At 35.3% G+C, this 133350-nt stretch overlaps 11 protein-coding genes and 3 pseudogenes across 18 annotated transcripts; 5 read left to right on the forward strand and 9 right to left on the reverse strand.

Annotated features, from left to right (window-relative positions):
• Positions 1–5699: 5699 nt before the first annotated feature.
• On the forward strand, positions 5700–9552 carry LOC120127889 (elongation factor 2-like). 2 transcript variants are annotated; one of them, XM_039145697.1, is made up of 4 exons: positions 5700–5806; positions 6409–6447; positions 6538–6625; positions 6938–9552. In XM_039145697.1, the coding sequence occupies exons 2-4, from the start codon at positions 6445–6447 to the stop codon at positions 9376–9378; spliced, it is 2532 nt and encodes an 843-aa protein (XP_039001628.1). In that variant the 5' UTR covers positions 5700–5806; positions 6409–6444; the 3' UTR covers positions 9379–9552. The 2 variants fall into 2 exon arrangements, with proteins under 2 accessions (XP_039001628.1, XP_039001629.1); XM_039145698.1 differs by having other exon boundaries at positions 5732–5806; positions 6418–6447.
• Positions 9553–15332: 5780 nt separating this feature from the next.
• On the reverse strand, positions 15333–39539 carry LOC120127664 (probable BOI-related E3 ubiquitin-protein ligase 3). Of its 2 annotated transcripts, XM_039145528.1 has the most exons (4): positions 39400–39539; positions 38941–39310; positions 38281–38866; positions 15333–15362 (listed from the first exon to the last, which is right to left on the reverse strand). In XM_039145528.1, the coding sequence occupies exons 1-3, from the start codon at positions 39453–39455 to the stop codon at positions 38282–38284; spliced, it is 1011 nt and encodes a 336-aa protein (XP_039001459.1). In that variant the 5' UTR covers positions 39456–39539; the 3' UTR covers positions 15333–15362; position 38281. The 2 variants fall into 2 exon arrangements, with proteins under 2 accessions (XP_039001459.1, XP_039001460.1); XM_039145529.1 differs by lacking the exon at positions 15333–15362 and having other exon boundaries at positions 38279–38866.
• Positions 39540–53665: 14126 nt separating this feature from the next.
• On the reverse strand, positions 53666–59710 carry LOC120127779 (annotated as a pseudogene).
• Positions 59711–60709: 999 nt separating this feature from the next.
• Positions 60710–62720, reverse strand: LOC120127780. Its single transcript, XM_039145606.1, has 3 exons — positions 62377–62720; positions 61289–61392; positions 60710–60978 (listed from the first exon to the last, which is right to left on the reverse strand). Exons 1-3 carry the CDS (start codon positions 62718–62720, stop codon positions 60710–60712), a joined length of 717 nt encoding a protein of 238 aa, XP_039001537.1.
• Positions 62721–69713: 6993 nt separating this feature from the next.
• LOC120127675 (protein NARROW LEAF 1-like) lies at positions 69714–73189 on the reverse strand. 2 transcript variants are annotated; one of them, XR_005516562.1, is made up of 6 exons: positions 72112–73189; positions 71808–71951; positions 71430–71670; positions 70286–70786; positions 70070–70211; positions 69732–69810 (listed from the first exon to the last, which is right to left on the reverse strand). XR_005516562.1 is itself a non-coding variant. In XM_039145537.1 (5 exons), the coding sequence occupies exons 1-5, from the start codon at positions 72604–72606 to the stop codon at positions 69725–69727; spliced, it is 1467 nt and encodes a 488-aa protein (XP_039001468.1). In that variant the 5' UTR covers positions 72607–73189; the 3' UTR covers positions 69714–69724. The 2 variants fall into 2 exon arrangements, 1 of the variants encoding a protein (XP_039001468.1); XM_039145537.1 differs by lacking the exon at positions 70070–70211 and having other exon boundaries at positions 69714–69810.
• Positions 73190–75295: 2106 nt separating this feature from the next.
• LOC120127892 (serine/arginine-rich splicing factor SR45-like) lies at positions 75296–78841 on the reverse strand. 2 transcript variants are annotated; one of them, XM_039145703.1, is made up of 13 exons: positions 78710–78828; positions 78575–78661; positions 78248–78316; positions 77512–77600; positions 77306–77352; positions 77147–77227; positions 76890–77055; positions 76590–76803; positions 76448–76510; positions 76082–76222; positions 75752–75818; positions 75639–75676; positions 75296–75369 (listed from the first exon to the last, which is right to left on the reverse strand). In XM_039145703.1, the coding sequence occupies exons 1-13, from the start codon at positions 78769–78771 to the stop codon at positions 75318–75320; spliced, it is 1176 nt and encodes a 391-aa protein (XP_039001634.1). In that variant the 5' UTR covers positions 78772–78828; the 3' UTR covers positions 75296–75317. The 2 variants fall into 2 exon arrangements, with proteins under 2 accessions (XP_039001634.1, XP_039001633.1); XM_039145702.1 differs by having other exon boundaries at positions 75297–75369; positions 78575–78841.
• A 1357-nt stretch (positions 78842–80198) lies between these two features.
• Positions 80199–82219, forward strand: LOC120127893 (DNA-directed RNA polymerases II, IV and V subunit 8B-like). Its single transcript, XM_039145704.1, has 4 exons — positions 80199–80321; positions 80735–80892; positions 81786–81877; positions 81973–82219. Exons 1-4 carry the CDS (start codon positions 80246–80248, stop codon positions 82082–82084), a joined length of 438 nt encoding a protein of 145 aa, XP_039001635.1. The 5' UTR covers positions 80199–80245; the 3' UTR covers positions 82085–82219.
• A 172-nt stretch (positions 82220–82391) lies between these two features.
• LOC120127894 lies at positions 82392–82988 on the reverse strand (annotated as a pseudogene).
• A 2352-nt stretch (positions 82989–85340) lies between these two features.
• On the reverse strand, positions 85341–87405 carry LOC120127895. 3 transcript variants are annotated; one of them, XM_039145706.1, is made up of 4 exons: positions 87167–87405; positions 86773–86879; positions 86518–86675; positions 85341–86257 (listed from the first exon to the last, which is right to left on the reverse strand). In XM_039145706.1, exons 2-4 carry the CDS (start codon positions 86831–86833, stop codon positions 86153–86155), a joined length of 324 nt encoding a protein of 107 aa, XP_039001637.1. In that variant the 5' UTR covers positions 86834–86879; positions 87167–87405; the 3' UTR covers positions 85341–86152. The 3 variants fall into 3 exon arrangements, with proteins under 3 accessions (XP_039001637.1, XP_039001636.1, XP_039001638.1); XM_039145705.1 differs by having other exon boundaries at positions 86773–86890; XM_039145707.1 differs by lacking the exons at positions 86518–86675; positions 86773–86879 and having other exon boundaries at positions 85341–85621.
• A 1909-nt stretch (positions 87406–89314) lies between these two features.
• On the forward strand, positions 89315–94377 carry LOC120127890 (protein PAT1 homolog). 2 transcript variants are annotated; one of them, XM_039145699.1, is made up of 5 exons: positions 89315–89614; positions 90149–90294; positions 90759–90815; positions 91367–91430; positions 92004–94377. In XM_039145699.1, exons 1-5 carry the CDS (start codon positions 89569–89571, stop codon positions 94064–94066), a joined length of 2376 nt encoding a protein of 791 aa, XP_039001630.1. In that variant the 5' UTR covers positions 89315–89568; the 3' UTR covers positions 94067–94377. The 2 variants fall into 2 exon arrangements, with proteins under 2 accessions (XP_039001630.1, XP_039001631.1); XM_039145700.1 differs by lacking the exon at positions 90759–90815.
• Positions 94378–96636: 2259 nt separating this feature from the next.
• LOC120127671 (EG45-like domain containing protein) lies at positions 96637–97609 on the reverse strand. The gene is made up of 3 exons (XM_039145533.1): positions 97452–97609; positions 96999–97278; positions 96637–96792 (listed from the first exon to the last, which is right to left on the reverse strand). Exons 1-3 carry the CDS (start codon positions 97561–97563, stop codon positions 96786–96788), a joined length of 399 nt encoding a protein of 132 aa, XP_039001464.1. The 5' UTR covers positions 97564–97609; the 3' UTR covers positions 96637–96785.
• A 6713-nt stretch (positions 97610–104322) lies between these two features.
• LOC120127896 (pentatricopeptide repeat-containing protein At1g71490-like) lies at positions 104323–106812 on the forward strand. The gene is given in 3 exon segments (XM_039145708.1): positions 104323–104843; positions 104845–105204; positions 105207–106812. Coding segments are annotated over 3 exon segments (2220 nt in total). The 5' UTR covers positions 104323–104495; the 3' UTR covers positions 106719–106812.
• Positions 106813–106959: 147 nt separating this feature from the next.
• On the forward strand, positions 106960–108672 carry LOC120127782 (annotated as a pseudogene).
• A 4505-nt stretch (positions 108673–113177) lies between these two features.
• On the reverse strand, positions 113178–114433 carry LOC120127901. The gene has a single exon (XM_039145712.1). It carries the CDS (start codon positions 114401–114403, stop codon positions 113195–113197), a length of 1209 nt encoding a protein of 402 aa, XP_039001643.1. The 5' UTR covers positions 114404–114433; the 3' UTR covers positions 113178–113194.
• Positions 114434–133350: the final 18917 nt, after the last annotated feature.

A 133350-nucleotide genomic window follows, 5' to 3' on the forward strand; every position in this document is an offset into this window, starting at 1 on the left:
AAAAAAAAAAGACATATATTAGTGAATTACATTAATTTTTAAAAAAATTAATCAAAATCATATATAAGTCAAATATAAGACTTACCTCCCCATCGAAATAGCCACTGTCTTCAACCCCTAATAGCACACCCCACCAAGACCGATCAAGCAACAAAAACATTTCATCATTGAGTTTGCTTATGTCAGTGTAACACCCTTGGCTCCGCTCATGTAGATAAAAATCAACTGCGGTCTTAGCCCAAAGGGTATTATCCACAATTGTTTCCGGTAGTTGTCTCATCTCCACTTCAGATACCGGAAGGGTACTAGCCGGTAGCTCATACGAGAGCCAACTCTCATCCATCATGTCCGGAACCGGTGGGGGTTTCTCAATACTTCGATATATTACCCCATGTGAATCGGGCTCTGGAATGGTGGGAGGGACCTCTTCAACGATGACAGTGGCCTCTTGAACGGTGGGGGGGACTCTTGAGGGAGGATAGGGGCCTCTTGAACGATTGGAGGGGACTCTTGAGGGATGACAGGTGAATCGGGCTTCTTCTTGCGGAGTCTTCGCACCATGGGTGAACGGAGACGTAATAGCACGTCCACGCCGTCTGATGCGTGAACTCTGTCGTGCAAGGAAAACCCGACGTAAAGCATCCACCTTATCGGGCCGCTAAAAAAATTAATACATAAATCAGTAAATAAACAGACATGATATTAAACAAAGACAAATATGTTTCAAACTAGCATTGTATTCACCCAAGTCATTATTCTATCATAGTTCACAAAATGCTCAGATAACATTCCAGAAGTAAGCACTTATATAAACATTTAAAAGGACAACATATATAAACATTCCAGAAGAAGAATAGTTTACTTTCGCAAAACGAAACTTAAAATCGCAACGCGAAAATGACTATCGCAACGTGGAAATGGCTATCGCAATGCGAAATGAAAATCGCAACGACAAAATCGCAATGCGAAATGAAAATCGCAACGACAAAATCGCAATGCGAAATGAAATCGCAACGACAAAATCGCAACGCGAAATACAAATCGCATTGCGATTTTCATTTCGCGTTGCGATTTTGTCGTTGCGATTTTCATTTCGAATTGCGATTTTTCGTTACGATTTTCATTTCGCATTGCGATAGACATTTCCGCGTTGCGATAGTCATTTTCGTGTTGCGAAAGTAAACTATTCTTCTTCTGCAAATTGAAACTTGAATGGATTGCATTACTTCAACCAAAAGAAAAAACAAAACCAAAAACAAATACTAACAAAAACAGTTTAAACAGTTTAGCAGTATTGGCAGCAACCGAATGAATTACGAGTATGAAAAATCTTAAACTTACCTCGTTGCGTAGAGTATGAACCTCATTCTGCAACGATGCTACCATCTCACGTAGAGCGGCTACCTTACCGTGTAATGTAGACACCTCAACACGCCATGCACCATCGTCTTTGCGTAAAGTACCGACCTCCTCACGCAAGGCATTGACCTCATCACGTAACTCCCCTAACTCATCCCGTTGAGGTGGAGGTAGAGAACAGGGAGATAAACGTCGTGGCATCTTTACGGTCGCCTATCTTGCGGTGATGGTGGAGAAAGGCTCGATGATGTGACAGAATAGGTGATGGATGTTGTGGAGGTGTATAGTCGGGTCGATCAGATGATAGCTCTGGGCGAGGTGATGGCCCGAAGTGGAGGCTGCTCATCAATCGTTCCATCAAAAAAACGCTTACTAGCTTGCCACCAATCAGTGGCAAGCTCAGCTTCCTTGGGTGTCAGCCTTTGTAGAGGAGTGTTGGCCTCCTAACAATATAAAAGCTCAAACAAAGTTAAACGTGTACTAGTAATAACTTGTTTATAAACATATGGTAGTATTTATGTTAACTTACATTATTTATTGTCGTATACCATAGTAAATCTTCCTATTGCAAGGTCCGTTTCCTCTTCCAGGAAATAGCCCTGGGAATATCATTTGAAGCTTTTATTGCATATGTCTTCATGGCGGGAAAGGCCTCAAATATCCAAATCTACAAACAATATAATAACAAACATTAGTAATTGTTAAATAATTACTTATAATTTTGGAAACATTATATAAAAATTCTTACCTTAAAGGCCCAAATAAAGCCTGACAAAGTGTATTTGGAACCATCGCCATGCAAACTTTTCGATCATCCAAGGCAGACGATAACTTATTCCATGTAGCTTTCCATAAATACGAGCCCCACGGAAAGGTTCCACGCATTTAGGTCTTCTACCAATTTGATTAGATCATTTGGAATAGGTTGTCTGTCCTCTCTACCTAAAAAGCCGGCATGCAAAAGAATTAGAAGGCATACTCGGACAACGTCGACGTCATCCATCCGAGTAAAACCATCTTTCTTATTCAACAATCTTGTCAGGTCTTCTACGTGTAGATTCGGCCTCTCCAGCTCAGGAAAAACCCGGGATAACCATGATGGGCGGGTAATGTGTCTAGTGTACCGACCTACATCATCATGTCTGAAGCGTAGACCGGTGATTAAGCAAAACTCCTCCCGCCCAAAACACGTATACGCCGGTGGAAAATCAAACCATATCTCTTCATCACGACGTTGTATAGTCTTGGTAGATCGCTAGTCATGGTTTGAAGAAACAGGTGTGTCAACATCGCATCTCCACCGGGATGTTGTACTTTCAGCCATGGCCCGAAGCATGTATCCTCAAACATTTTTCTTTGTGCAGGTGAAAGCTTCGACGCAATTGTTTTGGCCAGGCTGACTTTATTTCTTAAGGTCAATTGAGCCGAATAAAAGTTATACAAAAACAATAAACATACTAAGTTAGATATACCAAAAACTACACTGTGAAGATATACCAAAAACAATAATAAACATAAAGAGTAGTAGTTTATTCTTCAAACTTAAATTTGCAACACTGTGAATTTCGTATTTGTCTTTGTTTTTTGGTTGAAGTAATGCAATTCATTCAAGTTTCAATTTGCAGAAGAAGAATAGTTTCTGAAAATGAAAATCACAACACGAAAATGACTATCGCAACGCGAATTTGACTATCGCAACGCGAAACTAAAATCGTGTTGCGATTTTCATTTCGCGTTGCGATTCTCGGTTGATTTAATAAGCAATCTAAGTGAAATGGTTAATCTATTATTGAAATTACCAGTAAACTTATCATCAATTTCAATATGAAAAACCTAATAATAATGCAAAAATTTCAAAAAAAAATAATTAAAAAAACTAACCCTCGTTGGTTGATTTGGTTGATTTTCCATTTCTGATTGTGAGGGTGGCTCTGAGAGATGGAGATAGACGGATTTCGCCGGAGATGGGGACGGATTTCGTCGGAGATGGGTGAGAGAGTGAGAGATGGAGATGGGACTGAGTTGTGATTTTAGGTTTAAGGTTATGAGTTGCGATTACGGGATATACTGTGGACGGTTCAGTGTTCCAATATATTAATATTCGTGTTTGGAATTTAAAAATAAAATACTTGGCCAGGATACTAATGGCGCTTTGAAAATCGCATTGCGATTATGTATTATCGCGTTGCGAAAGTCAGTATCTCGTTGCGATTTTGTATTATCGCATTGCGATAGTAAGTATCGCATTGCGATTTTCCCAATTCGCGTTGTGATTTACTTATTCGCATTGTGAATTGGGAAAATCGCAACGACACTGTAGACCATCGCAACGCGATTTTCAACTATCGCAACGCGAATTTGCGATAATGGAGATCGCGTTGCGAATTAGCGATCGCATTGCGATTTTGTTGGTCATTTTGGCAAATCCGGAAAAAATTGGTTAAAATCGTATATTATATGAGATTTTTGGTCACTGAGGTTATTTTCTCTTCAAATAATCCATTTTGGTCATAAATTTCATGGAAGTTGACGTAGTCATGAGGTTTTGCTCATCTTCTCCTTTGAGTAAATTACTCACCACGAACTGACATATGATATTATTTTAAGAGATGAATTTATAAAATTAAAAAATAAATAAATTTATTAAATTTTAGACTTAATATAAAAATAAGTATTCAAACTATATTGTTTTCTCATTTAAGTGTCTAAATTATTTTTCGATCATAATATTACAAACATTACTACTTTAAGTGTCTCGACCGTAATGATTAAATTTCAGTTAAATGACATGTGTCATATTCTGATAATTTTAAAGATTTTATTTATAAATAAATAAATAATTATATTAAAAAAATAAGTCACCCTTCCTTCCGGTCCCCTCCCGTCCGGCCGTCTCCTCTATCTCTTGCCACCCTCCTATCCCCGTTCCCCCAGCCCCCTCCTCTCCCTCTCTCTTCTTAGGCCTGTAAACGAATCGAACGTTTAATGAACCGTTCGGCGGGAATTTCATTTATGTCTGTTTATTTATTAAACGAACGAACATAAATAGAGGGCTCGTTCGTTCATTTACGTTCGTGAATGTTCAGTAATATGTTCATTTATGTTCGTTCATTTATATTCGTTTATGTGCGTTCATTTATATTTAGCCCAATCTTTCTAAACCCATTTAAAATATTAAAGCCAATAAATTTTAATATGATACCCATAAATATTTTAAAATTCAATTAATTTTAAATACAAATAAAAAAAGCTCAAAACAATTAAATATAATATAATCCTAAAATTATTAGGAAAGAAAAAATATTTTCATTTATGTTCGTTTACATTCATTTATGTTATTTTATTGTGTTCGTTTACGTTCGTTCATTTGTGTTCTTTTACGTTCGTTTATTGTGTTCATTTATGTTCGTTTACATCCGTTCGTTTATGTTCGTTTATCATTTAAATGAACGAACATGAACAAACACGAGCAAGCTACATTCCTTAACGAACGAACACGAACAATAAATTTTTCGTTCGTTTATGTTCGTGTTCATTCATTTGTTCTGTTAAAATTAAACGAACGAACGTGAACATTTGTTCAATTCGTTTACAGGCTTATCCCTCCCGTCCAAACCACCCCTCCCCCAGCTCCCTTCCCCTTAGCCCCTCCTCCCTTTCCCCTCCATCTCCTTTTACCTAATACTAATATTTACTGACAATGGCCAAAACGACAAGTGACATTGATTGTATCATCGGGTGGTTGTATCATCGGTGGAGGTTCATTCAACGACAATGGTCGTGGCCAACGTTGACATAAGGATTATAATAAATATTATCAAAGCTTTGGGATTTTTTTAATATTTTCAAAAAAATTGATTTTTTGAAAGAAAATATGTTTAAAAGCTTTTATTTTAAATGAAATCTTCAAAATTACCATAATGTGGCAATTGTCATTTAATATAATTTTTTAACGGGTATGGTTGAGACGCTTAAAATGATAACGTTTGTAACGTTAGGTACCTGAATATAGCAAAAAAAATAATTTATGCACTTAAATAGAAAAAATGATTTAGTTTAGACATTTACTTTTATATTAAGTCTAAATTTTAAAGATAAAAATATATTATCAATAAAAATAAACAAAAATCTAAAATATATGAGAATTTAAAAATTTTAAGAATACAACTAGTCACACCTGCATGTACTTGATCCATCCCTACTCGCCATTGTTATCATCGGAAGTAAATATATATTTTTTCAGACATCTAACAACATTAAAGCCTAATAGCCCAAGCCCAAGAAGAAGAAGAAGAAGAAGAAAAACAAAACCCTAGTTGACGTCCGCTCGTGCTCACTCTCAAACGCAATACTTGCATTTCCTCGACTATAAATTCCTCATTTCCTCCCCGGCCCTCGAATTCTTCGTCCCCTTTTCTTTCTATTGCAGCCTTTCTCGGTTCCTCAGGTTTGCCCCTTTCCCTTTCATTTTCATTAAGATCTGTCTGGCTTTAGATCCTTATATTAGTCTATTCTTGTTTTTAATCTTAGATCTTGATTTCCTTTTCATTTCTCGGACTTTGTTGGAAGTATGAATTTTTTAGTAGTTAATTATGCTGTTACTTAGCTCTAAAATGTTTTTGAATGTGTTTCAAATCTAGGTATTGGTTATCTATAGCTACTAGGACTTAATTTTCCTTTATTGCATAGTATAGGGAATATGAATGTTTTTATTTACAAAGCATGTCTAAAATGTTTTTGAATGTGTTTTAATCTGGGTTTTGCTTATGTTTAGCTTCTGTGACTTCCTTTTCCCTTTTGGATGTTATAGGAAACTTGAATGATTAAGTAGTAAATTATGATGTTTCTTACCTCTAAAATGTTTTTGAATGGTTATTGTAGTCTGCGTATTTGTTATCTATGGATAATATGATTTCTGATCATGAAATGCACTTTTTTTTATATTGGATGAGATTTGAGTTTTTTTAGATTGTGCTTATTTTGATGTATTGTGCGTGTATTCTTTTTAGTAAGATCAATAATTATATCCGTTTTCTGTTTGCTTGGCAGTTTTAATTCTTTGTGGTATTTTAAAGACAAGTCAAGATGGTAAGTTGTATGACATTTTGTTCTCATTTTTGTGGATATAGTCAAGTGTTTTTTGTGACGTTTTGATTATGTTATGTTGATGTGTTTCAGGTCAAGTTTACAGCTGAGGAGCTTCGGGTCATTATGGACCGAAAGCACAACATTCGTAATATGTCTGTTATTGCCCATGTGGATCATGGTATGATTTCTTTCATTCATATTTGTTAATGGTGAACCTGACGAAATAGATCAAAGCTTGTTTGAGTTATCTCTACTGCAATAATGGTTGTTTATTTGTTTCTGAACTGATTCTCACAATTTGAAGTGTGAAATTGTTTGTGTTAAATTTTCATGCATGAAGTAAGTTAGGATAGATTAATTGCAAATTGGGAGCTATGTCTGTTATTTCGCTTCTTTATGATTGACAATTGTTAATAAAAGTGTCTCGTGTTGTTAAATGTTGGGGTGTTAGGCATTAGTTCTGATTTAGTTTTTTCTTTTTCACATGAAGGGAAATCAACTCTTACGGATTCTCTTGTGGCTGCTGCTGGTATCATTGCCCAAGAAGTTGCTGGTGATGTCCGTATGACAGATACCCGTGCTGATGAGGCTGAACGTGGTATAACAATCAAGTCTACTGGTATCTCTTTGTACTATGAAATGAGTGATGAATCTTTGAAGAGCTACAAAGGCGAAAGGCAAGGGAATGAATACCTCATCAATCTCATTGATTCCCCTGGACACGTTGACTTTTCGTCTGAGGTTACAGCCGCTCTTCGTATTACTGATGGTGCCCTTGTGGTTGTTGACTGTATCGAAGGTGTCTGTGTGCAAACGGAGACTGTCCTCCGTCAGGCTCTTGGAGAAAGAATCAGACCTGTCTTGACTGTTAACAAGATGGACAGGTGCTTTCTTGAGCTCCAGGTTGATGGTGAGGAGGCTTACCAGACATTCCAAAGAGTGATTGAGAATGCTAATGTCATTATGGCCACCTATGAAGATCCTCTTCTTGGTGATGTTCAAGTTTACCCAGAGAAGGGAACAGTTGCTTTCTCTGCCGGTTTGCACGGTTGGGCTTTTACCTTGACCAACTTTGCTAAAATGTACGCATCAAAGTTTGGAGTTGACGAGTCAAAAATGATGGAAAGGCTTTGGGGTGAGAACTTTTTTGATCCAGCTACCAAAAAGTGGACCACCAAGAATACTGGAACTGCTACCTGCAAGCGTGGATTTGTTCAATTCTGTTATGAACCCATCAAGCAGATTATCAACACTTGTATGAATGACCAGAAGGATAAGCTCTGGCCCATGTTGCAAAAGCTTAATGTCACCATGAAGTCTGATGAGAAGGACTTGATGGGGAAGGCCCTAATGAAGAGAGTAATGCAGACTTGGCTTCCTGCAAGCAGTGCTCTCCTTGAAATGATGATCTTTCACCTTCCACCACCTAGCAAGGCTCAGAAATATCGTGTTGAGAACTTGTACGAGGGTCCACTTGATGATGTCTATGCCAACGCTATCAGGAACTGTGATCCTGAGGGTCCTCTTATGCTCTATGTTTCAAAGATGATTCCTGCTTCTGATAAGGGTAGGTTCTTTGCTTTTGGACGTGTATTCTCTGGCAAAGTTTCAACTGGTTTGAAAGTCAGGATCATGGGTCCAAACTATGTCCCTGGTGAGAAGAAAGATTTGTATGTTAAGAGTGTTCAGAGAACTGTTATTTGGATGGGAAAGAAGCAGGAAACTGTTGAGGATGTGCCTTGTGGTAACACGGTGGCCATGGTTGGATTGGATCAGTTTATCACCAAGAATGCTACTTTGACTAATGAGAAGGAAGTTGATGCTCACCCAATTCGTGCCATGAAGTTCTCTGTCTCTCCTGTGGTACGTGTTGCTGTCCAGTGCAAGGTTGCATCTGATCTTCCTAAACTTGTTGAAGGGCTAAAACGTTTGGCCAAATCTGATCCTATGGTTCTCTGTACCATTGAAGAGTCTGGAGAGCACATTGTTTCTGGTGCTGGAGAACTCCACCTTGAGATCTGTCTCAAAGATTTGCAAGAAGATTTTATGGGTGGTGCTGAGATCATTAAGTCCGACCCTGTTGTGTCCTTCCGTGAGACAGTCCTAGAGAGGTCCTGCAGGACAGTGATGAGCAAGTCTCCTAACAAGCACAACCGTCTATACATGGAAGCTCGACCCCTAGAGGAAGGTCTTGCTGAGGCCATTGATGATGGGCGTATTGGTCCAAGAGATGATCCCAAGATTCGTTCCAAGATTTTATCCGAGGAATATGGTTGGGACAAAGATCTTGCTAAGAAGATTTGGTGTTTTGGCCCTGAGACCACTGGTCCTAACATGGTGGTTGATATGTGTAAGGGAGTTCAGTATCTGAATGAAATTAAGGATTCTGTTGTTGCTGGTTTCCAGTGGGCGTCGAAGGAAGGTGCCCTTTCTGAAGAAAACATGAGAGGTATCTGCTTTGAAGTCTGTGATGTGGTTCTCCATGCTGATGCTATCCACAGGGGTGGTGGGCAGATCATTCCAACAGCCAGGAGGGTTTTCTATGCTTCTCAACTTACAGCCAAACCGAGGCTTCTTGAACCTGTTTACTTGGTTGAGATCCAAGCCCCTGAGCAGGCACTTGGTGGTATTTACAGTGTTCTCAACCAGAAGCGTGGACACGTGTTTGAGGAGATGCAGAGGCCTGGTACTCCACTTTACAACATCAAGGCTTACCTCCCTGTCATCGAGTCCTTTGGATTCTCGAGCACTTTGAGAGCTGCAACATCAGGACAAGCTTTTCCACAATGTGTGTTTGATCACTGGGATATGATGTCATCAGACCCATTGGAACCTAATTCCCAGGCAGCTGCCCATGTCGCTGAGATCCGCAAGAGGAAGGGATTGAAGGAGCAGATGACCCCACTTTCCGAGTACGAAGACAAGCTGTAAACTGAGAAGAAATAACTGTGATTCTGCGGCTAAACTTCTTCTGCAATTTAGTTTTGTTTTCTGTCTGGTTTTTTTTCTTTAAGATCCTTTTAAATGCTTTTGTTTTGATGATGATCAAGGTGTATTCCAAAATACTTTGTTTGATGTTGAACTATAATATTATTCTTGTCTTCATATGCGTACTTTGTTTGCTTTTTATGTTGAACTTAATGTGCATGGATGCCAGAATTATAAACATTTCGACTTCAAACAAGATATGCCTTGGGCTTGGCTCTTGTCGAATTCAAAGAACATTGTTGCTTCATGTGTAAATAAATTAAAATGTATGGTTATAGTAAGATTCACATTTGGAAACGATCCTAATGAACGGTTACATCTTTTATATCGCGGTTTTTTTGATAGAGTTCATATGGCATTGACCATTGCTTTCAAGGTATTTTTTTCAAGGATTACTAGTTAATTTTAATCGCGGAAATGAAATTGATTGTGTTCTACTTAATCCCACATTAGTTAGGGATTATGACTGATCTTCAACATGTAAAACAAAATATGCATACGAGTAAATAAATGACATTGTGAAACAAATATGTGAAGTGCTTATGTGGACCTATGTTAAAATGGTTAACATGCATTAGGTCTTAAACAATTAGTGTTTCTGGTATTTGATCTTGGTTCCATTCCTAACCTTTAGTAGTCTGGGATCAAATCACTTGAGAGGAAAGCATGGGGAGGAAGTAACTCATCCATAGATTGTACTTTCCTTGCAAGTTTCCAACTATTTATGGAAAACCAGTTAATAGGTCCCAAATGTTTTAGCTGATAGCATTTACCAGCCTCTCCCGTTAGCAGACAAAACACCAAAAAATAATTCCCTATCTTGTGAAAAAAAAAAGTAGAAGCTATTGTTTAATTACATGCTTTCAGGTCTGAAATTACCTTGAACCTTCCAACATGTTTGATTGATTGACCGAGGAAAGATGTTCCACATTTGATGTAATCTTTAAGATTTTGCATTGATCCTTCCACTAATAGGAGGAAGAAAAGAAAAGAAAAAAATTTGATTAGACAGATAATAGGCACCATTAAAGTGGAGGCAGCTGGTCAAGCTTTCATATAGTTATAGCGAGAGAGAATTTGAACACTGCATAAACACTTTCATTTAATATACTGCTGTGTTAGAGATAGTTGGTGGTGTAAAAGTAAATAGTCGGACTCTTTTAGTTCAGTTTGTGATATTTCAATGTGTTCTTCTGCAGTTGCGATTTGTCCAGTGCTTAAAATTAGCTGTCTAATTGATAATGAATGCCTCCTCCATTCGAATCTTTAAATTTTTAATGTAGATGGTGCTGTCCGTGATAGCTTTGGTGAAGCTGGTATTGCAAGATTACATATGAAAAGCAATGAAATGTTTCCGGCCTCAAACCACAATTGATCTGTTGCTTATAGTAATAGCATCTTTTGATGTACTTGGCTCGTTATTTGAGCTCTCACCAGTCCACCATGAACCTCCGATGACGTGTCAAGGGGAAGTTGATGAAACGGCTTTGGAGGTATTTCAAGTGCTTCAACCTCATTTTCAAGCATTCTCATGACTTCACTCATTGATGAAATGTTTTCCATTTTTTTAAAAAAGAAAAGCTGGAATCAACATACTGAGGACTTCGTCTGGAATATTTTGTTTGATCGTGCTTGTTATCTACAAATGGAGAAGAAGATATTTATCTGTGGATGATAAGATTGAAGAGTTTCTTCAAAACCACAATCTTTCACCAATTAGATACTCTTTTAAACAAATAAAAAATATGACGGTGAAGGGGACTACGACACGGTGTTTAAAGGAAAGCTTCGTAGTGGGCATCACGTGGCAGTGAAATTGCATGGCAAATCAAAAGGTAATGGCCAAGATTTCATAAATGAAGTTGCCTCTATTGGGAGAATTCATCAAGCTAACGTGGCAAAACTTGTTGGATTTTGTGTGGAGGGATCAAAGCAAGCTCTTGTATACGACTTCCTGTCAAATGAATCTTTGGATAAAATCATATTTACGGAAGAAAATAACAACACTGTGGGTTAGAAGAAGATGTTTGAGAATGTGCTTGGGGTGACTCAAAGAATCGACTACTTGCATCCAGGGTGTGACATGCAAATTCTACATTTTGATATCAATTCACAATATTCTTCTGGACCACAATTTTAATCCAAAAGTTTCAGATTTCAATCTTTGCTGAACTGTATTCAGTAGATGATAGCATTGTGTCTCTCATTGTAGCACGGGGAACAATAGGATATATTGCTCCCGAACGTTTAAACTCTGCAAAGCATACTTTTATACATTTCACTACGAGTGGGTTGATTAGGGCCTATGCAAAATGAAATGTTTAAAGCTCTTCTAATATCTTCTCAAGCCCAAATGCTGCACTATATACAATCTGCAATATGAAGAATAAACACACCCAAATAAACAGAGTAATAGGTTGGATGCAATAACTCTAAATGTTTTTCTATTGTTTTACAGTTTTGAAGAAACTTCGTCTTGAAATGAAAGTTTGTGGATGCATTCCTCCTTGAAGTAGTACTCCGGCTCCCATCCAAGCAAAACACCCTCAGATAGCTTATTGTAGATACCCAGCGTAGACATGCCTGAGATATTATCAACCCAAATTGGAACCTGGGCTTCCACAGTGCAGGATTGACTGAAATCAGACGGCAGGATTCCTTCCTCTAAAAAGTAGAAATAGGAAGAGGCATTGGAGTTGATACTACAACGAGATGCTGAAACATAAAGAGCTGATTTTATTGGTTTCGTGCAATTCACAACATACACAATGCTACGACGATGATAGTGACAATCAAAGGAAAAATGATCTATGTCTACGGAACTGAGAGGAAGGGAGTTGCAATCATCCATGTCCAGGCCCGTATCATAAAATTTGCCAACGTGGTGACATTATTTTTCTCACACTCAACTTCATAGTTCATACCTAGGGCTACCACAGTGACGAGGTTGGTTTTTTAAGCTTCCACAAAAAAACAGACCCACAATCCTGGTTTAGATGTCTGGCCAGGCAAGCACCAGGAAATACTGATACAAGTAGAAATGAAGCAAAAGCGGCCATTAGCTGACCCAACAATGGCGGCTTTGCTTTTAAATTTGACATGCTAAAATACTTGGGGTAGGGAAGAAGCAACAACAATGGAGTTTCACACAAAATTCAGCTAAACATATAACAAAACTTCAGCCTCAGAGAAAGCATTAATGGGGGTAGAAGACTTTCACTGAGAAGACTTCCACGAATATAAGTGGAAGTGAGGTGGACCAAGGTATTTTTAGTATGTGGAAGACTTCATATGCCATTGACCATTGCTTCCAAGGTATTTTTTCAAAGACTAATATTTAATTTTAATCTCTAAAATGAACTTGATTGTGTTCTATTCAATCCCACATTAGTTTTTAGTATATAGGGAGTTAGGGACTATGACTGCACATCTTCAACATGTAAAATAAAATATGCATGACATAAATAAATGGCATTATGAAACAAATATGTGAAGTGCTTATGTGAACCTATGATGAAATGGTCAATGTGCATTAGGTCTTTAGCAATTAGTGTTTCTTGTACTTGATCTTGATTTCGTCCCTGATCTTTGGTCTGGGATCAAATGACTTGAAAGGAAAGCTTGGGTAGGAAGTAACTCATCCATGTGTTTGATAATATACATGAAAGAATTGTTTATTCCTTTAGCCATGTAAAGCACGGAGTACCTTTGATGGCTGCAAACATATTATTATCTTTTTTCCCCTCATCAACAGCCTTTGTGGAAAGACAAACCTACACTGAAATCTGGGAATGTAAAAACTTTCACTGCAGTTGCCATTATGCTTGCAGACTTACACTTGCTGAAATGATGGCATTCTTCAAAATGAAGGTGATCATATTTTACTGAAATAGATTCCTTTTTCAATGGTTACACTTTAACCACTCTTTGCCAAGATTGTGTTTTGCAATAAAGTTACGCATGATGGTATTAAATAATGGTTATTATGGGAACTGAAATGGAAAGAACTAAAAAAAAGGAGAAGAAAAAGAAATAAAGGTACAAGGCATCACTGGTATTACTGAGTGCTACCATATTCTGCTGAAGATAAGGGAACTTTAGCTTGTTCTGGTTAGTTAAGAACATATATTCCACTAAAGTTATCTGCTATTATATATTCCCACTTTAAGCTTTACCTAATTCTTCCTTTGGCAGGGTATGAATTGCATACGATGTTATTCGGTCCGGGATACTCACGCTCGAATTCGTGTTTAATACATACCTCTAACACGAATACTTTAGAGAAAAGCGTAAACCCAAAACCTTCTTGCTTCATTTAAAAGTGGACTTGATACTTGCACATTTGCACTGTTTAAGGCCAGTGTCAGCCATAGAGTTGATGCAATTATGGGAAAGATTAGCTTTTTCAATCTTTTGAGTATCTTTCTTTTAGGTAAAGCATGCTTTGAGGATAAGAAAAGACCCACTTTACTGGTATTATTTAACATTTCTCTTTTAATCTTTCCCTCAAAACAGCCTTACATGCACTGAACCCTCTCTGTTGCCAACAGGCTTAAAATAGGTTTTAAAGTAAGTCTCTTTGGTAGCATTATGCATGAGAAAAACATCAATAATTTTACATGGCACTAAATTTATATTGAAGTTTTTGGTTATATTATGTCATCATGCATCTGCTGCATCATGGTCTGCCATGGTCTTTTAGGAAAAGAATGATGACTGGTGAGAAACAAACAGATCTTTTTTTCATATATTTATATGCATTACTGTGGAAAAAATGAGCCCTATTATTATTACAGCATCAATGTCTGCTTTCTCTGAATTATGAAATGTTCCAAAGGGTGGGTGGGCGGGCAGGTTTAGCCTGTGTCATCACTGTCCACCATTTCCATTATTACACTGAGAGTCAGATTTGAATAAAAAAAAAGGCTAGTGTGTCCGATTAACAGATTAAGGCAGCTAATAATTAAATATCATTCATGGTGGATCCCAATCCAAGGCCCCTATGTATTTATTACCTCACACCCTCTGGCCTCTTCTGTTGTTTCCCATATAGGCAGCCTAACCCTATGACAGGTTGTTTCCATTCACATGATACTAATGAATATCAAAATCTTTACTATTCAACTTCATAAATGCAACGTTATCTTATCTTCATGTTGAAACATAATTGGAAAAATCCCTAATAGCCATAGATTGTACTTTCCTTGTAAGTTTCCAACTATTTCTAGAAAATCAGTAGATATAATATAGAAAAATTGGAAACAACTTGCTGAAAACCTGCTATAATAGGGCCCCATGTTTTTAGCTGATAGCATTTAGCAACTTATCTTCCATTAGTAGACAAAACACCAAAAAATAATTCCCTATAATGTGAAAGATTAAAAAAAAGAGTAGATGCCAGTGTTTAATTACATTCACATGTTTGAAATTACCTTGAACCTTCCAACATGTTTGATTGATTGAATGATGAAATATGTTTCACATTTGATGTAATCTTTAAGATTTTGCATTGATCCTTCCAGTAACAAGAGGGAGAAAAGAAAAGAAACGGATAGATTAGACAAATAATAGTGCCATTAAAGTGGAGGCAGCTGGTCAAGCTTTCATATAGTTAGAGAGAGAGAATTTGGACACTGCATAAACACGGTTCCTTTCATTTCATTTAATATTGTATGTTATGAGTGCAGATAAGCATGTTGGTGTCAAAATCATCTATCTGGAGCTGTGATTTTATAGGGACAAGAAATTTTGCATGGTCCATTCCATTATTGGTGGGCCAAAATCTCTCCATCTCTCTCTCTCTCTCTCTCTCTCTGCATATGCAAATGAATTGTCTTGAGAGAGAGCACAATATGTTATTATCATGCATTTGTGATGGTGGACAAATAGTACCATAGATATATATATTTTTCTTCCAATTTATCTGGTCCAAAAGAGATGGCTGATTCTTTTGTAATGTCATCTTCAACTCCATGCTCATGTCTTTATCACTGTTGGAATGTACAACTTTGAAAGAAAGAAGATGAAAAAGACAAAATGGGACAGAAAATGGGGGAATACCAATGAAAAGAACATAGTACAGACCATCCATCCATCTTTGCAGCTTGAAACAAGTCATTGCATTTACATTAGAAAATCACTTTTTAACATTTTTAGGTGTTGCAGCAGTAGTTTTCCAAATATCTTATATATACCGCTCTACTAAATTAAATATAAAAAAACTCAAACATTCTTTAAATAAAGATTTTAAATTTAATTTTCTTCCGAAATAAAAGATGCGACTCTACTCGATTCTAGATTTAGTCTAATACCCTTATGACTACCAACCACCAGAGATCTTAGATATATGTTAAGATATCATGTCTGCCAACTTTACTCAACCCCAACAAGACTACATGAACGATTTGTGAGGTTGGCTTTTTACATTGGTTGCCTAATGTTGACAAAATGGAACTATTAACAAACACTTTTAGACAAAGTACCCACTCATGAATAATGATAAAGAGGGTGAATATATATATATATATATGAAGTAAAACATAGAGAAAAGTGAAGCATAATGATTTTTACCCAAGGAAGATGGGGGAGTTGGGTTTTCATCCACAATCACCAAGAATCTATTAGTAAAAGACCTTATAGTCATGTTGTAGACACCCGTTTTGTCCGGGATATTATTATTATTATTATTATAATATTTTATTATTAATAATAATGTTAACGTTATTTATGTTATCATTTTGCAGGCCAAGGTACACCGAGCACAAATCAGACCCCAAATTACAAACAGTGCACGTCATCCATGTTGATTTCCAAGTTTGAGCATGTTACGAGCATATTTGGATGATTAAGTCTTCTTAAAATTTAATCCTCTATCTCTTATCTTTCCAACGCACTTTGAATCGTATCAATCCGATATCGGTAGCTCAAGATATGATCAGATAACTGAAGACTGTGCAAGCTGGAAAATCAATACGGGAGTTACGAATTCAGTTCGATAAAACCTTTGTTGTTCTTTGCACATGCATTGGAAACGTTGGAACAGCACATATGAGCACTAAGGAGTGTCTAAACAGGCGGAAATTGGACATTAACAGCTTACAAGGATAATGCAACACGTAGGAGCACATGTGAGACATTTCCAGCTCATACACGGCAACAAGCACATGCGGGGGAAAGTTTATGTTGGGGCACACTCACAAAGCATAAACAGCACATTAAAATTATTAGAGAGAAAGGCAGCACGTGGGATACAAAACTAGTTGAATAAAATCAGTCCCGATGACTCATCTATCCACCCATGCTGTCCATGCCCCTCGTGAAGACCCCATGTTCCTGCAAAATACATTAGTATATTCAACACATGATGTGGGAGCAGCATTATTATGGGAGATAATAAAAAAATTCATCATCAGCAATGAGGCTCACGTTACCCCAAAAACCGGGAAACAGTGTGAATGTCCACCAAGCACCTACCCGCGTTTGTCGGCCATTCAGGAAGCATTACCGCCGTCCACTTTGTTCGAGCCCATAACCTACAAAATTTGTTTTTGTTTTCAAAGGAGGGGGGGAATATAATACAGAGGACGGAAATTAACCAAGGAAAGGAAGGAGGTTCACGAGAGCAGGGAACCAGAAACCAACAGTGAGGAGTTCGACAACCAAAAATTAACGAGGAGGTTTCCCAACAATCATTCGAAGGGGGCTCTCAAACAAGGGACGAAAACAGTAAAAAACAAAGGAGGGTGGTCTCAATCTTTTCCTTCGAATTTACAGCAGAAAATCAATGTAAAAGAGAAAAGAAAGTGCAATCCTTCATTGTATTAAAATCGGGAAAGCAATAGAAAACACGTTTTTGGGTTTGAGGTACTCTCTTTGGTTTGTTTCCATTTTCCCGTTTTCTTTGTGTGTACTGGTCTTGTCTTCAAACCAAGGTAAATATGAAAAAATCAGGAGAGGATTGTTTACCCGAGTCGTGCGTAGCAGGGGTTGGTGTCCGAGCGTTGAGATTTGTCTGAGACCTTGCACATGGGTATGAGGTTTAGCTTTTAGATCGTGATTTCTAAATAGAGTGAGAATAAAGAGAGGTAGGGTGAAGATCGTTTACCTTTACGTTGAGTCACCGGGGCGTTGTGCATGGTGGCCGGATTTGGGATTTGGAGTCCCGTGGTTTGTGAATGGGGGAGATGAAAAGAGAATATAGAGGGAGAGTAGAGAAGATGAGAGGAACGTCTGAGGGATAGGTTTAGTTTAAAGTAAGTTTTATATTAGGTTTTTAGGGTTAATTGCTTTAAGGTCACCACGCTTTTGCCCATATTTTCGTTTGGTCATGGAATCGAGTCCTGTTTGTTAGTAATTTGGACTTCATCTTTTATGCACATTTGATTTTAGTCTTGAATGCTAGTGTATGTGTTTCCTTTCGTTTGCACATTTGGTTTTCAAGTTTTTACATGTTATATTTTAATCCTTAAATCGATATTTTTGTATTTTTGATTTTAACTTCATGTTTTATCCGTATTTAATTTCAGCCCGATTGGTAATGTACTTAGGTTTGTTTCTCTAGACATTTTAACCTCTGAATGGTTGCATGTTTCGTTTTAGTCCCTAGGTCGAAGTTTGCATGTTTCTAATTATGTCTTTTTATTTTATGGTTCATTTAATTTTCGTCCTAGTGTTGATTTGTTTATTTTCTGTTGTTTAGATGTTGACCCTCATATCTTTGCATGTTGCATTTTAGTGCTGAATTAGTAATGTGTTCAGTTTCAGTTTGTTTAGACATATTGCTTTTATTTTTGTACGTTTCGTTTTAGCCATTGTTTAATATTTTATGCTTAATTGTAGGTTTAATTTAGATTTATTTCGAGTATATGCATGTACATATTATTTTGAGCAGGTTGTTAGTATGTACTTGTTTAGGTGTAATGTTTTAAAGCATGTTAGCCTCATTTGTGTGACTTAACCTTGACTATATAATCGGATTAAGGGTAATACCCTTTTAATTTAAAACTATTGAAATGACTTCTCTTAACTTACTAGAGGGTCGTTTTGATGATTTTAAATTAAAAGTGTATTCCAACAGTGTCACCAAAAGGATTGATTAATCACTTTAAAATTTGGGAATGAAAGAAAAAGAAATGTTCGATTATTTAAATTATTTGAGAAAAGATCGTTAGAACTCAACTAAAGATCTGGTCTCGATATTTTTAAATAATCGAATATCCTTTATCTTTCTAATGGCTTGGTAATTTTAATATAACTTATTTCGTTGTTTTTGAATGTTACAAATTTGCATTTTGTTGTTTTAAGGGATCATAAATCAAACTAACTCTGAACTTGTGAAATTCGTTGCAAAGAAATTAATTAATCGACTAGGTACCGATTTAGGGCGTTGTGGGGGTGCTAATCCTTCCCCACGCGTAACCGACTCCCGAACTTGGATTTTGATAACGCAGACCTCTACTTGTCGTTTTAATTAAAATTAATTTTTATTTAAAATGACAAAATGTTTTTGGGTGCCCAATCACACCCTAATCAAAGATTGGTGGCGACTCCTCGAACCTTATTATTTTACCGTAACGGAATTTCCAATTTTTCGAAACGAGAGGTTTTCTAAAATTGCATTGTTTTTAATTGAAATTAAATCGTAAAGAGAACAATTAAAAATGACGCGGTTTCCAAATCCCCCCCACCGTTTAAAAATCGTTTCGACAGCTTGGCGACTCCGCTGGGGACTTTTAGAGAGTCAGGCCTATAGTCGATTAATTAATTGTCTTTGCAAACGAAAGTTGTAAGTTCACTTTAATTTGATTAATGATCCCTGATTTGTTTTAAATTGTTGTTTGCATTTTAATTTGCGTTTTAATTAACAAATAAATAGTTGTACTAACGTGTGATTTACATGTTTCAGTTTTTTGGCCTTCACTTTAGTTTGTTGTGTTTCTTGGATCGAGGGAAAGGATTATAGGTTTCTCCTTTACAGTCGCAACAACCATTTTGATATTTAGAGCCTTCTAATTGTGCTCTGTCCCGTTAAGTAGGGGTGAAAGCTACGCTTACGTGAGAAAAATTATTTTTCTCCGCACGGGCTTTAGCTAGTAACCTCTGGGGTACATGCTTTATGTCTACGAGAAAACATTGAGTTTTCTCGCATGGATATAGGGAAATGTATCCTCTCGGATTGAACTTGATTTGTTTTAAGCCTATAATGGGTGAGAATCGAGGGTCTGGCAAGCCCAAGGGGGCACCAGCAAAGGACAATTCGAGGACCCTTTTAGAAATACTGAAACTCTGCCCATCTTATGTTGAATTTCTGTCTGCAGACACGAAGGGGAAACTCATTCTAACCTTTTCCTCGAATTTATTTTTGCAATAAGTATGAGAACTAGAAAAGCATGCGGTTAGGTTTTATATTTTCGCACAAAACATGTGAATTAGATACCATGCGGTTAGGATCTTTATGAATGACAAAACATGTGGGTAGATATCATGTCGGGTAGGATCTACTAAAGCATGATTGGGTAGCCAGCATGTGAGGGTAGGTTTTATGTGATGTTTACGGTATCCACTATCTTGTTGTTTATCTTATGTGTACTAACCCGTTTTCGTTCTATGTCTATTTTATTGTGATTTTATTGCATTTGCATCCTCATGTCATCGAGGGGTGTTAATTCACAAGTGATTGACTAACAAGAAGGCTGACCATATTGAGGCAAGAAATTCTCCACTATGTAGTCAAAACCAGGAGATCCAGAGATGTTCAAACGATCCATGAAGGACACCCGATGAACGAAGAGATCTGAAGCTGATTGAAGAATTCCTTTAAAGCTGCAAAGGCCAAGATGTTGACTCAAGGGATAGATACAGTCATACCAAGGACGAGAAGACCCTTCATAACGACATGAAGACCACTTCACATTGGAGGTGAGAATGGAGATTTCAAGATTCAATTCGACGACATCAAAGGTGATGAAATACGCCAACAACTTTGGAGGTGCGATACCAGATCCCATGAAGAGTACGACTCAAGGAAATGAAGAGATGAAAAATTGCAGTTGTATTTTGACTACATGGTGTACTTACGAAATTCTTGTTGTCTAAGTGAACGGTTGTTCTTAAGTGGTCACTTTTGGGATTAACACCTCGTGCATTTGCATTTGCATTTTGCATTTTCGCATTGCATGTATTAATTTAAGCATTTTTACATGCATCAATCATGAAAATGAGAGTAACTCGTGAATGATGATGTGGCAGAAGCTCTGAAAGCAAATTGAAGTTACCCCGAGACGTGTTTCTGGAAAGATAGAGAGCAATGAATGAGATATTAGAGCGAGTTAGTAGGATCGAGAGAATTCAAGAACGGCTCGTAAAGACCCAACAAGAAATGATTGATGAAGTAAAGAAGTTCCAAGTTGAATCTAGGGAACAAATGTCCAAGTTGACGAGCATGATGATTACAGTGATATATGGGGAGAAATCATCAGATGACCCTGTTACACAAGAAAAGATGAAGACTTCGGGTGAGAATCTGAAGGTTAGCGCTGCAGCCAATGTGATGATAGCAAATGATCAAGAACCTGTTAGGGATGTGGTAATTCAAGTCAACTCCAAAAATCAAGTAAGATTCCAGAAGATGCTACGGAGATCATACTGGGAAAAGCAGAAGTTAAGGGTGAAACTTCTAATACGAAAGTGGAGCCGGACTCAAAGAAGAGAGGCATAGAGGATGTTCAAATGCCAGTGAAGAAGGCCAAAAAGAATAGAAAGAAGAAGAAGGGGATGTCTCTGATTTCGATTCCGATCTCATATTCAGACTTGTTACCTTTTCTTTTTGAAAGTGGGCTCCTAAAGCCTTTTCCTCCGAGGTATAATACTTATTTGCGTCCAGACTGGCGGGGTGTCAAAAGATCATGCGGTTATCATTCTCAAGAGTTTAGTCACTCTACAGAAGATTGTACGATCCTGAGATATAAAGTTCAAAACTTCATCACGGAAGGGTTGTTATGCTTTGAAAATGGAAAACCTAAGCTCCCCGGAAGCTCAAAACTTGTCAATAAAGGGAGATATGCAAATCAATGTCTCTCCCAATATGTTGGTCAAACGTTAAACCTTCAAAGTGACCGTTCCAGTGGTCAGTCACAGGGTCTTCAATATGATCATAATAACGGCAAGGAGAAAGTAGGGTCAAAAGAGCTTTCATATAGCCAGATATATCCCAAGTTGCTCCAAGCCCAGCTGATTGCTCCACGTCTGGCCAAGCCTTTGTTGCCCCCTTATCCGAGTTGGTATAATGAGAAAGTTTCCTGTGAATATCATGCGGGAGCCCGAGGACACTCCATCGATAATTGTAGCAACTTCAAACGACAAGTACGAGATCTTTTGGCTCAAGGAGTTATAGAGGTGGATGCTAAACAGCTGAAAGTCAATCCCCAGAATAGAGTTGACGGGGTCAAAACAAGTGAAGTACATACGGAAGAGAGTGTTGAAAAAGATAAGAGCAAAGTCAAGGAAATCGAGGTATGAAGCAGAGATAAATTACCCAACTCTTGAGACCTCTCTGACACTAAAAAAGAAGATAGAAGTGGGAAGTGACAAGATAAAAGTCAAAGGAGAGGTAGTCCGAGACTGGCCGCAGAAGATGTCTTGGGAAAATACGACCCTCAAGGTTTTTCAAGTGCCCATTTCTGACTTGCTATCCCCTTTAATCAAGAATCAATACCTCACTCCAAGGCCATTAAGAATGAAGACTAGCCCATCCGCTTATGGCTATGACCCGAATAGTGCTTGCGATTTTCATCTAGGGGCATTGGGCCATCACACTGATAAGTGTATACCATTGATGGAAGAGATAGAAAGGCTCGTTGACAAAGGAGTCCTGACAAGAGAAGTGATCGAGAAATGGGGAGTAAGTGAGGGTAAAAACCCTAATCCAACGGGGCACCCGCTATTCTAGGGAAAGTAGGGCCTTTTGGTTGAACAAGTGAAGGTTGTGCTCCACCACAATCGCATTCTTCATTTGCGGCATCTTGTTTGAACATGTTTTTTTGTACTTTCTCATCTTTCTGTTTGTAAGGATATTTAAATGAATTCATGTTACTTTAAGGATGGTGAGCATTGAATCGAATTTTCAACTTGAAATTCTTTGAATATCAATTGAATTAAAAGCTCTTTAATGATTAGAGTTATAAATCTTTGACAAAATGACAAGATTGAAACCCGATAAAACAAGGACCTTGACCTTACCCCCAGAAGATACAATCGAACACCATACCCTTTTCTTGCAGGAACCGATATAGCCTTCTCCTATCATAAGGGAATGAACCATAGGCTTGGTATTCAGGTATGCATAGGAGCGGACAACATGGGGCATCTTTTGCGTATGACATTACAAAATTGACTAGACCATTTTTGTTGACGACGTTCGATGATGATTATGATCTTTACGGATGAAATAGTCGAGTAGGTGAATCTAGTTTAGGTCAGTTGCTTGGAAATTGAACTCTAACGATGAGATTTTCTGACATTCAACAACACCTAGACTATGACAGGTTCTTCTTGACAAGCTTAAGAAATTGAATCCACATTCTCATCAAAATATATAATATACATGTATACAATAAAGCTGAGCTATTCCACTAAGGCAATTGGTTATAGAGGAAACTCGAAAACCCTGGCTTTATGAATAGATTATACTCAAACCATGACCTTGATCGGGTACCTGGCAATTCGGTGTATGCTCCACTGTGATTGTCAAGTCAAAGACTTTGTGATGAGATGAACCCTTCAGCTAGCCTGATAAAGGCAAATTACAATAAAGCTGATTTCAGCTAGCTCGATAATGGCAAATTAAATCAAGTTTATCTAAATAAGGAGTTGCGATAAAAATGGACTAAGGGAGTTAAGGAACACCTGTCATAGTCAATTTCACACGAGCACTCAGAAATTTTATTTTTAGATCGATATTTCTGCACTACCTTGGTTAGAGGAGTCTACGAAGCTTGAACAAATGGAAGATTTCAGAGAACTGAAATGGAAGTGTTCTGGAAAGTCTAGTAATGGAGTATATTATTTGCGTCATTTTGTCCGCATCCGATTAAAATACCAAGCCAAGAAAGAAGGGCATGTTGTGATGGTCACAACGATCAAGAAAGAGATGGTATTTTGGTGGTCGAAGCCTTAGAAAATAGGAAGCCAACCTAAAACCAACCCCTCAATTTTGACACTTGTCAAAGATTTATAACCCTGAAAACATTAAAGAGCTATTGATTCTTTCGATATTCTATGAATTCATGTTTATGATTTGATTTGATTGTGAGTCTGAATTAAGGGACAATGTTTTATAAGATTCTTTCATTCTTTACTCCCTAAAATAAGAGAAAGAGAAAAGCATTTTCAAACAGGACAATTCAAATGTAAAAGGTCCTTGAAGCGGGTGAGGCTCATTGTGCCTCTATTGGAGAAAAAGAATAAGCGGCGCCATAACATGAAGCATTTCGCGACCTTGAAGTAGAAGGTCCCAGAGATCAGAATAGATGAAAGACAGAACTGGCAACATTTCTTTGTGACATTGTCAGTAACCCAGTAAGAAGAAGATTATCTCATCATTCAGAAGGGGCACATATCTCAGCCCGAATGAAAATGAAAGACATTGTGTTAGAAGGGTTGATCACTTCTTAAGTAGCACGAAAAAATGCCCTCAAACTATTTGACAACGCTACTGTGTAGTGACACCATAATGAGAACATTCAAGTTGTGATATGTTATGGTACGACCGAACCCACGTCATGCTGAGATGAAAAGATTCAGACCAAGGAGGCATGAAGAATGAGCCTTACAATTTGAGGTGATGGGGCATTTTGAAGGCCCGTACCAGTGTAAGATAATGTTGGGGCACGACCGAACCCACGTCATGTTGAGATGAAAAGATTCAGACAAAGAAATTATTGAGAATGAGTCTCGCAACTTGAAGTGTCAGGGGGAGACTGTGAATTTTAGCAGAGCTTACTTTGTGAAGCAAATCAACTGAGTATTGATCAATGTCAGAGTCCTGGAAGAACAACTCTGAAAGTATAATTGAGCCAATGGCAGAAATGTGGCAACACAATCATGCTTTTGACCATAGCAAGAAGTCGAGAGAGAAAACACTTTCTCCAAAATGAATACAGAAAACAAAGATGACAAGAAGATAAAAGAAGATCAGATGGCTCTTCAAAGATGCAAGTTGAAAACTATGAGTTGCTCCACGAGTATATAAAGCAGACCATAGAAAGAATGATCCAGAAGAAGAAGACTGAGTTCGCCACTTTGAAGGCAAATGAAGATTAAATCGACATTTATGCATTCATGAAAGCATCATTTGCATAAAAGAAAATGCATTACACTGATACATTGAATTGCATTCGTGTTTCTTGCATAAATACGTGATTTTGACAGATCTTCCAGCGCAAAGAGAAGATGCAGAATGTTAAAATCCCAATGATCGAAAGGAAGATTTCAAACCTCAAATGCAAAGTGTTTAAAGAGGCATACCCTGAAAAACAGAGAGGTCTAATCCATAGAAGGAGCATTGCTTTGAAGTGAAGGCCATCAGATGTAGAAGAAAAATGAAGATTTTCGTGTATGAAGAAAGACTTGCACACATGAGATTGGAGCAAAGTCAATCTTAAGCCTTCACCGAAGAGAAGTGAAGCAAACCATCCTAAGCCTTCACCGGAGAATAGTGAAGCAAACCATCTGAAGCCTTCACCGGAGAATAGTGAAGCAATCAATCTGAAGCCTTCACCGGAGAATAGTGAAGCAAACCATCATAAGTCTTCACCAGAGAGTAGCGAAGCAAACCATCTTAAGTCTTCACCAAAAAGTAGTGAAGCAGATCCATTTTAAGCCTTCTCAGAAGAGTGTTGGAACAAACCATCCGACCATCAGATGTAGGAGAAAAAGAAAAAGTTTTCGAGTACAAAGAAGTTGATTAAGTGATTAAAAGGAAACACGCGCGAGGAGTCATTAACCGATTCAAGGTCCCAGAAAGGGAGAGGTTCAAATGGCAGTCAAGTCAAGAAAGACTCTCGTATTCAATTGCGGCGAGACAAGCTCTCACAAGAGAAAGGATTTCGAAAAGATTCTCTTAAATTCTAAATTTTTGAGTATAATGTTTTTCGAATCTTCAAGCATACATTAATAATTGATAATGTTTGATTTTCAGGTTCGACCTTTGAAGCAAATCAAACTTAAGCCTTCACAAGAAAGTAGTGAAGCAGAAGAAGATGTCCGAGTTCCATACTCCCTAAATAGAGGGAGCGAACCCGTTAGAAGATGTCCGAGTTCTATACTCCCTAGAGAAAGAGGGAGCAAACCCGTTCGAAGATTATTCGAGTTCTATACTTCTTGAAGAAAGAGGGAGCGAACCCGTTTGAAGAAGATGTCCGAGTTCCATACTCCCTAAAGAGAGGGAACGAACCCGTTTGAAGATTGTTCGAGTTCTATACTTCCTAGAGAAAGAGGGAGCGAACCCGTAAGAAGAAGATGTTTGAATTCCATACTCCCTAAAGAGAGGGAGTGAACCCGTTTGAAGATTATTCGAGTTCTATACTTCCTGAAGAAAGAGGGAGCGAACCCATTTGAAGAAGATGTCTGAGTTCCATACTCCCTAAAGAGAGGGAGCGAACCCGTTTGAAGATTATTCGAGTTCTATAATTCCTGAAGAAAGAGGGAGCGAACCCGTTTGAAGAAGATGTCCAAGTTCTATACTCCCTAGAGAAAGAGGGAGCAAACCCGTAAGAAGAAGATGTTCGAGTTCCATACTCCCTAAAGAGAGGGAACGAACCCGTTTGAAGATTTTCGAGTTGTATACTCCCTAATAAAGAGGGAGCGAACCCGTAAGAAGAAGATGTTCGAGTTCCATACTCCCTAAAGAGAGGGAGCGAACCCGTTTGAAGATTGTTCGAGTTCTATACTTCCTAGAGAAAGAGGGAGCGAACCCGTAAGAAGAAGATGTTCGAGTTCCATACTCCCTAAAGAGAGGGAGCGAACCCGTTTAAAGATTGTTCGAGTTCTATACTTCCTGAAGAAAGAGGGAGCGAACCCGTTTGAAGAAGATGTCCAAGTTCTATACTCCCTAGAGAAAGAGGGAGTGAACCCGTAAGAAGATGATGTTCGAGTTCCATACTCCCTAAAGAGAGGGAGCGAACCCGTTTGAAGATTGTTCGAGTTCTATACTTCCTGAAGAAAGAGGGAGCGAACCCGTTTGAAGAAGATGTCCGAGTTCTATACTCCCTAGAGAAAGAGGGAACGAACCCGTTTGAAGATTTTCGAGTTGTATACTCCCTAATAAAGAGGGAGCGAACCCGTTTGCAGAAGAAGTTCGAGTTCTATACTCCCTAAAAAAGAGGAAGCGAACTCGATGGTTGAAGATTGTTCGAGTCTCATACTCTCTGAAGAAATAGGGAGTAGATACGTTTATTGAAGATTATTCCGGTCTCATACTCTCTGAAGGAATATGGAGTTAACATGTTTTCCGAGGATCTTTCAAGTCTCACCCCAGGGGAGGAGTGGAATAGATCCCTTATCAAGTTTTAAAGCAGAGATTGAACTGGACAAAAACGTGTTGTCTCTTTTTTATCTTTGCTCTATTCTTGTTAACACAAGGATAAGCAAAGAGGGGCAGCTGTAGACACCCGTTTTGTCCGGGATATTATTATTATTATTATTATATTATTTTATTATTAATAATAATGTTAACGTTATTTATGTTATCATTTTGCAGGCCAAGGTACACCGAGCACAAATCAGACCCCAAATTACAAACAGTGCACGTCATCCATGTTGATTTCCAAGTTTGAGCATGTTACGAGCATATTTGGATGATTAAGTCTTCTTAAAATTTAATCCTCTATCTCTTATCTTTCCAACGCACTTTGAATCGTATCAATCCGATATCGGTAGCTCAAGATATGATCAGATAACTGAAGACTGTGCAAGCTGGAAAATCAATACGGGAGTTACGAATTCAGTTCGATAAAACCTTTGTTGTTCTTTGCACATGCATTGGAAACGTTGGAACAGCACATATGAGCACTAAGGAGTGTCTAAACAGGCGGAAATTGGACATTAACAGCTTACAAGGATAATGCAACACGTAGGAGCACATGTGAGACATTTCCAGCTCATACACGGCAACAAGCACATGCGGGGGAAAGTTTATGTTGGGGCACACTCACAAAGCATAAACAGCACATTAAAATTATTAGAGAGAAAGGCAGCACGTGGGATACAAAACTAGTTGAATAAAATCAGTCCCGATGACTCATCTATCCACCCATGCTGTCCATGCCCCTCGTGAAGACCCCATGTTCCTGCAAAATACATTAGTATATTCAACACATGATGTGGGAGCAGCATTATTATGGGAGATAATAAAAAATTTCATCATCAGCAATGAGGCTCACGTTACCCCAAAAACCGGGAAACAGTGTGAATGTCCACCAAGCACCTACCCGCGTTTGTCGGCCATTCAGGAAGCATTACCGCCGTCCACTTTGTTCGAGCCCATAACCTACAAAATTTGTTTTTGTTTTCAAAGGAGGGGGGGAATATAATACAGAGGACGGAAATTAACCAAGGAAAGGAAGGAGGTTCACGAGAGCAGGGAACCAGAAACCAACAGTGAGGAGTTCGACAACCAAAAATTAACGAGGAGGTTTCCCAACAATCATTCGAAGGGGGCTCTCAAACAAGGGACGAAAACAGTAAAAAACAAAGGAGGGTGGTCTCAATCTTTTCCTTCGAATTTACAGCAGAAAATCAATGTAAAAGAGAAAAGAAAGTGCAATCCTTCATTGTATTAAAATCGGGAAAGCAATAGAAAACACGTTTTGGGTTTGAGGTACTCTCTTTTGGTTTGTTTCCATTTTCCCGTTTTCTTTGTGTGTACTGGTCTTGTCTTCAAACCAAGGTAAATATGAAATAAAATCAGGAGAGGATTGTTTACCCGAGTCGTGCGTAGCAGGGGTTGGTGTCCGAGCGTTGAGATTTGTCTGAGACCTTGCACATGGGTATGAGGTTTAGCTTTTAGATCGTGATTTCTAAATAGAGTGAGAATAAAGAGAGGTAGGGTGAAGATCGTTTACCTTTACGTTGAGTCACCGGGGCGTTGTGCATGGTGGCCGGATTTGGGATTTGGAGTCCCGTGGTTTGTGAATGGGGGAGATGAAAAAGAGAATATAGAGGGAGAGTAGAGAAGATGAGAGGAACGTCTGAGGGATAGGTTTAGTTTAAAGTAAGTTTTATATTAGGTTTTTAGGGTTAATTGCTTTAAGGTCACCACGCTTTTGCCCATATTTTCGTTTTGGTCATGGAATCGAGTCCTGTTTGTTAGTAATTTGGACTTCATCTTTTATGCACATTTGATTTTAGTCTTGAATGCTAGTGTATGTGTTTCCTTTCGTTTGCACATTTGGTTTTCAAGTTTTTACATGTTATATTTAATCCTTAAATCGATATTTTTGTATTTTTGATTTTAACTTCATGTTTTATCCGTATTTAATTTCAGCCCGATTGGTAATGTACTTAGGTTTGTTTCTCTAGACATTTTAACCTCTGAATGGTTGCATGTTTCGTTTTAGTCCCTAGGTCGAAGTTTGCATGTTTCTAATTATGTCTTTTTATTTTATGGTTCATTTAATTTTCGTCCTAGTGTTGATTTGTTTATTTTCTGTTGTTTAGATGTTGACCCTCATATCTTTGCATGTTGCATTTTAGTGCTGAATTAGTAATGTGTTCAGTTTCAGTTTGTTTAGACATATTGCTTTTATTTTTGTACGTTTCGTTTTAGCCATTGTTTAATATTTTATGCTTAATTGTAGGTTTAATTTAGATTTATTTCGAGTATATGCATGTACATATTATTTTGAGCAGGTTGTTAGTATGTACTTGTTTAGGTGTAATGTTTTAAAGCATGTTAGCCTCATTTGTGTGACTTAACCTTGACTATATAATCGGATTAAGGGTAATACCCTTTTAATTTAAAACTATTGAAATGACTTCTCTTAACTTACTAGAGGGTCGTTTTGATGATTTTAAATTAAAAGTGTATTCCAACAGTGTCACCAAAAGGATTGATTAATCACTTTAAAATTTGGGAATGAAAGAAAAAGAAATGTTCGATTATTTAAATTATTTGAGAAAAGATCGTTAGAACTCAACTAAAGATCTGGTCTCGATATTTTTAAATAATCGAATATCCTTTATCTTTCTAATGGCTTGGTAATTTTAATATAACTTATTTCGTTGTTTTTGAATGTTACAAATTTGCATTTTGTTGTTTTAAGGGATCATAAATCAAACTAACTCTGAACTTGTGAAATTCGTTGCAAAGAAATTAATTAATCGACTAGGTACCGATTTAGGGCGTTGTGGGGGTGCTAATCCTTCCCCACGCGTAACCGACTCCCGAACTTGGATTTTGATAACGCAGACCTCTACTTGTCGTTTTAATTAAAATTAATTTTTATTTAAAATGACAAAATGTTTTTGGGTGCCCAATCACACCCTAATCAAAGATTGGTGGCGACTCCTCGAACCTTATTATTTTACCGTAACGGAATTTCCAATTTTTCGAAACGAGAGGTTTTCTAAAATTGCATTGTTTTTAATTGAAATTAAATCGTAAAGAGAACAATTAAAAATGACGCGGTTTCCAAATCCCCCACCGTTTAAAAATCGTTTCGACACATGTAGCACATGGTTTCATTGAGCTAGTGGATAAAACTGATGTTTACACTTAAATGCCCTTTTCTCTAGACTTTATCCCTACTCCACCCGATTGTCATCCTATGTAAAAAGAAAAAGGTAGATTCATGGCATTGGCAGGTCATTGAAATTCCCACATAAAAAAGTTTTATTGTGCAAGATATGATTTCTAGGTGAATGGTTTAAGCACACTTCCTTTTGGGAGTTTTGTGGGATGCCTTAGACCCACCAATTTCCCTTTTCAAAAAGAAAATCATATAACCCATCACAATTCCTTGTTCAATCAAATTAGGGTTTTCTTTAGAAACCCTAAAAGATTGCCATGATGACTTGAAAGCAAAAGTTCCCACTTCCCACTTCCCACCCAACAAATAAATGCCATTGAAGATTGAAACTTGCTTAGTAATGCTCCCTCCCGTTGAAGTTGAAGAAATGAGAATAATATTCCCATAAACCCTAAACCACCCCACTTCTAATTTGATCCAACTTTGGTCTTATCAATAATTAATGGCATGTAAAATACAGGTGGGAGTAAGGACATTAACTTCAAAGTGGAATAGATGAAAAAATATTTGTCACGTCATTTCAAGAAATCAATATCATGATAACCATTCTATAAGTTTTAGAAGTTTAATAATCAAAAAAATAATTAAACATAGTTTATGAACCTCTAGTATATTTAACCCCAGAAAAAATGAGTGCCCCCTTGGCAAAGTTGGGGTTTCCATCCATCAAAAGAGTGGTCCATTATCCTTCTTGATTGGATCAATATTCTATGCTTTTGTACCGTCCATTGCTTTGGTTACCCCACACTCAACTCAATAATTCCCCAATATTATTTTTTCCATTTTTATCAATGAAGATGACAACGTATTTGACACGTACCAACCCCTTTGTACTAAATCTTCAACACCTTTAAACCAAAAAGATTTTCTTCAAAAAAATAATTAAAGCCATTGTCCTAGTCTCTTTTGAAATTATTTTCAAATAATATTAACCTTTTCCATAAATTAAGTCCAATCAAATTATAATTATATTTTTTTGAATAATTTAATTAATTTCAAATAAGTAATGATAACAAAAAAATTATTGTTCAAAACTTAATCTAATATCGAAGTCGAAAAATTTTACTTCATTGTATATTAAAAATAAATCTAATTAGAAAACAAATAATAAAGAAATGTTAGACAAGCCTAGTCAAGTGTCATTATCCAAGTAGACAACGTTTTGTTGGGTAGGTGCGTAGTGTGTACGTGACGATGAATTGGAGCATTTTGTGAGTATTATATATATATTGCCTCATTAATATTATTATTTAGGTTTATGTATTAATGTCAAACAATAATTATTGGGAAAAGAAAAGTTGACCCACAGCGACATCGATGTGTGATTCTATGGGAAATGGGACCAAAAACAATCAAGTTTATTTTTTCAGTTCATTCATACATCTTTTTCTTGAATGGGAGACATAAACGTGTGTAGCTCTTCAATGCCTTTCTTCACCATTATATATAAATGGACTCATTTTGAATTTCATTCTTATTAATATCGATTATTTAATCTAATTAAATAAATGATAAAATTCATAATTATAACATATAAAAAAAGTTTCTTTTGCCTAGGCTTCATTTTTATATCAAGTGAGATTGGAATCGATATGAATCAAATCAGGTTGAATTTTTTGTTCATCCAAATCTTATTTAAGTATTTTTTATTATTTATTATTTGATTTAATCCGAGTTTAAAAATAGCATATTCAACCTTTATATCATCATTATTCGTAGTTCTCCATCTATATTAGAAAGATTGAATCACTTGAACTATACCAACATTCATGCTATACATCAGCGTAAATACTTAATTACTGAAACTATTTCTTTTATTTTTATTATAAAATAACTTTTTTATAATATTATATCAATAAATATTGATTTTCAAAAAGTTAAAATAACCAGAACCATAACTCGATTGAAACGTTTAATTTTTATATTTTTTATATTTTTAATGTATTTTGGATTCCAATGTAAAATAGACCACTCCAACCTAAAAACTTCAATTAATGGGCAAGTGTCATTGAAATAATAAAAAATAAATAAATCAGTACTTAATATCCCTTTTGACAATCCCAACAATCTTGAAAGATACCGTATTTTATGCACTTATGTGTGCTTATTTTTTATTACTGGAATTAAATATATTCATTAAGAAATTATTAACCACTTAATAAATAATTATTTTATAAAAATAAATTTATTTCCCCCCTTTTTTTTCTTAATGTTGGAACCAAGCGATTTGAGGCTAAATATTAATTAAAATAATGTAAGACGACTGTTCCCTATTCACAAAGAGTCATGTTACCAATATTCTTATGTGTTTTTTTAGAATAAAGATTATTTGCATTCATTCGATTTTAATTACGTCAAAAATAACAGTATTCGAGATAAATTGAGGATAATCACTAACAAACCATAAAGGAACATTACATTTTAACAATACCCATTTTGCTAGTGCATGAGCTGCTCGGTTAGCTTCTCTTAGGGGCGTTTGAATGGGAATGTAATCACGTTCCACGTTTGGTTAGTCGGAAATCTCATTTCTGGTAATGTAAGATTATTAATAGTGATTTTTTTTAAGTATATTACCGGAAATGTCATTACTTCTATTTCAAGTATTTCTGGATTACCGGTGTTTTGAACTAAAATGCCCTTAATTTTTTTTTTCAAAAATATCAATTTTCTATTGTTGAATAATAAAAATTCTACGAATGTTAAATTACAAATTTATACTTAAACTATTTTAGATTTATAAAAAAAATCTATAATTAAAATTTTATATGAAGTTCAGGGTTAAAATAAAATTTTACTATTTCATTAAATCTTTTAATATTTTTAATTTTGTAAAAAATTATATAAATTTTATAAATTTAAATTTTTTAAAGAAAATATATAAATATTTTTTAACTTGTTAAAAAAATAAGGACAATTTGGTCAAATATACATTCAAATAATTTTTAACCAAACACGGTAATCTTACATTTCTGCTAAACCAATCAAACTCGAAAATCTTACATTCCTGCTAAACCAACCAAACATAAAATACAACATTTCCTGGTAATCTTATATTCACACTGGTAATCTTATATTCTCACTGATAATCTTACTGGTAATCTTATATTTCTACTAATAATCTTACATTCTCACGGATAATCTCACATTCCGTAAACTAAACGCACATTTAAAGCGTTGTCCACGGTGAGAAGCGAGGAGTCGGCCAGTACTGTTAGAGCAGTGTGTTAGGTCACTCATGTTGCCGCTTTTTTTAACATAGAAATTGCGAGGGGCACAGCTAAGCATATGGTTATTTTTTTTAATTAATCGTTGATATTTGGTTTCTTTATCAATTAATTTTGATCGATTTTTTTAAAAGTCCATTATAAAAATGATTAATTCAATTCAATTTGTTATATTAACAAAAGTCAAGATTAAAACTATTGATATTACTTAAAGAATATAATATCTCTTTCTACTTAAAGAAAATTTTATTTTATATGCTATTGGTTATGTCGCACGCATTGCATTTAAAGTTACATTTTGGTTTTCTTATACTTAATTACATATATTCATTTAAATAATATTTGTTTATATTTAAAAAAAACGAAAATATCGGTAAAAATTACTACTAACAACAATAATAGATTTTTTAAGGTAATAATATTAGTTGCTAGATATCATATTCACGTGTTTTGGAGGTTATGCTGACCATAAAGGGGCAGATGGTCCTTGAATTTGATATGGTGGATCTGGCAACGACCCTATTAATAGTCTTTCAAAATACAATTTTATATTTTTATTAATTAAATTTATATATATATATATATATATATCATAAATTTGATTTTATACTGGAATTTATTTATTTTAGTTTTTTGTACTTCCTAAAATTATAAAAATTAATTGTAATTAAATGGTATAGTTAAATTTTATTATTAGTCATTGTATCATATAATTCGTGTAATTTAATCATATTAACGTTATATTATTTAAATCATGATTAAAATTTTGAAAATTTGAAATTCAAAAGAAATATATAAACTAAAACTGACCTGATTATAATATATATCACTAAATTTAAAATTCATGCATAATATAAAAATTAATGATATAATATGAGATGGAAGCAAGATTTTATGTTAAGGAGAATTTATGAAATTTTAAAAAGGAAAAATATATTATCAATATAAAACATAAATAAAATATTTAAATTAAAAAATTAAAATTTTTAACATAAACGATCGTTCCTCTCAATGCTTTTTAAATAATATTAATATTTTATAATATATCTTGTTTCTTGAATATGGATTAGTTAAATTAAGTCTTATATTTTTCATATTTGATCTCATCAAACAATTTTATTTTAGTGTTAAAAGATATTGTTGTTATTTCTAAAATTTATGAGTCGTATCTGTATAATGTATTTATGTTGTTACAAATTAAAAATTATATATGTTCATATTTAACAATAAACTAAAAGTGTAACAGATACCTAAAAATAACAATTAACATAAAGTATAATTTAAATATTTATTTTTACGTTAAATTTAAAGTCTAAAATAATAAAACCACGTTCATTAACCATAAAAAATAATTAGAAACTTCAAAATTCATGAATCCCTGATGTCAATAAATATCTACCAAACTTTATAGCTATCTCCTTTACTCTTATCTTGTTTATTTTTGTCCATATATAGGTGGGTGAACACGTTAATTAACGTCATATTTTTATAATATATGTGAATTTGTATTTAAAATACATTTATAGTAGTAGAATATTAGGTCAAAGTTTTTTTATTAATATGGGAAAGTACATTGTATTATTTATTTAAGAGAGAATCGCCTCAGTGACCAAAAATACCTTATAATATACGATTTTAACCAACTTTTTTTGGATTTGCCAAAATGACCAATAAAATCGCAACGCGATATCAAAATCGCAACGCGATTTAGAAAATCGCAACGCGATTTAGAAAATCGCAACGTTAAAAAGAAAATCGCAACGGTCAAAAGAAAATCGCAACGCGAGCTTCCAAGTTCGCAACGCGATTTAGAAGAAAATCGCAATGCGATTGATAGAATCGCAATGCGATTGATAGAATCGCAATGCGATTTATAGAATCGCAATGCGATTGAGAGAGTCGCAACGCGATTTAGAAGAAAATCGCAATGCGACTGAGAGAATCGCAATGCGACTGAGAGAATCGCAATGCGATTTATAGAATCGCAACGGTCAAAAGAATAGTTAAAAAAATTTTGTTTCTTAAGAATTTTCTCTAAAAAGATAGTATCCGCGCGGACGTGTCGAAGACACGTATTACCACGACCGCGACCGCGACCGCGACCCGACCCGACCCGACCCGAGACGAGACGGCGGCGGCGGCGGCGCGCGAGAGTCCCCCTTGTCCTCTTTCACTCAACAAGGAAGTGCAAAATACAAGCCTTAAATATAATTCCTAATAGTGTTTCCAATACTATGTGGGATTGAGCATTACCAACACTTGTTCCCAATATCATTATTCTTCATAAGTTATCATCCATTACAATACTTTGCGACTCTCTCAATCGCATTGCGATTCTATAAATCGCGTTGCGACCCTATCAATCGCATTGCGATTTTCTTCTAAATCGCGTTGCGAACTTGGAAGCTCGCGTTGCGATTTTCTTTTGACCGTTGCGATTTTCTTTTTAACGTTGCGATTTTCTAAATTGCGTTGCGATTTTGATATCGCGTTGCGATTTTATTGGTCATTTTGGCAAATCCAAAAAAAGTTGGTTAAAATCGTATATTATAAGGTATTTTTGGTCACTGAGGCGATTTTCTCTTTATTTAAATATAACTCTCAATCTTTTAATATTGAACGCTCATACCTCTGATATTATCGGTGTTTGAATCTGAAACTTTAAAAAATAACAATAATTTTTTTACTATTAAGATTATTGAAATTCATGCATATTAGGTTAAAGTAAGTATTTTAATGTACAGATCCTATAAAATTTATTTTAACGTCATAGTTTATGGATGTTTTATAATAAAAATATATATAATTTATCTTTCAATTTTATTGTTATTTTAAATGGTATCAAATCAATTCAAATTTGAATAAGCATTAAATAAAATCCCAAATATTAGTCCGAAAAGATAATAGTAAAAATATCAATCTCATTCGATTGCAAATTTAATAAAAAAAACCTTATAACTATCTCAAATTATATATAATGAAATTTATACGAATTTCTAGACATAAATGAGGCAATGTAGAGTAGAGGTGACAGAGGAGGGAAAACGTGCCGTGGCGTGCGATGCGCCTCCTTCAACAACCGCCTACACCTCTTTTTCAATATCCCCTTTGGTAATCCAACTTCTATGATAAGATGCTTTTACCATTTACTTTATTTTTTAGTTTTAATTTTAAATTATAAAAGAAATACTTTAAATAATATTATATAAAATAAAGTGGACATCTAAAATACGCCAAAAATAAATAAAAAATCAAAAGATACGATAATAGCAGGAGTGAAAAGACTTGTTCGTACTTTTTGTTCACTGTTTCTTTACCGTTTGTCCTTTTTACCTCTTTTGGCTCCCCCGCTTCCTTCTCGTGTCTTCTAAATATCTCTTTTTATCTCATGTTTTAAAAAGTTTTAATATAACAATTTTCAAAGAAAAAATAATTCAGTCATTATCAAAAAATAAAGATTAAGTTGATTAAAAATTTTCTGGATGATGTAAAATTCAAGCTTAAATTTAAATTAATTAATATAGATTAAATATATTATCAAAAAAATAATGATTAAATTGATTAAATTATTTGTGTAGCTCAGTTGGTAGAGCACAAGACTTTTAACCGTATAGTCGTGGGATCGAATCTCATTGAGGGCAACTCATAACGGAGAGTCCTCGAATCCCATTGAGGGCAACTCATAATGTAGATCTTCCACGGAAACTGCTCTCAACCTGACGTTGGGGGCAGTCTACTACCCTTCCTCCCCTTATCCAATTACATATGGGAATAAGATTAGCTAATTTTTATATTATCATAGTAATTTTAGAATCAAATACATTTTTTTTTCAATTAATAACTATTGATGATAAAAAACAAAAATCGTAGTTAAATGAAAAAAATATCCATAATTGATGACCCAATGTGATTTATCATAAAAAGATGCTTAAAACGGTGAGTTTTGGGAGGAGAGAAAGAGAAAGGAAAAAGTAGGGGGACTAGTAGTCTAGTACTACCAAACAGCGGCAGAACAAACAACAGCGACATTTGCGCGCGTTCTACGTGTCAGCGTTTGCCACACACCTGCCCTTTTCAGTTCCCCCACTCCTAGATTACTCCACGCGTTTCTCGCACGTCACTTCCACACTCCTATCTACCCTTTTACGCTTCTTCCACTCCTATATATGTCGGGTAGATTCCCCTCACTATGTGGGGCCCCCACCTGTTTGCCTTTTAGCTTTTTAAAAGCATATTTATTAATATTATTTATGATATTAATTTTTTTCTCTTTTTACTTCAAATCTTTTTATGCATTTACAACTGAAACAATAAGAGTCTGCATTTGGTAAAGTTTGAACGACGCTAACTATTTGTTTTCGTTGATTTATTGAATTAATTATTAATATTTGATCTGATTAATAAATTCTAATCAAATATTGTAAAAGTAAAGATAACCATCCTAATTTAATTTATTCCATTAGTAATCATAGAAGATTGTTTTAATTTTTAAATGACATGAATCCCAATGATTCATATTTTCATTTTTAACAAATAATTTAAAATTATTTGATTTATAACTCAAAATAATAGAATTTTTAAAGTTCTAAGTTTAAATTTTGATTAATTCAACCCTATCAATAAAAACCTTGAACGCATACCAATTTGTTGGAAGAAAAAAATTGACATGTACCAAGGAATAAAAATCCAAAACCCAAGCTAGAAATTTAGAGAAAAAGAATTAATCTAATTAATTACAAAATTTTGGAAAATCCAACAATTTTTTCTTGATTTTGCGTGGGTATACTGATTTTTTTTTTTTTGGGGGGGGGGGGGTTATGACATGTTAACATGAACACTAGCATTTTTAGTGGATTTACAAACGGGGCAAATATGAACCGTCGACCCACAAATGGCACACAAGCACAAATGCCTGCACGGCAACAGCAGCACACACGATTCCCCCTTCCCGCAATTTCTACAGAATTGGCCGGCACCACCGCTACCGATGCTACCTTCTTCGGCTATCGCTGCTAACGTGCGCTGCTTCTCCCCTTCCCAACTGCTGCCGCAACAAGACTGCGCATCATCCACCTCGTCTCCCGCCGCTTCTACGGCTGCAGCCTCTGCCACGCCACGAGTGAGCTCGTCCTTAAGCTGGGCGGCTGCGACGACTTGCTCGAGGTTGGTCCGTAGTGCGTTGGCAGTAGCCTCGTTGGTTTGAGCCAAGTCGCGCCATATCTGGTTCTCTATGCACAGAGATTTCACTCTTTCTTCGAGTGCCCAATTTAGTTTCCCGATCTTCTCGATTTCTTCTTCTTTGGCTCTTAGTTTCTTCATCACCCCTCCTTCCATTGCCTCCATTATCTTCCTCGCTTGCCTATTCCTTTTCTCCTCAATTTCCACCCTCATTTTCTCCATCTAAAAGAACCCAAACTCCATCAATATCAAAACATGAAAGAAAAATTCCACCAATATTATAAAAAAAAACTCACATGTTGGAAGATAAGATGATCAATATCTAACTGTTGTTGTTCCATGTGAAGCAAAATATCATGACCCAGAAACGAGAACGGGGAGCAAGCTTTATTATTGTTATTGCCATGGGGTTGTTGTTGAGCCAGTGAAGGAAACGAAAGGATTGGAGTAATGGAATCCCTCGAACGCTTTCTGGGTAATGGAAGAACATTGTTGTACGTCAAAGAACTCTCCGATTTCATCGCCGCCACCGCCGCTGCTGCAGCTTTTTGATCGTTAAGCAAAGAGTTGTACAAAGGAATCAATCCTTCCGCCGCCGTTGGAAAGCCGTATCCCATCTCTGCAGGATACAGATTCCCGTTTGCTTCAATGGGATTCATCATTTCCCTGTAAACACAAAACGATTTTCAGATATGATTCAAAGGAAAATGGAAATATCTCGTTGTTTAGAGCATTTGGGTCGTTTTAAAACTAACCTGTTTCCTAGGAATTGAGGGGGTAAAAGAGTGAGATGCCTAGCTTCAACAGCCATGGGTTAGAGAGAAAAGGGGGAATGATAGCGTTTCGAGTTGGCTTTGCAAATGCTTTGGCTTTTATGAAGGGTGAAATGGAAGAGAAATATAGAGTAGTGGTGGGGTTTATTTAGTATTCGGTTCTGTTCGGTTTAATAAAATAAAAATTAGATTGCATTTATGAAGCAGAAATATAAGGTTATAAAATAGCAGATTAGTTCGTTGGTTTGGGTATTTTGTCTATTTTAGGATTTGTTTACCAAATTAACCTCTTGTCTTTCCTCTTACTTCACTCTCTAGATTCTAATAAACAATTAACTCCAAATAAATTAAAGATTTATGTGGTCTAATTATGCTCCCAGGTCCCATTCTCTTCACATATTTTAAATTTAATATTTTTATTCCTTTAAGAGAAGGGGACAACACTAGAATTAGAAACTGAAACACTATTTCTTTTATCAATCACGTGTGTGTTTGTTGTGCGAATAAACTTTTCTAATAAAAAATGTTAGACAATCCAATTTAACCAGAAGTCATTTGATTTCTGCGTTTTTATCAAAAATCACCGGTGATTGATATATTTATCGATCTAATACCGGTTATATTATATTTCTCGATCTAACACCCGTAGCAGTAAAATGTGCTCTCTGTCTCGTGCTATATGCTGATTTGGCGTTACGTGGGGTATTGCGCGCCCCTTGTACCACACTATACGCTGACATGACTTACACGTAGGTATAGCGCACCCCCTGATCCTCGCTATAGTTGTTTATATGACACGTGGGTATAGCGCAGTACAGGGGGCGCTTTACCTTTAATTACCCCTAACCTTCCCTATAAATACCCCTCGTCCATTACTTTCATCATACCATATTATCTCAAATTCTCTCAAATTATTTCAAATACTCTCTGTTTAAGGTATATTTTTTAATATTTTTAATATTATGCATTTAATTTATTTAAGCATTTTACTTTATTTATTATTTCACCAATATTTTTTTTTTGCAAATATATAATGGAAGGCGGTCTACTTCGCTTGGATGAAAATCATATATCTCGACACTTTACTGATACGGTAATATTTTAACGTTTTAATTTAATTTAAATTATTTGTAATAATTTGTTGATTTATTTAAAGCATGATTATTAGATTAAGAATTAATTTGTGTAATTATTATTTTTTAGGAGAAGGACCGTGTATTACATCATTTTATTAGGAATCTTAAGTTAATGATACCTAGTTGTGTCTTGCCGTATTTAGTAGAGGCTGGATTTGATTACATAGGTAGATATCAAAGTCATTGTAAGATAGAACCAGACCTTATTTCTGCCTTAGTAGAGCGGTGGAGGCCGGAGACCCACACATTCCATCTTCCGTGCGGTGGAGTGCACGATTACACTTGAGGATATTGCTATGCACCTAGGGCTTTCGGTGGATAGAGATGTGATATCAGGGATCTCGCAGGGTTCCTGGACTACTTTATGCCGGGATAATCTAGGACGTGTCCCGGAAAGTTTTATCGGAGGTAGGATACCGTTAAATTGGTTAGATGCTAATTTTCGGGAGTTGAGCACAGACGCCTCTGAGGATGAAGTTAAGATGTATGCACGGGCATGCACACTGCAGTTGATAGGAGGGTTGCTGATGCCAGACAAATCGTGCAACCTAGTTCACTGCATGTGGTTGCGACATCTTAGCGACTTTTGTATGGCCGAATCATTCAGTTGGGGCTCGGTAGTTTTGGCTTTGATGTACAGGGAGATGTGTGGAGCCACTGACTACAGGCGTAATGCTATCGGCGGATGTCTCCTGCTGCTGCAGTCTTGGGCATGGTATTGATTGCTCTTTTTATGTCCCGTTGTGAAGAACCCATTCGTATTTCCACTACTTCTGAGGTAATTATAAAACTGATTTTGTATATTAATAATTTTATACAGCGTATAATAATTTTTTTCCTTGAATAGGTGGTCTACTGATAGGAAAAATCATCAGGAGCTACCTGATGATTTAGAAAAAATTAGGGTGCTAATCGATCAGAAGGATGACACACATGTATGAATTTTAATATTTAAAAATCGATTTTAGATTATAGTTATATAATTAGATTATTATTTTGATAAAAAATATATAATATTTATTTTAGTTTGAATGGGTGCCATATTGTACTGATGATGTAAGGGCGGTGATCCCACCTGAGTTGAGGGGCCCATCAGATATTTGGATGGCGATGGTCCCTCTGATCTGTTATGCGACCGTCGAGTGGCACTCTGTTGATCGTGTGCTCCGGCAGTTTAGTTGTTTTCAACCAATTCCAGAAGCACCTCGCAATATGGACGAGTTACATAGCTTAGATAGACGCGGTAAGACAAATACAAATTGACTGGTAAGGCATCATGAGTGGGTCGTGTTATGGGAAGATCGACATCGGCGCCTTCCCCGTAGAGAGCCCATTTTTTATGACCTCTTGATGTTTGCTGACGGTTATTATGAGTGGTTCAACAGTAACGGGAAATCATTTATGCTTTCCGAAGATGCACGAGGGCAGACCTTTCTGTGACGTCGAAAAAGATGTTCACCGACACAGCACTATCGTCCCCCGACTCGTGGACGGAGAGCAGGTGCTTCCGGTTCATCCTCAACTGCACCAGCAGGACCATCACAGCAGCCACCGCAACCATTTATGATGCCGTAGCCATATATGATGCCGCCGCCTTTCCATTACCAGATGTCGCCGCCGCCGCCTTTCCATTACTAGATGTCGTCGTCGCCGCCTTCAACTGATTTTATGACCCCGCCTCCACCACCGTCACATATGACCCCTCCTGGAGGCTATTATGGGTCTATGTTTGTAGATCTGACTTGGGGTTCATATACTGGGTATCTGGCGGGTTCAGCCTCATCACCCATAGCCGCAGTAAATACACCTCATATACAGTTTTCACACTCAACGATGTCTGGGTTTTATGAGTTTTCCCAGTTTTCGCATGCCAGTGGGATAATCAATCATACACCTCCAGGGTCCTTATTTTATGGAGGTGCTTCATCGTCATCAGCTCCTCATCAACCTAAAGTACCTGCTCAGGACGATGACGACGATGATGATGACAGCGAGGAGTTAGAACCAGTGATACGAAGAAATCCTCCTCGAGACCGACAGCCACCGCACTGCAGAACACATTCGCGACGCATGCATCGATAGATTTTTTTTATATTTGTATTTACTTTATTTTGTTAAATTGTAATTTTTTATTATTTATCATTTAATACTTACTTTATTTTGTTAAATTTGTTGGATTTTTTAATGTATTTCAGTTAATTTTGTTTATTACCATTTAATATCAGTTATTGTAATTTGGTTATCATTTACCATTTAATTCTTATTGTAAGTTTGTTGTATTTAAATACCAAATTGTTATTAGTTTGATAAAATTTAATGATTGTGTTCAGTTTTTTAATCTTCATCAGCGATTATCGAATGACATTAACTTGAAGTAAATGCAAATTAAAGTACAAGAATTATTATTTGATAAACAAATACATCATTTCCTCATCAATTGTTACTTGATGACAACAGAAGTGGACATGTTTTTCTAGTGTGTCCTGGGTTTCTACAATGGTCACATCTTCTGTCTTGTCTAGATCTTTCTCGAATATCCATATCGCAATGAATACAATTGGATTTTGGACGACCACACTCCCTCAATAAACTCGGATTTGGTACAATCGGAAGCTAATCTTGAACCTCGTCAGGGTCTTTGTCATTACCTATGGGTGGAAACTCAAATTTGTATACCTTAAAATCTTCAGATAGTAGATATACGGGATCCACAAAATGGTTATAGTCTTGACGTGTATGCGAGCAAGCTGCTATCAGATGAGAGCATTGATACTTCAGAGCTTGAAAAAACCCGCAGTCGCACGTTCTGTCCCTTAGATTTACTCTTAACGACACAACTTCAATCCCTTGAAGTGGTCGCGATAACTCTGTGACACGAAACAATTCATGCCTTCTAGAGAAGCTTGTAACAGACATTCCATTTGATGCAGCAATTTTTTTTTCTGTAGATCTGCAACTAATCTAGGGTGATAGACATGATCGCCTTGCATCTAGGTTTGAGCTTGTCCCCCGAGCTTCGCAAAAAGTGCCCCTTAACGAAAATATGTAGTTTTTACCAAAGCCGCTACAGGTAAGTGACGTGCACCCTTTAAGGTTGAATTGATTGCCTCAGCCAAGTTGGTCGTCATGTGTCCATATCGATATCCACCATCATATGCGTTCGTCCATATTTCTTTATCGATGAGGATGATGTAATCGTATCATTCCTCGTTCTTCGCCCGCAAATCTTGAAGCATTGATTCAAACGTTCGAGGAAGTAGTTCGTAACCTGATCAAAATATGTATATCTTACTAACTTGCTTTCTTTGCAAAATTAAAACGATTGAAAGAAAACAAACTACATCAGTTTCACTTACCCATGTGCACAATTAATTGACACTCATCATTCTTCTTGTACTTTCATGATAGTTCGCAGCAATGTGTCAGAGACAATACCTATGTTGGACAAAGGGTGGTTGCCACATTGGACCCAAAGACTCCATTGCTGCTTTGATCCCAGCTCCACGATCTGAAATGACACAGATATTTTCCTTCGTGATAACATGTGCGCATAAATTTATGAGGGAAAAAGCCCAAGAATTTGTATCTTCTCCTTCGACAAGAGCAAAAACAACTGTAAGAATGTTGCGATTACCATCTTAGACAACTGCCAATAATAAAACTTGCTTGTATTTTCCATACAAGAAAGTCCCGTCGATCTGGACCACAGGCTTGCAGTATTTGGCAGCATTAACGCACTGTGGGTAACTCCAAAAAACCCGGTAGAATTGGCTTCGATCGCGAATAACTCGATCATTATGGTATGCATAGGAGCTTTCGAAGTCCATAATTGTCCCAGGATTCAACGTCCGCACCAGCCTAAACCAACCTATAAGTTCGTTATAAGATGCATCCCATTCGCCATGAAGTTTGACAATGGCATTTTGGTTTGCCAACCAAACTTTTTTATAGGAGACAGTGTACCCATACTGCGATTGCGTAGCTAAAATCAACACAACAACAGCTATATGAGAGATTGCTTTTACCATGGGCATGATGGCTTGGCATATCATTTCAGAGTCCAAGTTGGGATGATCTTGGTTGACCCCTCCAGCACAACATATGTGAGGACCGTTGTATACTGTTAATTCCCATATATTGTTTTTCCTATTCATTTTCGATACGCAAACCATCCAATTGCATCTGTTTTCGCGTCGGGCACAATAACATACATATTTTTTATTCGTCGATCGATTGACTCTGGACTGAACAGAATTACGGATATTATAATTTTTTATAGCCATCACTGCTTCTTCTTTGCTTGAAAACTCCATGCCTAAATATAACTCACCATTATTTATTGATGAGTAATATTCATAGTCACCGAGATGATGCATATTCACAAATTCTGGACCGTACATTGCACCATAATCAGCTTCATACATGTGTGCAAGAGGGTCAGTTTGTGCCACATTTCCTGGAACTTCATCATCATCGGAGTTGAATTGCGGTGATTCTGGGTGAATGAATAGTCCAGTCTCAGCACCATACGCACCAACCTCACGAAGCAGTTCTTCTAGTGGAGATGATGGTTCCTCCATGCTCTCCACATTTAGGTCGAAGAACCTACTACTTGCACGCCTTCCCCTTGAACTGGAAGGCATATCGACATTGACGTCGAAAAAGCTCGCAGTCGAATGCCTCCCCTTGGAGCTTGAAGCCATCGTGTAAAATGGAAACTGCACAGATGGTTGCATCGATGGCATCTCCATGTGGTCAGAGAAATTTGCAGATTAATGTCTTCCCCTTGAACTGAACGCGGTGTTGCCATACGGATTGTTCGTGGACCCACCCCGGTACATATCGTAAGGAGTTGCGGATGAATGTCTCCCCATTATGACATTAAACTCATTACACATTACTGTAGTCGGGCTGTCAACTTGTTCAGCCAGCCCATAGTGGGAGCTTAATGATTGACCCCGAACAACACGCACTTGAACAAAATGTGCATACATCTCAATAGCGGCGTCTGAATAATTACTTTGAGCTTTAACCATCATTTGAACATCATCATTGTTCGAAAGTTCGAACGCTGTATAAGTTAATGGCAACAATGATGTTGGAAATTTGTACTGCAACGACGACATTCTTCTACTACTTCCAACATGAATCTTCCTCGAAATCTTCGTTATCAGCTCCTCAAGAGTTATGTTTCTCTTGAATAATATTTTAACACGCTCATTTGATACGAAAACAACGCCGGTTTCATCTTCTCGAATTTCACCATCATAATAAACAATAGCTGAAAGTCGCGCCATTCTTTGAGTTTAAAAGTGCGACAATATTATATATGCAAAAAAATAACTGAAACAAACATGATTAAATAAATTATATATGAACGAAAATATAACACAATAAATTTTTTACACATCAACGTAAATAATTTAAATAATATAATTTTATATTATTACATGCACTGTAAAACTATTTTGACGTATGCTCATTCTTTTCAAAAATTAATTAAAAATAATTAGTATAATATTTTTTTAAATAATCATAATAAACAATAAGTATAATAAAAAAAATTATAACAAAATTTATAACGAAAAATTGTACGAACTTCTAAATCAAATATGAGAAAATTATCAGAATTATTACTCGTTGACAGAATTGTTGTATTAATTTATAAGTTGAGAGGAGAGATGTGAGAAACTTAACCGGGAGGGGAGGGTATTTATAACCATATAAGGTGCGGTACCTGCACCGCACTATATGTAATTATTTAGATAAAAGGTACAAGGATCCGCGCTAAATATAATTCCTACCAAGGTATAACGCTGAGCAGGGGCGCGCTATACCCACGTGTAAGCCATGTCAACGTATGGCGTGGTACAGGGGGTGCGCTATACCCCACGTGGCACCAAATCAGCATATAGCGTGGAGCAGGGAGCGCGCTTTACTGCTACGAGTGTTAAATCGAGAAATATAATCTAACCGGGGTTAGATCGATAAATATACCGGTCACCGGTAAATTTTCGAGAAAAACGCCTTTGATTTCGTTATCAATTGAACTTCAATTATTAAATCAAGTGAATAAATGACTAAATTATTAGATTAGGAGTATAGGGACTAATCTTCATATCTACAAAGTGAACTGAGATCATAATTAGACCAATATATAAATCTTGTATACTCGGTATTTGTAACTTTCGAAGGGTATTTTGGGGATATAGATCCTAAACCGGGTTTACCGTCTTGATCACATTATTTTATTTTTTTTAATTTGGTTCATTGTTCTGTTTACATAATTAGTTGTAATGAAAAGAGAGATTCAATATCTGACCGTCAGGGTATCTGCCACGTGTACAATGACCACGTAAGCATAGCTGACATCGTTTTTCTTTTTTATTTTCTTTTTTCCTTGAAACTCTCTCTCCTCAAACAACGTGAAAGGATGTGTGGGGTCCACCCATACACGTGTGGGACAGGGTGAGAGACGATATGAGGACAACCCGTGGGTCGCACACTTCAACTTCTGCCCAGCGTGGCGACTTGTGATTAAAGATACTAAATTAAATTGTATTTTATGAAAGGTTTAATCTTACCGACGATCCCTTTACTCTTCTTATTATTGAATTTTAAGTCCGAAAAAGACTTAGCTGAATTTGTAAGGTTGTGTCTTAGGATAATTGAGATATCTAATTAGTGTTATTTATTGAATTAATTATACAATTCAATTTTTATAAGAACTAATTATGATATATATGGTTCATAAATTTTGATATAATTGAGTTACAATCTAAAAAATAAAGATAAAAAACAAAATTTAGTCAGACTTTAACATAATTTCATTAATATGATTATTAGTTGAACTACATCTAAAATTTAAAAGCGTATAGGAAATGGAGGCAAAACGAGAAACAAACGTTGGAGGCATTGAGAAAGAGAAAGTGAGAGAAAAAGATGGGACGGGTACGGTGTACCCGGGGAAAGGAGCGCTGGTCCTTTGGCTTTTTCTATTGATTTTGTTTGTTTTTTATTATTTTCATTTGAAATTAAAGTATAAAAGAAAAATTCATACGGGTCCCAGTGAAAAGGATGATGCATTTACCTTTGCCACATGTCAAAATTTACCCCTTCTAATTTTTCTTATCATTTTATTTTACAGACCATAGTATATATTTTTAGGTAAAGTACATAAATAGTCACTTGTTTATAGAATATATTGAGTCTTTCAACTATTAAAATTATAAAATAATCATTTTACTATTTATAAGTTTTAAACTCACCATTTTTTATTAAAAAAATTACAATCGTCTAAGATAAACGTTAACTTACTGGTTAAGATGTGATAAAATTATATTTTAATGATATTTATTGACACTGTCATTGCTTTCAAATACTGATTCGATGATAGAATGTTTAAAACATTGGTTCAACGACATAACATAAATAGAGACTCGATCAACAAAATACAACTTAAACAGTTATAGGATTATATTTTATCATATCTCAATAAATAAGTTAGAGTCTAGTTCATAAGATCGCTAAATTTTTAACAAAAAATGACGAGTTTAAACATACGAATAATCATGTATTTTTAAAAGAAATAAAATTTAATATTTGTTAATTTATATTACTATACAAAAAACGACAGTAGAAGGGTCTCATTATAATTCATACAAAACCCTTTTCAAAATATATATATTATTATTAAATATTATAATTAAAACCCTAATATCGAATATATATTTTGCACTAGTACGAAATAATTACAAGATAATATCTATTTATAATTTTTTAAGTAGTTGACAAGATGCAACTATTCAAACCCAATATCTATAGAGAAAATAACATTTCATTTAAATATTTAAATATTGAAACCATTTGATAGGTTATATATTGTAAATATATTTAAATCTAACTCAAAAAATGAGGATTGCACATCAAATTTTATATAAAAAAATAGAAAGGGTTTTCAAATTTTAAAGGTAATGTCTAATTCTATCGTTACGGACAATTTAATTTAAAGTTAGATCATAAACATGACATTAGACTTTAAATTCAAGGATTCATGTGCATTGGCTTCAATTTTTTATGATAATAATAAATTAGGTAAAATTTTAAGAACTTTTAAGGTTTGTTAAATGAGTTATCACCTAACTCGTCATTACCATAAATGAATTTAATATATATATATATAATTTAACGATAAGGTTGAAATTATAAAAAATTACATTTATTTAAGTTCTAAACTGCATTTATATATTCTAATTATTAGTTTGATTGTGTATTATAATATTTTATTAAACTATAATTTAAGTCTCCGTATATGTATTGCTATGCATGCATCGTCTTATCAATTGTGTCATTAATCATAATAAAACGTGCTTAATTAGAGTTTACTAATCGTCTTTTAACGTATAATAAATTCTATAAATTGTCTTTGAAAATTCCAAACATAAACTTTAAAACAAAATTCCGTAATCATGAATGATTCTTGTTTATATTCAATGCCATCATTAAAGTCATCACGTCAACATACATATATATTCACAAAATTAAATTAAATAATTTTATGTACAATTTGACTTTTAAAAAAAATTATCTTGGCAATATGAGTTGCATATAGGCATTTGCTAAGAATAATAGGCTTGGCCGGAATTCAATTTTGACAGGTGATATTTCTTAGGTTTTGTATGGAATTTCCAAGAGAATTAGATGCATTGATTTGTTGGAGAGTTGAATTATATTCAATAATACTGTAAAATTAATAACGATTTAATGGTATAGATAAATACAGATTTTAATCTAAAAGACTTGTGACAAAATAAAACTATTTTATGTGTCACGTAGTAATACTCATGCCCTAATTTTATGCTTCCAATGCAAATCTCCATCTTCATTATAAAACTTAATATTTGACCAATATATACTATATACATAGAGTGCTTTACATTTTTGTTTTAGCACCTTAAAATAAAGTTTAACTTAAGCAAGATTAGACAAAATTCAGCTGCATTTAAGGAGACAAAATGACAAAAATAAACATACAAACAATGGGAGAAATTTAGGGTTTTAGTAAATTAAGTGGCCAACTAAGGATTTTCATACATTGTACTTATTTTGCATTGCATGATTCGGGCATCTCGGCGAATACAGATTAATATTAATTTTTTTAATCATAAAAATATAATATAATATGTTTTTATTTAATTTGATTATAAAATTAATCAATTTAAAAAACTATAATCAAAGATGTGCCTTGCAAAGCAGGCCGTACAGACAGAGAGAACCATATTCATTGCACCCTTTTCACATATTTCCATTTAATGGATCTCCAATTGCACCCACTGTTCATATTACATATATATTATTAAAAAATTAAATAATACATATATATTATATTTATTTTTTAATAATATATATTATTTAATTTTTTTAAATAATTTATTAATTGACTAAATATATTATTAACTTGTGATATAAATTTAATATTTTATTTTAATATTCGTATACATAGAGATATATGCCAATTACAAGAAAGTAGAATATGTAAAAGGTGATTGATGATTCTTTGTCCATTGTACATCTATTCATGTCTTTTTCCCCTTTGTTTTTTCAATTTCTAGCTCCATTATTGCCCACATAAACCCAACCCTAGTGATTAATGATTAAACTCACATTCAATCGAGCATAGATAGGCTTTTTACTTTGTTATTTTCAGATTTGATTTGTGTTAAATAGAAAATTTTATAAGTTTATTGGACAATTATTCTATAAAAACCTTAAACTGAAATTATTATTTCTCTCACTATTTATTTTGATTTTTTTTCTCGTGTCGTTTTAAAAAGTTGATCTTGAATTTTTATTTGTCAGAATGCTCATTCAAGAGTATTGAACATAATCTTCTTATTTAAGAATAAAATTATTTTATTTTAATATATTAAATTAAATAAAGATAAAATTGGATGCTCATTGCTCTTGAATACATCTTGTCATCATAAACTAGGACATCACAATATATAATAGATATGAAGGGGGGATTATGTTTTATTGTGCCTCCCCTCTTTTAAAGGCATTGAATTATTTATTGCGCCAATTTGAGTTGATTAATGGAGGTTGCCCTTTAACTTTATTTCCCCTTCACATTTCAACCTATTAAAGTCATTGGTATTGTGTATTCATCAAGTGATATCCGACCCTTTCTTTGCTTTCTCACACACAATGAGAATCTCAATATCTTCCCACTCTTTCGCTACCATTTTTTATTCCCTTTTCTCCAGAATCTAGTGTCTATGAATATATAATATAAAATAATAACTTTGACTATATCCCATCGATCTTGATACATGAATACTATTTTAAAAATTGATTTTCGATTAATAATCATTAATATAAATGGATTATTAAATTTATATAAAACGAGACAGAAACATAGACATGATCCTTAACACATGATACGACTTAAACCAAAAATTTTAAAATTTATAAGGTCTTAAATTAAGTTTTCATTGACCTAATTATTGGACGTGTGTGATTGTTATTTGATATATCTATTGTATAACTTTTATTTTACATAAATTATCTATTTTCGTAACCGATTTTTTAATCTTTAAAATTTTAAATCCTAAAATGAATATATAAAATTTTCTTATTTTAGTTTATATATATATATATGATAAATTAATTATTTCTTACGTTTTCCTTTTATCTTTTCCCTCGTACCAAGTAGTGTTAATGAATGATTGATGTAGGGTTTCTGTCTGAGCTATCATTATTTCTTGTATGGAAGACATACCTTACTTGAAGTAAGCATATATATGTATATTATAAGCTTTATTTATATATTTATAATAAAAATATATGAAATGCCAGCAAATTTGACCATATTTTAAGGAAAGAAACTGCATATATTCGTGGAGTCCGAGTAGTAAAGCTGAGGCATACATATATACATGTAAATATATATATATATTATTTACTGAACAGAGCGATGACCTTTCTTTGGTAACGTGACTGTCAACTTTGCATGAATAATGCAGATGACAACCAAACAAAAATAGTAAATAAAAAAAGGATTTTTGGGAAATTACAATGGCAATATGGGCCTGAAAGAGCAACATATTTATTTGTTTTATTTATTTCACTTGCAATATCAATGACACATTTCCCAATCAATTATTTATATTATATTATTTAAAATTTTTAATTTATCTTTTCTGTGTATGTCTGATGATGTCTTACCCGGTCTTTTTCCATGTGCATACTATCATACTCTTGTCCTGCTTTATGACCAGTTATTTTCAACATTCATTTCCCTCAACAATCTGCAATTTCATTTTTCTTTTGTTTTCTTGTTTTCAAGGACAATTTATTATGAAATAAAAGCAGTAGTAGATGTTCAGTTGCTTTCATACATATACATGTATATGTATTGCAGTAACACAGTACTGAACATTTTGACAGAAAGTAATCATCATGTAGCTTCACAGCTCTATTCATTGTGCTTTATGTTTTCTTCTACCTTCTCACCCTTTCTCTTTACCCTCTTGCATTTATTGCAAGGAAAAAAATGACATTGTCACGAAAATGCGATTACATTGTACTTTTATTTTTCATGGATTATATATATTTCATTATTTATAAAAGTAAATAAAATTATTGATGATGTTATAAGAATAGAAGATGAGAATGATAAATAAATCAATATCACAAACAAAAAATATATATTATTCACTGGTAAAGTAATCAACATGGAAGTTAGGGGTCTATAAAGAAATAAGGATATTCAATCTATTTTTTTTTTATTTTCGGATAATTCAAATCGGATATCCAGAAACAAAATTGAATAGCCGAATCGGTGAAATTTCAGTTTCGAATTATCAAAAAAACAATTAAAAAAAATAAGCCTTTAGATGATTTTATTTAGGCCGAACAGTTCCAGCCCACCAGTCTCAGCCACTAGTTCCCCATCCTCCAGCCCCAGCCCCAGCGCCTCTGCCCCCGTAAGCCTGATTTTTTAACTCTAAATTATTTATTTTTCAAACCTTTAAATGAAATATTAAGTATTTATTTTACATTTATTGAAGTATATTTTGATCATGGTTTTCAGAACCGGACGACGTCATAATTATTTAAAAAATTAAATAAAAATACCAAAAACATTTAATAAAAATCTAAAAACATTTAGGTTGAACCGGTTCACGGTCCGGTCCGATTCGAACGGTTCACAGTCGGTTCAGCGGTTCTTTGCGGTTCACTAGTAGCGGTTTAATCGGGGTAGAATGAATCGGACCAGGCAGCGATTCCCGATTGAACCGGCCGGTCCGATTTTCAAAACACTGATTTTGATAAATATATAGTAGATGTATAAAATATATTGTATAAAGTTAAAAGATATTAAATTTAAATTCATTTTTTATTAAATTAATGTTTATATTCAAATATTTGGGTATTCAATTTGAAAATTTAAATATCTAAAACTTAGGGATATCCAATTTTTTTAGATCGAATACGAATATTAATTTTAGTGATAAGAATTTTCAGATATCCGATATACAAAAATATACACCTTAAGAAGTGGTCGAATAATCACTAGAGTCGTAAGGGAATGGTCATGTGATCACAAACAAAAACACATATATTTATATAGAAAATATTAAATAAAAATAATAATTTTATTAAGAAATTTAGAGAAACATATCAAACTCTAACATCCTAGTTATATATATAATATTAAGAATTATTTTTGTGATGAAATTTGAGTATTGTGAAATGTTCGAATTTCGCTGGACCAAGAAAGCAGTATGCGTATCACTATCCACCACCTCAAACGGACGCCCCAACATTAACGAATATGAAAATTTTAGAGTATTAAACCTATGAATTGTATTTAGGGTAGATATATAGCTGAGCTGAAGCAACTTGACTTGGAATTTGAGATTCGGCATTTTGTTTTAAGTTTTGATTTTAAACTTCATGCTTGATTTTAAACTATAATCACTTAAAGATAGCTTGATTAAGTTTATTTATCTGTAAAAAAATATATTTGATTTTCATGATCAGACATAAAATTCAAAATTTAATTTAAAATATACGATTACATATGCGACACACGTAGCAAAATACTATTACATATAAAAGGCAACATAATATAAAGCTACAAAGGAACCTCGAGCTACATTTGAACTGGTTATAGTAACAGAGTCCATTGTTGTACTTGGCTCATCAATATTGGGGTTCTTAGTACCATGAACCTCCGATGATGTGTCAAGAGGAAGTTGATGAAATGGCTTTGGAGGCATTTCAAGTAACTTATCCTCATTTTCAAGCATCCTCAACACTTTACTCATCGATGGACGATCAACCGGCAGTAATTGTATACACCAAAAGGCAGTTATTATCATCTTCCTCACCATTTTTTTTCATCATCAGAAACATCTCCAAGCTCCATGTCCTCACCTTGATCTAATCGATCATAAATCCAAGATGGAAAATAGATTTGACTGGTGTGCTCAGCAAATGCATTCACATTCTCTCTTTCCCACCATTTCCATCAGTAACATCCCGAAACTATAAACATCGGCTTTGTATGAGATGCCTCCAAGGTTTTTATAAACCAATTCGGGAGCAATATATCATATTGTTCCCCTTGTTGCAGTGAGAGACACAACGCTATCATCTACTGAAATACAATTTAGCAATACCAAAATCTGAAATTTTTGGATTTAAGTTCTCATCTAGAAGAATATTGTGTGGTTTGATATCAAAATGCAGAATTTGCATGTCACACCCTCGATGCAAATAGTGTTGGTAAATTACCGAGTACGAGTAATTTTCTTATAACCAGATTAGTGAGAATGCGAAAATAAAAGCGGAAAAATAATACCCGAAATTGATAACGGAGTTCAACCAATTTTGCTTACGTCTCCGGACTACTGCAGATCTTTTACTAGAGAGAAAATTTACAGATGTTTACAAAACACTCACTACTCACAAGAAAACTCTCTAGTATTGGGAGAAAGAAATGATTTGGGATTTTGGGATGATTTTGAAGCTAAATGGGCTAGGGTATTTATAGTTGAAGCTTAAGGACTAATCTTGTAAATTCCCTAAAGTGCAATGACTAAAATGTACTTATACCATTAATAATTTCAACAAAAATTTAATGCACCTCTTGACTTGTTTTTTCGGTGCATGCTTTTGTTGAAATCTAAAATCTAACTTTCGGTGCCTCCCTCCCATTTTTGACTTTACAATCTCCCACTTGAAGACTGATTTTAGTATGTCTTCACGCATCGATCAATGCAGCAGCATTTCTAGTCTTGTTATTCTAGCATGCCAACTGAAGCTGAACACAACTTCAGTTTGTCCATGGTCACCGTCTTTGTCAACATGTATGCCAGATTTTGAGCTCCACTAATCTTTTCAATCTTCAAAATCCCCATCTTCCAGAAGAGACCGGATAAAATGATATCTCAATTGTATGTGTTTCGTCCTAGAATAAAAAGACGGATTCTTTGCTAGATGAATAACACTTTGACTGTCGCAATACAAGACATTGTTTTCTTGTTTCTTGCCTAACTCTTCCAAGAAACTTTGGAGCCAAATCATCTCCCTGCTGACTTCCGTAACAACGACATATTCTGCTATAGTTGTGAAGAGAGCAACTAACTTCTGTAGTTGAGAAACCCAACTCACTGCGGTTCCTCCTAGAGTATAGACATACCCTGTACTGCTCCTTCTGATGTCAACATTTTCGGCTAAGTCAGCATCTACATAGCCTGTCAGTATCGTATCTCCACCTTTGAAACAAAGTGCTTTGTTTGTGGTACCCCGAAGATATCTAAGGATCCATTTGACTGCTTCCCAGTGTACCTTGCCCGAATTATTCATGTACCTGCTAACAGCTCCCACTGCTTGAGCAATATCTGGTCTGGTACAAACCATGGCATACATCAGACTTCCAATTACTGAGGCATATGACACCTTCACCATGTGTGCACGTTCTTCCTCCCTCTTTGGTGACTGTTCTTTGGAGAGTCTGAAATGAACACCTAAAGGTGTACTTACTGATTTAGCATCTTGCATGTTGAACCTGGAGAGTATTTTGTTGATGTACTCAGCCTGTGATAATATCAAAGTCCTCGACTTTGTGTCTCTCTTAATCCTCATCCCAAGAATCTGCTTTGCAGTGCCCAGATCCTTCATAGCAAACTGCTTCGACAATTTTTGCTTCAAGTTTATAATCTCTTGCATGTCTGAGCCTATAACGAGCATGTCATCAACGTACAACAATAAAATAATGAAGCTATTGTCGAACCTCTTGATGTAGCAACAATGATCTGCTTGGCATATGGTAAAACCACTGCTACTCATGAAGCTATTAAACTTCTTGTACTACTGTCTAGGAGCTTGTTTTAAACCATACAAGCTCTTCTTCAACCTGCATACCAGGTTTTTCTTGCCTGCCTCTATGAAACCTTCTGGTTACCTCATATAGATTTCTTCCTCCAAATCACCATGAAGGAAATTTATCTTCACATCTAACTGCTCAAGATGTAGATTCTCTGGAACTACAATTTTCAACACCAGTATGATTGTAGACAGTTTCACGATTGGAGAGAAAATTTCGTTGTAGTCAATATCTTCTTTTTGCTGAAAGCCTTTGACAACTAATCTTGCTTTGTAGTGTTTGCTCCCATCGTGCTCTTCTTTAATCCTGTAAATCCACTTGTTATGGAGCGCTTTCTTACCTTGTGGTAATTCAGCTAATTCACACGTCTGATTTGACATAAGCGAGTCCATCTCATCTTTCATGGAAGACTCCCACTTGACTGAATCCTCCACTTGCATTGCTTCATCATAGCACTCTGGTTCACCATTGTCAGTCGGCAATAAGTAGTGCAAAGAAGGAGAATACTTTTGGATTGGTTTAGGAATTCTGGAGGAGTGTCTCAGTTCTGGTGTGCCCGGTTCTTCTTGAAATGCTTCAGGATTGACCTGAACATCATTTCTAGAAATCTCATCGAACTCAACAAATTCCTTTGTTTCAGCTTCGGTATTGGAGCTACTTGATTCTACAGTTGACCTGTCTTTGTACATCACATTCTCATTGAAAATAACATCTCTGCTTCTGATGATCTTCCGATTTTCGTAGTCCCAAAATCGGTAACCGAAATCATCACCACCATAACCAACAAAGACACATTTGTTGGACTTGACATCAAGTTTACTTCTTTCAGCAGAATCTATGTGTACATAAGAAATACAACCAAACACTCTTAAGTGTGAAAGGCTTATTTCTTTCTTGCTCCAAACTTCCTCTGGTATTCTTCCATCCAAAGAAACTAAGGGCCCACGGTTGATCAGGTAAGCTGCAGTGTTGATAGCTTCAACCCATAGAAATTTGGGCAATCTGGCATGTATCCTCATGCTTCTGGCACATTCATTCAGAGTTCTGTTCATGCGCTCTGCTACGCTATTCTGCTGCGGTGTCATGGGAACTGTTGTCTCCATCTTGATCCCATTATTTGTGCAGAAATCTCTGAATCTTCTATTTTTGTACTCTCCTCCATTATCAGACCTCAATCGCTTGACTTTCAAACCAGTCTCATTTTCTACCATTGCTTTCCATTTTCTGAAGGTATCAAAGACTTCTGATTTATTCTTCAGAAAATAAACCCACACCCTCCTTGTTGAATCATCGATGAAGGTGACATAATATAATGAGCCTACAAGAGATGTAACTGGAGATGGTCCTCATACATCAGTTTGAACCAACTCTAACTTTTCTGCCTTGGGTGTCTTACCAATCTTTGCAAAGCTGACTTTCTTTTGTTTGCCAAAGATGCAATCCTCGTATAGTCCGACATCTACATTCTTTAGATCTGGAAGCTTCCCTTTTGACAAAAGTGTCTTCATCCATTTCTCGCTCATATGGCCAAGCCTTTGGTGCCATAGGTTTGATTTTCCATCAGCATCTGCTGCATCAATGATATTCTCTAAGTTTGAGGTTACATAGAGAGTACCAGTCTTCTTACTACGAGCAATGACGAGTGCTCATTTGGTAATCTTCCATTCACAGCCTGAAAAGGTTATGCTATATTCTTCTCCATCAAGTTGTCCAACAGAAATCAAATTTCTTTTGAGACCAGGAATATGTCTCACACCTTTCAGCGTCCAGGTGGCCTGGCTTGACAACTTTAGTCGGATGTCTCCTCTTCCGACGATCTTCAAGGTTTCATCATCAGCTAGATGAACATTCCCAAAATCACCACTAACATAGTTCTCCATGATTTCTCGGCATGGGGTGGAGTGGAAAGATACCCCTGAATCCAAGATCCATGATTCAATCGGACTGTTGACACTTAGAATCATGGCATCACCTGTCTCATCTGTCATGTTGGCAGAATCCTGTGCGTCGATATCTTTCTTCAGTGCTCGACAATCTCTTTTAAAGTGACACTTATTGCCACAATTATAACATGTATAATCTTTCTTTCCCGTTCTTGATTTTCCCCTTCTGGATTTGGATCTGCCACGATTTGAATTCTCTCTGAAGTTCTCCCTCTAGACTCCATGTGCAAGGCTGAGGAGGTTGATGCTTCACCTGATTCTCTTCATCGAATTTCTTCACTCAATACCAGATCCCGAACATCGTCGAATTTTAATTTGCTGTTTCCCGACGAGCTACTGACTGCTGTAACAGTAGCATTCCAACTGTTTGGTAGAGATGATAAGAGAATTAAAACTCGAACTTCATCATCGAATTCAATTTCCACGGAACTCAACTGGGTTGTGATTGTGTTGAGTTCATTTAGGTGTTGAGCCACTGATGCCCCTTCCGCCATCCGCAAATTGAATAATCGCCTCATCAAATGAACTTTGTTTGAGGCCGATTGCTTCTCATACATACTGGAGAGAGCCGCCATAAGATCTGCCATGGTATTTTCCTTTGCTATGATGAAAGCAACATTGCGGGATAACGTCAGTCGAATAACTCTGAGGGCTTGTCTGTCGAGAAGAGCCCAATCTTCATTCTTCATGCCCTCTGGTTGCTTTCCTGAGAGGGGTTGATATAGATTTTTCTGGTACAGAAAATCTTATATCTGCATCTTCCAAAAGCCAAAGTTCGCACCATCGAACTTTTCAATTTTCACATTCCCTTCGTCTGCATCCATCGCTCCCACTCGAATCTGGCTTCGTTTGGATCGTTTCTAACAATTCTTACGAACCACCGTGTATTACAACACCTCCGTCGACAAATTCGTACCGCCAACAAAATTTTTACTATTCACGAAATTTACTATTCATGTGAATAGTAACCTCGCAAAAAAATGACAATTCACAACCAAAAGCTCTGATTACCAGTTGTTGGTAAATTACCGAGTACGAGTAATTTTCCTATAACCAGATTAGTGAGAATGCGAAAATAAAAGCGAAAAAATAATACCCAAAATTGATAATGAAGTTCAGCCAATTTTACTTACGTCTCCGAACTGCTGCAGATCTTTTACTATAGAGAAAATTTACAGGTGTTTACAAAACACTCACTACTCACAAGAAAGCTCTCTAGTATTGGGAGAAAGAAATGATTTGGGATTTTAAAGCTAAATGGGCTAGGGTATTTATAGTTGAAGCTTAAGGACTAATCTTGTAAATTTCCTAAAGTGCAATGACTAAAATGCACTTATACCATTAACAATTTCAACAAAAATTTAATGCACCTCTTGACTTATTTTTTCGGTGCATGCTTTTGTTGAAATCTAAAATCCAACTTTCGGTGCTTCCCTCTCATTTTTGACTTTACAAGTAGTTGAATCCTCGAGCCACCCCAAGCACAATATTATACATCTTTTTCCAACTCAGACTGTTCTTATTTTCTTCTGTAAATATGATTTTATCCAAAAATCCATTTGACATGATGTCGTACACAAGAGCATGCTTTGATCCATCCACACAAAATCCAACAAGTTTTGCCACACTAGCATGATGAATTCTCCCAATAGAGGCAACTTCATTTATGAAATCTTGGACATTACCCTTTGATTTGCCAAGCAATTTCACTGCCACATGATGCCCACTACGAAGCTTTCCTTTAAACACCGAGTCGTAGCCCCCTTCACCTAATTTTTCTTTAAAATCTCTGGTCATTTTTCTGACTTGTTTAAAAGAATACCTGATCGACACTAGATTATTTTGTGTTCGAAGGAACTCTTCGATCTTATCATCAATTGATAGATGTCTCATCCTCCATTTATACGCAACAAACGCAAGCAAACAAAGTATCCCAGGCAAAGTTCTTAATAAGATTAGGCCTACTGTGAAGAAAAACAAATTGGAGGACGTTAGTAGTTGTGAAATAAATCCAATAACATGTTACCTACATTCTTAAAAAGTCTGTAAATGTAAATGTAAATGTAATTGTAATTGAACTTGAATTTATTTTGTATTGCAGAGTGTTTTCGTATATATGCAAATCGAGTCCAAAAGCATACCTGTCCCTTCAACATAGTGATCATAAGTTTCTGTAGAAATACAAAGACAAAATATATATGTATATCAATATTAATAAAGAACAAAAGAGGTATAATATAAGTAAAAATAATTCAAATAAACACTGCAAACCCTACTTTTATACATTTGATTACTAAGAGTGGGTTGATAGGGCCCATGGAAAATGAAATGCTTAAAACTCTTCCAATATCTTCCCAAGCCAAATTGCACTTCAAATAATCTGCAATATGGAGTATAAACACACCCAAATAAACATAGTGATAGGTTTGATGCAAAAACTCAGTAAATGTTTTTTTTATTAGGATATATAAGAAATTATCAACATTTAGCCGAATACTAATTACAGTTTTAACATTAGATTAGATTTGATAAAAAGAATTTATCAGCAATTATTTATGATGTTAAAATTCAAGCTTTTTATCGATATTGATGTTTAGCTATACTTTTCCCCGTTAGTTTATTACATGCATGAGAAATTCTTTTAAGAAATCTACGAGATAGACAATATCCAATTGACGCAAAAAAGTATTAAATGGTAAAAGGCATCATAGGGATAGAATTTTAACAGAAAAGAAAGGAGTAATTGTTTTAAACAAAAATTCTCAAGTCAATGATCTATTTAAGCATGCTAAAAAACTGAGATCCTTTGAAGAAACTTACACGTCTTGAAATGAAAGTTTGTAGATGCATTCCTCCGTGAAGTTGTACTCCAGCTCCCATCCAAGTAAAACACCCTCAGATAGCTTATTGTAAATACCCAACGTAGACATGACTAAGATATTATCAACCCCAATTAGAACCCGGGCTTCCACAGTACAGGATTGACTGAAATCAGACGGCGTAGTTCTTTCCTCTAAAAAGTAGCAATAGGAAGAGGCATTGGAGTTGATGCTACAACGAGAGGTTGAAATATAGAGAGGTGACTCTATAGGTTTCGTGCAATTCACAACAGACATAATGCTAGAAAGACCATAACCATAATAATAACGATTAAATGGAATCCGTCTTTCACAGTGTTAGGCTATAACATAACTGTTGTGTACGTGCTTGCACTATAGTATAGTTAGTTAGCTTAGGCGGCAAAGTTGTTAGTCTGTTAGCATATATTGTTAGTTTAACAGACTAGTTTCATTAGCTATAAATGGTGTGCTTGTAAGTGACAACTCAATGAATTCAATCTATTCTTTCAGCTTATACGTTTTCCAATATGGTATCATTCGCCAAACGGTCCTAACCTTCTTGTTCGTTCGCTGCATCCCCATTCGTTGCCGCTGGCTTTTGTTTCCAGTGTCGCTTAAAACGGAAAGTCGCCGGCGTACGGAGACTAAACCAGTTCATGCTGTCAGACAAACTAAGGGGATTTATATAGTGGAAGATATCGCCCAAGCTTCTGATGCATTACCCCTTCCTTTGTATCTAACAAATGCGGTGTTCGTCACACTCTTCTTCTCCGTGGTTTATTTTCTTCTTTCCCGTTGGCGCGAAAAGACTCGAGCTTCAATTCCTCTCCACGCCATCACTTTTTTCAGAGGTAAATGAAGTCTTGCTTTGTAAAGAAGATGCACATACAGTCTCTTATCGCCAAGCTCTTGATGGCTCGCTTCCTTCACTGCCTTCTTGTGCACCAAATGTAACTGCCCAAAAACTATTCGATGGAAAGCTTGTTAGAGTTACAATCGACCCGTAAGTCCCTTGCATAGAGAGATTAATGGATGCAGAGGGTATATTAGAAACTGAAGCAGTTTACAATTTTGTGGTAAGCATGTCAGTAAGTTGTTGACATTGCTGTGTGGTAAGTAATCAGTTGCAGTACTGTTGTTATTGCTAGTACCATTGACATTACCAGCATTACTAGTACAATAGCCTGAAGATTCAGAAACTACATCAGTAGACGTAGCATGAGAAGTCTTAGAACGAGAACCATACTCTCAAGGGTAACTATGTAGTTTATAACACTTGTCTTTTGTATGTTCCAACAAAAGGGTCCTTGTATAGAAGGATGGAGAAGAAAGAAATGAAGGCGAATAAGAAGAACGAAAGGAAGCATCGGCACTTTCAATTCAAGTGAACGGGAGGAAGTATAAGCACTTTCGATTCAATTGTTCATCTTTTCATCAAAAAGGTTGAGAAAGTATGGAGAATGTTAGGCTATAACAGAACTGTTGTGTACGTGCTTGCACTATAGTATAGTTAGTTAGCTTAGGCGACAAAGTTGTTAGTCTGTTAGCATATATTGTTAGTTTAACAGACTAGTTTCATTAGCTATAAAATGGTGTGCTTGTAAGTGAGAACTCAATGAATTCAGTCTATTCTTTCAGCTTACACGTTTTCCAATACACAAGTATCATAATAAGAGTATACGGAACTGAGAGGAAAGGAGTTGCAATCATCCATGTCCAGGCCCGCATCAACCACTGGCATCGCATAATTCTCATAAAAGATTTCTTCCACTAAGAATTTCCCCTCTCTCAAAACCAAAGTGGTGCGGTTATTTGTCTCACACTCAACTTCATACAAATGGTCACCACACTGAGGAGGTTGGTTTTTCAATCGGAATGGGTAACTGATATTCAAGCTTCCACAAAAAACAGACCCATAATCCTGGTTTAGATGCCTAGCGAGGCAAGCACCAGGAAATACAAGTAGAAACAAAGCAAAAGCGGCCATTAATAGCTTGCATAACTATGGCAGTGTAGCTTTTAATTTTGGCATGCTAAAATACTTGGGGTAGGGAACAACAACAACAACAACGGAGGATTAACACTAAATTCAGCCAAACGTATAACAAAACTTCAGCCTCAGAGAAAGCATTAATGTTGTCGTGGGTTAAAAGACTTTGACTGAGAAAAGCATTGACTGATAAGACTTGGACCATGGACCCAGTACTTTTCCCACTATAATTGATATATAAGATATTAAAACATATGTTTATAAATCCATTAATCGACAAATAATTGATATCTGAAATATTAAAACATATATGTTTATAAATCCATTAATTGGCCGAGAAATAAAAACAATCAATTTTATTTCATCTTAATATTTGTCTTAAAATTGTAATATCTTTATTTAATAAAAATATTTTTAATTTTAAACCCTATTATTATATTAAAAATAATTTTAGAAAAAAATAGATTTGGATAATTGAAGATTTAGGAACAAGTCTTAGATATTTATAAGCAATTAATCTATAGTTAAATTAGAGATGCAATCAAATCATTCGTATCGAATAAATCGATCCAAATAATCAAAGACATATCAAATTTACCATATTTAAGTTAAACTATAATTTGTTGGAGTAGGAAATTCTTCAAGTTTGCTAGAATGTGTTATGATGGAAGAAGAATTAGGATTAGAAAAAAAGGGAAATGGGGAGGAAATTATCTCGATTAGGGATTTGGAACGAGGAAGAATTGGGAAATGAGAAGGTTGGGGAGAGAAATGAGATTATTACCGTTGGGGCTGGAAGGGAGGATGAGTTTGGGTCTGTTGAGGCAAAACACGAGCCTGGGTAATGATGGGCCTTGGTTGATAATCTGCTGAGATGCCCAATAGCTTATGAACCTGCATGAGTCAGCAATAATTGGTTAATTTGTTAGATTTTCTGTACAGAATAGCTGGGTACTTGTAATTAGATAAAATTGTACCTGATTCCATTTTAGAGTCATCTCGTATGAATGAATGAACTTTTTCTCCTAAATTCCTTTCTATTCTTTTCTGAAACCTTCATTCTTCATCATAAATCGTGACAAATTGGTAATGCAGAAAACTAGAACCGTGGAGGTACCAGAACAAACCATGGATGTGAAAGAGGAGACTTTACCAAAGTTGTGGACTGAGTAGAAAGTTGAGTTGGAAAGAAGGATACAAACCTTAGAGGAAGGAATGAATGAAAACATAGGGTACTTGTAGAGGATCCTACAGCTGGTTAATCAAGCAGCTGAGCAGAAAGATTCACCTCAGTCAGTGAAGAGTCAACCAACAGTAGCTGAAAAACAGAATAAAAATAGAGGTAAACAACCATACTTGATTACAATTCTTAGTGAGCATGAGAAGTATATGTTTCAACCTAATGAACCAGGGATTTTAGCTTCTAAACCTGTGGGGTTTAATGGTCATCAAAATGTTAATCAAAATCTGCAAGTAGAAAATATTATGGGTAGTTCTAGTGAGACTAGGAGAGGAGATGAACATGTTGACACTATAAACTATCTTAAAAACCCTTTTGGGAACACAAGTTCTGTGTTACCTAGACCAAAATTGGAGCTACCAATGTTTGAGGGTAACAATCCTAGGGGTTGGATTAGGAAGTGTCAGAAGTTTTTTAATTTGTTTGGAATACCAGAGGAGCAGAAACTGGAAATAACTGCTATGTATTTAGCTGGGAAGGCTGAAACTTGGTTTGATGGCTATATCATGTAGAAGTATAAAGTAACATGGCATGAGTTTGAGGCAGACTTATGCCATAGGTTTTGTGACAGCAATTTTTCAGATATTATTGAAGAGTTTAACAAGTTAATGCAAAAAGGTAGTGTAGAAGAGTATCAAGAAAATTTTGAAGAATTGAAACCTTATTTGCTACAACAAAATATGCATTTGGGAGAAGATTATTTTTTTTCCAGTTTTATTAGTGGCCTCAAGGAAGATCTTAAACACAAGGTTAAGGTGCTGGAGCCTAAAACTCTATATGTTGCATATAGACAAGCTAAACTTTATGAGTTGGCAAATGAGATGGAGACAAAAAAGTATAAAACTCCTATCAGAAATTTTGCTTACATACCCTAGAATACTCAGCCAAAGAATTTGAACACTGGTGTGATGGCTAGAACAAGTCCCTTGAATAATAATGCTAAGCAAAGCTTGGTGGAGTACAAGAGATCTCATAACTTGTGCTTTAAATATGGGGACAAGTTTACCCTTAGACATCAATGCAAGGACAGACAGTTAAATTGCATGGAAGAAGAAGAGCTTGCTGCAAAGGATATGATTGAAGAAGAAAATACAGAAAAGGAAGAAATAGAGAAGGAAGCGAAATATCCATTAATGCCATCACATGTAATGTGGGTCACGCTACTTTAAGAATAGAAGGGTTTATAAAGGGAAAACCAGTAAATATACTGATAGACAGTGGAAGCACTCATAGTTTTGTAACTCCTAAGTAGGCTAAGGAAGGAGTGGAGTTAGTAAACACTCCACCCTTAGTAATTACGGTGGCTAATGGAGAGAAACTGTACAACAATGCTAGGAGCAATAAGGTGAGCTAGAAGATGCAATGATATGAATTCCAACACGATTTTAGAGTCTTATCCTTAGAAGGCAATGACATGGTGCTTGGGGTGGACTGGATGGAAGAATTCAGTCCAATTTTGATGGACTTTAAGTCCAGAACTATCAGTTTTATGAAAGAAGGAAAAATTATGGTTATTAAGGGTACTCAGAAATTACCCTTAGTCAGAATTATCACAGGAGAAAAATTTCATAAATTGGCAGAAAATGATACTGAATTAAGTGGAGAAATTTTTTGGTTGAGTGCTGAAGTTGTTGAAAGTACAACTTCTGCATCACTTCAGAATTTATTGAAAGAATTTCAGGAATTTTTTGAAGAACCTAAAGGAATGCTTCCAAGAAGGAAACATGACCATGCTATTTTACTAAAACAAGACTCTCAATCTGTGAATCTCAGGTCCTACAGGTTTACACACTCTCATAAGACTGAAGTAGAAAAACAAATTACAGAAAGGCTAGCAGCTTCTATTATTCAAGTTAGTCAAAGCCCTTTTGCTTCTCCTTGCCTATTAATCAAGAAGAATGATGGAACATGGAGATTCTGTGTAGATTACAGACAGCTTAATTCTGCTACCATTAAGAACAAGTTTCCTATTCCTATAGTGAAAGACTTACTAGATGAACTTAATGGAGCTGCATTCTTCTCAAAAATTGATCTAAGGTCTGGATATTGGCAAATCAGAATTAGAGAAGAAGACATTCACAAGACTGCTTTTGGAACTCACCAAGGACATTATGAATTTAAGGTAATGCCCTTTGGACTTACTAATGCCCCAACTACTTTTCAAGCATTGATGAATGATTTATTTGGTGAATATTTGAGAAGATTTGTTCTAGTGTTCTTTGTTGATATTTTAGTTTACAACTCTAATTTGACAGAACATGAACAATATTTGAGAATTGCTTTAAAGATTCTGTTGAAGCATAAACTATATGCTAAAAGGAGCAAATGTTTTTTTGGACAAAAACAAGTGGAATATTTGGGGCATGTGATTTCAGCACAGGGAGTGGCTACTGATCCTGCTAAGATTTAAGCCATGCAACAACGACCTTTGCCTAAGAATTTGAAAGCCTTGAGGGGTTTTTTAGGGCTGACAGGATATTACAGAAAATTCATTAAAGGATATGAAGAATTGAGCAAGCCTTTGACTAATACGCTCAAGAAGGATGGATTTTATTGGACTCAAGAAGCAATGGCAGCCTTTGAAGAACTGAAACAAGTTATGTGTAAAGCCCCAGTTCTGGCCTTACCTAATTTTGAGCAGAATTTTTTTTTGGAAACAGATGCTAGCTCAAAGGGAATTGGAGCAGTGCTATCCCAATGAGGTAGGCCTATTGCCTACCTTAGTAAGGCTCTTAGACCAAAGCATGCAAACCTATCAATCTATGAAAAGGAATATCTAACAATTTTGATGGTAGTTTCCCATTGGAGACATTATTTGGAGAGTGTACCATTTGTTATCAAGACAGATCATGAATCCCTCAAACATCTACTGGAGCAGAAACTCACTACTACTATTCAAAAAAAGGGACTTACTAAATTGCTGGGGCTAGATTATATATTACAGTACAGAAAGGGCAAGCATAACACAGTTGCATATGCTCTTTCTAGACAACAAGGAGATTCTGGAGAGTTTTTACAAATAGGCATAACAATTATCACTCCTACTTGGATAAAAGACATTGAACAGAGTTATGAGTATGATGTCATTGCACAAGAGAAACTGCCTATTTTAGTTCTTCAATCAGATGCTATAGAAGATTGGAAATTGATTAAGGGGGTGTTGTATTTCAAGAATAAAGTATGTGGGCAGCAAGGGGGATCTAAGAGAAAAGATTATTCTGGCTTTACATGATTCAACCTTAGGAGGACATTCAGGTATTCAAACTACCTATCAAAGAATCAGGTCTTATTTTGTTGGCCTAGATTGAAGACTATGATACAACAACATGTGCAGCAGTGTGAAGTCTGTCAAAGGACTAAAATTGAACACATTGCTAAACCAGGTTTGTTACAGCCTGTTTCAGTTCCAAATAATGCTTGGGAAGTCATTACAATGAACTTCATTGAAGGTTTATCGGCTTCTATGAAATACACATGCATCTTGATGGTGATAGATAAGTTTACAAAATATGCTCATTTTTTACCACTTTCATATCCTTAAGTGGTAGAAATTGCCAAGATTTACTTGGATCAAGTTTATAAATTACATGAACCTCCTAAAGTTGCTATCTCAGACATAGACAAGACTTTTACTAGTCTCTTTTGGCAGGAATTATTGAAGCAATTGGGAACAACTACTTTTTTCAGTATTGCCTATCATCCAGAAACGAATGGACAAACTGAAAGGCTTAATCAGTTCCTAGAGCAATGTCTTAGATGCATGTGTTTTGTTAAACCTAATTCATGGTCTAAGTGGCTACCTCAAGCAGAGTTCTGGTATAATACTAATTACCACACTGCCTTGGGAATGACCCCATTTAAGGAACTCTATGGTTATAAGCCTCCTACTTTAAACTGGTCAGGAGAGTCTAAGGTTGGGACAGTGCAAGATATAATGCAACAACGTGATCAATTAAATACGTTATTAAAAGAACAATTGAGTAAGGCTAGTAATCGTATGAAACAGATGGTTGATAGACATCGAACAGATATAGAATTTAGTGTTGGAGATGAGGTTTACCTAAAGCTTCAACCATACAACATACCTCTTTGGCTTTAAGGAAGAATCTGAAGTTGGCTGCGAGATACTTTGGTCCCTACAAAATACAGCAAAAAATTGGTCAAATTGCATATCGATTACAGTTACCCTCAAACTCAAAGTTGCATACTGTCTTTCACATCAGTTTACTAAAAAGAAAGGTTGGAAAAGGATGTGTACCTTCCATTGATCCTCCAGATATCACGAATGATGGCCAATTAAAGGTTTATTTAGCCATTATCTTGAATAAGTGCATCGTCAAACGCCAGAACCAAGCAGTCACACAACTACTCATTCAATGGACAAACATAGGACCAACGGAAGCGACATGGGAAGATTATTCGGTGTTGAAGACATAGTTTCCAGATTTTGATCTTTGGGGAGAAGGATCCTCTGGTGGAGGGGGAATTGTTATGATGAAGAAGAATTAGAGTTAGAAAAAAGGGAAATGGGGAGGAAATTATCTCGATTAGGGATTTGGAACGGGGAAGAATTGGGAAATGAGAAGGCTGGGGAGAGAAATGAGATTATTACCGTTGGGGCTGGAAGGGAGGAGTTTGGGTCTGCTGAGGCAAAACACGGGCCTGGGTAATGATGGGCCTTGGTTGATAATCTGCTGAGATGCCCAATAGCTTATGAACATGCATGAGTCAGCAATAGTTGGTTAATTTGTTAGATTTTCTGTACATGACAGTTGGGTACTTGTAATTAGATAAAACTGTACCTGATTCCATTTGGAGTCATCTCTTATGAATGAATGAACTTTTTCTCCTAAATTCCTTTCTATTCTTTTCTGAAACCTTCATTCTTCATCCTAAATCGTGACAGAATGGAGGCATTACTTTTCCCAATTTAATTGAATACCTCTTTTTGTATTATCTTCGTTTAACCTCAGTATTATCATTCAATAGCTTAACATATATATCACTTTAGAGGTGCAATTATTTTAAAAGGCTTTTGTTTAATACTAAAATTGAAGTTTTTAAAAACTATAAAATCCCAAGTATAGATCTCGTCCTATATATTTATATAAAATAATATTTTTAACTATTATAATGATAATATTATCGATTAAATTGGACGTACAATACAACTCACTGAACTTTGAGCCTTAGATTTGTGAGTCGAGCTCGAGCTTCTTCCTCTTTAAGCTAGACTCAAATCCTTTAGATTTCAACCCCTTTAAATAGGGAAAAATAAACTTCTTTACTGAATCACTCTTGTGTAATTTACTGAGGTTAACTCGACCTAGTAAAGTTACAAAGTTAACAAATACATTTTGCTGCCTTAACTCTGATTAAGATTTAGGTTCCAACCCTCAAAGCTCCAGAAAGGGTTTTCACTTTGGTTCTTCTGTACTGGTTGAAGCTTCGGAACGCCTCCGCTTGGATTCGTTGTCACCCAAATGCAATGAAACGTAAAGATCTTCATCTCAGCCGTTCCTTAACGATGCAAGATTTTCGGAGACAGCCTTGTCGGTTAAGTTTTTATGCATGGGAGATCGTCCGATGAAGCTTGGAATAAACTGGAGCTCTATGCTAGGACAAGCATTGATACCATCTTCCAAATGGAACTCGGTTTTTATCGTTGACGGATTCGTTTCCAGGCTGTTGCAGTCTACTTCTAATGGGAACTGTTGAGTCTGAAAACCTAATGGCTCATATTTGTTTTCGCTCTTGTCCTTTAGAAAACTCTTTCCGGGGTCGAAGAGTCCCCAACCGTGGAGGCAATAGCTGCAGCTGAGGCTGCTCTTTGTGCTTGCATTGCTTCTGCAAATAAAAAGAAATGGAATTGACCTTAGGAACAAGTTGTTAAGTCTCATAGCCAGTTTGCATGATGCATGCTAATAGATGAAAATGGCCTTTCATAGCCTAAAAGCCATAATTAAAGTGTAAGGTCAATTTTCCAGCATTATATTTGGATTTTCATTCATCACAGGGGTCCGATCATTGTTGGTCTATCTCGCCAAAGAAAACTCTTGAATTAATCAGGAAATTCAACCATGACACATAAACCTCGATTACTCACTTGGAAACGAAGAGAATATGTCCTTGAGCTAAAGGCCTTTAGCTACCTTTATGATCAGCACGAAAATAACACAGTTAATGTTCAAAAATTCAATCATCGCATCAAAAACGCACATCGCTTGAGTTGTTCTAAGCATCGGACTCTGAAGACGAAATATGATATAAGATAAAACTAAAATGATGGAAGGTAAAAGAAGTGTTAACGGAAAGGACAAACCTTTAAGCCCTTCCTCGGTAATGATAATATCAAGCTCAAGGAGGTTGAGCAGTCGCCCAAGATCAACCCCACTGGTCCAATTTTCAGGTGGCTGTCCAACTTTTAGCTTAAGTCGACCCCGGTTTGCAGTTCCACCCCATATAATTCCTATTGGCCTCGGCTTTTCCCCGTTTTCACCTTTCATAATGATGAGGCTTCCACTATCCCCTTCAAGGTCAAAACTCTGCTGATTCTCACCGACAACAAGAAAATCGGTTAAGAAGCATATGCCTTTCTCATCATTATATTCAAGGGCATAAGCTAATACAGTGCCCGATGTTAAGCCAGAACTCCTTCCAACCTTCATAACGTGCTTGCCAATAAGGCTACCAATTGGATACTGTAAATCGATAACCTTGACATCACCAATCTCACCGACACCTTTAACGGATGTAGTAACAGTGGACATGTCGAAATCATTAGCGAATGGGATAAATGCACCATCTGCTCTGAAAAATGTTTCTGCAAGTTAATGGAATTGTTAAGGACACAATTGAAAGTTCAAGCAGTGAAAAATGGCAAACACTAGGAAAACCTATTGAGCAGATCAGATGGGAACCATGAAAGAGGATAAGGAAAGAATAGCAACAAAACTAGATACCAACGGTGGGAGTTCCGCATTTAACCAACTAGTCCAATGATTGGGAAAAAGGAATCCCGATGAGATCCCATTTCAATAGTGCCATAACTACATCTCATATTCCAAATAGTGCAAGGCATTAAAAAGACACATAAGCAATGAGATCTTGAGACAAATATGTCACGTAAGTTCAAATAAAAGCAAGGTAAAAAAAGTCCGGTTTGAAAACAAATGCAAAATTAATCGAACATGAAGAAGGAAGCAAAGAACAAATCATATCTGCCCACAACCAATAAAAATGCATAACAGAGACCTGATTAAACCGTAAACAAACAATGGCATGGAGATTGTAATGAACCAATGGTATTGAATAGGTTTCTAAACAAAACTGCAAAATGACATAGTTCAAAAGCTTCATTAAGATAACTTCAAAATAGTTAAGTAGTTCATTCATGTTGAAGCATAAGCTTTCAACACAAAATCAAAAGTGAATTAGCAGAATCCAAGTTATCATAAAATTCTTACCTGGGTTTATTCCAGCAAAAATGCCATACCAAAGATCGTCTGTGATGAATGAAGTAGCTCTCTCCACTGCACCAAGGTATACACCAGGGCCAAGTGTTGGAGGCAAAGGATGGAACATTTTTTGATTTGGGTAATCCAAGTCAACTGCAACATGGCGATTTGTAAGAAACCCAACCTGTCGGCTGCCAGTTTGACTTTTCACAATAGCACCCAAAGTCCCATATGTTTCCTGGTTTGCTACCTGACTATAATATCATATAGGACTAGTCTGGAATCTAAAGCTTGCTTCGGAAGATCAGAGTTCAAACATGCTTGTACACCAAAAAGATCTACCAACTACCATTGAATAAAAAACATTGCAAGGCAACTTGAGAATACCTGAGAACCAGAGCCAATATGTGGATCACCCCCACGCAAATCATCCACAATCTCCGTGTACAGCTGCTCTTTGGGTGCTGGCTCAGGAGCACTGAAATACGAGAACTCCACAACATCCACATTGCACCATACTCCTCCTGGTCCCTGATTAAAGGATTTAATACTTATTTTACCAACATATTGACCCAAACCCAACTAAAAGGGGTTGAAACAAGATAAAACCAGTGTGTAGTAAGAATGGAAAAGGTCAAAGAATAGGAGCAATATAAGAAAGGGGGAATGATAGGAAGTAAAATCGAATTACCTCTAAGGCTGTAGGTAGACATTGGATGGGACTGAGCCATTGCTTGTCAACTTTCCTGGAGACGAAAACAAGGATAGCTGGTATGTCAGTCAGCACTCCCTTTTTAATACGAAAACCAATTGCCGTCCCAAGACTGTAGCATCTCAAAATCTTGCTATGAAATGCTCTTATGGTCATCAGCTCGAGTAATGTCATTGCTTGTTGCCCTTTTGGCAACCGACCAAGAGTCTGGGGCAGAACTCCTTTCCGTAGATTAGCGAAATAGTTCGCCCTCTCTTCAGCAGCATCATTTAACCTGCTGGAGGTCGGCCATGAAAAATAAGGAGCATTGTTATCACTGTGCTGTCCAGCTGATGCGAAAGGCTGAAGCGTCGGCGAACTAAACGAAGGAAGGTGAGGATGACAGCAGCAGTTCCTTTCTGAATCCAAAGCCGATTCATCTGAAGGTGTCGAACCAGAGCAACGAAACCTCGTATTAAGTCTGGATCGCTCCATCGTTTAGACTAGCTAAAAAGATAGTCGCGGTGAAACACCTTGGAGACCGATACAAATGACAATGACTCAAAACACAATTTGATTTTTTTAATGATTTATAGAGAAAGAAAAAGAAAGTACAATTAAGAGCTTTTCATCTTTATCAAAGAGCTTACACACTTATTGCTATTACGAGTAGAGGATAAGTACACAATGGATTTAGAACCCATCATGTTTTCATTCTTTTTCAAAACAAATTTACGCGTGTAAAACTCTAATCATATTTTAAAGCAATCAAACAATCCATCGTACCACAAGCAATCAACAAACCCAATTTTAATAACACAAAAAGGAAAAAACTTTAACAAAGAGAAATACCCAGAAACCAGAATAAACAGAAAAACAAAAACAAAAAAAGTGAAAGAAACTGAAGAAGCTTACAATTAATTTCTAGGAGGAAAAAGAACAAAGAACTCGCCTTTAATCAAGTGAAGCGCCTTTCTCCTTGTTCTACAGTGAGGCAGTCAATTGAAAGACTAAAAAAGCTGTGACTTTGGAGCAATAAGAGAGGGAAAGGGAGATGGAAAAATTCCTTGGCAGAGAAGAAAAACAGCACTTTCTTTTTGTTTGCTCATAAAATAGTGTTTAATGGCTGTGGGCCTTTCCTTAGAGCTGAGATTGAGTTAGGTTTGGGCTTTTGATGTATTAAAGTTCTTTGTATTTTTTCAAATCGATATATACGGTAAGCATATACTTTAAGTTGTAAACAAAGAAGGAAATAAATCTTATCAATTGAACTAAAATGTATACGTAATGACAATGCACATTTACGATACAATTTTAGGTGGGAGAAGCGAATTTGTTTCGCAAGATGTTGAGATATAAGTTAAACACGAGAATGATTTAGGATTATGAAAGTATTTTAGTGAAACTTAAGCTCGAAAATGTGTCTTGAGGAGAAAATGTTTAAAATAAAGTATTTTGTTCACTTAGGCACATCCTTTTTAATATATGCATCAAATTATAAAAATTAATCATTTGATTTATAAAATATCATCAACATGTGTATTTAGATGTGATTGAAGAATATACTATTTTATTAAAAATTTGAGTAAATTAGATATGATTTAACGTTTATATTTGTAATGTATGTAATAATGTAATGTATGTAAGATAATTACGATAATATTTTTTTCTTTATCCAATGATTCAACTGCCTATGATATTTGGTTATGTGGCTTCTTTGTGTGAGATGCTTTCTTGCTATTGCTTTCGACTCGTGTTCGTTGAAATAGCTCCTCCAACGTTTATTCCATAGCCTTTATATTGGCTTTTTTTAGCAAATTGTTTAAGCCTCAAGTGTCAAAGTATAAATAACTTTCTGGCTCAGAATCACTACACGAGAGTATGGTGATTTAGAAAGATTCTTTCCAAAGATATAATAAATATCTCTAAGAATTATTTTATAAATCAATCGAGACATTCAACTCTATCAAATTGCCTACTATCATATTTACTTTTCATTTTATAAGTTTAAAACTCATAAACTATTTTAAAAATAAATTAATAACACGAAATAAATAGATGTAACTCAAACTAACAAAACCGCTAAAAATTAATCGAAGAACTTCAACTTTGTCAAGCTACGCTTGAATACATTCAAAACCTAAAGATCATACAAGTTGGAATCCTATAAGGACTCCCCAGAGTTCAACAATGATGGCCGATGTAGAACCAAATAGCTTTGTGAAGTTTGTAATTGAAGGTCTTTAAGAGTTTTTTAAGACACCGCCGATTGACCATGACTTCTACAAAATAATTAGATCGTTGTCATTGTTGGCAGAGAGTAATATCATAAAGACAAATGCTTTTTATCAACTTGCTGTAACTATTGGCTACCCGGTATTGGTATTTGGTATTTGGTGAAGGGATTCGGTTTGATCCTAAAAAGATTGATGCTATTCTGGATTGGAAGACCGAGGTACGAATTTTCTTATGTTAGGCTGGTTTTTATAACCAATTCCCATTGTATCAGAAAATATGTAAACTATATACAATTCAATTGAACAACCGAGTCTAGGAGTGAACGTTAGATCAAGTCGAGTCAAATTTTTTTGAATTATTTGAGTTGATGAATCCTATTATATAACTCAAAGTTGACTTAATTTTTTTTTATTCGAGTCAAGTCAAATTTTTGAGTTTTTATTTAAATTTAATTATAAATATTTACAATATTATGACATCATTTGATTCTGATATAAATGATATTTTATAATCATATGCAATATATATTTTTTATATTTTTTTCATATGTGATTTACATATATCATACAAAGTCATGAGGCTTAACTCAAGCTTTGACTCAAACTTGAAAATCAATTTACTAATTAGTACAAATTTCGATTATTCGAGTTGTATTTTACAACTCGATTTGAACGAAATTTTTTCGAGTCGAGTTTATAAAATTACAACTCGAAGTCAATGCGAGTCGAAAAAATCGATTTTTCGAGTCGAATTTTACTCACCCCTAAGTGAGTTGGAGAAAGAGAGAAGAAATTAGGGGACACTAATGAAATGTTCAGACAGACACAATGTTAAGATGCGGTTTATCACAGATGAAGTGTATTATTTGTTAACACGTCGATAAGACTCTCCTAGAACATCATTCACACAACTACATCAAATACAAGACGGAATGGGCAAATGGAAATAAATTGCGGTAAAAAGGTATTCTACAGCTTCCGAGGAGGGGAGCTGCTGCTGCTGCTTCTTCCTCTCAATGGCCTGCATGTGAATAAAAAATATGCCTTTTACATTATAAAATCGGAAACCACATCAAGCCTCAATCTCAGTAATAGGCAGATAATTTTCGAGAATAAGTCCGACAGACATTGTGCAAGCATAACCTAGCCTCCATGAATACACAGCAGCACTCATTGAACTAATAGTGAACAAATGAAGAAAAAAGAAACCACCTAGTGGTGAAGTAGAATTTCTAATTTGAAGTGTCAATTGTGCAGTAAAAAAGGTTTCAAAAAGTAAAATAAAATTACCTCTTAGGACTGCGACTCCTTGAAACCCTTCGTCCAACCTGTCATAATTGAAAATCAAAGTCACGTAGTAAATAAGTTACTCCCTCGAAACAAAAGTAAAAAATAAAACAGACCTTCCGGGGACTGGCTGATCGGGAATAGGATGATGATCTCCCCCGTCTAGCTGCAGGTCCTCTGCCTCTACTTTAAAGATAAAATATTTGAAGTAAGATCCGAGGTGTGGAAACACGATTACAAACAAAAGTATACAATTGATAGAGAGATGGAAAGACATGAAAGGCACTAGTACAACTCAAATGCACTCAAATTTAATTTCAGCCCGTATAAATTAAATTTAAGAATCCATTCTATTCATACATTTTCTTGAAAACATTTGGCATAATGCAGGAAAAGTAGTGTCATAATGAAGAAGAAGACAGATTGTTTAAAAGCAAATGCACTACCTTGGAGGTGAAATTGACCTTGAGCGAGAACGAAGAGGTCTACGAATTGGAGAGCGGCTCCGTCTACGAATTGGTGGAGGGCTACGTCTCCGATTGATTGGAGACCTTCTTGGAGGACTACGGGCTCGTCTAGGAGGTGAACTGTAATAAGACAAGATGGTACATGAAATTATGATTGAACTAATTTGTCTAAGCTAATCCACACGTCAGTTATCACAGCCAATAACATGAACATGACAAACTATAACATTCTTGATTGCTCTGATTCGGTTAAGATCTTTATTCATGTATTCACATGTAACGCAGATTCACCTATGCCTGAAACAAAATTAAAACATTCAGAAAATAGCTCAAATGTATCGGTACCGGCGCCTTGGAGGAGGAGAACGTCTTCGGATTGGACTACCACGAATTCTGCGCGGAGAGGTCCTGCGAAGATTTTAAATGGCTCAAATTCTTTCAAGACCCGTTCAAGTAAACAAGCTATTATCTATTAAAACTACCAAACCTTGCTGGAGATCGAGGCCGCCTTGGAGGAGACAATGGAGAACGACCTCTGGCAGGAGAGGCAGGCCGGCGCCTAGGAGGTGTTTCACCACGACGACGAACTGGAGAATCTAGTCGCCGACGTGGAGACTCTGGTGGTCTTCTAGGAGATCCACCTCTTCGACCCACAGGAGATCTCCTTCGTGGTGACAGTGGGGCTTTCCGTTGAGGAGAAGCTGATTTACAGCAGTTAACATGTTGAATAACACGTAAACAACCATGTATACAAATAAAAACAAAAATTGCACTAAGTTAAACATACGTTCCCGTGGTCGTTTTGGTCCATCCCTCTCAGTATCAGCATTAACATTATCAGATTTGGGGGCATCTCTTTTAGGAGCAAGAGCAATTGGCTTTGGCGGTGGAGAAACTTTTGGTCGTGGAGGAAGTGTAAACTTTGCTCTTACTACATTTCCATCAATCTGGGCCTGCATCAAAGCAACAAATAACATTATTTCGCAAAATACTAATTCCAGACACTGCTAATAGTATCACTTTCGCATCATAGCAAAAACCTACACCATCCATGTAAAGTAGAGCTTTTTCAGCATCTGCTCTTGTCTTGAATTCAACATAGCCATATCCTCTTGGAAGATTAAGCTGTTAACATTAAAAAAGTGCCTCAATAATAATAATAATGATATCAACAACACCAAGATATAACTGGTATGAACTTACAGCACGGTCCATTGCAAGATCCACATTTACAACTTCACCAAAATTACCTACAAAGTGGGAAGATGAAGACATTTATAATGATCATTGAACTGGTGTAGCATCTAATGTTTAAAAACTATAAGAAAACAAATACTCATCCAACAAGTAGTAACTTTCTCTCACTGAAGCACTTATACGACTTAAAGGTTAAAAGGTAAAGCACATACCGAATATTTCTCTTAGATGACCTTCATTAACATTCCTGCTCAGTGAATCAACATAAAGAACCACAGACTCACGGATAGGAGAGGTCTTCCTGAAATCAATGTCAAAATGAATAAGTACAAGAGCATAAACTTCAATCTTTTTCGAGCAATGTGTAATTATAGTTCCTTAATCTCGGAAAATAACCATACTGTTAAATCTTCCTATATTATCAAGCAAAATGTATGTTTATATATAGTGTACAAAACAAGCAACCAAGTCAAAATTTATCTAGAAAATTCGCTCATGAGTTTAGAGAACAGGAAGCAATGAAAAATTCCCCGTTCTCAAAACTGTTGTTTTGGGGGGGGGGGGGCTTCATAAACAACTAACAACATAGATAACACTTATCCTGTCCTGTGAGATGAATGATTAAACTAAAAATTGCTTCGTAAAAGATTATTGGTTTTCTCTATCACTACAAAACCATACACACTAGCTTCCAAGAAATTATAACTAAGTTTCTTTTTTGACAATTATGTGATTTACTAAATAATGGATTAACTTTAAAAGTTCATCCCCTAGTTGTTAATAATATTGAACGTATGCAATACACAGAGAACAACATAAGGCCTTACAGAGATTTAAACTGACAATACTGGATAATCTGAACCTAGCATAGCTCATATCCAATATTTAAGGCCTCTGCACAAATTTAAACTGAAAATGCCAGTAAATCTAAACTTAACATGGTTTTACCTTGGAACAGGAGATGCCTTTTTAGATTGTGGAGGAGGGGAACGACCTCGCTTAGATGCATCAGCCTGACTGTGTGAAGGAAAGAAAAGAAACTCAGAAACACAAATTACATTTTGAAAAGGATAGTCTAAACCTAAAATAGCTCATATCCAATACTTATGGCCTCTTCACAAATTTAAACTGACAATGCTGGTAAATCTTTTCATTTACTTTTGCTATTGACAAGATGCAATTCCATTATTAAAAATTTCAAAACTTCTAATTCACTAATTTTTTTAGAATAATTTCGAAAGCGTCCTTAATCTGACGAGCGAAAAAGAAATTGACCTTCGACGCTGAGGAGGGCTGCGACTTCGAGAGCTGGCGCTACGAGAGGAAGATGAGAAAGATTTGGAGCGGGACCGAGAGCGAGAACTGGACTTGGAATCTGAGCCGGAGTAAGAGCGGGATCGTGACCGAGACCGGGAAGAAGAACCAGAGCCGGAGACAGAAGGTGAGCGACGGCCTCTCGTCGGCTTCGCCATTGGTGGAATACGAGAGAGGAAAGAGATAAGAAACCCTAGATAAACCCTAGGGACGTGGTTGAACTTGAGATTGTATTCTGCTGCACAGAACGCAATTCATATGAGAAATATACATAAGAGAAAAAATGTTTAATGCTCATTTTAGTCCTGAAATATACGCATTTTCTCACTTAAACTGCATACTTCTTTGAATAAAATCAGATTGAAAATCCAAATCCATGTCTTTTTTTTTGGTAAACTATAACATTGACCACCTAACTATTTTCTCTTTTTATTTTGACCACTATTTTTGAATTTTCATCAATCAAGTTATTCAACTATTTAAACGCATTCAATCAAACCGCTGACGTGACAGTTAATAAAATTAGTCTAATTATACATTTAATCTTTATTACTTACCCATTAAATCCACCAATCATGTGATGATACATGTTAGGTGTTATGACACATGTCGCAACATAGGAAAATAAAACTAATGAAATTAGGTGCCGGGGAGGATCAAACCACCGGAACAAATCCCATGCTAGTTACTTGAGTTCATATTTTTATATATATTGTGTTTTGTATTATTGAAGAAAAAATAAAAATAAAAAGCTATTGAGCTATTGATTTGTTTTGAACATAAAATTTTAATTTAGAGTGGATGCACCTAAATCAAACATTTAAAAAACGCGTACACTATTATTTATATTGTTAATATTTATTAAAATTACAAGTTTAAAATTTTTTATTTTTTAAATTAAATTGTTTTTATTTTAATTTTTTCATAATTAATTTTCAATTATTATATATGAATTATATTTTTAAAAACAAAATTATATTAAAATTTTATTTAACGCAACAAAAAGTTACAAACACAACTTAAACCACAAGACAAATTTATAATTCATGTCTTAAATTGTTGTCTTCAAAAAAGATTTTAAAAATGATTTCTCATTTATTTAAATATATAATCATTTTTAAATGATTATATATTTTCATTTTTTCTGCCATAATATAAAAGATAATATATAATACAATATGAACTCAAATTAAGTACGTGATTTTCTCCAATGGCTGAGGAGCAGCTTGAAGTGCACGGAATCCTTGGTTCTTAAATACAATTTAAGAACTTATATTCAATTTAAACCTTTAAAATACAATAAAGTACAATGATTAGATTGTTATAATCGGTTAATTAAGTGATTAAGTAATAATTCTAAAATATGATGACATAATTATTTATATGTAATAATAATAGAGTGACCTGTGGTGTAGTTTAACCAAAATGGAATAGGTGTTGCATTTTTTTTGGCGCAATTTAGAGAAGTTATCGAAGAGAGTAGAGTCCGAAGCCCTGCAGAGCCTGAATTTACGCTAGGTTTTGGATTCTCTTTTATATTAAAAGCTATATATATAAAAGCCACTGTCTTTGTTATCCGTCGACTCTTTTGAGATAGCTTTTGCTGCGTTTAGGGTTAAAAATCTGCGTACGATGTCAAGCATAATACAATTCGAGGATATCTTTGTCGTTAATAAGGTCGACCCAGTTGGTAAAAAGTTTGATAAAGGTCAAATCTTCAATCTTTACTCTCTATGATTGTTTTTCTTTCTCTAATTACTTACTTTGTATATTATTATTTTCACTGAGTTCCCTTCATTGTTCTTTAATATTTCAATTATGCATGAAATATTAAGATATCACTGTAATTATATAAATGATCAAGTTTTGATATGTTTCCCCATTTTTTTCTCATTATTTCCATTTAGAAAATAAAATAATTATGCATCCATGCTTGAACATGCTTGAACTGTAGTGCATATTCGGTTTGATGTTTACTTATGGCAGATATATAGTAGTTTTGATGAGAGTTTTCAATCCAATTTTTTGCACATGAAGTATACGCACAATAACCTTTGCCTAAAGGAACACATATTATCAATCAAATTCTAAATTGCTTGAACTAATCGATTCATCTGCAGTTTTCCCGCATCGAAGCACGGAGCCAGAACTGTGATATGTTCATGCAGCTGGATGTAAATACAGAGATATATCCTTTGGGTGTTGACGATAAATTCACGATGGCGTTAGCTCACACATTGAATTTGGATGGAACGCCTGACACTGGCTATTACACTCCGGTAATCTTACTGTTAAATTTCTAATGTTTCAACTCTTTTCTGTTTCTTTTTCTGCAGTAAAAGATGTTCTTGTTGGAGATGAAATCATTCATGTAGGCTCTAGTCTACTCTAATCTCCAGAGCTTGAGTTTGAACTTTGATCATTCTATTTGGTTCTAGTGGATGTTTTACATCCCGATTGTTTACCTTGATTCCTGACCAGAAATTTGGATAAGTGCCTCTAAAACTATTCAGGAATACGGAAAGTAGTAGTATATAGTTTACCCTTCTCATATAATATTATCGCAATTGAAGTAAACTAGAACAATGAGCATAAATTGAGTTCCTTCTGTCTCTCTGTTAGTCTGTCATCCGAAACTAGAACAATGAGCATAAATTGAGTTCCTTCTATCTGTCCCTCTGTCTGTCTGTCATCCTACTCCTGTCTGTTTGGGGTTTCGGAGGGGGTGCTGGAGAGAAAAAAAATGCGATATGTTTCCAATGTGTCTTAGACGACTAGGTGCTACATTAAACTGATTACTGTTGTTTTATGCAAAATGGGTTTGAAACCGATGTTGTTGTCTTCTTTTTTCTCATGTAGGAGTAAATAAACAATTTTCTCTTGAAGTTTGGTTTCGATAATTAAGATGTTCTCGTAGGGTTATCATTCTAACAATCAGATGCTATCGATAACTTATAGGTTCAAACAGTTAGCTATCAACTCTTGTTGGTTTCAAGCTAAAATAGTGGTTCGAAATTCCACTTTTTTGCCATGAGTACTGCTAATTGTCTTTAACATGCCGGTTTGTTGTCATAGTTATATGCACGCATGTACATATGAAAAGGCACCTATATATCATACATGCCTGATATTTCATCTCTGTATGCCTAAAAGATTGCGACACGTGTTTCAGGGGTGGAAGTCTCTTGCAGACAAGTATGAGTATGTCATGCATGGGAAGCTATACAAGATAACAGATGATGCTTCGGGGGGAGGACTTAAAGCGTATGTCTATTAACTACAATAGGTCGTTAATCTAACTTTTTGCGTCTCACAAAGTCTTACTCGATCTTAGACTTACTAAGTGTTGTTATTTCCAGGGAGTTATACGTATCATATGGTGGACTTCTAATGCTACTCAGGGGAGAAGCTTCTCATGTCTCCCACTTTGAACTTGACCAGAGGCTATTTCTTCTCACGAGGAAGCTCTGAAACTTTCGTTATATTTAGCATCTCAGTTTAAATCGGCGAAACTATGTGAGAGATTCTATGAGTCTGTAGTAGCATGAAGAGCAACACCTCAAGGCGTCAAATTTCCGGTACATTATGCTCAGGTAGCAAATAACAGTAGATTATATGCATTTTCATTTGAAATTCTTGTTGAATGAGTCCGATACCAGAGAATTATATTGTTGGAGAAAGTACTGTTATCTTATTATTTCCTTTGTTTAAACAGAAAAATCAATAAAAAAGGGTCCTTAACAAATATTGAATTGTCACATTAGACCTCTAAATCATCATCATCACAACCTTACATGAAACTTGATCATGTTTTTTCCATTAGAAAACAAGATCAACATCGTCAATAAAAAGAATATATATATATATTCAAAACACATAGAGGTTAGTCAATTCCTCCAAGGAATCCAAAATAAGATTTGAATCAGAATTCTCAAGCAACCACAAAAGATGATCAAACAAAACCACCTCACATTTAACCACCAGCATGTAATCTTCCCCTCCATACTTCTCTATCAAAGCATTCAACAACGGATGTTTAAGGTAGTTCGAACTAATGACATTCCGTTTCCTCGGCTCCCAACGTATATCGTTTGGCATTCTTGACGTTCATTGTCACTACCATCATCATCATTGTTGTTGTTTCTTCTTCTTCTTCCCATATGATCCCACACATGACAATGATGATCTTCTCGAGCCGACTTCGATCTCAAGCTGCTATATGAGGATGACCTCCCGAGTTGTCTCGACAAGCTCTTGCATTTCCGAAATATGAGATTGACCTTTTTCATTGAATTTTGTTTAGATTGAAGAAAATGTTGAAGAGATATTTTTGTTGGAAGATGGAAGGAGACTTGATTTACACTCTATGACGGTGCAGTGAAAAGGGTACTTAAAAGGGTTGGATACATGGTGGGTGCAAAGTCTTTGTATTTCGGTTCTAGAAAACAGAACAATTAGTGGGAATCGGACATAGCAACCAAACATTTTAATTATATAATTTAAAAGAGATGATGGTCATAACTTTTTAATGAATTTTGAGGGAATATAAGGTGGGTCTTAAACAATGAATCAATTGGTCTTATTATGTCAAAGTGTTAGGTCTCTTAAATAGGGGTTACAAAAAGTTTTATCTAACCCAGCCTCGACCCCCATATATTTAATATAAAAAACTAAAATATATTATATAAATTAATTATAAATATAAGAAAATAATATTTTAATAAATATACCGGAGTGGATAGGCACATTTCACCAAAATCCGAAACCAAAAATTTTAACAACCTAACTAGCCTTTACCCCTTTTTTAAAAAAAAATAAAAAAAATTTTGATTGGATTAAATTAAGTTAGAACCTGTTGGATCCGGAGAAATTGTCATCTCTACTCTTAAACAATGTTTAAAATTTGAATTCTTATATTGTAAATAGAACATATTAGATTAAAAAAATAGTCATCGATCTTTTATAATAGACTTCTTTAATATTTAATATGAATCAATTAATAAATAAATAAAATGCAAATGATTATAATCATAAAAATGAGATACAATGCTTAAAATAAACTAAACCCTGAATACACAACCGAAAAATAAGATAATGAAGACGGTGATATAGATAAAAATGTAAGATAAAGACAAAGATGAAAGACATGTCCCACACAGGATGGAAGGGCATAACAAAGTGCTTCGTCGTCTATGGTTTAAGTAACACTGAGAAAAGGAATGCACGTGGACCTCTCTCACTCGGTTAAGTGGTAGTTGCTCATCAATCTTTCTCACATGCCCCCTATCTTTCTATTTGCCTTTCTCACATAAAGGGATAAATCTAGGGTTTTCATCATACATTAATCATACCCATGTGACTGAGAATGTTGACATATATTTGTATTTATATGGGTGAAAATAGTTTTTCCCCCAAATAAACTGAGAATATTTATTCATGATTTTCCTTATTATTGACTATATATATATATATATATATATATATCTTTCAGGCGCATTTGCCCGAAGCTAGTATCTTTAGGGAAATAATACTTTCCTTAATCACTGAAATCATTTAATGAATTCTATAGACATAAATAATTATGTTTCTTATATTTATTTATAAAATATAATGTTTTATAAGATGATATATATATATATAATAGATACATTTACATCGATAAATTTAATAATTTAATTATCAAAATATTAATTAAAACGAATTTTGAAAATACGGAAACATTAAGATAAAATAAACACATTTATTTTAAGAGAGACCCCACTGTCCAAAGTACTTCAAGTAGTTAAAATTTGCTGGTGAGATACTATATTCAGCATTTTAATGATGAAAACTAATTGCCCAAACAGAGAGAATAAATAATAGAATGAATACCTTATCTTAAAAATTAATGTTTGAATTACCTAATACATAAAAATAATAATGATAGTTGGCAAGGGAAGAATTCCTTTAAAATAACAATAATAATAGAATTAGGTTGCAACAGCATATCTTGATGGTCCATTTTGCCCTAAATGTGACCAACTTTTCAAGTTTCCAACTAAATTACAAAATCATGCAAATAATTGAATCTTTTTCTTAAATGAATTATGACACTCTATACACTTGTATTTTTTAACAAAGGTGTTCATGATCAGATCAAGTAAGACTGAAATATGTTAATAACATCACATATGTGAATAAAAGAAAAAGTAACATATTATAAAATTGAAAACTGAGAAAGCAATTCATATTTCCAAAGACATTATTGCATTTGAGGTCGTCGACGAAAAAACATCATAATTCTCTAATATACGAACAAACAAGAAGCCCAGCAAACGACATGAGCAGACCAGGATCCAGGATGGGAGCCTCCAGCTTCCAAGTGAAAACAACCATGGACTCTCTCACTTTGAGTTGCTTACAAGCAAAACCTTTGATCCAAGTTTAACATCAATCAACCAGAATTAATTATCAAGCCAATGTGGGTGGATTGGTTCCAAGCTAACCAACGTGCGCGTCAAACCTCATCGACAGTCTCATTTGATAAATATGTAAATACCACTTTCAGCTCTTCAGCTCTTTATAAGAGCTATGACATGCTCCGACCCTATACTAGGATAGCTTCCCGCTTCCCCTTGCCTAAACTTTATAGGAGACACCAAAATTCGACAGTCATACCCAAATCCAAGTAACATAGCTTCTAGTTGTGTCAAATTCATGCTAAGGATGTTAGGTAGCTCGTGGAAAATTAAGAGAGAGCAACAGGTAAATTCCATTCTAAAAAATAATACAGTATGGAGAGCAATATGCAATAGGTTCCAAAAATGTTTTCAATTTAGCAGCCTATCTCATCCTCTTCGACTGCCGCGATAATCTTCTTCACTTTCTTTATCCTTAAAGAAGCCTAGCCGAAGAGGAAGAATCCGCCAGACCAGTTGCCCCCACCGCCTCCTCTGCCACCTCCACCACCATCATCACAAGGTGGAAATCCAGAATCCCCGCCATCCAGCTGCGTCGACTTCTCCTTTGCTGCATTTCAATAAAACATGTTAAGCCAGTTACATTTTCTCATAAACTTATACGTTGTACTCATAACATATACATTGTCTCATAAAATAAAATCATCACGTTTTTTTAACAGCTAGCTCCTGGGTGGGAAAATAGTACACAAAAACTTAGCAAGAAAGTAATATAAAAATCGGCAGCAGCTCATGGTGAAATCCAGGATGGAGACATATGTTTATCACACTAATAAGAATTTCGCTAAAAGAGATTGGCAGTAGAGAAACTAGAAACCGAAAAAGGAACATTGTTGATGCTTCAAGCGAACGGGCAGCATCTGGATTCTTACATGCAGTAATCCTACAAAAGCTGACGGAGTATGAAAGTGCTAGGATTGAAACAACATGGCTAAGTTTCTAAAACTAGCATGAGGTGATACATGCCTATTATCACCCCTTTCAATTATTCCAGAAAAAATCACTTAGCCCACCGTAACCTTCCTAACCACAATCAAACTTCACGTGGGACTGAAGTCGCTAGAAAATCCAAAGGAATACATCAAACAAATTTTGGCGGACTATTGAAAGTCACAGGAGCTTGGGTGATCGTTGGTGCTTCCCAAGTAACGGTTTGAGTTTGCCCTGATGCACTGCAAGTTGCATTCTGCAGGAAAAAGAAATCAGGTCAGAAAATCAGAAATGCAACATCAATAAAAGTATAGTTTCAGCATGCCTAAAGTGAACACACGTTCATAACACGTGCACACAAGTTTTGATCTGTTACACTAAATCTATTTTGGGCTTTAACTCTGTTTATGCTAGTACATGGTAAATATATAAGAGTTTTGGATTATGTTTACTAATCTAAAGGAAATCAATTTTCACCGTAAAAATAAAAGTGAATAGCTACAGAGACAACAGTACCAAAGCAGCAGCAGCACATAGAACGGAGAAACATTGGTTTCTACGTCTTCCAACAATAGGTTGTGATTGCAAGCCAAGTCCTCTTGGCCAAATTCGTGTGGGAATTCGAACCGCACCACAACAGCCACGGCATTTAATTTGTGGCTCCAAACGATGTCCTGGCGAAAACCATGACCATTACTTTTCACAAATCTGATAAAATTCAATGAATGACAAAAGAAAATTCCAAGAAAACCAGCTAGAACAAGAGCATACCGTTAGATAGTGAAGGCAGCAAGGGAGAAGTAACACTAGCAGTCAGCCTTTGCAAATGCATTTGCAAATAATAATTACAGCAAAGGCTATTCGGGTAAGAACAAAACCTGGAAACATACTAGATTCACAACAATGAAACCCCATAAAATATTTTCCATTTTCAGCGAACCCACATGGTTTATAATTATCAACCCTATAGGCTAACAGCACCCAAGAGAATCATGGAAATAAAAAATGACCCAATTCTTTTACCTAATTACCACAACAAAAACAACATCAAAAGGCATGGTTGAAGTGATAAAACCGACTTGATTCATGGATTAAGTCCAAATTAAAATGGTCATTCATGGAATTGAATATAATACAAAATACAAAAAGGAGAAAAAATTGAAACCTTGAAGAAGCTGCTGGCTACGAGAAGCCCAAGAAGGGAAAGTTACCGTCTTTAAGAAGGAACAAGAACCGGGGATTGTAATCCAAGTCGAGGAAGACAAAGAACGAGGCTCAAATAATGGCGTAAGGATATAAAAATGCATATAATTTGCCGACTTTAATTAATGGCTGCCATTTTATGGACGTGTGGGAATCTAAAACTTGGGCATAGAGAATTGGATATGAGCATGAGCCAATGGATCAGGCCTCGCATACATAGGTTTCTAAATTCAGGTCAATCTTAATTATTGATCTCACATTTATAAAAAGGTAAAATAACTTTTTTACTCCATTACATTTACAATTGTTTTCATATCCGTTACATTTTTTCCATTTTAACATTTTAAAACTGTAAACGTAGGTAATTAAAAATTCGTTCTACTCAATACTTAAAAGTATATGTCATTAAATAAATGATATAAATTTTATTTATTTTTGAATGTCAATGATTAAATTGATAAAATTGTAAAAGTAGAGGATTAAAAAATATTTTATCCTTTCTATGGATGATATAATAATATTTAATAATAAAATTTAAGAAAATTTAAGAAAAAAAATACTATTTTAAATAAAAATAATAATATATAGAATTGACATCGTAAAATTGAAATATAAAGATTAAATTTTAAAATTAAAATTGTACAGATATTAGTGGCATGTTATAAATTTTCTATTGGTCTCTCGGTATTTTTAAAATAAAAATAATAATATATAGAATTGAAATCGTAAATTTGAAATATAAAGATTAAATTTTAAAATTAAAATTGTACAAATGTTAGTGGCATGTTATAATTTTTCTATTGGTATCTCAGTTTTTTATGACTTTATCTTTCATGTTGTATATTTAATTTAGGTGGGTGACTCTCTCAACGGTAATTTTATACATACGTATATAAAATCTCAAACTCAAAAAATTACCACTTGAATCAACTATATTAGTATATTATAAATTTTTTTATTGCACTTATAATATTACATAAATATTGACATAAAAATTAACTAGACTTTATGCTTAAATTAGAGATTAACCTATCAAAGTTAGCTCACATAACATACTAGCCTTTTTAAATGGTTAAATAAATCATGTCGAGCACACACAATGTTATGATTATTAATATTTTTTTTAAAAATCATTGATATTTAATTTATTAACTAATTAATTTAAATCAAATATTATAGAAATTTATTATAAAATTTAATTTATTTTCATTTACAATATTATAATTCGAATATTTTATTTTACTTAAAAGAATTAACCTTTCATTCCACTCTATCAACTTATAATTGATATATTTTGATTAAAATTATATAAATCAATCAACATTTTTATTTTAAATATTATTAAAATAAATTGAGTATTTAAATTTTCTTTTAACTGTCATATCGACGTGGATTTAATCAAACTCAAGTCCCACTTTTACGGTTCAAAATTAACATCTTTAGTTATAAGATTATCAAATTCTCACATTGAATATTTGAAGACAATGTTCATAGACGCACTTCGTTGCCTACACTCAATCCAGTTTGTGTTTATGCGTATGTGTCTTCAACACATATTATACATATTTTAACACCTTTTTTTTCTCTCTTTTGACTCTTATCAATACAAAATTTAAAAACTCATGCCATATAAATAAAGACGGTGTATTTCAACTTATCAAGTGACCTCAGTGATGAAAATAAATGTCAATCTCCCTAAAAGTTTTAGGTTTGAGTAACGACATCTACAAGGTGCGTATGCGTATTGTCAATAAGTTATGAAAATTAAAATTCTGAACATGTATTACTTTATAATCATCTCAATTTTTTTTTTTAGAAAAGAAGGTGCATGTTTTCATCATATCCTAATCAATAGTTTATGCACATTCATTATATTTCAATCAGCAGATTAATGTCCAGCTCATATAATCATCATACTTTTAAGAGAAAAGAATAAATTTTAAACATATGAATAATCGATATATTATATTTTTAATAATTATGATATTCAACAAAACAATACACCATAATTGAAAATTATTTGTATACTTTACCCTAATAAATAAATAATTAACTAACCTTCCTCAATTTATCTAATCAATTCTGACTTGGAATTTCTTTTGAAGAAAAAAAAAATTCCTCAACAATGAAATAATACTGCATAGATCTTCTCCCCACCAAACCCTATATCGTTGCAAATGGTTTTTGCTTTCAAAACCTCTGTTTTGTCCTTTCTCTTTGAATTCCTTTCCTTTATTTTTTGAATCCCAGATTTTAGTTTTTTTTTATATATATAAAACCGTTAAATAGACGATTCGGTTAAATTATTCGAGTTTTCGTGTTTGGGTTTTCTCTATTGAGTTGTGATTCTAAATTGTTTATATAATGGATGCTTCTGAGAATCCTGAGCGATTTGGCGATACTTCTACAGGTTTGATATTCGACTCTTTTTTCTTTAATCTACTCTATTTATGCTCTTGACTGGATAAAATCAGCTATGGGTTTTGTTTGCTATAGTTTGGTTTAAGCTAGAATTTTAGGTTGTATCAGGTTTAAATTTTAAAATAAAGAATGTTTTTGGTACATATGGAGAACTACTGGGCCTTTGGCTACATAAAGGGTGGTAATTGCTCCCGTTTAGATTATCCCATATCTTATTCGTTGCCAAGGAGATGGAGTTTCAAGCTCTAGCCGTTGCGATGTCCCTTTGGGCATACTTTACAATTGGCTGCTGTTGTTCGTTTGCTGTTTGGTTTTAAGAAAAAGAAAACACAAGACCCCCTTTTTTCATGGTTCCCATGGTTGTGTTTATACTTTGTTTACTGCTGAAAAGCCTGAATTAATGTTTGTTTCACTTTTCCTTTTATTTTCTGAATTTATCTCATCTTTATCTTGTGAGTTTTTCTTTTTAATTTATTGTTGAAGTGTGTTCTTTTAGTAAAATTAGTTTTTTTCTATGGTGCAGGAGATGCAGTATTTGACGCATCGCAATATGCATTTTTCAGAAAAGATGTTCTTGAGGAGGTTGAATTGGGGGGATTAGATGATGACGAGCAGGATTTACCTGCAGTTGGACTTAATGATGAGGAGTTTTTGTTTGAGCGAGAGGAGGTTAATATTCTTGTGTCTTTTCACTTTTCTTTCATGTTTTAGTTATTCTTGCAAATTTACGCCGAGTAGGACAAAATCATTGGTTACTTGTTTGAAAAGAAAATTGCTTCCTTCGGAAATCATCCTGAAAATTATCCTTCTGGTGTAATGTTTGATGTTCTTGTTTCTGATTTTTCTGAACAGTAGGATTCCGCTACATTTAATTAGTGGCTGACATGCTATTGTTATTTAGAATGAAACATTGTGGGAGATCATATTATAAATTTTTATTTTTCCAGCCATGACACCGTAAACCTTGTTTTATGTATTTGTGATTTAACTATATATGCATCTAGAATTTTTATCACTCTTGGTGTTTCTTTCGGCCCATCTAAATATCTTCAAGCTTATCATTTTTTTGTAGTTGATCCTAGTGGAATATCTGTGTGCTAGCTGCTTTAACTAATTTCTTTTATTATTTGCATGGTGAAGTTTCGAGATCCTTACTGGACATTGATGATCTTGCTAATACATTTTCAAAGGTTAATCCAGTACATGATCATTGCATTTTGCAACTAGTGAGATAATCAAAGATCTTTTCCTCTCCTGAGGATTAGCCCCTAAATTCACATTTACTGTTAGCTTTAGATCATATCCAATTTTTAGTGAATTAATGGGATGAAACCATAACACATTACTGAAGCACCTCCTTACTTTTGAACTTGTGTCTCTCCCATTTCTTAAGATATACAAGAAATATTTAACCAACTCCTTTCAAAACCATCTGCTAGTGTTTCCATAATATTGCTCCTCCAAACTTTTATTGTAACACTAAATAAGGGCACTAGCTGCTACCAGAATCTTTCCTTGATATTTGGCTTTTGTTATAAATAGGAAGTCAATTTATTAAATTGTATCTCCGTGTTTCTCCTATATTAGATCTTTTGGTCGTAAAGAAGTCATAAAGAACAGAGTTCCCATCGTTTGTCACTATTTCTTAAATCATAATTCACTAGATGCATGCATGTTTCTTGGTGGTTAATTCTAGCCTGTCTATAACAATCGCTGATGCAAGCTTGTGATGTTGTTGCAGTTGGACACAGCTGTTAGTGGACCAAGAGGCTCTGGGATAATTTGTGATGGGGGATCCAGACAAAGTGAGTTTATTAATCTCATTACCTTGTTCTGTTAGTCAGTTGTTAATGATTGATGTTGTTGAGGTCCTATCTTTTTTGGATTTGTTTCTTGCTGAAGTCTTCGATATGTTCTATTTAGCATCAATGCTGAGTGTTGAAATTTAATAAAAGTATCGGTTACCTGTTTGACTTATGGGCTATAAACTGAAAATAATGTTTAAGTTCAGGAATACTATCATATGCTGGTAGGAAAGTTGATTTTCAGACTGCTTGACCTCTTTTAAAGGAAGAATCAAGAATCATCCAGTAGTTGTCGTGAATTCTCAGAACAGACATTCCCTTGCCTAGTCTGTTGATGATGCATTGTCATAGTTATAATTAATTAATAGTATACTTGCCGAAGGCTTCCTTTGCTACCATTTTTAATAGAAGGTTGTGCATGCATTGTGCTACCCATTTCTTTTGCTGATGTAAATGAATAGCTATTCAGTAAGACCCTACATCAGAGTGAAGGGACCCATTACTCCGACCAACAAACATACATCCAAGACAAATACCATACCTATATTGACTTCTTTCATTATGTTGTTGAAGGTTCATCTGCTGCCGAATCGACACATGGGGAGGAATTTCCTTACTGGCTTGGTCAGCAGCCACTTGGAACTGAAAGTATTCCTGAAGGTAAGCGCTGGTCATCACAACCATTGGCCAATTTGGACTCAAAGCATCTCTACAGGACATCCTCATACCCTGAGCAGCAGCAGCAGCAACAACAATACCATCAACATTTCCTTAGTGAACCGATTTTAGTTCAAAAATCTTCTTATACTTCATACCCTCCCCCTGAGGGCAGATCTCCTCAGGCTTCACCGAACCAACATGCTGGACACCTGAATATTCCTTATAAGGTTGGTGGGCCGCAGATGGCATCTTCGCCAAACCTCTCTGCCTTCTCAAAATCTCAGCTTCAACAGCCTGGCTTACACCATGGGCCACCTTATCGTGGGAATGTTCCTCAATTTGCTTCTGGTCTGTCTGTCGGTAGTCAGCCTCCAAATCAATGGGGGAGCCAGCCAAAATTATATGGAGATAATTCCATTGTTTTGAACAATAGGCTGCAACAACAATTATCTCATCAAAATGGTTTCATTCCACCACAATTAATGCCACAACTGCAGTCACACCAGCAGAGACTGCAGCATCCTGCTCAGCCTTCTGTTGGCCATTTTTCAGGGATTCAGTCACAAATATTTAATACTCAACTTTCTCCTTCCCCACCTTTAATGAACAAGGTTGAGGCTATACTTGGTATTGGTGATCTGAGAGATCAAAGAGTCAAAACAGCTCAGAAAGGCAGGCAAAATCTACGGTTTTCACAGCAAGGCTTTGATAGTGATAGACTGAAGCGCGATCTTGGATGGCCTCAGTTTATATCCAAATACATGTCAACTGATGAGATTGAGGGCATTGTTAGAATGCAGCTTGTTGCAACCCACAGTAATGACCCCTACGTGGATGATTATTACCACCAGGCTTGTCTTGCAAGAAAATCTGCTGGGGCAAAGTTGAGACATCATTTTTGCCCGACTCAGGTTAGGGACCTTCCACCCCGAGCACGTTCGAATTCTGAGCCTCATGCTTTTCTCCAGGTTGATGCTCTTGGGAGGGTTCCTTTCTCTTCAGTCCGCAGGCCTCGCCCTCTTCTAGAAGTTGACCCTCCAAATTCATCTGCTGGCACCGACAATGATAAAAAAACTTCTGATATGCCTCTGGAACAGGAACCTATGCTTGCTGCTAGAGTTACAATAGAGGATGGTCTATGCCTTCTTCTTGATGTAGATGATATTGAGCGGTTTTTACAGTTTAATCAGTTGCAGGATGGTGGAGTCCAACTAAGACAAAAACGGCAGACTTTGTTGGAGGGGCTGGCTACATCAATTCAGTTGGGTGACCCACTTGGCAAGAATGGTCATACGGATGAGCTTGCTCAGAAGGATGATCTTGTGCTTTTACGGATAGTTTCCCTCCCCAAAGGTCGGAAGCTACTTGCAAGGTTCCTTCAGCTTCTTCCTCCAGGTGGTGAGCTCATGCGAGTTGTCTGCATGTCAATTTTCCGTCATTTAAGGTTCTTGTTCGGAGGCCTTCCCTCTGATCCAGGAGCTGCTGAAACTACTATTAACCTTGCAAGGGTTGTTTCCTCTTGTGTTCATGGGATGGATATCCGTGCACTTAGCTTCTGTCTTGCATCTGTTGTTTGTTCCTCAGAGCAGCCCCCTCTTCGTCCCCTCGGAAGTCCTGCTGGCGATGGGGCGTCATTTATTCTGAAGTCTGTTCTTGATAGGGCAACAAAACTCATCACAGATTCTAGAGCTGCTGGCAATTATAATATGACAAATCTGTCCCTTTGGAAGGCCTCATTTGATGAATTCTTTAACCTTCTTACCAAGTATTGCATAAACAAATATGACACAGTGATGCAGTCCTTGTGTATGCAGGCCAAACCAAATATGGCAGTCGATGAATCAGATGCCGCCAAAGCTATTAAAAGAGAAATGCCAGTTGATCTCTTACAGGCATGTTTACCCCAACTTAACGACCAGCAGAAAAAGCAGCTTTGGGATCTCTCTCAACGATCTATGCTTGTAGAGAGATTGTGATATATAAGCAGTACCTAGGAGAAGATTAAATTCTGACATGTTCGAGACAGCAGAAATTGATGTTCAGAATATTAAGCAAGCCTGTTGAGTGCTGAAAGGAATTCAAAGAACTATACCGTTTCACACAAACGTGATTATGATGGAGCACCAACAATGGTTCAGGTGAAACTCCAAAGATACATTTTAAGTAAAAGCCAATTTCCTTCTGAGATTTTAGTTTTGGTACTTGTTTTTTTAATCCCCTCTTTTAGCAAAACATCGAAGTGGGAGTATGTGTATTATTATAGAAATTCTGCAGGATATTTTCCCTTGTGTCTTTACCATATAATCGAAGCTTATTTTGTTGCTCTGTTGTGAAATTTCTGGTATGGAGATATTAGTTGGTTTGTGTATACAGGGCTTGGTACTTATATACCATATTCCGGCTATTATTCTCGATGAAGCTGGATGGATCCTGTGTTGGTTTCCCGCAGAATAGTTGTCACCATCCAACTTAGCAGACACCGGTTATCGGCAATGTAGTTTTATAGGGAGGGAGGTATAATTATCAGTCTTGCCTGTGGAGCTAAAATGTTGAGTTTAGCTCAAATAATGGGAAACTTCAAGCTTTTGTTTTGATCCTTGGAATTTATTATTTGTAATCCCTCTTTCCCCTTTCCCCTCATTTTGTTAAGGAAAAGGCTGTATTATTATGTATCTTAGTGCTGCATTTTGATATTGGTGTTGATCCAAAGGCTCTCGTTCTTTGTATCTTTTTATATATTTAAAAGATTTTGTTATTAAATACAGTGTCTTACACTCCTAATTCAAGAACCTTTGTGGTGGAAACTCTGTTTTGAAAATCGGATCGGACCGGTCGGTTCAACCGAGAATCGTTGCTTAGTTCGGTTCAATCTAAACCGGTTGAACCGTTATTAGTGAACCGACCAGAACCGTTGAATCGTTCGAATCGGACCGACTGAAAATCGGAAAAAATCGGGAAAATCGGGATTTTTTTTAAAAAAAAATTAAACCAAACAACGTCGTTTGTTAAACGAGTCAAATCGAACTCGAGTATTGCTGAGCTCGACTCGAACTTGAAAACTTTAAAAGTAAGTTCAACTCAACTCAAACTCACAAGCTAAAAATTATCAAGTTCAACTCAAACTCAAATATAATATTGAAACTTGAACTCAAAAAGGTTTGAACTCAAAAAAAAAAATAGAAGCTCGATTGAAGCCTAAAATTCGAGCTTAATTGAAGTGAAAGAATAATTCACTCAATGCTCACCAACAGGCTCCATGATTTTGAATGTCAAATTACCTCTATTATTTATAGAAGTTAGTTGTGATGCGCTTCTATGTTTCTTAGTAATGTGAGATTGTTTTGTTCTCATATTTTTACTCTTTAGACTTTTTGGATGCTCTTTTATGTTTCTTAGCCATGTGGGATTGTTTTAAAAAAATTAAACCAAACAATATCATTTTGTTATGATTTTTTAACCCCAAATTTATTTTTTAATTATAGTTATATAATTATATTTATTATTTAATATGTTTTACCTTAAATATTATGTTGTAGTTAATTTGAATTATTTTGTTTCACTTGATTTTATGGTTTTTAACTTGTATATGTTATGACTTGCTTTGAATATAACTTGTGATATAAAAAATCATTTTTTATTTAATTTTTTATATAACTTGCTTTGAATAAAATTTTTTAAAATAAAAATTTTAAATTATTCTTAAATTCAAACAAATATAAATAATGGAAAATTTTGAAAAATGGAAGTTGGAAGTTTAAAGAGAAAGAACAGAGGGTAAAATACATAAATAATCTATTAATTTAAAATAAAGAATTAAATTTTTAGAATTAGGATCAAATTAAAATAAAATATAAATTTGGTATTAATTTTATTAATTATACGTCATTTATCGTCAATTTTTAACAGTAATAAACTATTTTTTTTTAAAGATGAATGATTATTTTATAACTTTTCATAATTTTAAGATGATTGATGATTCAATTATGAGTTCTTAGCGCATAAATGAATTGCACCTACGATATTTCTTTAGACAAACTGTCAATCTCGTCCAAGATACACCACCATTTACACGGCCTCAGAAGCGGGTGATCGATCCAATTCAGCACCAGTTGATAATCCGATTCTAAGAGGAGATATGCTTTGCCAGTCCACCAGTTTTCTGAACACTTTCAGAGCTGTTAGAATAGTTGATAATTTTGCAAATTCCGAACCGAAATCTGATATTGGACCGGAGAACAAGGCTCCTACATCTCCGGCTGAAGTTCTTAAGACACCTCCGCAACCTGCTGCCCCTTGATTACCTCCCGGAGGAGGGCACCAAGAATTAGCTTGACAGAGTCAACAGAAATGCAAGTTATTGGGTTAATCCACTAGTTCTCTTCACTGAGAAAAACACTCTCATCCACAGTTTTGATCCATACATAAGCACGTATCTATGTGGAAAAAAACAGTTTAAATTATAATTATTCAAATATAATATATATATATATATACGATTATAATTATTCTCTTACATGATAACAAAATAGGGTCTGATTTAGCATAGAAGAGAATATTCCTCCTGGATTCATATTTAGATTATAAGCAACATTTCAGCATGTAAGTTACTGACATTAATTAACGACTGCTTAATTAGATTTCATTATCATCAGATTGTCACTTGTCACTTGCAGTTCGATGGTCTTTAACTGCCTCTTAAACCCTGTAAATCAAAAATAAAAATAGAAATAGAAATACAACAAATTAATTTTCATAACTATAATAATTAAATTAGTATTGCATATAATGATAAGTATTATACTCTTAAAAAAGAAATTTATATTTGAAAATAATTATAAATTCTAAAAAAACATGAAATATATAAAAAATACTTATAATAAAGATGTTTTTTGTTCTTTACAAACTTACTGCTCATACTCGATGTTGATTTTGCCAGCACTAGGGTCAGCAATTGCAGAAAAAGCCTCTTCAGAAAGGTCAATGGTTCCTTGACACCCCGGAGGAGGACAATAATCCACGACTTTTACGACGACCGAGTCACCCCGGCAAGGCTGCGGCACGCCGGCATTGGTGGGTCCGGTACACCTTACACGATAATTTGTATTGCAGGCCGCCCTGTTGTTCCATATAGTGTCACTCGCGGCGGCGATCATAACCCCGTCGTCTTGAAATCCATTGCATGAAGAAGCTGAAAACGAAACAAAAATCGAATAAACTCTGCAGACTGCAGTAATTATCGCATGTTGTTGATTTTGCATCCCTATGGAAGGTTTAATAGAGTCGGGTTCGTGAACCCTCCAACAACTTTCCATATGACCAAGAAAAATAAATTGCAGGCATTAGGTATAGATGGATGCTTACGGACATAAGGCGGAGTATAGAAAGTAGCAGTTCCTGGATTGGCAGATGCAACCATGGCCATGGCCATTGCCATTATCATCATAATCGTCATACCACTCTTTACCTTAGCCATTGCTATTTTTTCTGAAGATAATGAAGTCTATATTTTTATTTGTTTTACGGAGAGGAAAGCTGGTATTCCGTTTATTTATGGAAGGAAACCTCGACAGTCAATGTACCATTTAATAATGATAAATACTGATCATATCCAAATTGACTAAAACTTAGCAAAAGGAAACCATTCCTTAAATTTATTTCCCTGACTTAATCGTTTACAAAGATGTGGCCAACTCTATCTATAGGACGGTTCTATGACTTCCAACATAAACTAAACTAGGAAAAACTTAGCAAAGGAAATCATTTCTTAAATTTATTTCCCGACTTAATTGTTTAGAAAGATGTGGCCTAACTCTATCTATAGGCCGGTTCTATGACTTCCAACATAACTAAAACTAGGAAAAACTTAGCGAAAGAAGCCATTTCTTAAATTTATTTCCCCGACTTAATCGTTTACAAAGATGTGGCCTAACTCTATTTATAGGTCGGTTCTATGACTTCCAACATAAATTAAACTAGGAAAAACTTAGCAAAGGAAGTCATTTCTTAAATTTATTTCCCTGACTTAATCGTTTACAAAGATGTGGCCTAACTCTATCTATAGGTCGGTTCTATGACTTCCAACATAAATTAAACTAGGAAAAACTTAGCAAAGGAAGCCATTTCTTAAATTTATTTCCCGACGTAATTTTTTACAAAGATGTGGCCTAACTCTATCTGTAGGCCGGTTCTATGACTTCCAACATAAATTAAACTAGGAAAACTTAGCAAATGAAGCTATTTCTTAAATTTATTTCCCCGACTTAATCGTTTACAAAGATGTGGCCTAACTCTGTCTATAGGCCGGTTTTATTACTTCCAACATAAACTAAACTAGGAAAAACTTAGCAAAGGAAGTCATTTCTTAAATTTATTTCCCCGACTTAATCGTTTACAAAGATGTGGCCTAACTCTATCTACAGGTCGGTTCTATTACTTCCAACATAAACTAAACTAGGAAAAACTTAACAAAGGAAGCCATTTCTTAAATTTATTTCCCCGACTTAATCGTTTACAAAGATGTGGCATAACTCTATCTATAGGCTGGTTCTATGACTTCCAACATAAACTAAACTAGGAAAAACTTAGCAAAGGAAGCCATTTCTTAAATTTATTTCCTCGACTTAATTGTTTACAAAGATGTGGCCTAACTCTATCTATAGGCAGATTCTATGACTTCCAACATAACTTAAACTAGGAAAAAATTAGCAAAGGAAGTCATTTCTTAAATTTATTTCCCTGACTTAATCGTTTACAAAGATGTGGCCTAACTCTATCTATAGGTCAGTTCTATGACTTCCAACATAAATTAAACTAGGAAAAACTTAGCAAAGGAAGTCATTCCTTAAATTTATTTCCCCGACTTAATCGTTTACAAAGATGTGGCATAACTCTATCTATAGGTTGCTTCTATGACTTCCAACATAAACTAAACTAGGAAAAACTTAGCAAAGGAAGCCATTTCTTAAATTTATTTCCTCGACTTAATCGTTTACAAAGATGTGGCATAACTCTATCTATAGGCTGGTTCTATGACTTCCAACATAAACTAAACTAGGAAAGCTTAGCAAAGGAAGCCATTTCTTAAATTTATTTCCCCGACTTAATTGTTTACAAAGATGTGGCCTAACTCTATCTATAGGCCGGTTCTATGACTTCCAACATAACTTAAACTAGGAAAAACTTAGCAAAGGAAGTAATTTCTTAAATTTATTTCCCCGACTTAATCGTTTACAAAGATGTGGCATAACTCTATCTATAGGTTGCTTCTATGACTTCCAACATAAACTAAACTAGGAAAAACTTAGCAAAGGAAGCCATTTCTTAAATTTACTTCCCCGACTTAATCGTTTACAAAGATGTGGCATAACTCTATCTATAGGTCGGTTCTATGACATCCAGCATAAACTAAACTACGAAAAACTTAGCAAAGGAAGCCATTTCTTAAATTTATTTCCCCGACTTAATCGTTTACAAAGATGTGGCCTAACTCTATCTATAGGTTGGTTCTATGACTTCCAACATAATTTAAACTAGGAAAAACTTAGCAAAGGAAGTCATTTCTTAAATTTATTTCCCCGACTTAATCTTTTACAAAGATGTGACATAACTCTATCTATAGGTTGCTTCTATGACTTCCAACATAAACTAAACTAGGAAAAACTTAGCAAAGGAAGCCATTTCTTAAATTTATTTCCCCGACTTAATCGTTTACAAAGATGTGGCATAACTCTATCTATAGGCCGGTTCTATGACTTCCAACATAAACTAAACTAGGAAAAACTTAGCAAAGGAAGCCATTTCTTAAATTTATTTTCCCGACTTAATTGTTTACAAAGATGTGGCCTAATTTTATCTATAGGCTGATTCTATGACTTCCAACATAACTTAAACTAGGAAAAACTTAGCAAAGGAAGTAATTTCTTAAATTTATTTCCCCGACTTAATCGTTTACAAAGATGTGGCATAACTATATCTATAGGTTGCTTCTATGACTTCCAACATAAACTAAACTAGGAAAAACTTAGCAAAGGAAGTCATTTCTTAAATTTATTTCCCCGACTTAATCGTTTACAAAGATGTGGCATAACTCTATCTATAGGCCGGTTTTATGACTTCCAGCATAAACTAAACTAGGAAAAACTTAGCAAAGGAAAACATTTCTTAAATTTATTTCCCCGACTTAATTGTTTACAAAGATGTGGCCTAACTCTAACTATAGGCCGATTCTATGACTTCCAACGTAACTTAAACTAGGAAAAACTTAGCAAAGGAAGCCATTTCTTAAATTTATTTCCCCGACTTAATCGTTTACAAAGATGTGGCATAACTCTATCTATAGGCCGGTTCTATGACTTCCAACATAAACTAAACTAGGAAAAACTTAGCAAAGGAAGCCATTTCTTAAATTTATTTCCCCGACTTAATTGTTTACAAAGATGTGGCCTAACTCTATCTATAGGCCGGTTCTATGACTTCCAACATAACTTAAACTAGAAAAAACTTAGCAAAGGAAGTAATTTCTTAAATTTATTTCCCCGACTTAATCGATTACAAAGATGTGGCATAACTCTTTCTATAGGTTGCTTCTATGACTTCCAACATAAACTAAACTAGGAAAAACTTAGCAAAGGAAGTCATTTCTTAAATTTATTTCCCCGACTTAATCGTTTACAAAGATGTGGCATAACTCTATCTATAGGCCGATTCTATGACTTCCAGCATAAACTAAACTAGGAAAAACTTAGCAAGGGAAGCCATTTCTTAAATTTATTTCCCCGACTTAATTGTTTACAAAGATGTGGCCTAACTCTATCTATAGGTCGGTTCTATGACTTCCAACATAACTTAAACTAGGAAAAACTTAGCAAATGAAGTAATTTCTTAAATTTATTTCCCCGACTTAATCGTTTACAAAGATGTGGCATAACTCTATCTATAGGCTGGTTCTATGACTTCTAACATAAACTAAACTAGGAAAAACTTAGCAAAGGAAGTCATTTCTTAAATTTATTTCCTCGACTTAATCGTTTACAAAGATGTGGCCTAACTCTATCTATAGGTCGGTTCTATGACTTCCAACATAAACTAAAGTAGGAAAAACTTAGCAAAGGAAGCCATTTCTTAAATTTATTTCCCCGACTTAATTGTTTACAAAGATGTGGCCTAACTCTATCTATAGGCCAGTTCTATGACTTCCAACATAAACTAAACTAAGAAAAACTTAGCAAAGGAAGTCATTTCTTAAATTTATTTCCCTAACTTAATCGTTTACAAAGATGTGGCCTAACTCTATCTATAGGCTGGTTCTATGACTTCCAACATAAATTAAACTAGGAAAAACTTATCAAAGAAAGTCATTTCTTAAATTTATTTCCCCGACTTATTCGTTTACAAAGATGTGGCATAACTCTATCTATAGGTCGGTTCTATGACTTCCAACATAAACTAAACTAGGAAAAACTTAACAAAGGAAGTCATTTTTTAAATTTATTTCCCCGACTTAATCGATTACAAAGATGTGGCCTAACTCTATCTATAGGCCGGTTCTATGACTTCCAACATAAATTAAACTAGGAAAAACTTAGCAAAGGAAGCCATTTCTTAAATTTATTTCCCCGACTTAATCGTTTACAAAGATGTGACCTAACTCTATCTGTAGGCCAGTTCTATGACTTCCAACATGAACTAAACTAGGAAACACTTATTAAAGGAAGCTATTTCTTAAATTTTTCCCCAACTAAATCGTTTACAAAGATGTGGCCTAACTTTATCTATAGGCCAGTTCTATGACTTCCAACATAAACTAAACTAGGAAATTATAAACCAAAATAATTATTAGGATTTAATCAAAACTTAGCATTATTGAATTAGGTTTCAGCCGAACTTATCATTATCTCAAACCAGTTTTCATAGAAATCCATTGAGGGATAGTTATAAGGGTTATTATTTTATCTACGGGTAATAGAGATATAATACTCTGTAAACGTATTCTAATATTGTCATGTGTTTCATTTATACATCTTAAACTTTAATTATTAAATCTTAAACTCAAAAAACATAGGCTTGAGTATTAAACCGGAATATGTAGAGACTGAGAGCATATTACAGCGTAGCCGAAGGCTTATATTGGAAGCCAATTGGAAGCCAAACAAGCCCATGCAGCGCATGCAGCTAGTGTTCTGAACCAAACTAATGGAACGGAACATAATCATGGGTGGCAGCCTCCACCGCGAAACTGATGCAAACTCAATACAGATGGAGCGAAAAAGCCGGCCACAGGTCTGGCAACCTGTGGAGGAGTCTTGCGCGATGAAAAGGGTGAGTGGATCATGGGCTTTACAAAACTCGCAGGATGTTGCTTGGTGCTGAGGCAGAACTCTGGAGGATATATGAGGGTTTACTCGGTGCATGGGAGAAGAATATTTAAGCAATTATCGTCAAAACGGATAACAAAGAGGCATGGTCGCTTCTTGTGAAAGGGGAAGACATGGAGATGATATCTCCAATGGTCCCGCACATATCCCAGCTGCTTAGGAGGGATTGGGACCTACAATTTCGACATATCCCTCGGAATGAAAATAGGGCTGCCGATAGCATGGCCAAGGCAGCGTGGAATATGCCAACTGGACTTCATTCCTTCACTCAACCACCAGAGGAGCTGAGAAAGCTAATAGAAGAAAAGGCACGAGGAGGAGAGCAGGCTAGTGCTATTTTTGTTTAAACCGTGATGTTTTCTCTTTACATTCAAAAAAAAAAAACTTATGGACTTGAAGAGTATTTGAACAAGAAAAATAAAAAATGAGTTTATTTTCACTAATTTTAAAACTATAAATGACTTATATAATTTAACCATAAAATTCTGACACATTCCTTAATTTCATTGATTTTAAAACTAGAAATAGAATTTAATAATAAAAGTTAGAGATTCACAACTTAATTTCATTTATTTTTTTAACTATTATGGAGTTAAGATATAATTTAGTCACAAAAGTTGAAGGATAAGGCCAGGCCACCACAAATGTAGTTCTATACTTCTATCATTGCTCACTTAACTGATAAATTAAATTTTATTATTAGTTTTTGTAATATATGTAAGTTGTAGATCTAATTTGTTTTCACTAATCGATTATTTTAAACCCTTATATCTTAACCATATTGTTCCTAGGCGGTTTGAATTATAACTGAAATTTCAAATTTAATAAAGTAAAAGGGCAAAAATGATTAATTTGGAATATAGTGGCTAAACTCACAATTACAAATAGTACTGGGCTAATAAAGGAATTTGACCTTTACCTAATCTTTGTTCTTTTGGCTGGGCTTATGCTGTTTTTTTTGGGGGGGGGGTTGAAGCCGCCCATAGCATCTTTTTGGGCTAAAAATCACATCTTTTCATTCTACGAAAACCACCACGTTTGAACTTTTCTCTTACGTTGATTCCCCCTACTGGTATCTTCTTTCCCTCTCCCACGCTGGCCTTTCATCAGCGTCCGCCGCTCCAGGTTAGTCCACCCTTTATCTTCATAGAAGAGCTTTTCGAGTTGAAAAATGGATACAATATTTGGGGATTAGATTTCAATATCTGGGTTTAAATTTTTCTTGGAGTTCCTTTTTTTTTCTGTTTTTCTTCTTCCAAAATATGATTTCTCTGAATGTTTAACAAAGGTTTTTTTTTCTTTTTCTTTTTTGTTGTAGATGATTTCTAGTGTTAAAAAATGAACTTCAGTAAGATGGGTTAGCTTAATCCTACAGTTAATCTCCTTTTTAGCTGCACAATATTTTGAACATCGATGGTTTATTGCTAGTTGTTTGCCATTGTCGTTTGTTTGATACTGCGGTGGTATGTATATCAGTATATGTGACCTATACAGTTTTTTCTTTTGTCTAAGATCCCTAGCAATGCCCCAATTAAATCCAGAATCAATCCGGGTTGGATCCTGTTTCAGGAGATGAACTCTCCAAGTCTTTTTCTCATTCACATGTCTCGAACTCAAGTCATTACTTGAAGGGCATTAAGCTCCTTGCCACTCGGCTCAACAAATTCTGGTTCGAATTATACTTCTTTGGAAACTTATACCATGCTTGGGGTACATTGCTTTCGCTCGTAGTAGAGCCATTTACCTGTTGTTATCGGTGTCTTTCTAAACCAGTTGATTTAGTCCAATATGATCATGGGAAATGAGTTTGCTTAAATTTAAGGCCTTTTTTCACCTACATTGATTTTCTCATTTTCAGGTGAAATGAAGCGTCTTTTTTAGAATGTGTGCAACCTTGATTCTAATTCTTCACTCGCCAGGGTTGTCGGTTTTTGATTAGTTTTTCCAAGCTGCATGTGGCAGATGTCGGTAAAGTCATGTGTATGGTTCTCATTTATACTTGTAACTCTCATATCACATACTTATGTAGTGTATGCCATCTTCATCATCTCGTTTAGTGTTACAAGGCCTGTCTATATCCCGAATCCAGAAGTTCATTCCTAAAAAGTGGAAACAAAGTGTCAAACCTGTAGATTTTCTATCCGACAAACCGTCTGAATCATATGATTGTGAAAAGAATGAGTTGAATACTTTCACAACTGATTTTGCATCTATGATAGAGAACCTTGTTGCATCTTTCAAGGAACTTTTAACCCAAGGACATATACTGAAGGCATTTAAATCATATTCTCTTATTCGGCTCCACGTCTCTTCCATTGATTCTTATGATGTTATCTTACATCCCGTCTCTCGTCTTCTTGTATCGTGCACCAACCTTAAATTGCTTCCGCCAGGAAAAACAGCTTCATGCCCAAATCATCTCGCTGGGTTTGGAACAACACCTTCTTCTGGTTCCCAAGCTCGTCACATTTTACTCTAAATTTAATCTTTTGTATGATGCTCGGGTTGTTGCCGAGAATTGTACATTTTTGCACCCGTTACCCTGGAATTTGCTTATATCTTCGTTTGTTAAGAACGAGCTTTATAAAGAGGCACTTTCTGCCTATAAAAAAATGGTGAATAAGGGGATTATACCCGATAATTTCACCTACCCGTCTGTTTTGAAGGCTTGTGGTGAGGAACTGGATGTCGTTTTTGGGAGGATGGTTCATAGGTCAATTAGTGCTAGTTGTCATGAGTGTGGAACCTGTATGTGCATAATGCTTTGATTTCCATGTATGGAAAATTTGGACAACTGGATGTTGCTCGTGATTTATTTAACAAAATGCTGGATAGGGATGATGTCTCTTGGAACACGATGATCAGTTGTTATGCCTCCAAGGGCATGTGGGGGGAAGCATTTGAGATCTTTAATCGCATGCACGCCGAAGGTGTCGAGCTGAATTTTATAGCTTGGAACACCATAGCTGGAGGATGCTTGCGAACCGGGAATTTTAAGCGTTCTCTGGAGTTGCTTTCTCAGATGAGAAGTAATGGATTTCATTTGGATCCAGTGGCAGTGATCATCGGGTTAGGGGCCTGCTCACATATAGAAGCCTTGAAATTAGGGCAAGAGATTCATGGTTCTGCGATTCGGAGTTGTTGTGATGAGTTTGAGAATGTTAGAAACGCATTGATTACGATGTATTCTAGGTGCAAAGACATAAGAAATGCCGATCTTTTGTTTCGGTCAATGGAAGAAAGGAGTATAATTACTTGGAACGCGATGCTTTCTGGTTACACTCACTTGGATAAGTCCGAAGAAGCATCTTTCCTATTTCAGGAGATGTTGCTTTCTGGGGTTGAACCCAATTATGTTACGATTGCCAGCATCCTGCCTCTTTGTGCTAGAGTGGCAAATCTGCAACATGGCAAAGAATTCCACTGCTACATTATCCGACGCAAAGTTTTTGAGGATTATTTGTTATTGTGGAATGCTCTTGTCACAATGTATGCAAGGTCGGGAAAACTCCTTGCAGCTAAGCGCGTATTCGATTTAATGCAGAAGAGGGATGAAGTTACCTATACTTCTTTGATTGCTGGATACGGGATGCAGGGCGAGGGACACACTGCTGTGAAGCTATTTGAAGAGATGGTTAATCTCCAGATCAAACCGGATCATATAACGATGGTGGCTGTCCTATCAGCTTGCAGTCATTGTGGTCTAGTAGTCGAAGGCCAACGTTGGTTTAAAAAGATGCAAAGTTTGTATGGTCTAGTTCCTCGTTTGGAGCACTTTTCTTGTATGGTTGATCTCTACGGGAGGGCCGGATTGTTGAATAAAGCAAAGGAAACCATCACACGGATGCCGTATAAGCCGACTGCCGCCATGTGGGCGACTATCTTGGGAGCTTGTAGGATCCATGGAAACACAGTTATAGGGGAATGGGCGGCCGAGAAACTCTTGGAGCTTAGACCTGAGAATTCAGGATACTATGTGTTGATTGCTAACATGTATGCAGCTGCCGGTTGTTGGAATGAACTAGCGAAAGTCAGGACTCTGATGAGGGATTCGGGTGTAACAAAGTCTCCCGGTTGTACTTGGGTGGACGTCGGATCTGTATTTACCCCATTTGTCGTGGGGGACACATCAAATCCTTACGCATCGGATATTTACCAAGCGCTGGATGGACTGACCGAACTGATGAAGGATGATGGTTATGTTGCTTCGAACACAATGGTTTTGGACGGTGAAACTCTTGAGGAAACCGGATGAAGCCTGGATTATATATACGGTGTGGTTCACTGATGGTGTTTAGTCCCCAAAAAGAGTAAACACATTTTTTCTATAGGAGATTCGATGATGGGTAGAGTAAACATTAAAGCAGGTTCTTCAAAATTATATCACATTTTTTATGCATTTTTGCTGCTAAACTAATCAGATATGTTAATCATAGTATTTTTACAATTATTTAAAAATTTAAAAATTGTGATTACATTTATTTTATAACCTGGACATGGATGATTGCAACTTCCCTTCTCTCGGATTCGTATACTTAGCTTCTTCGTCTTCTTCTTCCTGTGAAGATCCGATATATAATTATCTTTATTGTGATGGTGATTATCGCTTCCATCATACAGAGCTAGAGGCTAACTTTATGTACGTTGTAAATTGCTCGAAACCTATAAAATCATCTCTCTATATCGAAGCCTTTCATGGTATCTACAGATAGTTGTATTTACTGTATTGGAGGAGCAGGTGAACTTACGGAATCATTTTTTTTCTTTTTAATAATATAGAATAATTACAAGGTAGTATCTACTCATAATCTTTCTTTACTATTGACAAAGTACACATCCTGTAGACAAAACTGCTCGAACTAAGGTGATTATAATATAGTATTTATTTATAATTTTTCTTAATCAATGATAACGGACATACACCTGTTCGAACTCAGGACTTTAAGGAAAAACAACAATCCTTTAACGACCGGAGCCACTCAATAGATTCATTATAAATTCGTACTTATGCATTATAGTGTATATTGTTAGTGAATAAGATAATGGTACATCATTCAAAATGATGTTAGGTGAATTTAATTTTAAAACATTTTAATGATGTGTTATTATTTGATTCATTAACCGTAGATAAAATTTATACAAAAGCATAAATCAGAGTATGTGCTTTAGAAACCGTCTCATGTATAGACATTTTAGAGTGTAAGCAATACGTTGATTTGACAAAGTGGTGATTTTCTCGGATACGTTTTTCCTGAAAGTTGGATTCCTCACACTGAGGGATTTGCTTGGGATACTTTGTTTGGTCGTGCTTATTAGCTACAAATGGAGAGGAAGACATCTATCAACTGATGATAACATTGAAGAGTTCCTTAAAATTCACGATCTTTCACCAATTAGATACTCTTTTAAACATGTCAGAAAAATGACGAAGTTTCAAAGATAAATTAGGTAAAGGGATTACGGCTCTTAAAGGAGAGCTTAGAAGTGAGCATTATGTGGCCGTAAAACTACTTGGCAAATCAAAGGGTAATGGCCCAGATTTTATAAATGAAGTTGTCTTTATTGAGAGAATTCATCATGCTAATGTGGCAAAACTTATCGGATTCTGCGTGGAAGGATCAATGCAAGCTCTTGTTTATAATTTCATGTCAAACGGATCTTTGGAGAAAATCATATTCACACAAGAAAATAACAATACTCTGGGCTGGAAAAAGATGTTTGATACTGTGCTTGGTGTGGCTCGAGGAATTGACTATTGGCATCGAGGGTGTGACACACAATATTCTGCATTTTGGTATCAAGCCACACAATATTCTTCTAGACCACAATTTCAATTCAAAAGCTCCAAATTCTGGACTTGCTGAACTGTATTCAGTAAATGATAGCATTGTGTCTCTCACTGCAGCACGGGAAACAATAGGATATATGCTCCGGAATTGATTTACAAAAACTTCGGAGACATCTCTTACAAAGCTGATGTTTATAGTTCTGGGATGCTATTAATAGAAATTATTGGAAGGAGAAAGAATGTGAATGCATTTGCAGACAGCAGCAGTCAAATCTATTTTCCATCATTGGATGCTATTACTCTAGATTCTAAACGTATTCTCTCTTCTTTTTTCTTTTTCTTTTTTCTGACAAGCGACACCCACTCAATCAAGTGGTTACCAAAATCTCAAGTTACTTCCATTATGAACCAAAATAAATAAATAAATAAAGGGTTTTTAACTATTAACTATAGACATTATTGTTGCATCGATTAAATATTATTTTTAAAAGAATATAATGCGTTAATTCTATTTAATTAAGGAAATAATTTATCGATTAAATATTCTTTTTATAGAGATTACTCTAACAAATTCAAAGATATGTAAGCGTTGAAATTACCATTTATCTTCATATAAAATTAATAGTTCAATTTAAATTATTATGTGCTTCAAGTACCTTTATAAGAACCAAATTGATTGAATATGAACGATCTGAACTAAACAAGTTACTCATTTTCAATTCAATCAATTTGGTTCTTTAGTTCTTACTAAATAGTCACTAATAATTTTTTTATATTAGAGCTGAATAAAAAAATATGAATAACTTAAAGCGGAGGCATCTTGAAGGTGTTAAAAAGTAGAATAAATGAGAAGGAGGAGAGACCAAAAGTTGAGGAATCTATTAGATGCAGAAAAGCACGTTGTTTCATTCATTGATTCTCCTTTGCCGGCAGCCCAACCCACTCCTCTTATTTCTTTATTCATTTATTCACTACTAACTCTCTAACGTTAAAATTTATTTATTTATTCTAAAAGAATCATATATTAACCGTAGTAAAAGTTTTTTTTCACCTGTTAAAAAATTACCATTTTATTTGATTTTCTAACATGCAAAGATCTTTCCGCTCATTTTAAAACTAAGGACCAAAATGCACTCATGTTATAGTACTGCACCTATGCAATACTTTAATATATATATTATTATTATTATATATTAAAATAATTGAAATATGATACGGAAATAACAACACACGATATGAACTCAAATTTATGTCAAGTTCAATATAATATAATATAATTACAGTTTGTATTAAAATTTATAAAAATTACACAATATCTAAGCATTGGTAAAATCAGTGGCGGATGTAGGCTTTTAGGGTGAGTACGTATCTACCCTGAAATTCGTGCTTTTTCATATTAGTTGTTTACTGATAGTATATACGTCAAATTTTATTTGTGTCTACTAATGGATAAAATAAAAAATGAAAATAAATGTATATATATATATATATATATATATATAAATTATCAAGTTGAATAGGCCACCAAATTAGACCGAAAACTATAGCTTGCCTGCCACTACTATTTCCTACTTTATAGTTTTTCAATAACATTTTAAAACCCTAAGAAATGTAAGTACTAATGCAATTGGATTATAAGTGGTTTATGGTATAATTTCATAAATGGTCCTTAAAATTGATTAAATCTGTTAATGAGAGTGCCTACCCTAATACTATCAAAACCGTTTGTATACGGCAAGGGCAGGAACCTTGGCTCCCAGAAATGGTAAAATTATTGTTTAATCCAATTATAAATTTTAAATTTATAAAAGTTCAATAATAAAATCAAACTTTGACTCCTCTAAAAAAATTATAATTCAATTTTAATCTTCCAAAAATTTTCAAACTTCACCTGTTATAACCAAAAATAATGTAATGATATTTGAACAATTCGATGCTAACACGTGGCAATTATTGATTTATTTATAAATTATTAATTTTTTTTATAACCATCGGTATTCGATCTATTGATTGACTAATCCGGATCAGGTACTGCAGAGCCAAGGCCGACCCTCCCAACCTAATTTGCTTCATTCGCAAACGTCAGCATTCGAATCCTTAATCTTGCTTAAGGGATCTAGTGTCTCATCCCACTAAACCAACTGGTCATTAATTTAATATAAATATTTTCTTTAAATTTTGGAAAATATATAATAAAATTATGATATATTAATATTTTAATAGATTCAACGTGCACGTAATCTTTGAATTAAGTTATGTAATAATATTAGGATAAATATATATTTTAGTATTTAAATTTAATTTTAAACTATACTTTAATATTTAAATTTTTTAAAATCAACATTATATTATACTTTAAAATTAAATCAAATATAAAAAATATATATTTACCAAAAATATTAAGAATAACGAACTTTTATAAAAACTTACAACCCAAAGCGATGCTATTTTTGTCATCCACGTCATAAAATATAAGGATCGATCGATCCAGAGGGCACAAGTTGGGTGGGAATAAAATGAATAGTGGGCAATAGCCATAGATGCGAGACCACTCCTAAACCTAATAAAAGTAGATTCCACCCTACTGCCTATATTCTCCAAATCAATTGGCAAATTTAGTTCAACATTAATATTTTTTTAATCAATTTTTTAAATCAAGAAAAATTATTCAAACATTTTATACATGGGTTCAAGTGTATATATCGGTCACTAAAAGTATAGAATAGGAAAGATTGACCTATTTAAAGGTTAAGGTATACATGGACAAAAATAAGATACATTATAGGATTAAAATTGTTCAATTTTAAAATTTATAAGGACTTAAGAAATATTTAAATAAATAACGAGACCGACCTTTAATTTATTCTATTTCTGAATTAACAAGAACATAGAGTGTAGTCAAACCAAAACAATGATAAATCTAGGGTAAGTTATATTACAAGTCACTCTATCATTAGTAATATTACAAACGAGTTATTGAATTTTAAAATTATAAACAAATCATTCAATTAATCATTAGTTATAAATACGTAATTTTTTCATTAAAAATAAAGCATGTGTTAAAATTTTAATTACAACCAGATCATTCAATTTATCAGTTGTTGTAATTAGATCACTTTTAACTAAAAATTTAACGTTCTTTACATAATGATAGAGCGACGAGTTTATAACAATAGCTCAATTAATGACATTTGTAACTTTTTTAAAATTCAGTGACCGGTTTATAATCATACTAGTACTCGAGTCACTTAAATAGTTTACCCATAAATCTGTAACATGATCTAAATCTTCAAATGTCAAATCAGCAATCTTTACTGTTTATTCAAAAAATCTAAAATATAAGAAAATGACGAATTATTACTCTTAATCGCATTCTTGTTTTCAGTGTGGAGCTAGAGAATATGAGGAGAAACAGTCCCCCTTTTCTCTGCAAAGTTTGTTCTCTAAATCCTATCATGATAAGGCTATCCCCTAAAAGATGATGAAAGAGCGAAAAATCTCATCATGACGGGGAGGAAAGTTTGAGGTTCAATTCAAATAATCTAAGCTCTAATTCTGAATGTTGAAAACTTCCTTTCCTAAATTTAGAAAAAGATACAAGGCCAATGCAACAAATAATGCGACCGTCGAAAAATGAAGTAAATAATATGGTATATTATATATTTTTTATTGGGAGTATGGGAAATGATTGTCAAAATAATATAATTTGCTTATCAATACATTAGTAACCAGACACTAAGATAGATAGCAAATGAGTTTTGAACAAATATTTTTATTTTGTCTGAACTTGATCTTTATGTTTTATAAAAGCATATAAATTAGTACAATCTGATGATATTATTTAAGTATTGTTAGATTATCAAATTTAAAAAAAAAACTAAAAAAAAACTAATAAGTTATATGTAAGCATGAATATCAATAATAATCAATTAACAAATATTAATGTTTTAAATTCATATGTTAACCATCAATTAAATTATTTTTATATTTATTAATAATCAATTGATTTAGTGAGATAAGATATTAATTTTTTCTTGTAAGATCAAGATAAATTGAATTGAGTCGTCTCATAATAAAATAATACTAAATCTAAATTAATCGATAAATGAATTAAATATCAATGATTAAATTAAAATTTTAATATTTAATCCTTATAAAATACCCAGATAAAATTATAACGATCTTACTCTGTATTTTAAAAAGTAAAATTAATAATATAATGCTTAATCTTATATATATATATATATATATGGTCCAAATGTCACCCTGAACCCTAAACAAATTAGGGCATAAGAGTCCTAAAAGTACAAAACATGAAAAAAGAAATATATACAATTAAATTAAAAAAACAATTGATTAGTGGTACAGAGGCTAAAATATTTGTAGCAGGGTGGACAGGGAAGTATGATACAGTCCAGCAAAACTGTGGCATCATTTCCCAATTTTCCATAATAAAACAACAAATCTCAAAAAATATTAAATAATTATTTATTTACTTTTCTGAAATCAAAGAAATAAAATATTTATTGAAAGAGACAGATTAGATAAGCTCAAATGATTATTATCAAAGAGACTGAAATTAAACCTGACAGACGCGCCATTTCCCGCGCGTGGATTCCCAAAAACTAAAAACAACATCGAAATACAGTGATTCCATATCTTTCAGACCAAATTCAACAAAGAAATCGAAAAAAAACTTAGAACAATGATGAAATGGAAAGAAAGAAAAAAAGAGAGTATTTACAGCTAAATTCTACGATTTTTTTGTTAACTTAAAATTAAAAAGTGATGGAGTTGTTACAAGGAAGAAGTCAAAGAACCCTCATTACATAAGATCTCATAAACAGCACATGAATTAAATACTACAGCTACTTACTAATTTAAATACTTGAAAAAAGAGGTAATTTTTTTTGTTACCAAATCTTGTCTTTTTCGTGTTGTTTTCAATGATTCCGATCCGTTGTTTTGTTTCTGTTGCTGTTAATTTGATGGCCCCTGTTGGTTCCCGATGGATTCTTCTGTGGGGAAGACGATAACAGTTGCCCGAACCCGAAAACCGAACCCGATTTAGAGGATCCCCGCAACGAACAAACGGGAACGTTGAGAACCGGCGTGATCCTAACGTTTGCTGAATATGATCTCTCTACTCCCCTTTGTTTAAACCTCGGACCGCCATTGAAGCTGCTTGGACTGCTTGAGCTTCTTTCCAGGCTTTCAAACACGATTTTCCCGGAAGAATTCATTCTCGGACTATCCACTGAAACTCCCCGGCTCGTCGTTGGTTTCCTCCGGATAGGACTCCGACCCATCCGAGCCCCGCTGGCTACCGTTTGATTACCGTCGGACCCGGTCCCGGACCCTGGTCTGGGTTTAACCATCCTCATTCTCGGTGGGTTTGGGTTTAGGGTTCTAGAGGGAGCAAAAGGGTTAGGACTTGGCTTATCGGCATCAAGTGATAGCCGGGGGAAATCGTCGAGTTCGTGGCCCGAAGATGAGGAAGAAGAAAGGGATAATCTCGATGAAGATATGGAGACTGGTTTAGAATCTGAGCTTTTCAACAATGGAAGACTCAATGAAGAATCTAAGGAAGAAGAAGATTTCGAGCTTCTATGGAGGAAATGCTTGAGAGATTTTGGGTTATTAGATAATAACGCGATTTTGCTGCTGTGAGAGTCGGTTTTTGAAGGAAGTTGTTGATTATTACTGGTGCTTGTTGAACACTTTTTAAGCCCCAAAAGTTCCCTCCACCGGCTCGAACACCTCGGAGCTTTGGGAGAAAACAAGTAATGATCCGACCCGGAAACCTCCATTTCCATTCCGGCGGAAGAACTTGAAGTTTCGCGCGACCTGATGGCGTTCAAAGACGGATGCTGATGTCGACGTTCTTGTTCTTGTTGTTTAACGGTGGAAAAATGTAGAGGTATGAGTTTACCGTCTGAAAAAAGCTCGTCAGCCGGAAGCATGGCGGCGGGATCTACAAGCCTGAACTCAAACTCACCCACCGGAACATCTTGGATCTCCGTCGAGTCAGGATCCTCCTTCGACTTCGACGACGACTTTTCTTCTCGGCTGAACGAAATCCTTGGACTCAACCAACCGAACTGGAAACTCTTCGGCGGAACGCCGATATTGTTGACACAAGCTGAAGCCATGAAAATATGCCCCCAAAAAGCCAAAAAAAATGAAAAAACGCTGTTAAATAAGGAAATTACATTTACATTTGGTGTTGAGAAATATAAGACGTGGGATATGAGATCTGGGTTTTAGCTTTTTGACAGCTGCTTTGATTTTCGGATTTTTGCTTTGTTTGTTTAGGGTTTGGGGGGAATGAGACATGCGAGTGTAATGGCGTGAACCCGCTATTAATTTATAGTTTGTATATAAAGTACAGTGGAAAATAGGGTAAATTTTGCAAATTTTTTAGGGGTAGGGCACGTGGCTCTTGTTTTTTTTTCATATGTAAAAAGTCAAATAAAGTATATAGTTTCTAAAATGATCGAAATTTTGAAAAAAATATATTCTTTTATTATAATATGATTAATTTTAATGATAAAAATTAATACTATTTATTATAATAGATCAAATTAATAATTATTTTTAATAATATAATAAATTTAATAATTATTATATAATATTTTTTGAAATATTATGGGGATATTTCAAGGTATTATATATTCAAAATTTTATTAATTAATTAATAACACACAAATATCCTAGGCACTACTATTCGAACTTAAAATTTTTAAGAAGAATAATATTCTCTTTTTAATGTTAAATCACTTAATGGATTTAATTATTTTATAATATTTAAAAGTTCAACAATTAAAATGATTATTTTAAAATAATTGAATGAAAATCTTATGTATTTTATCTTGAAATTACCTTAGTTAACGGTACTCTTGATCTTACTTAAAATATCTAGTGTTTTATCTTATTATAACATCTAGTTGTAGGTTAATTATCTATGAATACGACGCAAAATTCGAAAAGTTTGCTTAGACGTGAAAATAGTTATCTTCTCTTAAATTTTGCCCTTTTGAACGTTTTCTTGTTTAGATAAGCAAAGCTGCTTCTTTGCCCTAAATATATTTCACATCGTTTCTTCTTCTCGTGACACTGTGTTTCGCTTCCTTCTTTTATTATTGTTATCGTTTGTGTAACGTTTGGAAAAAGTTAAAACTATTTCAAGTAAAATTATCTGCTACACTTTTCAACGGGAATCCAACCATTTTCATCGACTAAATAAAAATATATATAAAAATAAAGAACTTGACATAACAACGAAATATTAAATCACCTCGTAAATAAAATATATTTTTTAATAATCGTTGTTTCCCTAAACTCTAAATGAAAAAGTAGATTAAAAATTATTTAAAAAAAATAAATAAGCATTTATTGTGAATGCAGTGCAATAAAGTTAAGTGTGAAATTTATCTAACCTTTTTTCTTTTGATTCTGAACTTTACTAGAAAAGTGATGAAAGGCATTGGGTGCAATTCATAGAAGATCGTTTACTTCAAAATCATTGTCTAGTTGAAGATGGAAATTGAAGGGAGGGAGGTGCATGTTTCCAAATTTATCACTGTTTCATTGTTGCTATGTTATGTCTCTTTCTTCATTTTGTTCTATTATCATTTTTAAACCTTTTGAATTATATTATTACTTTTATAATAATCCTGTCTCCATTAGCTTTTTTAAATACTTTTAACGTGTATTTTAGACATTGGTAAATGATACAAATGATTCTCGATTAGAGTATGATGTTTTGTTGAATCTATCGACTATTAAAAGTTATAAAGTAATCTCTCTATTATAATATATTATTTTATTGAGTCTCCCGACTATTAAAATTTACAAAATGGTCAATTGACTATTCATATATTCCAAACTCGTCATTTTTATTAAAAATTTGACGGTCTTCTAAGCTGAACTTTAACTTGTTGAATGAGATAGGATAAAATCTGATCTCCAAATATCAAACGGCTATCTTATCACGGTTAATATGTTAACGTCTAGCTCAGACAATCGTTAATTTTTAATGAAAAATTATTAGTTTGAAACATATAAATAGTCGGGTGATTTTTTTGTAACTTTTAATAGTATGCGACTTAACAAAGCAACGCCCTATAATCGAATGACCAATTTATAACTTTTAATAGTTGAGGACTTAACAAAATAACATGTTAATGTCCAGTTCAGACGACTATCAATTTTTTTAAAGGAAAATGATGAGTTTAAAATATATAAATAGTCGGGTGATCATTTTATAATTTTTAATAGTCAATGAATTAATAAAGCAACATTTTATAGTCAAATGACAATTTTATAACTTTCAATAGTCCATGAACTCAACAAAACAACTTCCTATAACCAAAATACCATACATTTTAGATATAAACACGAAATAATAACATGTTAAGTATACAACGTTAAAATGATGTTTTAAAATACTAAGATAAACATCGTAGGTGAATATCATAATTACTTTACATTCGCATTTCAACACAACGAAAGAAACTCCATCTCGTCTCTATCCATAACAAATCTATTTGAGTTTTTTCTTCCAAATTTTATTTTATTTTTTCTATAATCAAAACTTATTAATTAAGCGATATTACTCGGTACCAGAAGATTAAACGATCATGGGTTGTAAACATCCTTACGGAGAACACTAATCCAGTAAGAAAAAAAAGAATCGAAAATCGATAAAAGATGAACTAATATAGAAAAATCTTTGGTTATTTTATCCGCTGATATTTATATTTTTAACTTTGTTAATAAGAATATTGATGACTCGAACTTTGTAGAAAAATCCCTCCTTTGTTAAGGAATAGATACTCTAACCGTAAAGAATGATTTAAGTGTCTTCTTAATTTCGCTTTTTATATATAATAAAAACTTTTTTTATTATTTATAATGAGTGGATATTCCTGTGTCCAAGACTTAAGAGGGAAAAAATTGGGCTGAGCCCAAACTTTGTTGGATATATCTAACAACATATTACTTAGTTGGATAGATAAAGTTGTTTATTAAAAAGGAATAAATAAACTAATATTTCAAATTTTGAACCTATTCAGTCACATCCTAATGTTTTTGGCATAATATATTTAGATAAACTTTGATTGGTGGATTGGTAAACAATTTTTACAAAGAATACAAAATAAAATTGGAACTTTTTGGTAATGAAATAAGCAAGTAGGCATAGACAGTCTCATTTGCATTTGCTTTAAAATTAAGTGACCCCATCGGCCTCATAACACGTCATCGGGTTTGCGCAATCTTTTGTCCATTTAAACACCTGTCTTTCTAGTTGTTATCTTGTTCCTTCCACCGTTGAACTATTTCCACAATGTTCACTTTGTTCTCATTGTCCTTGCCATCTTTGGATGGGTGTCTCCGGTTCTCATTTTGGATTTTAGTCAGGTTTAAAGTTTAATCAAGTCTATTTTCGATATAAATCACTGATATATAATTTATTGATTAATTAATTTAGATTGATTATTGTAAAAAAATATTGTTGAGATGATCCTTACAATACAATTTACAATATCAAAAATTAAAATTGTATTTAAAAATATTAAATTAATTTTTATTCTCAAATTTGGAAGGTGGTCATCGATGTTAAAAATGAAACTATTAAGGAATTTACTTCAATTATTTAATGAAGTGCAAAATGAGCATTCACTTTCGGTTGTTTTAGTGTCACAAATCAGAAAATTATTGGTGGAAGAGTTCGTTAAGGACTTGAATTGAATTTTGTTGCTAAGTGTCGGCGTTTGCTTTTAACTTATCCTTGGAGCAGTTGGTTTTCAGCATTAATTACTGCTAATTAAATCATGAAGTGTTTTTTAAAACATAATTTGCTCAGTGGACCGTTCATATGCCTCCACTTCCGGAAGGAACTTTGGGCATTGGGTGGATTGATTTGGGGATTTAACTAATTTCACGGTAGACATTACGTGTATGATAAAAATTAATTTATCAAAGTTTATGTAAATATATATGTTTTAAATAGGATTATGATTCGGTAAAAAAATATAGATAAATTTTTATGTTAAATAAATTTGAGATACTCGAATGATCAGATTCAGTTGATTTTTTAGTTTAAATTAAATTATTTTTATTGATACAAATATTGAGTTTATAAAAGAAAAATGAGGTCCTTACGATTTGGTAAGTGTTAGTGAGAATGCTTGAAGGTTTTGGGATTTTTGGTGAAGTGATAGTTAATGATGAGTAATGTTTGACTTGATTAAAAAATTGAATTTTCCAATTTAATGTTAAATATTCTATTCGATTTAATTTAAAAATTCATTTTATTTATGTAGATGCTCGTTTCTGTCCGGGGCCAAGTCGGAGCAGACCCGAAGCAATGAGAGCCCAGATGAGCCCAAACCAGATTAAGGTCCAGCTTAAGACCAATTGACAACAGTTTGATGCAGAAAAAGAAAGAGATCCAGGTTGGTTTTTAGCAGTTGGAATAATTAGATAGTGGGGAATTAAAAAACTGTAAATGGTCAGTTTTGAGGGGGTTTAACCACTAGAAACTATCAACCATGGAGAGGGATAGAAAAGGAGAGAAAACAGAAAAGAAAGGGGGGAGCAGAACGAAAAAACAGTGTAAAAATTTTGATTTTCCGAAAAGCAATAGAAACAAATTTTGTTTTATGTTATTCTCCCAACCGAAGGAAAGTTCACAAAGGGCAGTATCATATTCTCAAGCCAAAAACAACACCAAATACAGAATACAATCCAACAACGAAAGCAACACATAGCATCAAAAGGGTATTCGTTTTCAATTTCCATTTTTCATTGCTTTCATAACGTTCTTGTGTATGTCTATGTTTCAAATCAGAACCAAAACAGAAATATAAAGGAATAATGGTATGTTTACTTTAGATTTTAATGTCATTTCCCGTACCATGATTGTGTCCTTAGGATAGAAATTTGTTAGCTTAGTATCTTTGCTTCGATTTAGGAGAGTCCTTTTTTTTTAAAAAAAAATAAACAAACATTTTACAGTTAAAAATTGAACTTGTTTGTAGAATTAAAAAAAAAGTAATGAAATTTACCTTTCTATGCATCAGTTTCCTTATTGATCGATAGAAAGCATGAGAGGTTTAGTTTTACTTTACCTAGTTCTACTTTGAGTCTTCGCCGAGTGTAAGGGGAGCCGAGAGTGGGGTTAGCCTCGCCTAAACTTTAGAATCAGTAGGTTGGCAGCGTCGGTTTTCCGAGGTTTACATCGAAGCAAACAAAAGAGAAGGGTTAGAAGAGCATCAAATATTTAGTTGTGTATAGGTTAGGATTAGGAATTTACCAGGTTGAATTTTGTGTTGGTTCGGAGTGGGGAGTGGCCACCAAGAAATGGTGGCTTGTCGGAGTTGGTCTGGCGTGAGGAATCTTGTTTTGTCCGTAAGCCTTGGAAGAGTTTAGATGGGAGGATTTTGGGTTTTCCCTCGGTCTCGCATGTGTTGAAGGGAGAGGAGAGAACCATCTTGAACGGTGGCAGATTTCATTAGGCGATTGTGTAGGGCTTTGGGACAAGAGGCAGTCGAGGAAAGAAATAAAGGGAGAGCTGCGGCCGTGGAGATGAAAGATGAGAAGCAGCTGCCTTTTGTTTAAACTTAGGTTTAGAATACATATTAAATATTTTGGGTGAATTAGGGTCTAGCCATTGTAACTTTAGATGTAAACTATCTTTAGATCCTAAGTTCAACGTTTTTATAATTTAGTCATCTTTAAGGTTTGATTTTTGATATTTTTTTTTATATGTCTTAACTTAGTTATTTTCTAGTTTTTGTTTTAGTTACTATTTTGAATTATTTAAGTTTAAGTTCCTTATATTTATATTCGTTTTATTTAAGTCTCTGTTTTGATTTTTAGTCAGCATGTTTAATTTTACGTGTGTTTAAATTTAGTCATTGCTTTAATATGGATGTATATATATATATATATATATATATATATATTTATTTTAAAAAATTTATAATTTGGTATGTTATGTTTTATTTTTATATTTAGGTCACATGCTTACATTATATGTTAGTATATATGGTTTATGATTTTTAACTAAAATGTACGTACATAATTTTTTGTATATCACATTGTATGCTATTTTTTAATTTTGTTTAATTAATTTTGGCATGACATACTTTTTGCATAATTCACGTGATAGCCTCATTTGTATAACTCAATATATTACATAATTGGATTAAGGGTAATACCCTTTTAATTTAAAATTGTTGAAGTGGGCAGTCATAACTGATTTGAGGTCCGCTTTTAATGATTTTAAAATAAAAGTGTATCCCGAAAGTGAAACAAAAAAATTGATTTGTCACCTAAAATTTGGGAACGAGAGAAAAAGAAATGTTCGTTTATTTAAATATATCGAGAAAAGGTTGTTATATTTTTAAGATCTGGTCTCGATATTTGTAAATAATCAAACATTCTTTATCTTTCTAAAATGACTTGGTAATTTTAATTTAATTTGTTTGAGTGTTCTTGAATGTTTTAAATTTACATTTTTGTTTTATGGGATCAAAATTCAAATTAACTTCGAATTTGTAAAGTTCATTGCAAAAAACGTTAATTAATCGATTAGGTACCGATTTAGGGCGTTGTGGGGGTGCTAATCCTTCCCCACACGTAACCGACTCCCGAACTCAGATTTTGGTAACGCAGACCTCAATTTGTTGTTTTAATAAAAATTAATTTTTATTTAAAATAAGAAACATTTTTGGGTGCCCAATCACACCCTAATCAAAGATTGGTGGCGACTCTTCGAACCGTATTTTTCAATCGTAAAGGAAATTCAAAATTTTTCGAAACGAGAGGTTTTTTTAAATCACATTTGTTTTTAAATTAAAAAGGGATAATTAAGAATTAATGTGGTTTTCAAAATCTCACCTTTTTTCACCTTTAAGAAAAAAATCGTTTCGACAGCTTGGCGACTCTGCTGGGGACTTTTTTTTTAGAGAGTCAAGCCGATAGTCGATTAATTAATTGTCTTTGCAATTGAAAATTACAAATTCGTTTTAATTTGATTTTTGATCCCTTGTTTGGTTTTTAATAAGTTTTGTTTGTATTTTGATTTTTTTTTAATTTAATTTGATTGACAATTAAATAGTTGTACTAATCTGTTTGCTAATGGTTTCAGAATAATTGTTTGTTTTAGGAATTGATTTTGAGTGTTTTTTATTGATTGTTTTTTCGCTTTTCCTCACACACTGCACAGCTGCATTATCATAACATGAGCTAAAACCCCGCTCTGTCCTATTTAAGTAGGAGTGAGAGACTATGCCCTCGTGTGGTTTTCACCTCCGCATGGGATAGTGGATCGCTCCTGGAGCTCACACCTTATGGTCCTCGTGATGGTAATCACCTCCGCATGGACATAAGGAGGTGTGTTCCCTCGAAATTGAACTCGATCCCCTAAAGCCTGTGATGGGCCAGGATTGAGGGTTCGGCAGCCCAAGGGGGCACCGACAAGGACAATTCGAGAACCTATTACTTTAGAACCTAACCCAACATATAGTGAACGTAGAGCCTGAACTTAGGTTGAACCAAACCCGAACCTTAAGAATCCCGTGAGGAGGGTACACAAGGAAAAGCTTTTTTGAGTCATTTATTTTCGTTTTTTTTTCGAATAAATGCATGCGAACTAGATATCATGCGGTTAGGTTTATTTTTTTGAACAAGCATGCGAATTAGATATCATGCGGTTAGGATTTATTTTTGTGAATAACAAAGCATGGGGGTAGATATCATGTTGGGTATGATCTGATAAAGCATGATTGGGTAACCAGCATGTGTGGGTAGGATTTTTGAATAAATTATTATCCCAACTTAATTGTTTTATGTTTACTAACCGATCTTTTGTTATCTTTGCCTTGTTTTTTTTATGTTTTGCATTGCACGATCCATTACATGGTGTTGATTTGGGGTCGATGTCCATATAGAAGGCCAGTAATATGGAACGAACGGTTCAGAAAGAGGTTGAAGACAATGCAGATGTTCTGAGGTGGTCGGAACAGTCCCAATTGACCAATGGAGATAGCGTGATGCCTGGATATGTGTCAGAGTTATTTGGTTACACTCACATCAACGTGCGTCAGAATGATCTAAGTGAGCTAAAGGAGATATGGGGAAGATGGACAGTAGCCGATAAGGAGATGTTTTATCAGTTGTACGGCGATATTCCTTATCTTCTGGATGTTTCTATTGACCGAAATCTGTTTAGAGCATTGGCACAGTTCTGGAACCCGGCTTACAGCTGTTTCACATTTGGTAGAGTGGATCTAACACCAACAATAGAGGAGTATCAAGCTTTGGTCCGTTGTTCGAGGTCACAGATGGATAGAGTATATACCAAGCTGCCAGTCACTCCTTCATTTAAGAAGAAATTACTATTGATGACTGGAATGAGTGAAGATTGGGTAATCAGAAACATTAAGAAGAAGGGAGACAGTGAGTGCATCTCTTGGGCTGCTCTGAAAGAAGTAATTGCTCATCATCCTGATAAGAGAAAGAAGCTTGACTTGTTTGCTTTAGGGATTTATGGGCTTGTTATTTTTCCAAAAGTGCTAGGATATGTAGACGTATCAGTTGTTGACCTGTTTGAAAGATTAGACAAGCACGTGGATCCTGTTCCAGCTATTCTAGCTGAGACATTCCGGTCTTTGAGTTCTTGTAGGCGCGAGGGAGAAGGACGCTTTATAGGATGTGCGCCTTTGCTGCTAGTGTGGATTCTGAATCATTTTAAACATGTTGAAAGAGCACCAGGACGAGTGTTTCTAGAGGGGTTTTCGCCTTTGAAAGATTTTCTTTCTAAAGAGTGGCCTGGGGGTTTTACTGAAGAAAAATGGATGGTCATCTTCAAGGATATCAGAGATGGAGATGTTTTGTGGCGAGCTTCGTGGAATACCTCTTCGAATATACTTTATCGATGTGGAGAGCGAGATTGGGTTCCTTTGCCAGGTATATGGGGTTCTGTTGGGTATGCACCGCTACTAGTTTCCAGACAGTATGGATCGAGGCAGTTCATCCCAGCCACGTGGGACTTGGTAGGATCGGATTTTGCATTCAAAGGAGATCAGTATAAGGGTAAAGTTAAAGGGGTTGCTGAGGCCTGGAAGCAAACTCGTCGCGTGAATTTGTTTACCTATGATCTCGAGTTGTCTCAAGAGTACGAGCAGTGGAGAAGCGGTCGAGTAAATGACAATATCCCGATGGTGAATCCTGAAAATATTCAGCCGGTGGAGGAACAGTTGAGAGTGGTGCCATCTCCATTAGAGTTAGCCAAGCGCGATTTCGAAGCAGAACGGAGACAATGGAGAATGACTTTGCAGAAGCTAGAAGATGAAGTGTATCAAAAGGGATTGGAGATTGACATTCAGAAGAGTAGAGCAGATCGAATTGAAAAAATAGAGAAGCAACTTCGGCTAGACTTTGACGATCTTCGGTCAACTTATCAGCGAATGGTAAAAGCTCAAGTAGGTTCTAGCTCGAGTAAGTCGGTCGAATTGAGGCAAGAGGTGGCGAGCCTCAAAAGAGTATCCGGAGAGAGTCAAGAAGAGCTCAAGCAAAGCAGGCACCAAGTGAAAATTTTATCGAAAGAAAAGGATTCTTTAGAGCAGCGATTACAAAAGAGTCAAGCCCAGAATGAAAAGTTGAAGGAGAAAATTTCAAGTTTAGAGACTGCATTGCGACGATACCAAAACAAGGAAGGTAGCTCGAGCCAGGGGGAGGTTGAAAGTCTGAAAAAACAAGTGAGTGAGCTTGAAGCCATGGTTCAAGATTTTCAGAGGCAAGCAAGTGAGTTATCGATAGTTCCCTATGAGGGGGATATACAATGGCGTTTTCGATGGGAGCGAGCTCAGGCGAGAGTTAAGCAAAGAGAGGACTTTATTGCTTGTTACCTAGAACACGCGCGAGGAATAGCTCAATATTTGGTCATTCTATCTGAGGAAGCTGCTGATGTAACTGAAGAACTGGATCCTGAGGCTGAAGAAAACCAGAAGATCGTGGAGTTACTAGCACATGTATAAGAAATAGGAGAGATGGTGCAGATTTATTTGTGATATGTTTCAACTTTGTAATTGAACGTCGTTCTAATATAAAGAGTTGTTCTAAGGAGTCGTTCCAGGATCAACACCCTGCATTTTGTATATGCATTTTTAATACATTTAATTTTTGCATCGCATTGTATTCATGCATAATCATATATTTCATATTCATTAATAAATATCAGCGATAACAAAATGACTCTGTGACAGAGTAATACTGGAAAATCCCAAGTATATCTACAGAACCAGGAAGAAAGTTATGGAAGACAAACTTGCCCAAATTGAGAAGGCTCAGTCGGAGTTACAAGATAATATCAAGAAAATGCAAGAAGATATGATGAATGCCCAAAAGGAGATGTTTGCCAAGTTTGCGAGTATGTTGGATGGAAGAAATCCAGAACATGGGAAAAGCCCTATGCCAGAAGGTGTAACTGAAGACCCACTTCATCATCCAGGGTTAACCCCAGAACAATCTCAGAATGTTCAAGTGACCCCTGTTCATGTCGGGAAGGTGCACATTAATCCGGTCGGTGCTTCTGTTAACGTACAGCCTGGATCTAGTTCGTATCAGGAAGAACATCAATATCATCAAGTTTCGGACCTTGATGAAGAAGCCAAGAAGGACCAAAACAATCTGTTGGAAGAGAAATGAAAGCAGTTAGAAAGAGAGGTCAGAGCCATGAAGGAAGATACCAGTGTCTACGGATTCGACGCAAAGGAGTTAAGTCTAGTTCCTGATCTGGTCTTGCCTCCAAAGTTTAAAGTTCCTGACTTTGAAAATTTGATGGTACCAGGTGCCCCTCTGCACATATCACAATGTTTTGTAGGAAGATGACCGGATACATAGGGGACGATCAATTGTTGATACACTGCTTTCAGGAAAGCTTAACTGTCTCGGCAATCCGATGGTATAACCAGCTGAGTAGAGCTAATATTAAATCGTGGAAAGACTTGGCTAAGTCCTTTCTTGAGCAATACAAACATGTGAAGGATGTTAGGCCCAACAGGATGATGTTGCAAGGAATGGAAAAGAAGTCTAACGAGAGTTTTAGACAATATGCTCAAAGATGGAGAGATGTAGCAGTGCAAGTCCACCCGCCATTGGAAGAGGAAGAAACAAATATGCTTTTTGTCAACACCTTAAAGGCTCCTTTTTTCTCGCATCTTATCGGTAATCCTTATCGAAGTTTTGCTGATGTAGTTACGGCGGGAGAAATGATTGAAATGGCTGTTAAGAGTGGGAAGCTCGAGGGAGGAGAGTCTAGTAAGAGGCCACCAACGAGGAAAAATGAAAACGAAGTCAGTAATGTGAGGCAATACGATTCTAATAACATCACTGTTTCCCGTCCTCAAGGAGCAGGGTCATCGACACAAAATGACAATAGACAAGGGGCAAGGGACCAGAGGAGAGAGAGGCCTCAATTTGACCCCATCCCGATGACTTATAAGGAATTATTTCAGATTTTGTATGATCGGCATGTGGTTTCGTCGTATCACGTGACGCCAATGCAACCTCCTTTTCCCAAATGGTATGATGCTAGTGCTCAGTGTGAGTACCATGCAGGGAACCCTGGGCATTCCATTGAGAATTGTACTGCTTTTAAGAAGGTTGTCCAAGCTTTGAGAACGAGGAATGTCATCAACTTTGGTGACAGTGAGCAGCCAAATATAGCTCAGAATCCGTTGTCAAGCCATGCAGGGGCAGGAGTTAATGCGATTACTGAAGAGAAAGGAAAGAGAATTGCAAAAAATGTTAGTGAGGTGGTATCACCCATGAGTTGGGTGTGGTGCCAGATGGTCAAGGTAGGATTGTTGAAGCCCAGTTTGATGGGTGAACAGTTTAACAGTGGAGAGGTATGTCAGTATCATAACAGTGAAGGACACAGTATTCAGCAATGTCCTGATTTCCTATCTTTGGTACAAGACATGATGGACAGTAAAGAAATTGAGTTCTTTAGAGAGATTGCTGAAAAAGAGGAAGCGGAAGTTTGCGCTTCAGAAGGATCGTCTAAAGGGGTATACAATGCCAGTTGTCCCCTAATTATTACTCCCAAAAATCGAGTTGCTGAGAAGGTAGCCCCGAAAGTGGTTATTACACCTCCATCTCCATTCCCATATCGGGATAATAAACAAGTGCCTTGGAGATATGATTGCCAGATGGGAGATGTAACAAAAGAGAATGAGGAAATAGATGAGGTGGGACGCTTTACTAGAAGTGGTAGGTGTTATTCTCTTAATCCACCTAAAGAGTCTGAGAAGAAGGTTGTAGTTGATAAGGGGAAAAAAGTTGATGTTCAGATAGAAGAGGATAAGTCTGTTATCAATGAACCAGTAACCGAGAATGAAGCGGTAGAATTTTTGAAGTTTTTGAAACACAGTGAATACAGTGTTGTGGAACAGTTACACAAGTTGCCTGCCCGTATTTCTGTTTTATCATTACTTTTGAGTTCAGAGGCCCATATGAATGCTCTGTTAAAGGTTTTGAACTAGACTTTTGTTCCGAAAGAGTTGCCCATTGAAAAGTTGGATCGTTTAGTTTCCAATGTACAAGCTGATAATTTTTTATCTTTTTCTGAGGATGAAATCCCTTCTGGGATGATGGGTAGTCAGAAGGCTTTGCACATTACAGTTAAATGTAAAGGGCATGTGTTGTCCCGGGTCTTGGTTGATAATGGTTCAGCTTTGAATGTGATGCCCTTAGTGACTCTAAAGAAGCTTCCATTAGATAGTACACTTATGAGAACCTGTCAAAGTGTGGTTCGAGCTTTCGATGGGACTAAAAGAGAAGTGTTGGGCAAGATTGATGTTCCTCTGAATATTGGTCCAGCAACTTATGAAGTGGAATTTCTCGTAATGGACATTATGCCTACGTACAATTGTTTGTTGGGAAGGCCTTGGATTCATCAGGCCGGTGCAGTTCCGTCCACATTGCACCAGAGACTGAAATTTGTGATTGATGGAAGGTTGGTATGTATTCATGCTGAAGAGGACATTATTGCTTCTGTTTCTACTACTGCTCCGTATATTGAAGTTGATGAGCAAGCCGTCGAGTGTTCTTTCAGATCGTTGGAGTTTGTCAATGCTACGTTTGTAGCCGAAGGCAAGAAGATACCAAAGCCTCGATTGTCAGACTGTACCAAGATGGGGCTCAAATTGACTCTTGGAAGAGGAGCGAAAGTTGGAAAGGGGTTAGGTCGACAGTTGCAAGGACCGGTGAATCCAATATGCCCTGTTACTAAAAGAGATCGATTTGGTTTGGGGTATCAGCCAACTACGAGGGATAAGATGAGGGGAATTAAGAAGGGCCAAGAAATCAGAAAGGCCAGATTGGCTGGTGAAGACCTTAGTTGGGAACCCATGACCTTCCCGCCGTTGAGTAGCATTTTCATATATGGGGGACATATGTTTCAAGGGAATTCGAGGAATACTGAGGTGATGGTTGAGAATGCCTTGGGATATTTAGGCATTAACGTTATAACTGATGATGAATTTGAGGAAATGAGAGATATGGGCATTTATCCTGCACCGCCGGGCTTCGTGTTGGACAATTGGACCGCGGAAGAACTGCCTGTAGTTTACAAATCTTTTACAGAGTAATGCACTGGAACTTTCTCCCTGTTGTTCATACCCTGGGGCAATAGGTGATTTTATGTAAAGGGTTAAGCTGTTTGTTTTTTCTTGCTTTCAATAAAAGATGCATTCTGTTAGTTCCAAATGGCAAACATTTTCTCATTCATTTCATTCATTCATTCTTTGTTGTATATATGTATGTATTTATTTATTTCTATTTATTTATATGGGAAAAGATTCTCCCATATTTATATATGTATATATATCTTCTCTTTCATTATTTTTTCAGGAGCTCAAATATCAATAATATGAATGCCAATGACTCTGACCCGGAGATTGATTTCGAGAAGTCTATATGTCAAGGAGAAATCGAGGATTGTGATGATGATGAGGGATGTGAACTACCTTCTGAATTACTGAAAATGGTGGAGAATGAAGATAAGCAGATTCTGCCTCATAAAGAGTCTACTGAGATTTTGAATTTGGGGACAGATGAGGATAAGAGGGAAGTAAAGATTGGTACCACTCTGTCAGTTGGAGGTCAACAAGATTTGATAGAATTGCTTCAAGAATACAAGAATGTGTTTGCTTGGTCATACGAAGATATGCCGGGTTTAGATACATAGTTGGTTGTTCACAAACTGCCAATAAAGTCTGAATGTAAACCGGTACAACAAAAACTGAGAAGAATGAGACCCGAGATGCTGCTCAAGATTAAAGAGGAAGTGAAGAAACAATTTGATGCCGGGTTTCTTAAAGTGGCCAAATATCCTGAATGGGTAGCTAATATTGTCCCAGTACCGAAGAAGGATGGGAAAGTTCGAATGTGTGTTGACTACAGGGATCTCAACCGAGCTAGTCCAAAAGATAATTTTCCTTTGCCACATATAGACACTCTAGTGGATAATACTGGTGGAAATTCTTTGTTCTCTTTTATGGATGGTTTCTCTGGCTATAATCAAATTAAGATGAACCCTGAAGATATGGAAAAAACGACATTTGTTACCATGTGGGGAACATTTTGCTATAAAGTAATGCCGTTTGGACTGAAGAATGCAGGGGCAACATATCAAAGGGCTATGGTGACGTTATTTCACGACATGATGCATAAAGAGATAGAAGTTTATGTCGATGATATGATAGTCAAAGCCAAGACAGAGGAAGAACATATCGGGAATTTGAGAAAGCTCTTTAAAAGACTAAAAAGATGCCAGCTAAAACTCAACCCAAATAAATGTACTTTTGGGGTGACATCTGGGAAGCTGTTGGGATTTGTAGTAAGCCAAAAAGGAATTGAAATAGACCCAGATAAAGTAAAAGCTATTCAAGACTTGCCAGCCCCACGAACACAAAAAGAAGTCAGAGGATTTTTGGGGAGATTGAATTATATAGCTCGGTTTATTTCACATCTGACGGAAAAGTGTGATCCCATATTCCGCCTTCTTCGCAAGAATAACTCAGGAGAATGGAGTGAGGACTGTTAAAGAGCTTTTGAAGCAGTGAAAAGATATTTGTCGAGCACTCCAATTTTAGCGCCACCCATCTCAGGCAAACCCTTGATTCTTTATTTGTCAGTTTATGAAAATTCAATGGGGTGTGTGCTGGGGCAACGTGACCAAACTGAGAAGAAAGAAAGGGCTATCTATTATCTCAGCAAGAAGTTCACTGAATGTGAGACAAGATACTCACCCATTGAAAAGTTGTGTCGCGCTTTAGTATGGGCTACCCGAAGGCTTAGACAATATATGTTGTATCATACTACTTGGCTTATATCTAAGCTTGATCCCTTGAAATATCTAATGGGTGTGCCTGCATTATCTGGAAGATTAGCTCGTTGGCAGATCTTATTGTCCGAGTTTGACATCCAGTATGTAAACCAGACGGCAATTAAAGGAAGTGCTATAGCGGAATTCATTGCAAGCAGAGCTTTGAAAGAATATGAGTCGTTGAGCTTTGATTTCCCAGATAAAGATTTAATGGCTATTTCGGTAGAAGAAGCAGTGGCATCCACTAGTAAATATTGGAAATTGAACTTTTATGGTGCTTCAAATGCCTTGGGACATGGAATCGGGGCAATTTTGGTCTCACCAGAAGGAGAGCATTATCCTTTCACCAGTCGGCTTAATTTTGATTGTACAAACAATATGGCCGAGTATGAAGCTTGTGTTCTGGGTCTTAGAGCTGCTGTTGAACGCAAAGTAAAAATGCTTAAAGTGTATGGGGATTCAACTTTGGTAATATACCAGCTCAGAGGAGAATGGGAGACAAAAGATCCCAAGCTTGTAGAATACCGTAAGTTGGTTATGGAACTTGTTGAAGAATTTGAAGAAGTAACTTTCAATTACCTCCCCAGAGAAGAGAATCAAATGGCAGATGCCTTAGCCACACTGGCAGCAGTATTTAAGATGAACGAATATTCAAATATGATACCCATTGAAATGAAGGCTTATGAGTATCCAGCCCATTGTTTTAATATCGAAGAGGAAGAAGATGGAAACCCTTGGTATTATGATATCTTGCAATATATAAGATATCAGAGTTATCCAGAACAGGCCACTGAGAATGATAAGAGAACCATTAGAAGAATGGCATCAGGGTATGTGCTTGATGGTGAGACTCTATACAAGAAAAGTCTGGATCAGGTCTTGTTAAGATGTGTGGACGCAAAAGAGGCCAAATTGATTCTCGAAGAAGTGCATGAGGGAATATGTGGTACCCATGCTAATGGGCATGTTATGGCTAGGCAAATTATGAGATTTGGGTATTATTGGTCAACTATGGAAACAGACTGTATCAATTATGCCCGAAAATGTCACAAATGTCAGATTTATGGAGATAGGATACATACTCCTCCTCATCCGTTGCACGTAATGACAGCGCCGTGGCCATTCTCAATGTGGGGCATGGATGTTATTGGACAAATTTCACCCAAAGCTTCAAATGGTCATCGTTTCATTCTGGTAGCCATAGATTACTTCACCAAGTGGGTAGAAACGGCTTCTTATGCAAATGTTACCCAGTCTACAATATGCAAATTTTTAAAGAAGGAGATCATTTGTAGATATGGTTTACCAGAGAGGATTATCTCCGATAATGCGCTGAATTTAAATAATAAGATGATGGACTCGGTCTGTAAACAGTTCAAAATAAAGCATCATAATTCCACCACTTATCGCCCAAAGATGAATGGGGCAGTAGAGGCGGCCAATAAGAACATCAAAAGGCTCATAGAGAAAATGACTGAGACCTATAAGGATTGGCATGAGAAGTTGCCCTTTGCTCTGTTTGCTTATCGAACTTCAGTACGGACTTCAACTGGGGCAACTCCGTTTTCTTTGGTTTATGGGATGGAAGCTGTCTTACCTATTGAGGTGGAAATTCCCTCACTTCGGATTTTGTCAGAGGTAAAGCTTGATGAGGCAGAATGGGTCCAAGCTAGGTATGACCAGTTGAATTTGATTGAAGAAAAGAGATTGAAAGCTATTTGTCATGGTCTGATGTACCAAAAACGTATGATACGTGCACATGGTAAGAAAGTTCACCTTCGAGAATTCCATGAGGGAGATTTGGTGCTTAAAAGGATTTTGCCTATTCAGAATGATTACAGAGGAAAATGGATGCCCAATTGGGAAGGACCTTATGTTGTCAAGAAGGCCTTTTCTGGGGGAGCTCTAGTCCTAACTGAAATGGACGGATCAGAATTACCATATCCAGTGAATTCTGACGCTGTTAAGAGATATTTTGCTTGAAGAAGAAATAAAAGAGAAAAAAATGAGAAAATGAGAAAAAAGAAAAATGATGGAAAAAAACGAAAAGGAAAAAAGAAGAAAAAATGGAAAAGGGAAGAAAAAATAAAAATGAAAAAGAAAAATTAAAAGAGAAAAAAAAGAGAAATAAAAGGAGGGTTCAAGATGAAAACCCGAAAAGGGCATCTTGGAACCAAAAGAGGTCTCAAGTTGAAAACCCGCAAAGGGCGACTTGAGTTGAATTTGAAATTCAGAATTCGTGCATGGTGGAAGGTTCTGAATTAATTTTGGAAGTGGAAAGAGCTCCTGATATGGATAGTAACAATGACAGTTGGTGATCAGGGATGAGACTAAAGATTAATGAGTCTCGATTGAAATAACCAAGAGAAATTGAATGCATATGAGATTCAATACTGGTTTAGGGCATCCAATGATAGAGATTTGGGGAGTTTAGAAGTAGCTTCATACTCTTAAGCACCACAATTTTGGAAATCCTTCTGACAGAAGCTACACTCGAGATATTCTAACGGCGTGCCAGTTCAAAAGCATTTGCATTATTGATATTTGAAGACGCCTACTCTTTTGTTCTTTTACTGTTTCCAGTTAAAAGTTTGCTATTTAGTTGCCTAAAATTCTCTGTATTTATATAAATAAAGAGATGTCTTTTCTTGATAATTTCCCTTTTGCAAACATCTTATTTTGAAAGGTTAAAACATATGGCTTAACTTGAAGTACATGAGATCATTTTGTATTATTGTGCAAAAGGTTTTGGAAAATGCAGGTATTCTGAAGTTGACAATGGTTTAAACATGTAAGCTTGTGTGGCCATGGGAAACTAAAATCCTCAAATTCAAAGAAAATCTCAGCCATTAAAAGATGACCCAATGAGGTTACCATTAATCAAGAAGTTGGTCATGGATACTGGCGGGTTTCAAGAAAAAAGGAGTCAAGGTCATGTTAAGCCGAGAGATATGGAATTGAGATTGTCAACTGGGGTGAACTGGTCAAACGTTCTGTGCCCAAGATGAAGCTGAGTTCCATCGAGATCAAAGGAGATAGAGTTCCTTCAAAGAAGAAAATGTATCAAATAGCATATTTGCATACATTTAGGCATGAATAAGATCATGGCATTCATAATTGCATGATGACTTAAGCATTTGCAGGTTTCCCAATGATAGTTGAAGATTGAAGAGTTTGAAGCATCGAGATGAAGATAACTGGGCTTGAGATTTTGACAAGAATGTTGTTTATACGAAAATTGAGTCAAAGCAGATTTAAATATCCAATGGCTCCAGACAAGTTTTCACGATGGAGATGGATCTTCAAAAAATTTCTCAAATTCTAAATTTTTTAGTATAATATTTTTCAAATATACATTCATGATGAATAATGTTTGATTTTCAGGTTTGACCCTTGAAGCAAATCATCTATAAGCCTTCACGAAAGAGTAGTGAAGCAAATTCGTTTGTTGAAGATTGAGTCCTATACTCTCTGAAAGAATAGGGAGCAGACAAGTTTGTTGAAGATTGAGTCCTATACTCTCTGAAGGAATAGGGAGCGGACAAGTTCGTTGAAGATTGAGTCCTATACTCTCTGAAGGAATAGGGAGCGGACAAGTTTGTCGAAGATTGAGTCCTATACTCTCTGAAGGAATAGGGAGCGGACAAGTTCGTTGAAGATTGAGTCCTATACTCTCTGAAGGAATAGGGAGCGGAC

Source organism: Hibiscus syriacus, unplaced genomic scaffold, assembly GCF_006381635.1.
Source record: "Hibiscus syriacus cultivar Baekdansim isolate YM2019G1 unplaced genomic scaffold, ASM638163v2 tig00110472_pilon, whole genome shotgun sequence".
In the NCBI taxonomy this organism is placed as follows: Eukaryota; Viridiplantae; Streptophyta; class Magnoliopsida; order Malvales; family Malvaceae; genus Hibiscus; species Hibiscus syriacus.

What these genes read in the sequence shown, in the direction of transcription:
- LOC120127671 (XM_039145533.1), bottom strand. Translation starts at nt 97,563, where the DNA reads ATGGCTAAGGTAAAGAGTGGTATGACGATTATGATGATAATGGCAATG. An exon ending in CTATACTCCGCCTTATGTCC is followed by an intron (nt 97,279 to 97,451) that starts GTAAGCATCCAT and finishes TTTCGTTTTCAG; the next exon opens with CTTCTTCATGCAATGGATTT.
- LOC120127780 (XM_039145606.1), bottom strand. Translation starts at nt 62,720, where the DNA reads ATGGCCGCTTTTGCTTTGTTTCTACTTGTATTTCCTGGTGCTTGCCTC. An exon ending in ACTTGTGTATTGGAAAACGT is followed by an intron (nt 61,393 to 62,376) that starts GTAAGCTGAAAG and finishes TTTGTCTGACAG; the next exon opens with CATGAACTGGTTTAGTCTCC. An exon ending in TGCAGCGAACGAACAAGAAG is followed by an intron (nt 60,979 to 61,288) that starts GTTAGGACCGTT and finishes CGAAACCTATAG; the next exon opens with AGTCACCTCTCTATATTTCA.
- LOC120127895 (XM_039145706.1), bottom strand. Translation starts at nt 86,833, where the DNA reads ATGCATTTGCAAAGGCTGACTGCTAGTGTTACTTCTCCCTTGCTGCCT. An exon ending in GCTGCCTTCACTATCTAACG is followed by an intron (nt 86,676 to 86,772) that starts GTATGCTCTTGT and finishes GGTTTTCGCCAG; the next exon opens with GACATCGTTTGGAGCCACAA. An exon ending in TATGTGCTGCTGCTGCTTTG is followed by an intron (nt 86,258 to 86,517) that starts GTACTGTTGTCT and finishes TTTTTCCTGCAG; the next exon opens with AATGCAACTTGCAGTGCATC.
- LOC120127675 (XM_039145537.1), bottom strand. Translation starts at nt 72,606, where the DNA reads ATGGAGCGATCCAGACTTAATACGAGGTTTCGTTGCTCTGGTTCGACA. An exon ending in GTCTACCTACAGCCTTAGAG is followed by an intron (nt 71,952 to 72,111) that starts GTAATTCGATTT and finishes TCCTTTAATCAG; the next exon opens with GGACCAGGAGGAGTATGGTG. An exon ending in ATATTGGCTCTGGTTCTCAG is followed by an intron (nt 71,671 to 71,807) that starts GTATTCTCAAGT and finishes TATTATAGTCAG; the next exon opens with GTAGCAAACCAGGAAACATA.
- LOC120127664 (XM_039145528.1), bottom strand. Translation starts at nt 39,455, where the DNA reads ATGGCTGTTGAAGCTAGGCATCTCACTCTTTTACCCCCTCAATTCCTA. An exon ending in CCTCAATTCCTAGGAAACAG is followed by an intron (nt 39,311 to 39,399) that starts GTTAGTTTTAAA and finishes TTGTGTTTACAG; the next exon opens with GGAAATGATGAATCCCATTG. An exon ending in ATCATCTTATCTTCCAACAT is followed by an intron (nt 38,867 to 38,940) that starts GTGAGTTTTTTT and finishes GGGTTCTTTTAG; the next exon opens with ATGGAGAAAATGAGGGTGGA.
- LOC120127893 (XM_039145704.1), top strand. Translation starts at nt 80,246, where the DNA reads ATGTCAAGCATAATACAATTCGAGGATATCTTTGTCGTTAATAAGGTC. An exon ending in TGGTAAAAAGTTTGATAAAG is followed by an intron (nt 80,322 to 80,734) that starts GTCAAATCTTCA and finishes TTCATCTGCAGT; the next exon opens with TTTCCCGCATCGAAGCACGG. An exon ending in ACACTGGCTATTACACTCCG is followed by an intron (nt 80,893 to 81,785) that starts GTAATCTTACTG and finishes CACGTGTTTCAG; the next exon opens with GGGTGGAAGTCTCTTGCAGA.
- LOC120127889 (XM_039145697.1), top strand. An exon ending in TATTGCCCATGTGGATCATG is followed by an intron (nt 6,626 to 6,937) that starts GTATGATTTCTT and finishes TTTCACATGAAG; the next exon opens with GGAAATCAACTCTTACGGAT.
- LOC120127892 (XM_039145702.1), bottom strand. Translation starts at nt 78,771, where the DNA reads ATGGCGAAGCCGACGAGAGGCCGTCGCTCACCTTCTGTCTCCGGCTCT. An exon ending in CTCTACTTTACATGGATGGT is followed by an intron (nt 77,056 to 77,146) that starts GTAGGTTTTTGC and finishes GCTTTGATGCAG; the next exon opens with GCCCAGATTGATGGAAATGT. An exon ending in TCTCCTCCTCCAAGGCGCCG is followed by an intron (nt 76,223 to 76,447) that starts GTACCGATACAT and finishes GTCTTATTACAG; the next exon opens with TTCACCTCCTAGACGAGCCC.
- LOC120127890 (XM_039145699.1), top strand. Translation starts at nt 89,569, where the DNA reads ATGGATGCTTCTGAGAATCCTGAGCGATTTGGCGATACTTCTACAG. An exon ending in TTTTGTTTGAGCGAGAGGAG is followed by an intron (nt 90,295 to 90,758) that starts GTTAATATTCTT and finishes TATTATTTGCAT; the next exon opens with GGTGAAGTTTCGAGATCCTT. An exon ending in TGATGGGGGATCCAGACAAA is followed by an intron (nt 91,431 to 92,003) that starts GTGAGTTTATTA and finishes ATGTTGTTGAAG; the next exon opens with GTTCATCTGCTGCCGAATCG.
- LOC120127901 (XM_039145712.1), bottom strand. Translation starts at nt 114,403, where the DNA reads ATGGCTTCAGCTTGTGTCAACAATATCGGCGTTCCGCCGAAGAGTTTC.